We start from the raw sequence: 144,179 nt of genomic DNA, 5'->3' as shown, positions 1-144,179 counted from the left end.
ATTATTCCTGCAGGCCCGCCAAACACACAGGAAGAAAAGGAGGAGGAGGAGGATTGTGTCAGCAGGGACATGGTGGATAACACTCAGCAGCAGTCTTCAAGGGATGGTTTTCAGTCCCCAGAAACCCAAGGAGTTGTACGTGGCTGGGAGGAGGTTGTTACGGATCATGTGATCCTTAGTGACCCAGAGGACTCAAATGCCTCTGCAAACTTTCGCAGGCTTTGCAGAATCAGGGAGGCCATGCAGCGTAAGGACCCTAGGATTCGTGGTATCAAAGAGAAGGAATCATTACTGGCTGGCAACCCTTCTTGATCCACATTACAAGGGTAAGGTTGCAGAACTCATCCTGCCTTTGCAGGGGGAGCAGAGGATGAAACATCTTCAGGAGGCCTTGAAGAAAGGCTTGTGCAATGCATTTCCAGACCCTGTGAGGTTACAATTTCCTGGTGCTGGACAATGTGTTGCTGAGGCTTCTGTCAGGTCACCTGAGGCCAGGTGACAGATGCACACCGTTGGGGTCAGGAGTGCACCGCAAAGGTAGTGGACCCTACGGCTGACTGCTGCAGATGGAAGTCTAGGTGGTTAAGGAAGGCAGGTCCGCTGGAACACCAACATGGATCCCACAGGGGCTAGAGCGTAAGATTCCCCAGGGTGCGGAGTCTAAGAGCTAGCAGGTGTTCACCAGAGCCTCTAGTGGTGAGGATGGACTGGGCTGCAACTGGCTCCAGGTCGCGACCCCCAGGGTCTCCCAGCTCACGCCCACAGTAGGCTACAGGAGGACAGAGATAGTAAGGGAATAAGCCAAAGGTTGGGGTGACTAGCAGACAAGGATAAACATAGAACACCCCAAAGGTCAGAGTCACAAGCAGGCAGGGATAGTCGAGAACAAGCCAAGATTGGTAACTGGAATCAAACGTAGAATACACAGCAAAATGCACATAGAAGCTAAACACACAAAGGTTGATCAGCAAGGCAGGCTTGCAGTGCACAGGTTAATATAGAGTTCCCTGGTAGGGGCTGGGGTGGAGCCATGCTTTGAGGAGAGATTATTTAAGTAGCCAGGTGAGAGTGGCTGGCCTCTAAAGGTGATCAGGGATGCATGCACTGTCCTGTCACCATTTGAGGAGGCCAAGAGGATGGTGAGCAGTGACAGTGCATGCATCAGTGACACTGTCCCCCTTGTCCACCTGTTGGAGCACACGCTGCGTGGCACTTGAGGCAGAACAGAGGCAGGAAGAGGAGGACTTCCTTAGCTCTCAGGGCCCCCTTTATCCAGACAGTGTTCCTGCATGCCCACCGATCACACAGGAAGAGGACGAGGAGGAGGAGGAGGATTGGAGGTGGAGCCTTGCACTCAGCATCAGCAGCAGTCTTTAAGGGATCATTTACAGTCCCAAGAAACCCATGGACTTGTATGTGGCTGGGAGGAGGTGGCTGCAGATCATGTAGTCCTTAGTGACCCAGAGGACTCCGGACCGAATGCCTCAACAAACCTACGCTGCATGGCTTCCCTGATCCTGCAAAGCCCGTGGAAGGATCCTCGTATTTGTGGTATCAAGGAGAGGGATCAATACTGGCTGGCAACCCTCCTTGATCCACGTTACAAGGGTAAGGTTGCGGACCTTATCTTGCCGTTGCAGAGGGAGCAGAGGATGAAACATCTTCGGGAGGCCTTGCAGAAAGGTCTGTGCAATGCATTCCCAGAGACTGGGAGGTTACAAACTCCTGTTCCTGGACAACATGTTGCTGAGGCTTCGGTCAGTCAAAGAAGGAGCGGTGGAGAAGGTGGCCGTCTGACCGATGTGTTCAGACAATTTTTTAGTCCGCAGCCCCAAGGTATGATCGGTTCCAGCAACCATCGCCAGCGTCTGTTTTACATGGTGCAGGAATACCTAGGGGCAAGATCTGACTTGGACACCTTTCCCACCGAAAATCCTCTGGGTTACTGGGTCTTGAGGATAGATCACTGGCCAGAGCTTGCACAGTATGCAATTGAGCTACTGGCCTGTCCTGCATCCAGCGTTCTTTCGGAACGCACACTCAGTGCTGCTGGAGGCTTTGTAACCGATCACAGGGTGCGTCTGTCCACCGACTCGGTCAATCGACTGACCTTCATAAAAATGAATCAGTCTTGGATCACCACCAGATACCAAGCACCTGATGCTGATGTAACCGAATATTTTTTTTTGAAATGTCAGATCCCTTCAAGACTGCTTATGCTGATGCTGAGTGACTATCCTGTTATGCTGAGTGATTATCCTCTTCCTCCTCAATGATCATGCTGATAGCTTGTAAGAACATTTTTGGTTCTGGGCGCCGCCACCAGTGGCTAAGGCCCAATTTTTCAGCCCCTGTTTAACAAGGGCGTGTAATCACAATTTTTGATGCAATAATTTGCAGGAGGGTTCATTGCTGCGCTCAACTAGAGTATCTGTGAGGGGTTGCAGTGTTGTGGCACCAGCACCAGTGCCTAAGGCCCAGTTTTTCAGCCCCTGTTTAACAGGGGCGTGTAATTACAATTTTTGATGCAATACTTTGCAGCAGGGCTCGTTCCTGCACTCCAACTAGAGTATCTGTGAGGGGTTGCAGTGTTGTGGCACCAGTGCCTAAGGCCCAATTTTTCTGCCCCTGTTCAACAGGGAAATGTAATTACAATTCTTGACCTAATATTTCACAGCAGAACCCGTTTCTGCGCCCACCAAGAGTAACTGTGAGGACTTACAGTATTGTGGCACCAGCATCACCACAACCATCACCAAAGGCCCGATTGTCCAATCGGAGCGTGTTGTCGGACATTCCGACCGTGTGTGGGCTCCATCGGACATTTTTCATCGGATTTTCCGACACACAAAGTTTGAGAGCAGGCTATAAAATTTTCCGACAACAAAATCCGCTGTCGGAAATTCCGATCGTGTGTACACAAATCCGACGCACAAAGTGCCACGCATGCTCAGAATAAATAAAGAGATGAAAGCTATTGGCTACTGCCCCGTTTATAGTCCCGACGTACGTGTTTTACGTCACTGCGTTGAGAACGATCAGATTTTCTGACAACTTTGTGTGACCGTGTGTATGCAAGAGAAGTTTGAGCCAACATCCGTTGGAAAAAATCCAGGGATTTTGTTGTCAGAATGTCCGATCAATGTCCGACCGTGTGTACGGGGCATAAGAGTTAATATGGGAAAAACATGTCTCCTCTCCACTGATGCTTTATCACCAATCCTTGTTTCACTAAAAACACCAAATTTTCAAAAAACATTTGTCATTGGGACAGATTGTGAGGTGAAATCTTCTGAAGAGGAGCACAGACAGCAAAACAAATGTCACAGGGGTGATAACCCTTCCCTATGTTTTCCAAAAAGCTTAAAATAGATTTTTTGGCTGGAGCTAAACATGTTAACAAACCTGCAGTCCCTGTCTTGTTTGCACCACCTGTATACTGCTGTACAGAGTATATAGGGCCTGGGAGCCCCACGCCTTTCCTATTTTTAATTTGGGTGCGGGGTTCCCCTTAATATCCATACAAGACCCAAAGGTCCTGGTAATGGACTGGTGGGTACCCATGCCGTTTGTCTCACTGATTTTCATCCATATTGCCAGGACCCGACATTACATTAAAGCCGCAAGCAGTTTTAAATTACTTTTATTCTTTTAAAAATGTCATTTTGTGCAGGGACTGTTCTAAGCACGGGAAACACGCGCCGCTTTACAGGCATACTATATACACACCCCAGGTATGATATTTAAAGGAATATTTCACTTTTTTTTAACTTTAAGCATCATTAAAATCACTGCTCCTGAAAAAACTGGTGTTTTTAAAACTTTTTTTGCATTGATATATGTCCCCTGGGGCAGGACCCGGGTCCCCAAACCCTTTTTAGGACAATACCATGCAAATTAGCCTTTAAAATTAGCACTTTTTATTTCAAACATTCGAGTCCCATAGACGTCAATGGGGTTCTATCGATCGTGCACATTTTCGGTCCGTTCGCAGGTTCTGGTGTGAACCGAACCGGGGGGGTGTTCGGCTCACCCCTAGTCCTCAGCACCAAGGTCTGATCGGTTCAAGCAACCATCGCCAGCGTCTGCATTACATGGTGCAGGAATATCTAGGGGCAAGACTTGGAGACCTTTCCAACAGAGCATCTACTGGGTTACTGGGTCTTGAGGATGGACCACTGGCCAGAACTTGCTCAATATGCAATTGATCTACTAGCCTGTCCTGCATCCAGCGTGCTTTCTGAACACACATTCAGTGCTGCTGGAGGGTTTGTAGCGGATCATAGAGTGCGCCTGTCCACAGACTCCTTTGATAGGCTCACATACATAAAAATGAATCAGTCTTGGATCAGCAGCAGCTATCAAGCACCTGATGCTGATGTAACTGATTGATTTTTCTATGGATGTGGGATTTCTTGAAGACTGCCTATGCTGAGTGACTATCCTATTCCTCCTCAATCTTGATGATGCTAGCTTCCAACAATATTTTTGGTTTAGGGCACCACCACCACTACCTAAGGCCCAGTTTTTCTGTCCCTGTTTAACAGGGGCATGTAATTACAATTTCTGATCTAATCTTTCACAGCAGGGCCTGTTCATGCGCCCAACAAGAGTATCAGTGGGGGGTTACAGTATTGTGCCACCACCACCAAAGGCCCAATTTTTCTGCCCCTGTCCCAGCAGCAGAGAAAAAGGACAAGCGTGCCCCACGGCCACCTGCAGAAGATGCACCATGTCTATGGCCAGCACTGTGGACTGTAGACACAGAGCCTGCTTGCCCTCTTTTAGTGGTCTGTGAGCATCTGCCTCTCCTTGGTGGCCTTCCGGACATGATGGGGATTTTGTTTTGCAACACCACACTACACTGTTATGTGTACTGTGTACACCACCAGAAAAGTAGTAGCAACTGCACTATGGGTGCACAGTATTGTGTACACCACCAGAAGTCTAATAGCAACTATGGGTACACTGTATGTATTGTGTACTGTGTACACCACCAGAAAAGTAGTAGCATCTGCACTTTGAGTGCACGGTACTGTGTACACCAACAGAAGTGTAATAACAACTATGGGTGTACTGTATTGTGTACACCACCAGAAAAATAGTAGCAACTGCACTATGGGTGCATGTTATTGTGTACACCACCAGAAGTCTAATAGCAACTATGGGTGCACTGTATGTACTGTATTGTGTACACCACCAGAAAAGTAGTAGCACTTGCACTATGGGTGCATGTTATTGTGTACACCACCAGAAGTCTAATAGCAACTATGGGTGCACTGTATGTATTGTGTACTGTGTACACCACCAGAAAAGTAGTAGCAACTGCACTATGGGTGCACGGTATTGTGTGCACCACCAGAAGTCTAATAGCAACTATGGGTGCACTGTATGTATTGTGTACACCACCAGAAAAGTAGTAGCAACTGCACTATGGATGCACGGTACTGTGTACCCCAACAGGAGTGTAATAACAACTATGGGTGTAATGTATTGTGTATACCATTAGAAAAGTAGTAGCAACTGCAGTATGGGTGCACGGTATTGTGTACATCACTAGAAATCTAATAGCAACTATGGGTGCACTGTATGTATTGTGTACTGTGTACACCACCAGAAAAGTAGTAGGAACTGCACTATGGGTGCACGGTACTGTGTACACCAACAGAAGTTTAATAACAACTATGGGTGTACTGTATTGCGCACACCACCAGAAAAGTAGTAGGAACTGCACTATGGGTGCACGGTATTGTGTACACCACCAGAAGTCTAATAGCAACTATGGGTGCACTGTATGTACTGTGTACACCACCAGAAAAGTAGTAGCAACTGCACTAGGGGTGCACGGTACTGTAGTATATTAGAAACAGTACACCAGAAACTGTATGCAGTGGATATATATATATATATATATATATATATATATATATATATATATACAAGACTATCTGTTATTAAATACACTGTAGCTAATTGAATCACCTGCCTGCCAGAAGTATATTGGAAAGTATACACCAGGAATGGCCTGCAGTGAGATATAGCTAAACTGTATGCTGTGGATATATATATATATAGACTATCCGTGTATATATATATATACATATATATATATATATTAAATACACTCTTAGCTGAATCACCTGCCTGCCTGAAGTATATTAGAAACAGTACACCAGGAACGGCCTGCAGTGAGATATAGCTAAACTGTATGCAGTGGATGGATACCGTATATATCCACCGCATACAGTTTAGCTATATCTCACTGCAGGCCGTTCCTGGTGTACTCTTTCTAATATACTTCTGGCAGGCAGGTGATTCAGTTAGCTGCAGTGTATTTAATATATACATACAGTGGGGACAGAAAGTATTCAGACCCCCTAGAATTTTTCACTCTGTTATATTGCAGCCATTTGCTAAAATCATTTAAGTTCATTTTTTCCTCATTAATGTGCACACATCACCCCGTATTGACAGAAAAACACAGAATTGTTGACATTTTTGCAGATTTATTAAAAAAGAAAAACTGAAATATCACATGGTCCTAAGTATTCAGACCCTTTGCTGTGACACTCATATATTTAACTCAGGTGCTGTCCATTTCTTCTGATAATCCTTGAGATGGTTCTACACCTTCATTTGAGTCCAGCTGTGTTTGATTATACTGATTGGACTTGATTAGGAAAGCCACACACCTGTCTATATAAGACCTTACAGCTCACAGTGTCAGAGCAAATGAGAATCATGAGGTCAAAGGAACTGCCCGAAGAGCTCAGAGACAGAATTGTGGCAAGGCACAGATCTGGCCAAGGTTACAAAAAAAATGTCTGCTGCACTTAAGGTTCTTAAGAGCACAGTGGCCTCCATAATCCTTAAATGGAAGACGTTTGGGATGACCATAACCCTTCCTAGAGCTGGCCGTCCGGCCAAACTGAGCTATCTGGGGAGAAGAGCCTTGGTGAGAAAGGTAAAGAAGAACCCAAAGATCACTGAGGCTGAGCTACAGAGATGCAGTTGGGAGATGGGAGAAAGTTGTAGAAAGTCAACCATCACTGCAGCCCTCCACCAGTCAGGGCTTTATGGCAGAGTGGCCCGTGGAAGCCTCTCCTCAGTGCAAGACACATGAAAGCCCGCATGGGGTTTGCTAAAAAACACCTGAAAGACTCCAAGATGGTGAGAAATAAGATTCTCTGGTCTGATGAGACCAAGATAGAACTTTTTGGCCTTAATTCTAAGCGGTATGTGTGGAGAAAACCAGGCACTGCTCATCACCTGTCCAATTGTCCAATACAGTCCCAACAGTGAAGCATGGTGGTGGCAGCATCATGCTGTGGGGGTGTTTTTCAGCTGCAGGGACAGGACACTGGTTGCAATCGAGGGAAAGATGAATGCGGCCACAAGTACAGGGATATCCTGGACGAAAACCTTCTCCAGAGTGCTCAGGACCTCAGACTGGGCCGAAGGTTTACCTTCCAACAAGACAATGACCCTAAGCACACAGCTAAAATAACAAAGGAGTGGCTTCACAACAACTCCGTGACTGTTCTTGAATGGCCCAGCCAGAGCCCTGACTTAAACCCAATTGAGCATCTCAGAAGAGACCTAAAAATGGCTGTCCACCAACGTTTACCATCCAACCTGACAGAACTGGAGAGGATCTGCAAGGAGGAATGGTAGAGAATCCCCAAATCCAGGTGTGAAAAACTTGTTGCATCTTTTCCAAAAAGACTCATGGCTGTATTAGATCAAAAGGGTGCTTCTACTAAATACTGAGCAAAGGGTCTGAATACTTAGGACCATGTGATATTTCAGTTTTTCTTTTTTAATAAATCTGCAAAAATATCAACAATTCTGTGTTTTTCTGTCAATATGGGGTGCTGTGTGTACAATATGGGGTGCTGTGTGTACATTAATGAGGAAAAAAAATGAACTTGATTTTAGCAAATGGCTGCAATATAACAAAGAGTGAAAAATTTAAGGGGATCTGATTACTTTCCGTCCCCACTATACAGATAGTCTCATATATATATATATATATATATATATATATATATATATATATATATATATATGTACACACCGTATTTATGGGCGTATAACACGCACTTTTTTCCCCTTAAAATCAGGGGAAAATCACGGGTGCGTGTTATACGCCGATCCCCTGCGATCCTCCGCTTACTGTGAGCGGAGGAGCGATCGCTGGCCGCCGATATACATCGGTTTGAAAATGGCGCCGCAGGCACCGAGATACATAGAGCCATGACTCGGCTCTAATGGGCGGCTCTCGGCCACTTTTGGCTCCACTCGTGGTCCCGCCCGGGATGGGCGTGACTGTGAGTGGGGCCGAGCGCCGCCCATATACAGATAGCCGAGTGTACTCGGCTAGGTTTGGCTAGCTCCGCTCACAGTCATGCCTAGTCCCGCCCTATGATGGACACAGGGACTGGGCGTGACTGTGAGCGAAGCTAGCTAGCTAGTACACTCGGCTATCTGTATATGGGCGGCGCTCGGCCCCACTCACAGTCACGCCCATCCCGGGCGGGACTACGAGTGGAGCCGAAAGTGGCCGAGTCACAGCTCTATGTATCTCGGCCCCGGCGGCGCCATTTTCAAACTGCAGTAACACTGACAAGTCACTTCAGTTTAACTGCAGCCTGGGCAAGGCTGCAAATGGACACAGACAAAGCTGCAGATGCGCACTGACAAAGCTGCAAGGCTGCAAATGGACACTGATAAGGCTGCAAATGACTGCAAGGCTGCAAATGACACCAAGGCTGCAAGGCTGCAAATGACACCAAGGCTGCAAGGCTGCAAATGACACCAAGGCTGCAAATGACTGCAAGGCTGCAAATGACACTGGACAAGCATGCAGATGGATGCTGTGCAAGGCTGCATTGATGGGCATTTAAATGTAAGTTTTTTTCCTTAAAACATTTTTTTCCTTAAAATTCCCTTCTAAACTTGGGGTGCGTGTTATACGCCGGCGCGTGTTATACGCAGATGAATATGGTATATATATATATATATATATATATATATATATATATATATATATATATCCACTGTATCCAGTTTAGCTAGATCCGACTGCAGTCCGTTTCTGGTGTACTGTTTCTAATATACTTCAGGCAGGCAGGTGATTCAGTTAGCTGAAGCGTATTTAATATAAATATAGTCAGTCTCGTATATATATAAATATCCACTGTATCCAGTTTAGCTAGATCTGACTGCAGTCCGTTCCTGGAGTACTGTTTCTAATATACTTCAGGCAGGCAGGTGATTCAGTTAGCTGCAGTGTATTTAATATATATATACAGATAGTCTTGTATATATATATATATATATATATATATATATATATCCACTGCATACAGTTTAGTTATATCTCACTGCAGGCCATTCCTGGTGTACTGTTTCTAATATACTTCAGGCAGGCAGGTGATTCAGTTAGCTGCAATGTATTTAATATGTATATATACAGTCAGTCTCGCATATATATATATCCACTGTATCCAGTTTAGCTAGATCTGACTGCAGTCCATTCCTGGAGTACTGTTTCTAATATACTTCAGGCAGGCAGGTGATTCAGTTAGCTGCAGTGTATTTAATATATATATACAGATAGTCTTGTATATATATATATATATATATATATATATATATCCACTGCATACAGTTTAGTTATATCTCACTGCAGGCCATTCCTGGTGTACTGTTTCTAATATACTTCAGGCAGGCAGGTGATTCAGTTAGCTGCAGTGTATTTTATATATATATATATATATATATATATATATATATATATATATATATATATATATATAGTCTCTTATATATATATATATACCGTATTTATCAGCGTATAATGCGCACTTTTTCCCCCTTAAAATCAGGGGAAAATCGCAGGTGCGTGTTATATGCCGATCCCCGCCGATCCCCCGCTGACTGTGAGCGGAGGAGCGATCGCCGCCGACATTCATACATAGCCCAGTGTACTTGACTAGGTTCGGCTAGCTCCGCTCACAGTCACGCCAGTCCTGCCCTATGATGGACATAACACAGGGACTGGGCGTGACTGTGAGCGGAGCGGAGCTAGCCGAACCTAGCCGAGTACACTCGGCTATGTATGAATGTCGGCGGCTCTCGGCTCCACCCACAGGGCTATGAGAGAAGACGAAAAGCAGCCGGGAGCCGCCGAGAGACACAGGACCGGCTCTGCGTCTCTCAGCGGTGCCATATTTAAAAACGGCAGTGACACTACAAGGCAGCAGTGTCACTGGGCAAGGCTGCAAATGACACAAGGCTGCAAATGACACAAGGCTGCAGATGACAAGGCTGCAAATGACACAACAAGGCTGCAAATGACACAACAAGGCTGCAAATGACACTGGACAAGGATGCAAATGACACTACAAGGCTGCAGATGGACACTGATAAGGCTGCATTGATGGGCATTTAAATATAAGTTTTTTTTCCTTAAAAAGTTTTTTCCTTAAAATTCCCTCCTAAACTTCGGGTGCTTGTTATACGCCGGCGCGTGTTATACGCCGATAAATACGGTATATATACGAGACTGACTGTATATATATATGTATATATATATATATATATATATATATATATATATATATATATATATATTAAATACACTGCAGATAACTGAATAACCTGCCTGCCTGAAGTATATTAGAAACAGTACACCAGGAATGGACTGCAGTCAGATCTAGCTAAACTGGATACAGTGGATATGTATATATACTAGACTGACTGTATATATATATATATATATATATATATATATATATATATATATATATATATTAAATACACTGCAGCTAACTGAATCACCTGCCTTCCTGAAGTATATTAGAAACAGTACACCAGGAACGGACTGCAGTCAGATCTAGCTAAACTGGATACAGTGGATATATATATATATATATATATATATATATATATATATATATATATATATGAGACTGACTGTATATACAGTGGGGACGGAAAGTATTCAGACCCCCTTCAATTTTTCACTCTTTGTTATATTGCAGCCATTTGCTAAAGTCATTTACGTTCATTTTTTTTCCTCATTAATGTACATGCAGCACCCCATATTGCCAGAAAAACACAGAATTGTTGACATTTTTGCAGATTTATTAAAAAAGAAAAACTGAAATATCACATGGTCCTAAGTATTCAGACCCTTTGCTCAGTATTTAGTAGAAGCACCCTTTTGATCTAATACAGCCATGAGTCTTTTTGGGAAAGATGCAACAAGTTTTTTCACACCTGGATTTGGGGATCCTCTGCCATTCCTCCTTGCAGATCCTCTCCAGTTCTGTCAGGTTTGATGGTAAACGTTGGTGGACAGCCATCGTTGTCTTGTTGGAAGGTAAACCTTCGGCTCAGTCTGAGGTCCTGAGCACTCTGGAGAAGGTTTTCGTCCAGGATATCCCTGTACGCATTCATCTTTCCCTCGATTGCAACCAGTCGTCCTGTCCCTGCAGCTGAAAAACACCCCCACAGCATGATGCTGCCACCACCATGCTTCACTGTTGGGACTGTATTGGACAGGTGATGAGCAGTGCCTGGTTTTCTCCACACATACCACTTAGAATTAAGGCCAAAAAGTTCTATCTTGGTCTCATCAGACCAGAGAATCTTATTTTGCACCATCTTGGAGTCCTTCAGGTGTTTTTTAGCAAACTCCATTCAGGCTTTCATGTGTCTTGCACTGAGGAGAGGCTTCCGTTGGGCCACTCTGCCATTTGGCCACTGGTGGAGGCTGCAGTGATGGTTGACTTTCTACAACTTTCGCCCATCTCCTGACTGTATCTCTGGAGGTCAGCCGCAGTGATCTTTGGGTTTTTCTTTACCTCTCTCACCAAGGCTCTTCTCCCCCGATCGCTCAGTTTGGCCGGACGGCCAGCTCTAGGAATGGTTCTGGTCATCCCAAATGTCTTCCATTTAAGGATTATGGAGGCCACTGTGCTCTTAGGAACCTTAAGTGTAGCAGAATATTTTTTGTAACCTTGGCCAGATCTGTGCCTTGCCACAATTCTGTCTCTGAGCTCTTCAGGCAGTTCCTTTGACCTCATGATTCTCATTTGCTCTGACATGCACTGGGAGCTGTAAGGTCTTATATAGACAGGTATGTGACTTTCCTAATCAAGTCCAATTAGTATAATCAAACACAGAGGTGTAGAACCCTCTTTAGGATGATCAGAAGAAATGTACAGCACCTGAGTTAAACATGAGTGTCACAGCTAAGGGTCTGAATACTTAGGACCATGTGATATTTCGGTTTTTCTTTTTTAATAAATCTGCAAAAATGTCAACAATTCTGTATTTTTCTGTCAATATGGGCTGCAATATAACAAAGAGTGAAAAATTTAAGGGGGTCTGAATACTTTCCGTCCCCACTGTATATATATTACATACACTGCAGCTAACTGAATAACTTGCCTGTCTGCTCAATCTAAATGACACTCTCTCTCCATCCACGCCAATGACACACTACACGAGGCCGACGTGCAGGCGGCCTTATATAGTGTGGGGCATGGACTTAGTCCCCCTGAGCCATGATTGGCTAAAGGCACCCTGCCTTTGGCCAATTATGGCTCTCTTATCTGAGGGCTCTGTGATTGGCCAAAGCATGCAGGTCATGGTGCATGCCCTGGCCAATCATCATACAGCAATGCACTGCGCTCCCGCTGTGCATTATGGGTTGTTACGCGCTGCTCGAATTTGGCACGAACGGCCCATAATGTTCGGTTTTCGTTGAACAGGCGAACAGCCAATGTTCGAGTCAAACTCATGCTAGACCCGAACAGAAAGCTCATGCCCAATGGCCAGCATAAGTGACTTTTATCAAGCCATCTGCCTATGACAAGGGAGTCTGTCATACATAATATATTACAGTTCTGTCTGAAAATCGGCAAAACATTCTTTAATTTTTTTCTTTAAATAAAAAATTTGATCTCTGAGTCTGATGATATTTACCAGATTCAACCTCTAATTGATGATATTTACCAGATTCAACCTCTAATAGTATATACAGTATATCTCTTCTGTCTGTTATTCTCAGAGTGGATTAGAGATTTTGCTCCCTAACCATATAGTTGGTTATTTCTATTTACCACTGCATAGAGATATTTAAGAATAAATTACCTTTTTTTTTTTACTTTACATATTAAAGCGGTTGTAAAGCTTTGTTTAAAAAAACAAAAGAAAAACAAACATGTCATACTTACCTCCTCTGCGCAAGGGTTTTGCACAGAGTGGCCCCGATCCTCCTCTTCTGGGGTCCCCCGCTCCTGGCTCCTCCCCGCATCAAGTGTCCCCATGGAGAAGCGCTTTCCATGGGGGCACTGGTGCGGGCATGCTCCCCTGTCCTGCTGCTGCGTCCATTGACACAGACAACAGGACTTGGTCTGATTGACAGCAGATGGAGCAATGTTGTTAGGCCCAATAGCCTGGTTTGGGGCCTAATGTGTGCTGAAGTGGTCCTAAAGCTGTCCTGCCTGGTCTGGAGGAAGCTGTGCCAAAAAGGAGACACCGAGGAAATTCCCTTGCTGGAGAGAGCTGGGAAGATGGCTGGTCTCCTAAAAGGGCTTGGGGACTCACTTGGAGGACACACTAAAATTCGGGAATGTACTTACGGTGTTGCCAGGTTGGCTTAAAGGTTCTGACGCTCAAGCTGTAAGTTGATCTGGAGAGTCTCTAAGTCATCTGCTACGGTATCTGGGATCCCTAACCCTCACCTCCTTGACTGTTATTTAAGAAAACTTTAAAAATACAAGTGACTGGCGCCCAATATCTTTTCTCGCCCCCCCCCCCCATTTTAGCCATGGACTCGACCCTGAGGGTGAAATGCTGGCCCGCCCCTGCCTTTGGTGTAGCTATCCTGCCTTTGGGGTGTTAGACGGGTTCTACTCTGGTAAAATAGGGGATGTTGGTGGTAACATGACTGATGCATTTAACGTGCTAAACCATAGGAGGATTCATCACTCAGTTCTTAGACGGGAACAAGACTTCCTGGAAGAATTGTACTGCTCAATAGAGGTGATACTCATTGCCCAATCTCCTTTTCTATCTCTCCAGGTGCAAAAAGGTCACAGATGTCTCCAAACCTCGGATCTCTCTGTGCTGCAGCGGGATGTTGGGTCGATACGTCAGTGTGGTGATCCCTAAGAAATTGCAATACCTGACACTGTGCGAAGTGGAGGTTTACGCAAAGGAGAAGGTGGCCATGTATGCTGGTAACATCGCATGGACAGTTATCTCCGCCAATGTTTGGAGCACATCAAATGTGGTTATTTTCCTACTTCTGTACTACTTTATAATGAACCTTCCCTGAGAGAAATACAAGGTCTGTACTTGGTGTTGGCTCTTTTGGAAAATGTTGGCTTCTTGGCTGTTTTGTTGGTTTCTGATTTTCGTGTCATACAGTTCACTTCCTTTAACTAGAATCCATAGTAAGAAAGGTTAAATAAAGACTATAGTCCAGTTCAGCATGTATGTGTTCTCGTATCCTTGTATTAGACATGTGTGGTTTGTTTATTCAGAATCAAAATTCGGGGCAATTTTCATTATTCAGGGTTTCAGATGTATCCAAATTTCTGACTTCCGAATTTGAACAAATTTGAAATAACAAAACGAAATTTAGTCAAATTTGGATTGAATTTGAATCCAATTAGAAAATTAAATCAAAATATAAACATATTGCAGATTTCCTTCAAAGACTACGTGTATTAGTATAAGAATGTATACGGTTTTGGGGGGACCCTACGCGTTTTTATTTTGTGAATTTTTAGCCGACAATTTTTTTTTTTTACAATCAGCTGTCAGCGGGGAAGCACCCTGACAGCTGATGACACATCGGTTGTTAAGTACATTTACTCAATAAACAAACAGGAACACAACAGTCCACAATTTGGTAATTCTTTGGAAGAAGTGCAACACATTAATACTTCAATTTCCAAAAGTCCTGGTAACTATCCTGGCAGCTGTCCCAGTAATTCACAGGAGGGGTGCTGTGGTGCTACTCACATATATTCATCCCATAACACTGCTCAACTCAGCCTCCTTTGGTCCCAAACCTCCTCCCCCAAGCTCCAGGGGGAGCTCTCTCGCTCAGGGGGACATCTTTTTTTTTTTCAATTGCTGACATCCCACAGATAAGGGCAGAGAGGCGAGCCTAATGCCAGAACCCATCTACTAAAGGAAGAACCCACCAAATAAATGGGAAACCCTAACTCACTCTTGCCTACATGTAACCCCAAAACAGGGGTCTCCAAACTTTGTAAATGAAGGGCCAGGTTACTGTCCTTCAGACTTTAGGGGGGCTGTGCTGTGGTCAGTGGGAGAAGAAAATGTCCTGAAGTCAATGGGAGTAAACAATGACCCATCTTTGGTATTGGGGGAGGAATACTGTCCCATCATTGGTGTTAGTTAGAGGAATAGTGTCTTATCATCAGCGTTAATGAAAGAAATAGTGCCCCATTATTGGTGTCAGTGGGAGGAATAGTGCCCCATCATTGGTGTCGGTTGGAAGAATAGTGCCCCATCATTGGTGTCAGTTAGAGGAATAGTATCCCATCATTGGCATTGGGGAAAGGAAAATCACTCCATTATTGATGTCAGTGGGAGGAATAGTGCCTCATTGTTGGTGTCAGTGGGAAGAAAGGTCCCCAATTATTGGTGTCAGTGGGAAGAATAGTGCCCCATTGTTGGTATCGGGGGGAGGAATAGTGCCCCATTGTTGGTATCGGGGACAGGAATAGTTCCCCATTGTTTGTGTCAGCGAGAGGAATAGTGCCCCATAGTTGGTGTCAGTGGGAGGAATAGTCCTGCATCATTGGTCTCAGCTCTGTTCCTGTGTGCTGTGTGAAAGAGGTGTGTCCCTTTCCTCTAATCAGTTCTCAGAGCTCCCCTCAGGGAGCTCTGCACAGTGTAACCTCAGCTCGCCGCCCCTTTTTTTCTGAAAGCTCAGACAAGCTGTAAAAAATTCTAGACTTTGAACAGCTGTAGAGAGGAGAGGGCTGGCCGATAAACAGGTACAACTTATGTAGGAGGTTTTGTTTCATCTGTGTGTATCACCAGTCTCTTCACTGGGTATATGGAAGAGGTACAACCACTATAAAGACTTACAATGTACAGTATATCATATGCGATACATCTCTGCAATACGTGCACGTTTCCCATATTTCGTCCCCACTTGGCGTCTGCACCATTTCTGACATTTCTCACATAAATATAAGAATCTCCATGTTATTGCTAACAAAAAAAGACTCGGACCCCCCCAACATTGTATATTTTCTGAAAACAAAGGCATGGAGAATAAAATGGTTGATGTTGCAATTTTTTTTATGTTACACATTATTTGTACAGCGGTTTATCAAACTCACATTTTCAGGAAAAAATACACTGTAATACATTTTACAGAAAAACAATAGAATACCCAGTGTTTTGGTAAAATATAAAAGATGGTGTTACAACAAGTAAATAGATACCAAACATACCAAACATGTCACGCCTTAAAATTGTGCATGCCTGGGAATGGCGTCAAACTACGCTACATTAAAATCTCCATAGGCGACGTCTTGAAAGCTTTTACAGGTTCCCAGTTTAGAGTTACACAGGAGATCTGCTGCTAGAATTATTGCTCTCACTCTGACATTCATGGTCATACCTCACATTAGACATGTGCACTGCCGAAAAATGTGTTTCTTTTAGTTTTAGTTTAATTCGTTTTTTTTTTTTTTTTTTTTTATGAATTCGTAAATTATCAAAAATTCGATAATTCGGAAATCTGTACATTTGATCATTCGGAATTCGCAAATTCAGAAATTTGAAAATTTGGAAATCCGAAAATCCCAAAATAAGAAAGAAAATCCGAAAATCTGAAATAATAACTAGCTATCTAATAATAACTAACTATTAAATAATAGGTATTGGAATTTCCTTTCAAATTTGGCTTTTAGTGAACGTAACAAATACAAATTTATTTGAAGTTATAAATTATCCAAAATAACGAATGCCGCACCTAAACAAACTGAACAAATTAATAATAAATAATAATAAAAAGTAATTTGTTACATTCCATTCGTTTAGATGCGGAATTCATTATTTTGAATAATTTGTAACTTCAGATAAATTCATATTCGTTACGTTCATAAACAGCCAAACTTGAAAGGAAATTCCAATACCTATAATTTAATAGTTTAGTAATAGTTAATTTATTATTAGTTATTACTTCAGATTTTCGTTCTTTTGAATTTCGAATTTCCGAAATTTCGAATTTCCAAATTTTGAATTTCCAAATATTCTGAAAAAGTTGTTAAACGGATTTTTGTTAATTTGCATATTTCTGAATTAACGATTTTTGTCAAAAATTTGTTAAATGAATTAGGAACAAAACGAATTGCACACGTCTACCTCACATGTGTGGTGCAATCACCGTTTACATATACATGCAGAACCTACGTATGCATTCACATTTGCATGGGGGGACTAGGGGGGGGCACTTTAAATTATTTATTTATATATTTTTATTTAAATTTACTTTTTGATACTTTTTCTTTCAAGCCTTGTTTTTTTATTGAACTTTATTGATATCACAAGGGATGTGACAGGTTGTCTTTATCTGTGGTCTATTATGCCCCATACACACGGTCGGATTTTCCGATGGAAAATGTCCGATCGGAGCGTGTTGTCGGACATTCCGACCGTGTGTGGGCTCCATCGGACATTTTCCATCGGATTTTCCAACACACAAAGTTTGAGAGCAGGCTATAAAATTTTCCGACAACTAAATCCGATCGCGTCAATTCCGACCGTGTGTGGCCTGTTCCGACGCACAAAGTGCCACGCATGCTCAGAAGAAATTCCGAGACGGAACAGCTCGATCTGATAAAATTAGCGTTCGCAATGGATACAGCACTTTCGTCACGGTGCAATGTAAAAAATGATTTAATACAGCGCACTCTCTTCTTCTTTATAATGTGACAAGAATTAAGTAGTTTTGCTGCTCATATTCACACACACTTCTCACAAACTTCTTTCTTTATTATTTATCGGGACTCCCTCAATATATTTGGATTTGTCACATCTGACAAAATTATTTTTGGGTTGTTTTCTTTTTTTTTTTTTTAAAGGCTGTTTTTTGTTGTTTTTTTAGGTTTGTATTTTTTTTTAAGTCTGATCTTTGTTCTATTTTATTTTTAGTTTTACCCCATAATATTTTTGTGTGTGTTTTGTGTGTCAAGTTACCACAACACCATTGATATCTTATATTATTTAATCTCAAGGAGATTGTTTGGTGTTGGTGTCCCTTGTTAATTTCACATTGTACTTTAGAAATGTACCTGAATCCTCACAAACAAACTGTCCTTTTTGAAGGAAAAAACACATAGGAGAGTATAATTGAAACAAAAAATCCTTTATTAAGGGCTCACAACCAAACAAAGAGGGAGGCAACACTGGAGAAACAGCTGAAATTAGCGAAGCCTTGGACCCCCAGGGCAGACATCAATTCTTTAACATCAAAATTGGTGGCCTGAGGAGTCCTTATCTAAGGGAGTGCAGTCTGGTCCAGAAGTCCCCGTGATCCGGAAAGCAGCAGATGACATCTGTGTCCCCAGGCTGTGGTACTACAAGAGCCTGCATCTTTTGCCAGACCAGACTGGACCCAGGGTCATCACTTTATGGTCTTCTTTCCACACTTCCTTCCTGGCTGTGGCTCAGGTGTTGGAGATGTGCCAGGAGGAGGAGGAGTAGGACCTGGAGGAGGAGGAGGACTAGTAGGACCTGGAGGAGGAGGAGTAGTAGGACCTGGAGGAGGAGGAGGACTAGTAGGACCTGGAGGAGGAGGAGTAGTAGGACCTGGAGGAGGAGGAGGACCATGTGTGAGGGCACAAATGTGGGTAGCAGATGTTATTTGGCCCCTCAACCCCTTATTGAGAGCTTCCAAAATTAAGGACTCACACAGGAGTCGTTGGCCCTCCTCCATCTGCAGCATTTTGTAGGCAGTTATGCAAGCAAAGTCCTCCTCCACAGTGTGGGGGGTTCTCAGGGCCTCTGTAGCCTTCCAAAAGAGGCCTATGGCAGCCTCCTCCAGGGTACTCCTCTTCCTGCCACTCTGTCTTTGCGGGTGTAGGGGAGGGACCTGGATATCAGGCAGCCTCCTGGCCACCTCCTGTCTGAGACTTCCCTGTGTATGAAAAAGGGACATGGTTTTAGTTTTTGCATCATCAATCACAATCATAAATTAGTACTCCAAACTAACATCTAGTTAACATCATTGATTGGACAAGCAGAAATATTTAGAGGAATGCTATACCTGGCTCAAGCTGGGCTCCTCCACATGTTGCTGCCTGGAAGGCCCAGGTTGGGCGTCAGAAGCCTCAGCTGGGGGGAAGGAAGCGTGAAAGGAAGACTGGAGAGTGCTGGCCTGGGTTCAGTCTGGCCTGCCAGAAAATGCAGCCTGTCATAGTACCACAGCCTGGGGACATAGATGTCATCTGCTGCTCCGGATCTCTGATCCAGCATAGTTGGCAGAATGTTGATGTAAAAAGTTTTGTAGAACACAGCACGCCAGGATAATATGATTCAGTTTATACTCCGCCATATGTATGGGTGTAAGAAATAGGCTGAACCGGCTGGCCATGATTCCAAATGTGTTCTCCACCACTCTTCTGGCTCTGGCCAGCCGGTATTTAAAAACCCTCTGGTCCGGGGTGAGGGTTCTCATCGGGAATGGACGCATAAGATGGTCCCCCAGCGCAAATACTTCATCCGCAACAAAGACGAATGGGAGTTCTTCCACATTGTCTTCTGGAAGTGGCAAGTCCAAGCTGCCATTCTGGAGACGCCTGTAAAACTCCGTCTGGGCGATGACTCCACCATCGGACATCCGGCCATTTTTCCCCACGTCCACATACAGGAACTCGTAATTAGCTGACACCACTGCCAACATCACAATACTATTGAACCCCTTATAATTATAATAGTACGACCCCGAGTTGGGTGGTGGGACGATGTGGACGTGTTTCCCATTAATTGCCCCTCCGCAGTTAGGAAAGTCCCACCACTGGGCAAAGTGGGAGGCCACAGTCTGCCATTCCTGTGGCGTGGAAGGAAACTGTTGAGGAAAACAAGAAAAAATTAGTCTTTTTGCACATTCAAACATGGAAAGCAGATTAGACACAAAACTTCTTGGCCAACATCAAGATAACATTTATTAATGGGAATTTTTTAAGACCAAAGTATAAGGTACACCTATCAGATTCCCCCTCCCCCCTTCATGGGCCATTTCTAACATTATAGGGGGGAGCTCTTGGACAGGTAACCCTCTCCACTTCATTGAGAGATGAATGCCTAAATAATGGGTATTACTTGGAACAGCCCCTCCTTAGTTACACTATTGGCAGCCCACTGGACAGGTAAGAAGTGTCAGAATACAAAGATATAAATACACACTGTACACATTTGAGCACATTTGGACATTCTGCTATTACCTAGCAAGACAATAATAGGATACAAAAACTTGAAACAGTACCATTTGAAAGTATACAGGCAGGCCCTTGCACTACATGCTTTGGGGAATTCATCCATAAATCTGACCACAAAAGACATGGGTATAGTGTGTATGGGTTTGGCAAAGTCAGCAGATAGATGATTGAGGATAGATAGAGAATTGGTATCAGCTGACTTAGCAGTTGGGGGGAGGGAGGGTTCCAAATAATTTGGGGACCCCCCCAAAAAAAGCCTCTGCCAGAATTTAAAGCACAAATCACATTTAAAAACATTTTAGGGGGTATTTAGGGTAAAGCACTACTATGGAGCTGATAAAATACATTGTTCAGTGACTACATGAGGTGAATATATGGGCAGGAGACCATACTGGGGAGGTAAGTGAAGGCAAATATGTATGAAGGACAAAAAAAAAATAAGTATATAAAACTCCAGCATGCATGAGGACAAAGGGGACATTCACAGCATATTACAATCATGGTAATTAGGGAATGAGGAAAGAAATACAACATATTATCAAACATTAAATACAATAAAATGTGATATTAAAGGATAAAAATCTTACCTTAATATACTCCTTCTGCAGGACCTGGATGATGGCAGAACAGGTCTCTGGGATAATGATCCCCAGAGCCTGGGGGGAGATGCCTGTCGAGAACTTCAAGTCCTGCAGGCTTCAAAAATTGTAATTACACGCCCCTGTTAAACAGGGGCTGAAAAATTGGGCCTTAGGCACTGGTGGCGGCGCCTATAACAAAAAATGTTCTTACAAGCTATCAGCATGATCATTGAGGAGGAAGAGGATAATTACTCAGGATAGTCACTCAGCATCAGCATAGGCAGTCTTTGAAGGGATCTGAGATTTCAAAAAAATTATTCGGTTACATCAGAATCAGGTGCTTGGTAGCTAGTGGTGATCCAAGACTGATTCATTTTTATGAAGGTCAGTCGATTGACCGAGTCGGTGGACAGACGCACCCTGTGATCGGTTACAAAGCCTCCAGCAGCACTGAATGTGTGTTCCGAAAGAACGATAGATGCAGGATAGGCCAGTAGATCAGTTGCATACTGTGCAAGCTCTGGCCAGTGATCCATCCTCAAGACCCAGTAACCCAGAGGATTTTCGGTGGGAAAGGTGTCCAAGTCAGATCTTGCCCCTAGGTATTCCTGCACCATGTAAAACAGACGCTGGCGATGGTTGCTGGAACCGGTCATACCTTGGGGCTGCGGACTAAAAAATTGCCTGAACGCATCGGTCAGACGGCCACCTTCTCCACCGCTCCTTTTTTGACTGACCGAAGCCTCAGCAACATGTTGTCCAGAAACAGGAGTTTGTAACCTCCCAGTCTCTGGGAACGCATTGCACAGACCTTTCTGCAAGGCCTCCCGGAGATGTTTCATCCTCTGCTCCCTCTGCGACAGCAAGATAAGGTCCGCAAACTTACCCTTGTAACGTGGATCAAGGAGGGTTGCCAGCCAGTATTGTTCCTTCTCCTTGATACCACGAATACGAGGATCCTTCCGCAGGCTTTGCAGGATCAGGGAGGCCATGCAGCGTAGGTTTGCTGAGGCATTCGGTCCGGAGTCCTCTGGGTCACTAAGGACGACATGATCTGCAGCCACCTCCTCCCAGCCACGTACAAGTCCATGTTTCTTGGGACTGTAAATGATCCCTTAAAAACTGCTGCTGAGTGCCAGGTTCCACCTCCACACTGAGACAATCCTCCTCTTCCTCTTCCTGTGTGATCAGCGGGCACGCAGGAACACTGTCTGGATAAAGGGGGCCTTAAGAACTAAGGAAGTCCTCCTCTTCCTGCTCCTGTTCTGCCTCAAGTGCCCTGTACATTATTCCACGCAGCGTGTGTTCCAACAGGTGGACAAGGGGGACAGTGTCACTGATGCATGCACTGTCACTGCTCACCATCCTCGTGGCCTCCTCAAATGGTGACAGGACAGTGCATGCATTCCTAATCATGGCCCACAGGCGTGGGGAAAAAAAACAAGCTCCCCTGACCCTGTCCTGGTGCCATAGTCGCACAGGTACTCATTGATGGCCCTCTGCTGCATGTGCAGCCGCTGCAGCATTGCCAACGTTGAGTTCCACCTGGTGGGCATGTCACAGATTAGGCGGTTCTTGGGCAGGTTAAATTCCTTTTGGAGGTCTGCCAGCCGAGCACTGGCATTATATGACCGGCAGAAATGCACACAGACTATCCTGGCCTGCCTCAGGAGATCCTGTAAGCCTGGGTACCTGCCCAAGAACCACTGCACCACCAAGTTAAGGACGTGAGCCAAACAGGGCACATAGGTCATTTGTCCCTGTCGGAGGGCGGAGAGGAGGTTGGTGCCATCATTCCTGCTTTAAGTTGCCCCAGTGTGGCTCCTGTTCCTCAAGCACACCAGCTCAAGCACCGCATGGCATCTTTTGACCTGCGTACTTGTGTAGCCCCTTGAACGCCTACGGAGCACAGCTGGTTCCGAGGACAAAGCACAGGAACAGGCCATGGAGGAAGAAGAAGAGGAGGGGGTGGAGGAGAGAGGTGTGTCAGAATCACTAGTAGTGGCATTTTGGAGGCATGGTGGCGGAACAACCTCCAACACTACTGTACCTTGTCCTGCATCCTTCCCAGCTGCCAGAAGAGTCACTCAATGCGCGGTGAAACTTAGGTAACGTCCCTGTCCATGCCTGCTGGACCATGAGTCAGCAGTAATATGCACCTTACCGCTGACGGCCCTGTCCAGCAAGGCCAAGACATTGCCTTCTACATGCCGGTAGAGAGCCGGAATCGCCTTCCGTGAGAAAAAGTGGCATTTGGGAACCTGCCACTGAGGAACCGCACATTCCACAAACTCACGGAAGGGGGCAGAGACTACCAACTGAAAAGGTAGCAGTTAAAGTGCTAGCAATTTTGGCAAGCTAGCATTCAACCGCTGGGCATGTGGATGGCTGGGAGCGAACTTCTTTTTGTGGTGCAGCAGCTGGGGCAGGGAAATTTGCATGGTACAATCTGACGTCGGTGTACCGATAGCAGATTGCCCGCAAGTACTTGGCTGTGACACACCTAATTCTACACCTTCATTCCTCTCAGTGCAGGTCTCAGGGAGGACTGAAGGTATAGTGGGGTTGGAGATCCCAGCTGATGAGGAGTAAGGAGAGGTCCTCTTTTTTTTTTTTTTTGGTGTGGGTCTTTTAGGTACGCTTGCCAATGAACTGCATGGCAGGTCAACATATGTCTGGTCAAGCATTTGGTGCCCAAGCGGATGATGTTTTGGCCACGCGAGATACGCTTGAGATATATGTTGCAAATAGCAGCGGTGCCATCTGATGCACTCGTCTCAAAAAAGGCCCACACCAAAGATCTTTTGGAATAACGCGCAGAGACAGCAGTGCCCTGCACATGCGGAGCTCTGAGGTGTGATGCAGTCAGTGTGCTGCCATTAGGCTGGCCCCTGGAGGGCATCCTGTCTCGTTGGTGATGTGCCTCCTCCTCCTCCTCCTCTCTCCTTTCAGGCACCCACATTGAGTCAGTGACCTTATCATCACCTCCCTCCCCATCACTGGAGCAAACCTGGCAGTATGCTGCAGCAGGGAGAACATGACTGCCAGATTGCTGTCCTTCTTGGGCAACCCCTCTGTCCGTGCTCACGTTACTGGCTTCATCTAGCTCAGTATCATCATCAGAGCCTTCTAAACGCTGGGCATCCTCCTGGAGCATGTACCCAACACTGTGGTCAAACAGTTTGAGGGACTCCTCAGGAGGACATGGTGGGGCTAGGGAAGGAGTCACTGATGCCATTGAGCCGAGGGAAGAGGCCGAGTTGGCAGCTGCTTTGCCAGACAAAGTACCCTGAGCATGGGTGAGAGAGGATGAGGACGGCTTGGTCATCCACTCGACCAAGTCTTCCGTTGCGGCTCAACACGGCCAGCTGCCGAAAAAAAGGCCAAGCGTGTCCCACGGCCACGTGCTAATGAGGATGCACCGTGTCCACGACCAGCACTGTTGCCTCTAGACACAGAGCCTGCTTGCCCTCTTTTATTGGCTTGTGACTGTCTGCCTCTCCTTGTTGGCCTTCCAGACATACTAATGGACTGCAGTGAGATGTAGCTGCACTAAGCTGGGATATATATAGATATATATAGATATATCTATATATATCTATATATATAGATATATATATACTGATACTGCAGCTAGCAAAATCAACTGCCTGCCTGTAGTAATATTAGTATGAGAACACCACCAATCTTCTACAGGTAGCTTTAGCTGAACACTGTGTAGAGGTTGCACTACACTAACTTGTAGCTTTAGCTGAAAACTGTGCAGAGGTTGCACTACACTAACGTGTAAATAATGTAGCTGCCTGTGGTAGTGATAGGATCAGGAAAACAACACCAACCTTCTACAGGTAGCTTTAGCTGAACACTGTGCAGAGGTCGCACTACACTAACTTGTAGCTTTAGCTGAACACTGTGCAGAGGTCGCATGACACTAACTTGTAGCTTTAGCCGAACACTGTGCAGAGGTCGCACTACACTAATGTGTAAATAATGTAGCTGCCTGCGGTAGTGATAGGATCAGGAAAACAACACCAACCTTCTACAGGTAGCTTTAGCTGAACACTGTGCAGAAGTCGCACTACATTAGCTTGTAGCTTTAGCTGAACACTGTGCAGAGTCGCACTACACTAATGTGTAAATAATGTAGCTGCCTGTGGTAGTGATAGGATCAGGAAAACACCACCAACCTTCTACAGGTAGCTTTAGCTGAACACTGTGCAGAGGTCGCACTAAACTAACGTGTAAATAATGTAGCTGCCTGCGGTAGTGATAAGATCAGGAAAACAACACCAACCTTCTACAGGTAGCTTTAGCTGAACACTGTGCAGAGGTCGCACTACACTAACTTGTAGCTTTAGCTGAACACTGTGCAGAGTCGCACTACACTAACGTGTAAATAATGTAGCTGCCTGTGGTAGTGATAGGATCAGGAAAACACCACCAACCTTCTACAGGTAGCTTTAGCTGAACACTGTGCAGAGGTCGCACTACAGTAACTTGTAGCTTTAGCTGAACACTGTGCAGAGGTCGCACTACACTAAAAAATAATGTAGTTGCCTGCGGTAGTGACAGGATCAGAAAAACATCACCAACCTTCTACAGGTAGCTTTAGCTGAACACTGTACAGAGGTCGCACTACACTAACTGTATATACTGTAGCTAATAGGACTAATAGGATCAGAAGAACACCAGCAATTTTCTTCAAATACTGTAACAACACCTGCCTGCCTGTCAGTAGGAACAGGAACGGATCTAGCTAAACTGAATACAGTGTGTGTATATATATATATATATATATATATATATATATATATATATATATATATATATATATACACACACAACACCTGGGATGCATATATATACACAATAAACTGTAAGTGCAGCTAACTGACTGACTGTCCTGCCTAATCTATCTAACTTAAATCAAATGACACTGTCTCTCTGTCTCTGTCTCTCAACGCCGGAACACACTACACGGGGCTGACGTGTAGGCGGCCTTATATAGTGTGGGGCATGTACTAAACCCCCTGAGCCATAATTGGCAAAAGCCACCCTGGCTTTGGCCAATTACAGCTCTCTGTACAGACGGCGCTGTGATTGGCCAAGCATGCGGGTCATAGTGCATGCTTGGCCAATCATCAGCCAGCAATGCACTGCGATGCCGCAATGAATTATGGGCCGTGATGCTCCACTCGAATTTGGCGCGAACGGCCCATATCGTTCGCAATTCAGCCACCGGTCGAACAGACGATGTTCGAGTCGAACATGGGTTCGACTCGAACACGAAGCTCATCCCTAGCCTGCAGTGAGATGTAGCTGCACTAAGCTGGGATATATATATATATATATATATATATATATATATATATATATATATATACTGATACTGCAGCTAGCAAAATCAACTGCCTGCCTGTAGTATTATTAGTATGAGAACACCACCAATCTTCTACAGTTAGCTTTAGCTGAACACTGTGTATAGGTCACACTACACTAACTTGTAGCTTTAGCTGAACACTGTGCAGAGGTCACACTACACTAACTTGTAGCTTTAGCTGAACTCTGTGCAAAGGATGCACTACACTAACTTGTAAATAATGTAGCTGCTTGCGGTAGTGATAGGATCAGAAAAACACCACCAACCTTCTACAGGTAGCTTTAGCTGAACACTGTGCAGAGGTCGCACTACACTAACGTGTAAATAATGTAGCTGCCTGCGGTAGTGATAGGATCAGAAAAACACCACCAATCTTCTACAGGTAGCTTTAGCTGAACACTGTGCAGAGGTCGCAAAAAACTAACTTGTAGCTTTAGCTGAACACTGTGCAGAGGTCGCACTACACTAACTCGTAGCTTTAGCTGAACACTGTGCAGAGGTCGCAAAAAACTAACTTGTAGCTTTAGCTGAACACCGTGCAGAGGTCAAACTACACTAACTTGTAGCTTTAGCTGAACACTGTACAGAGGTCGCACTACACTAACTTGTAGCTTTAGCTGAACACTGTGCAGAGGTCGCACTAAACTAACTTGTAGCTTTAGCTGAACACTGTGCAGAGGTCGCACTACATTAATGTGTAAATAATGTAGCTGCCTGCGGTAGTGATAGGATCAGAAAAACACCACCAACCTTCTACAGGTAGCTTTAGCTGAACACTGTGCAGAGGTCGCACTACACTAACGTGTAAATAATGTAGCTGCCTGCGGTAGTGATAGGATCAGAAAAACACCACCAATCTTCTACAGGTAGCTTTAGCTGAACACTGTGCAGCAGTCGCACTACACTAACTTGTAGCTTTAGTTGAACACTGTGCAGAGGTCACACTACACTAACTTGTAGCTTTAGCTGAACACTGTACAGAGGTCGCACTACACTAACTTGTAGCTTTAGCTCAACACTGTGCAGAGGTCGCATTACATTAACTTGTAGCTTTAGCTGAACACTGTGCAGAGGTTGCACTACACTAACATTTAAATAATGTAGCTGCCTGCCGTAGTGATAGGATCAGGAAAACACCACCAACCTTCTACAAGTAGCTTTAGCTGAACACTGTGCAGAGGTCACACTACACTAACTTGTAGCTATAGCTGAGCACTGTTCAGAGGTCACACTGCACTAACTTGTAGCTTTAGCTGAACACTGTGCAGAGGTCGCACTACACTAACTTGTAGCTTTCGCTGAACACTGTGCGGAGGACGCACTACACTAACTTGTAAATAATGTAGCTGCCTGCGGTAGTGATAGGATCAGTAAAACACCACCAACCTTCTACAGGTAGCTTTAGCTGAACACTGTGCAGAGATCACACTACACTAACTTGTAGCTTTAGCTGAACACTGTGCAGAGGTCACACTACACTAACTTGTAGCTTTAGCTGAACACTATGCAGAGGTCGCACTACACTAACTTGTAGCTTTAGCTGAACACTGTGCAGAGGTCGCACTACACTAATATGTAAATAATGTAGCAGCCTGCGGTAGTGTTAGGATCAGAAAAACACCACCAACCTTCTACAGGTAGCTTTAGCTGAACACTGTGCAGAGGTCACACGACACTAACTTGTAGCTTTAGCTGAGCACTTTGCAGAGGTCACACTACACTAACTTGTAGCTTTAGCTGAACACTGTGCAGAGGTCGCACTACATAACTTGTAGCTTTAGCTGAACACTGTGCAGAGGACGCACTACACTAAATTGTAAATAATGTAGCTGCCTGCGGTAGTGATAGGATTAGGAAAGCACCACCAACCTTCTACAGGTAGCTTTAGCTGAACACTGTGCAGAGGTCGCACTACACTAACTTGTAGCTTTTGCTGAACACTGCGCAGAGGTCGCACTACACTAACTTGTAGCTTTAGCTGAACACTGTGAAGAGGTTGCACTACACTAACTTGTAGCTTTAGCTGAACACTGTGCAGAGGTCGCACTACACTAACTTGTAGCTTTAGCTGAACACTGTGCAACGGTCGCACTATACTAACTTGTAGCTTTGACTGAACACTGTGCAGAGGTCGTACTACACTAACTTGTAGCTTTAGCTGAACACTGTGCAGAGGATGCACTACACTAACTGTAAATACTGTAGCTGCCTGACTGTGGTACTAATAGGATCAGAAGAACACCAGAAATTTTCTTCAGGTAGCTGTAAATACTGTAGCAACACCTGCCTGCCTGTCAGTAGGAAGATAATAACAGGAACGGATCTAGCTAAAATGAATATAGTGTGTATGTATATATATATATATATATATATATATATATATATATATATATATATATATATATATACACAACACCTGGGATGCATATATATACACAATACACTGTAAGTGCAGCTAACTGACTGACTGTCCTGCCTAATCTATCTAATTTAAATCAAATGACACTGTCTCTCTCTCTCTCTATCTGAACGCCGGAACACACTACACAGGACCGCTGTGCAGGCGGCGTTATATAGTGTGGGGCGTGTACTAAGCCCCCTGAGCCATAATTGGCCAAAGCCACCCTGGCTTTGGCCAATTACAGCTCTCTGTACAGACGGTGCTTTGATTGGCCAAGCATGCGGGTCATCAGCCAGCAATGCACTGCGATGCCGCAGTGAATTATGGGCCGTGACGCGCCACTCGAATTTGGCGCGAGCGGCCCATATCTTTCGCAATTCGGTGAACGACCGAACAGACGATGTTCGAGTCGAACATGGGTGCGACTCGAACATGAAGCTCATCCCTAGTAAGCATTAATTGTTATTTTTTTTAGAAAAGAAAAATTCTCATAGGTTTTGTGCTCCAAAGGTGGGTGCTTGGTTTTGGGGTGGGTTCATTTTGTCTTGTTTAGTTTTTGCTTTGTAGTATGTCTGATGTTTTAGGGGATGTATTTTGTATAATGTCTTTGTATTCATTGTAAATTGCAAAAGAAAATAAAAAGAATCTGATAAAAAAAATAAAGATAGAAAAAATAAAATCACAAATAATAGCAATAAAACAAAAGATTCATGAAAAAATAAGAATAATGTATATAAATAATGAAATGAAAACAGAGGTAAAAATGAAAGGAAAAGATTTAAATATAAATCAAGAAAGAATAAACCATAAAGAATAAAAATCAGGAAGAGGAAGAAGAGGAAGAAGAGAGGACAGAGATGCCAGACAATTGAAAATAAAGCAAAGTGGAGTAGGGTGATTTATGGGTTAAAAAAAATGGGAAAAACAAAAAGGCTTTCTAGTTCAAAGGTAATATGCATGGGGGAAGGAGAGGGTCATAATCACATAACCTACACATAGTAAAGACTCATTTTTCACCCCCCAATGTTTAATGTACTCAAGGCTCACCACCGCACAATAGTCAAAAAAAAAGAAAAGGAGGAACAGGAATAAAAATGAAACAGGTAAACCAATGGTCCTGATTGTATAGGTATAATCATAATATCAGCCAAGCCAACAGATCTATTATCGCTCGTTTAAAAAACATTTAAATGATAGGTTGGTGTTGCGTCCCCCGGGGTGTACCATACTAAGGGTGTGAATTCAGTAGGCCTCACGTCATGACATTAACATTTCCAACTCTCTTATATGTGGTGAACATTTCACACACCCACATAAGGGATCCATTATCGCATCCATGAATATCTGAACTGTAATACTGATTATTCGGTGTACGTTCTCAAATGCCCATGTTCACTCTCATATGTGGGAAAAACAACAGGCCCTTTTAGAAGAAAACACAGGAGCGACAAAGGGGTATGTTTCTCTGTTTATTCAGCTTTAGCTTTTGTATTGTTATTTTCTTGGATTTTAATGTCCTTTTTTGATCATGTAACCAATTATGTTTGTATTTTTGATTGATTTATGTCTATCCATGTATGGTGTTTAACCACTTCAATACCGGGCACTTAGACACCTTCCTGCCCAGGCCAATTTTCAGCTTTCAGCGCTGTCGCAATTTGAATGACAACTGCGCGGTCATGCTACACTGTACCCAAACAAATTTTTTATCATTTTGTTCCCACAAATAGAGCTTTCTTTTGGTGGTATTTGATCACCTCTGCGGTTTTTATTTTTTGCGCAACAAATAAAAATAGATGGAAAATTTTGAAAAAAAAAAACAAGTTTTTCTTTGTTTCTGTTAAAATTTTTTGTATATAAGTACGTTTTCTTCTTCAATGACGGCACTGATAAGGCGGCACTGATGGGCACCGATAAGGTTGCACCAATGAGGTGGCACTGACAGGCACTGATGATGGGCACTGGTATGCGGCACTGATGGGTACTGACAGATGTTGATGGGCACTGACTGGCAGCTGATGGGCACATCTGATGGGGGCTGTGCTGATAATCAATGTGCTGATTATTAGCACAGACCCCCCTCTGACAGGGAGAGCCGCAGATCGGCTGGCACTTCCTGGTTCACGCGATGATCAGCTGTAAATGGTCACAGCTGATCACGTGGTAAGAGGCTCCTTACCACGATTGGAGATGCGGTGTGTCCGTGGGCGCGTGCCGGCATGTTATCTTGCTGGACGTCATATGATGCCCAGTCAGGATAACTGAACCACCGCCAGGCTGTCATTCTGCTATAGGCGGGGCGGGAAGTGGTTAAGAGCCCTTTCACACTGGGGCGGTGGAGGCGGTAGCGGTAAACCACCGCTAGTTTTAGCGGCGCTTTACTGCTGTTATAGCGTCGCTTTGGCGCCACTATTTAGAAGAGGTTAAAAAGGGGTTAAAAGCACCCCTGTAGCGCCGCTGCCGAAGCGCTTTGAAGACCATGCATTCCAATGGGCAGGGGCGGTTTGCGAGCGGTGTATACGCTGCTTGCAACCCGCCCCAAAGATGCTGCTTGTAGGACTTTTTCTAACGTCCTGCAAGTGCACCGCCCCCAGTATGAGAGCACTCGGGCTTTCACACTGGGACTGCAGATGAGGCATTTTTCAGGTGTTATTTGTAGCGCTAAAGCACTTGAAAAACGCCTCCAGTGTGAAAGGGGTCTAAAAGTCAGCAGCTACAAAAAGTATAGCTGCTGACTTTTAATAAACAGCCACTCACATGTCCCACGGTCCAGCAATGCGGCCGCCCGATGCCTCGCTCCTCTCCCCCTCTCCTCTCCCCCTCCTCTCCGCGACGCTGGCATCGTAAGTTTGGGCACCAGAAGATTGCAGGGAGGGAGGGGACGCCTAGGGGGAGAGGAGGAGTTGCCTAGGCAGCCAGAAGGTGGAAGCAGGAAGTGGGACAGGCAGTCCCACTCAAAACAAGGTACCCACTCCCCCCCCCAAAACAAAAATTTCATGCCAATTGTGGTATGTCAGATGAGGCGAGGATTACTTAAAGCGGAAGTTCCACTTTTGGGTGGAACTCCACTTTAACTGTGGTGCCTCCAAAGATCAGGACAAAAAAAGAAAAAGAGACAGAGGCCACAGGAGAGTACCTTATGATGTAGTATTTTGACAAATGAGTGGATGAATTAAATGATGAAAAGGTAAATTGCAATGGTGTGCTCACATCTGGGAGGTTGCTGAGCTCCCTAATGGGATATCAGACAACCTGGCGTGGAAGCCTGCAGGGAATATGACTGTCTCTGCGCAGGGTATGGTTGCTCTCGGTGGTGGTTAATTGGCAAATGAATTACTTGCCAACCAGCCGCCGTCATAATACGGTGGCAGGTTGCTGGGCCTGTGATTAGGAACAGCGATCTCTCTTTATTCCCAGTCAGTCCCATCCACCATACAGTTGGAACACACCTAGGGAACACATTTAACCCCTTGGTCGCCCCCCTAGTGTTAACCCCTTCCCTACCAGTGACATTTACACAGTAATCAGTGGTTATTTTTAGATCTGATCGCTGTATAAATGTCAATGGTCCCAGAAAAGTGTCAAAAGTGTCCGATCTGTTCGCCGCAATGTCGCAGTCCCACTAAAAATTGCTGATCGCCGCCATTACTAGTAAAATAAAAATGAATAATAAAAATGCCATAAATAATCCCCTATTTTATAGACGCTATAACTTTTGCGCAAACCAATCAATATACGCTTATTGCGATTTGTTTTTTTTTTTTTTTATGTTTAATGTTATGTTTATGTTTTTTTATTAAAATATGTGGAAGAATACATATTGGCCTAAACTGATGAAAAAATTAGTTTTTTAAAAATATTTTTGGATATATAATATAGCAAAAAGTAAAAAATATTGTTTTGTTTTCAAAATTTTTTTGTTTATATTTGATTTGTTTAATTAGATTTTTTAATTTTTTTATTAGAAATGCTTTATAGCAGAAAGTGAAAAATATAGTTTTTTTAGTCAAAATTGTCGGTCTTTTTTTGTTTATAGCGCAAAAAATAAAAACCGCAGAGGTGATCAAATATCACCAAAAGAAATCTCTATTTGTGGGGAAAAAATTTATTTTGTTTGGGTACAGTGTCGCACGACCGCGCAATTGTCAGTTAAAGCGATGCAGTGCCGTATCGCAAAAAATGGCCTGGTCACTAAGGGGACAAATCCTTCCAGTCCTTAAGTGGTTAATGACATGTGCTGCCAGGAGGGGTTTATACACTATATATATATATATATATATATATATATATATATATATATATATATTTTGTGGCATTTTTGTACATTGCATTTGTAGTGAACAAGGCCCACAAGGCCGAAACGCGTTCACATCTGCTGTCTGTTCCTGTGTCTTTCATAGGTTGGAGTTGATGGACTTGTGTCTTTTTTCAACTTCACCTACTATGTAACTATGTTGAATCAATAATTTTGAAGATGTAAACCACTTCAGCTCCGGAAGGCTTTACCCCCTTTCATGACCAGGCCATTATTTGCGATATGGCACTGCGTTACTTCAACTGACAATAGCGCGGTCGTGCGGCGCTGTACCCAAATAAAATTGATGCCCTTTTTTCCCCACAAATAGAACTTTCTTCTGGTGGTATTTCATCACCTCAGGGTATTTTTTTTTGCACTATAAACAAAAAATGAGCGACAATTTTGACTAAAAAAAAATACAGTTGAACCACGGATTGCGAGTAATGCGGTTAACGAGCGTTTTGCAATACGAGCTTATTATTTTTTTTAAATTCTGACTCGGTTTGCGAGTGTTGTCTCTCAAAACGAGCAGGATTCAAGCCTCTGCGATGTGCAGTACCGCATTTGGCCAGAGGTGCGGTTTCGAGCACCGGTGATGCTCGAAGCCGTTCAGAGCCGCTCGGAAATACTCAGAAATACTCAGAAATACTAGGTTCCTGAGTGTTTCCGAGGCTTTCCAAGTGCAGCTGAGCGGTCTCCGATTATTTCCGAGTCTCTCCGGAGCCCCCTCACCTGTGGCCACATGCAGTATTGCATGCAAAAGAAGTCAATGTGGAACGAATTATCTTCGTTTCCATTGACTTCTATGGGGAAACTCGCTTTGATATGCGAGTGTGCTTTGGATTACAAGCATTCTCCTGGAACGGATTATACTCGTAACCCAAGATCCCACTGTATATTTTACTTTCTGCTATAAAGTGTTCCCAATAAAAAAATTTAAAAAATATAATTTCATCATCAGTTTAGGCCAATATGTATTCTGCTACATATTTTTGGGAAATAAAATCCCAGTAAGCGTATATTGATTGGCTTGCGCAAAAGTTACAGCATCTACAAACTATGGGATAGATTTAGGGACTAAATAAATTAATTTTTTAAATTTTTTTTACTAGTAATGGTGGCAATCAGCGATTTTTAGTGGGACTGCGACATTGCGGCGGACATATCTGACACTAAGTGACACTTTTCGGGGACCAGTGACACCAATACAGTGATCAGTGCTAAAAAAAATGCACTGATCACTGTATAAATGACACTGGCAGGGAAGGGGTTAATACCAGGGGCGATTAAAGGGTTAACTGTGTGCCTCTCAACTCCAGTCCTCAAGACCCCCCAACAGGTCATGTTTTCAAGATTTCCCTCAGATGAAATGGCTGTGGTAATTACTAAGGCAGTGAAACGAATCAAATCACCTGTGCAAAATAATGAGAAGCCTGAAAACATGACCTGTTGGGGGCTCCTTGAGGACTGGAGTTGAGAAACACTGCTCTAGGGAATGCTTTCTAACTGTGTGGTGGAGTGGATGTACGGGAGGAAAAGAGAGATCCGTATTTCAGCTTAGCTGAAACACAAGATCTCTCTTTTACTCTCTGATTGGACAGCGGTCTGCCTTGTTTACAACGGTTCCGTCTCTCCTCTGAACGATCAGCGGGTCCCGGCGGCAATTGCTCCAATCACAGCAGGAGCGGGGCTATGGCGGCACGCGCGCATGCCCCCTAGACCGCGTGCACAAAATCACGTACAGGTACGTGATTTTGCGCAGCTGGGCCGCCCTGCCACAGTATATATGCGGTTGGCGGTCCAGAAGCGGTTAAAGAGCATGTAAGGTCCATCTTTTCTCATGATTGCTATGGAAGCTGTGCGACTGCCTTTCCGCACCCAGGTAGGTCTGGAAAAAAAATGTCCGATCTTATTGGGTAGTAGCACCCTACCTCTCTATTTTATCAACACAAGGGTAGCCCTGTCCAAGACTGATGAAGGCGTACAGATTGATCTGAAGAAACCGGTGGCTGTACATTTTGTTAAGCAAATACATCAAATACATGAAGTGAGGGGCATGGAGCATGTGGTGGAAACTGTGACTGTCTTCTTTTACAATGTGAGGCCTACTGGATTCACTCCCTTAGTACAGTACACCCCGGGGGACGCAACACCAACCTATCATTTACTTGTTTTTTTAAACAAGATATAATTGATCTGTTGACTTGGCTGATTGTATGATTGTAACCTGTACATCAGGACCATTGGTTTATTGGTTTCATTATTCTTCCTTTTCCTTCTTTGCCCTTTTGACTATTGTGCGGTGGTGAGCCTTGAGTACATTAAACATTGGGGGGTGAAAAATTAGTCTTTACTATGTGTAGGTTATGTGATTATGACCCTCTCCTTCCCCCATACATATTACCTTGGAGCTAGAAAGCCCATGACCCATAGCTGCTTGGACTCTCGCTCGCCTTGTTACCTACTGTCCTTTCTCTTCTTTAGTCCTTTCCTTCCTGTCTTCTGCCCTTCTATTTCTATCCTCGCTTTGCCCCTCTCTACTACCTAATTACCCCCCCTTTTTTTTGTTTACCCATATATCAACCTGCTCCATTTTGCTTTATTTTTAGTTGTCCGACATCTTTGTGTCTTCCCTCTCCCACCATCCCCCCTCCTTTTTTCTATTTATTTTTTCTTTACTTCTATTACTCCTTACTTTCTATTTTTAATTCTGATTTTACTTTTATCTTTTATGGCTTATTCTTTCTTGATTTTGATGTCATCTTTTTCTGTTATTTTATTTTTTTTACTTCTCTGTTTTTATTTAATTAGTTATATACATTATTTTTATCACTTTTTTTTCCATTAAAGCGTTAAAAACCCTTAAAAAGAAAAAAAAAATATTATATATATATAGATAGATATATCTATCTATCTATCTATCTATATCTATAGATAGATATCTATATCTATAGATAGATATCTATAGATATAGATATCTATCTATAGATATAGATATATATATATATCTATATAGATATATAGATATATATATATATCTATATATCTATATAGATATATATATATATCTATATATCTATATATATATATATATATATATATATATATATATATGATCCTTGTAAGCATGTTATACAACACAGTGCTTGTGCTGTGTCATTTGGCCCCTTCTGTCACCTAAAATACCTGGTTGAGCATGCCTGGTTCTGCTCTCCCCATGTAAACTGACCAGTATGTATTATGGTTGCTGAGCCCTGACAAGGTGATCAGTTTACATGCATATATCATCCGCAGTCCTGCTCCGTCCTCTCCCTCCTCCTATTCCCCCTCCTTGCCTGTCAGCTCGTGTGTGAGCCATGTCCTCTCTGCCCCTCCCCTGCTGCTGCCATACTATGTGCAATAACTTTCATTACTAACTAGAATACCCTCTGTTATATCGCTTAGTGACTTTGTCTTTTAAAAATGATGCAGCGCAATACCTTATGCAAGACCGCTGCTGAGCGGTCACGTGACCACCTAAAGCTCGCCTCCTTTCCTCCCGGTGATGTCAGAGGGAACCTCAGCCCCTCCCTCTGTAGTCCTCAGAGTGGGGCAGGAGATCGCCGGGACATCAGCTAACTGACCAGAGGCGGCCGCTCATGCAAGGCGCAGGGACGCCGCCCTCCCTGTCCATGTGTCCGGCCCCCTATTCTACATGCGGAGCGCCGGACGCATGGATTTCAATTGTGTTTTTTTTTTCTTCTGGAAGCTCATGATTAGAGTCTGAGGCTCTAATAGGCTTCAAAAAAAGGGTGAGCTCGGGGCACAGAGCATCATGTTGTGGGGATGCTTTTCTTCAGCAGGGACAGGGAAGCTGGTCAGAGTTGATGGGAAGATGGATGGAGCCAAATACAGGGCAATTTTAGAAGAAAACCTGTTAGTGTCTGCAAAAGACTTGAGACTGGGATGGAGGTTCATCTTCCAGCAGGACAACGACCCTAAACATACAGCCAGAGCTACAATGGAATGGTTTAGATCAAAGCATATTCATGTGTTAGAATGGTCCAGTCAAAGTTCAGACCTAAATCCAGTTGGCAAGACTTGAAAATTACTGTTCACAGACGCTCTCCATCCAATCTGACAGAGCTTGAGCTATTTTGCAAAGAATGGGCAAAAATGTCCCTCTCTAGAAGCTGGTAGAGACATCCCCAAAAATCTGTAATTGCAGAGGTGATTCTACAAAGTATTGACTCAAGGGGGCTGAATACTAATGCACGCCACACTTTTCACATATTTATTTGTAAAAAATTTTGAAAGCCATTTATCATTTTCCTTCCACTTCACAATTATGTGCCACTTTGTCGTCCCCATTGAGAACGTCCTTTTGATGACGAAACGCGTCTGGGTACGCACGCAGCGACGCTACCACGAGACCAGGAAGTAGGACGAGTTTCGCTTCCATGTTTGTATGCCGGCCGGCGACTTATACTCTATGCGATACAAGTGTTTTTATCCTGTAAGTGCATTACTTTACTTATTAAACTTGATTTTAAACGTACTTCACCATGGAAAGCTTATCATTTGTATTCTGGGTGGTGTACTGATGATGTGGATTTCGGGCTAATGTGGATGAATCAAAGTGTTCCTTGCCAACTTTTGATCCGCCTCCAACTCATTTAGAGCCTGCTTATCACCGTGATTTGGTAAGCACAATCTACAGCCACGGTGGTGGGGTTTTTTTCACTTCCCTCCCCCCTTTGTTTTTGGTTGTTGTTATGTGCACACCAGGGTGTTTGGTATGTTTGTCTGTCCATGCTTAATATTTAAAATACTACACCATGGCCAGTTTCCTTTTGTTTGTTTTTTCTCCTGCATCCACTGAGGGTATTTGATTTGAAAAACGGACGGTGCTGACTGGTCTATCATTCCAAAGGCCCTGGCAGGGTTTTTTGCCATCCGCTCATATCATTGGTATTTCTGGTAAGAGCAATCATAGCTCATTTGGATTATTATTTACGTTCAAACCGAATATCCTACCATTTTGGAGATTTGGACTTTATATTATTTTTTAAATATTTGTTGGTGTTAGGTTATACTATCACTTTACTTCAAACATAAGATTTTTGGTTAGCGCAGTTTATAAATTCTTTATGTGCCACTTTGTGTTGGCCTATCACAAAAATCCCCATAAACTACATTTAGGTTTTTGGTTGTAACATGACAAAATCTGGAAAATTTCCATGGGTATGAATACTTTTTCAAGGCACTGTAGCACCACTCAAATCAGGAGACACTGGGCCCCTCAGAACCTTCCACGCCAGGGAAAGACTCCCAAACCACCGCGTGGTGCACGCTCTGTTGAAATTTCTTGCCCATCGGGATTTTCCCCCCAATCATACCAGCAGTAGGGATGAATGAATGAATGAATCAAAGAACGAATGAATGAATGATTTGTAAAGCGCTGCAAATGCGAACTGAATCGCCTCAAGACGCTGATGCGTTTGTGTTGTCAGCTTCATTAGAAGAGGTAAGTCTTGAGTTTTTTCCTGAAGGCCAGATGGTTTTCTTCCATGCGGATGTGAGTCGGAAGAGAGTTCCAAAGCCGAGGTCCCTGGACTGTGAATCTTCGTTCTCCCCTTGCTTTGTAGCGGTATTTGGGAATGAGGAGGAGGTTTTGGCTAGATGATCTCAGATTGCGATTTGGTGTGTAATGTTTTATTTTCTCTCGGAGGTATTGAGGGGTGTTACCTTGTATGCATTTGTGGAGGCAGAGGGTCTTGAATGTGATCCGATTCTTTACTGTTAGCCAATGTAGGCTCCTCAGGGATGGGGAGATGGACTCCCAGGGTTTTTTTCCTGTTAGCAGTCTTGAATGGCCTGTAGGCGCGCAAGCTGATATTGGGGTAATCCTATGTAGAGTGAGTTTGCGTAGTCGAGACGGGAATTGATGATTGTTCCAACTACTGCTGCTTTGTCATCTTCTGGGATGAAGGGGATGAGTCTGCGTAACAGGCGGAGGAGATGGTGAGATCCGCTAACTACTGATCCTATTTGTGCATCCATTGTCATTTCTGAGTCAAAGATAATTCCAAGACTTTTGGCTTTGGTGCTCGGAGAGATGGTCTGTCCAAAGATGGTGGGAGGTGTCCATTGAGTCTTGGTTTTGGGATTTTGGTTAGCGCGTAGGTAGAGAAGTTCTGTTTTTGACCCGTTGAGTTTGAGGGAACTAATGGTCATCCAGTCATCTATTAAAGTGAGGTATTTCTCTAGTTGCTGATGGTGGTCTTTTTGTCCGGTGATCCGAAAGTAGATTTGGGTATCATCTGCGTATGAGTGGAAGCAGAGGTCTGATTTTTTGATGATTTTGAGGAGAGGGCGGATGTAGATGTTGAATAGCACTGGCGACAAGGGTGAACCCTGAGGGACCCCACAGGAGATTGCCCGGGTTTCCGAGGTAAATGCTCCTAGTTTCACTGTCTGTGAGCGATTCTCTAAGAAGGATGCAAACCATTTTAGACTAGAATCTGTGGCTCCTGCTACTTCTGTGAGCTGGACAAGTAGAGTATTGTGGTCCACTGTGTCAAATGATGATGAGCTTCGTGTTCGAGTCGAACCCATGTTCGACTCGAACATCGGCTGTTCGATCGTTCGCCGAATTGTGAACAATATGGGCAGTTCGCGCCAAATTCGTGTGGCGCGTCACGGCCCATAATTCACTGCGGCATTGCAGTGCATTGCTGGCTGATGATTGGCCAAGCATGCACTATGACCCGCATGCTTGGCCAATCACAGCGCCTTTAGTAGAGAGAGCTGTAATTGGCCAAAGCCAGGCTTTGGCCAATTATGGCTCAGGGGGTTTAGAACACGCCCCACACTATATAAGGCCGCCTGCACGGCATCCCTGTGTAGTGTGTTCCGGCGTGCTGAGAGACAGAGAGAGAGACAGTGTCATTTCATTTGAGTTAGCTAGATTAGGCAGGACAGTCAGTGAGTTAGCTGCACTTACAGTTTATTGTGTATAGGGATGAGCCGAACACCCCCCAGTTCGGTTCGCACCAGAACCTGCGAACGGACCGAAAATTCGCACGAACGTTAGAACCCCATTGACGTCTATGGGACTTGAACGTTCGAAATCAAAAGTGCTCATTTTAAAGGCTAATTTGCACGGTATTGTCCTAAAAAGGGTTTGGGGACCCGGGTCCTACCCCAGGGGACATTTATCAATGCAAAAAAAACTTTTAAAAACAGACATTTTTTCGGGAGCAGTGATTTTAATGATGGTTAAAGTAAAAAAAAAAAAGTGAAATATTCCTTTAAATATCGTACCTGGGGGGGAGTCTATAGTATGCCTGTAAAGTGGCACGTGTTTCCCGTGTTTAGAACAGTCCCTGCACCAAATGTCATTTTTAAAGGAAAAAATCTCATTTAAAACTGCTTGCGGGTTTAATGTAATGTCGGGTCCTGGCAATATGGATGAAAATCAGTGAGACAAACGGCATGGGTACCCCCCAGTCCATTACCAGGCCCTTTGGGTCTTGTATGGATATTAAGGGGAACCCCGCACCCAAATTAAAATAAGGAAAGGTGTGGGGCCACCAGGCCCTATATACTCTGAACAGCAGTATACAGGCGGTGCAAACAAGACAGGGACTGTAGGTTTGTTGTTAAGTAGAATCTGTTTGTCATTTTGAACGGGTACATTTTTAACGTGTTTAGCTCCAGCCAAAAAATTTTTTTTAAGATTTTTGGAAAACATAGGGAAGGGTTATCACCCCTGTGACATTTGTTTTGCTGTCTTTCCTCCTCTTTAGAAGATTTCACCTCACTTTTTGTCCCAATGACAAATGTTTTTTGAAAATTTGGGTTTTTTTGTGGAACAAGGATTGGAAAGCATCAGTGGAAAGGAGAAATGTTTTTCCCATATTAAATCTTACAGGAGAGAATTTCCCTTCCTAGGGGTAGACTTCATCTCACTTCCTGTTGTCTCCTTCCATTTGCAAGTAGGAGTCGTTTGTAAGTTAGATGTTTGAAAGTAGGGGCCTGCCCTATATAATCAGCAGAAATTTGGCCCTTAGGTGTTGTTGTGGCCACAACAACGTAAGCCCTCACAGGGCCCTTCTGTGAAATATTAGATCAAGAATTGTAATTACATGCCCCTGTTGAACAGGGGCAGAAAAACTGGGCCTTTGGTGGTGGTGGTGCTGGTGCCACAACACTGTAAGTCCTCACTCGCTCTTGGTGGGTGCAGAAATGGGCCCTGCTGTGAAATATTAGATCAAGAATTGTAATTACATGCCCCTGTTGAACAGGGGCAGAAAAATTGGGCCTTTGGTGGTGGTGGTGGTAGTGGTGGTGGTGCTGGTGCCACAACACTGCAACCCCTCACAGACACTCTAGTTGGAACGCAGGAACGAGCCCTGCTGCAAAGTATTGCATCAAAAATTGTAATTACATGCTCCTGTTAAACAGGGGCAGAAAAATTGGGCCTTAGGCACTGGTGCTACAACACTGCAACCCCTCACAGACACTCTAGTTGGAACGCAGGAACGAGCCCTGCTGCAAAGTATTGCATCAAAAATTGTAATTACACGCCCCTGTTAAACAGGGGCAGAAAAATTGGGCCTTAGGCACTGGTGCTACAACACTGCAACCCCTCACAGACACTCTAGTTGGAACGCAGGAACGAGCCCTGCTGCAAAGTATTGCATCAAAAATTGTAATTACACGCCCCTGTTAAACAGGGGCAGAAAAATTGGGCCTTAGGCACTGGTGCTGGTGCCACAACACTGCAACCCCTCACAGACACTCTAGTTGGAACGCAGGAACGAGCCCTGCTGCAAAGTATTGCATCAAAAATTGTAATCACACGCCCCTGTTTAACAGGGGCTGAAAAATTGTGCCTTAGGCATTGGTGGTGGCGCCCAGAACCAAAAATGTTCTTTCAAGCTATCAGCATGATCATTGAGGAGGAAGAGGATAATTACTCAGGGATAGTCACTCAGCATCAGCATAGGCAGTCTTTGAAGGGATCTGAGATTTAAAAATAAATTATTCGGTTACATCAGCATCAGGTGCTTGGTAGCTGGTGGTGATCCAAGACTGATTCATTTTTATGAAGGTCAGTCGATCGACCGAGTCGGTGGACAGACGCACCCTGTGATCGGTTACAAAGCCTCCAGCAGCACTGAATGTGCGTTCCGAAAGAACGCTGGATGCAGGACAGGCCAGTAGCTCAATTGCATACTGTGCAAGCTCTGGCCAGTGATCCATCCTCAAGACCCAGTAACCCAGAGGATTTTCGGTGGGAAAGGTGTCCAAGACTGATCTTGCCCCTAGGTATTCCTGCACCATGTAAAACAGACGCTGGCGATGGTTGCTGGAACCGATCATACCTTGGGGCTGCGGACCAAAAAATTGTCTGAATCGGTCAGCAGGCCACCTTCTCCACCGCTCCTTCTTTGACTGACCGAAGCCTTAGCAACACGTTGTGCAGAAACAGGAGTTTGTAAACTCCCAGTCTCTGGGAACGCGTTGCACAGACCTTTCTGCAAGGCCTCCCGAAGATATTTCATCCTCTGCTCCCTCTGCGATGGCAAGATAAGGTCCGCAACCTTACCCTTGTAACGTGGATCAAGGAGGGTTGCCAGCCAGTATTGGTCCTTCTCCTTGATACCACGAATACGAGGATCCTTGCGCAGGCTTTGCAGGATCAGGGAGGCCATGCAGCGTAGGTTTGCTAAGGCATTCGGTCCGGAGTCCTCTGGGTCACTAAAGACGACATGGTCCGCAGCCACCTCCTCCCAGCCACGTACAAGTCCATGTGTTTCTTGGGACTGATCCCTTAAAGACTGCTGCTGATGCTGAGTGCCAGGCTCCACCTCCATACTGACACAATCTTCCTCCTCCTCCTCCTCCTTGTCCTCTTCCTGTGTGATCGGCGGGCATGCAGGAACACTGTCTGGATAAAGGGGGCCTTGAGAGCTAAGGAAGTCCTCCTCTTCCTGCCTCTGTTCTGCCTCAAGTGCCCTGTCCATTATTCCACGCAGCGTGTGCTCCAACAGGTGGAGAAGGGGGACAGTGTCACTGATGCATGCACTGTCACTGCTCACCATCCTCGTGGCCTCCTCAAATGGTGACAGGACAGTGCATGCATCCCTGATCACTGGCGTGGGGAAAAAAAACAAGCTCCCCTGACCCTGTCCTGGTGCCATAGTTGCACAGGTACTCATTGATGGCCCTCTGCTGCGTGTGCAGCCGCTGCAGCATGGCCAACGTTGAGTTCCACCTGGTGGGCATGTCACAGATTAGGCAGTTCTTGGGCAGGTTAAACTCCTTTTGGAGGTCCGTCAGCCGAGCACTGGCATTACATGACCGGCGGAAATGCACACAGACTTTCCTGGCCTGCCTCAGGACATCCTGTAAGCCCGGGTACCTGCCCAAAAACTGCTGCACCACCAAGTTAAGGACGTGAGCCAAACAGGGCACATGGGTCATTTGTCCCTGTGGGAGGGCAGAGAGGAGGTTGGTGCCATTGTCGCAAACCACCATTCCTGCCTTAAGTTGGCGTGGCATCAACCACCTCTGAACCTGCCCCTGCAGAGCTGACAGAACCTCTGCCCCAGTGTGGCTCCTGTCCCCCAAGCACACCAGCTCAAGCACCGCATGGCATCTTTTGGCCTGCGTACTTGCGTAGCCCCTTGAATGGCTATGGAGCACCGCTGGTTCCAAGGACAAAGCACAGGAAGAGGCCATGGAGGAAGAAGAGGAGGAGGGGGTGGAGGAGAGAGGTGTGTCACAATCATTAGCATTTTGGATGCGTGGTGGCGGAACAACCTCCAACACTACTGCACCTTGTCCTGCATCCTTCCCAGCTGCCAGCAGAGTCACCCAATGCGCCGTGAAACTTAAGTAACGTCCCTGTCCATGCCTGCTGGACCATGAGTCAGCAGTAATATGCACCTTACCGCTGACCGCCCTGTCCAGCGAGGCATGGACATTGTCTTCCACATGCCGGTAGAGAGCCGGAATCGCCTTCCGTGAGAAAAAGTGGCATTTGAGTACCTGCCACTGAGGAACCGCACATTCCACAAACTCACGGAAGGGGGCAGAGTCTACCAACTGAAAAGGCAGCAGTTGAAGTGCTAGCAATTTTGCCAAGCTAACATTCAACCGCTGGGCATGTGGATGGCTGGGAGCAAACTTCTTTCGGCGGTGCAGCAGCTGGGGCAGGGAAATTTGCCTGGTACAATCTGACGTCGGTGTACCAAAAGCAGATTGCCCACAAGTACTTGGCTGTGACACACCTATTTCTACACCTTCATTCCTCTCAGTGCAGGTCTCAGAGAGGACTGAAGGTATAGTGGGGTTGGAGATCTCAGCTGATGAGGAGCAAGGAGAGGTCCTCTTTGTTCTTTGGTGTGGGTCTTTTAGATACGCTTGCCAACGAACTGCATGGCAGGTCAACATATGTCTGGTCAAGCACGTGGTACCCAAGCGGGAGATGTTTTGGCCATGCGAGATACGCTTGAGACATATGTTGCAAATAGCAGCGGTGCGATCTGATGCACTCGTCTCAAAAAAGGCCCACACCAAAGAACTTTTTGCATAACGTGCAGAGACTGCAGCGCCCTGCACATGTGGAGCTTTGGGGTGTGATGCAGTCAATGTGCTGCCCTTAGGCTGGCCCCTGGAGGGCATCCTGCCTCGTTGGTGATGTACCGCCTCCTCCTCCTCCTCTCTCCTATCAGGCACCCATGTTGAGTCAGTGACCTCATCATCCCCTCCCTCCTCATCACTGGAGCAAACCTGGCAGTATGTTGCAGCAGGGGGAGCATGACTGCCAGATTGCTGTCCTTCTTGGGCACCCCCTCTGTCCGTGCTCATGTTACTGCCTTCATCGAGCTCAGTATCATCATCAGAGCCTTCCAAACGCTGGGCATCCTCCTGGAGCATGTACCCAACACTGTGGTCAAACAGTTCGAGGGACTCCTCAGGAGGACATGGTGGGGCTAGGGAAGGAGTCACTGATGACATTGAGCCGAGGGAAGAGGCCGCTGCTTTGCCAGACAAAGTACCCTGGGCATGGGTGAGAGAGGATGAGGAGGATGAGGACGGCTTGGTCATCCACTCGACCAAGTCTTCTGCATGTTGCGGCTCAACATGGCCAGCTGCCAAAAAAAAGCCCAAGCGTGTCCCACGGCCACGTGCTGATGAGGATGCACCGTCTCCACGACCAGCACTAGACACAGAGCCTGCTTGCCCTCTCTTATTGGCTTGTGACTGTCTGCCTCTCCTTCTTGGCCTTCCAGACATACTAATGGCCTGTAGCTGCACTAAGCTGGGATATGTATATATATTTATATATATATATATATATATATATGTACTGATACTGCAGCTAGCAAAATCAACTGCCTGCCTGTAGTATGAGAACACCACCAACCTTCTACAGGTAGCTTTAGCTGAACACTGTGAGCAGGACGCACTGCACTAACTTGTAGGTTTAGCTGAACACTGTGAGCAGGACGCACCCCACTAACTTGTAGGTTTAGCTGAACACTCTGAGGTGGACGAACCACACTAACTTGTAGGTTTAGCTGAACACTGTGAGCAGGACGCACCCCATTAACTTGTAGGTTTAGCTGAATACTGTGAGCAGGACGCACCCCACTAACTTGTAGGATTAGCTGAACACTGTAAGCAGGACGCACTGCACTAACTGTAAATAGTCTAGCTGCCTGACTGTGGTACTAATAGGATCAAAGGAACACCAGTAATTTTCTTCAGGTAGCTGTAAATACTGTAACAAGACAAGCCTGCCTGTCAGTAGGAAGATAACAAGAACGGATCTAGCTAAACTGAATACAGTGTATATATATATATGCAACACCTGGGATGCATATATATATACACAATACACTGTAAGTGCAGCTACCTGACTGACTGTTCTGCCTAATATATCTAACTCAAATCAAATGTCACTGTCTGTCTCTCTCTCCCTCTCTCTCAATGAACGCCGGAACACACACTACACAGGGCCGCCGTGCAGGCGGCCTTATATAGTGTGGGGCGTGTACTAAATCCCCTGAGCCATAATTGGCCAAAGCCTCCTCTCTGTTCAGGCGGCGCTGTGATTGGCCAAGCATGCAGGTCATAGTGCATGCTTGGCCAATCATCAGCCAGCAATGCACTGCGATGCCACAGTGAATTATGGGCCGTGATGCGCCACACGAATTTGGCGCGAATGGCCCATACCGTTCGCAATTCAACGAACGATCGAACAGCCGATGTTCGAGTCGAACATGGGTTTGACTCGAACACGAAGCTCATCCCTAATTGTGTATATATATGCATCTCGGGTGTATATACACACTGTATTCGGTTTAGCTAGATCCGTTCCTGTTATCTTCCTACTGACAGGCAGACTTGTCTTGTTACAGTATTTACAGCTGCCTGAAGAAAATTGCTGGTGTTCTTTTGATCCTATTAGTACCACAGTCAGGCAGCTAGACTATTTACAGTTAGTGTAGTGCGTCCTGCTCACAGTGTTCAGCTAAAGCTACAAGTTAGTGTAGTGCGTCCTGCTCACAGTGTTCAGCTAAAACTACAAGTTAGTGTAGTGAGACCTCTGCACAGTGTTCAGCTAAAGCTACTAGTTAGTGTAGTGCGTTCTGCTCACAGTGTTCAGCTAAAACTACAAGTTAGTGTAGTGAGACCTCTGCACAGTGTTCAGCTAAAGCTACAGGTTATTTTTTTGCGAGCTCTGCACAGTGTTCAGCTAAAGCTACCTGTAGAAGGTTGGTGGTGTTCTCATACTACGGGCAGGCAGTTGATTTTGCTAGCTGCAGTATCAGTACATATATATATCACTAATCACCAATGTAAGGAACATTCTTCCCACTGATCACCAATGTAAGGAACATTCTTCTCACTGATCACCAATGTAAGGAGCATTCTTCTCACTGATCACCAATGTAAGGAGCATTCTTCTCACTGATCACCAATGTAAGGAGCATTCTTCCCAATGACCATCACCAATGTATCGTGAGTTGTAGTTATAGTCATTTTTAGCAGGTAGTCCATGAGACCGGAAAGTTATTTCAAGGGTTCCTCTGTGTTGAAAAGGTTAAGAGAGGCTGATCTATAGTATGAGGTATATGTAGCCTCACAAACTTTTGATCTGCATATGACTTACAGATAGGGATGAGCTTCGAGTTCGAGTCGAACTCATGTTCGACTTGAACATTGGCTGTTCGCAAGTTTGCCGAACAGCGAACAATTTGGGGTGTTCGCGGCAAATTCGAATGCCGCGGAACACCCTTTAAAAGTCTATGGGAGAAATCAAAAGTGCTAATTTTAAAGGCTAATATGCAAGTTATTGTCATAAAAAGTGTTTGGGGACCCAGGTCCTGCCCCAGGGGACATGGATCAATGCAAAAAAAAGTTTTAAAAACGGCCGTTTTTTCAGGAGCAGTGATTTTAATAATGCTTAAAGTCAAACAATAAAAGTGTAATATCCCTTTAAATTTCGTACCTGGGGGGTGTCTATAGTATGCCTGTAAAGGGGCGCATGTTTCCTGTGTTTAGAACAGTCTGACAGCAAAATGACATTTTGAAGGAAAAAACTCATTTAAAACTACCCGCGGCTATTAATGCATTGCCGACAATACACATAGAAGTTAATTGATAAAAACGGCATGGGAATTCCCCAAAGGGGAACCCCGAACCAAAATTAAAAAAAAAAATTGACGTGGGAGTCCCCCTAAATTCCATACCAGGCCCTTCAGGTCTGGTATGGATATTAAGGGGAACCCCGGCCAAAATTAAAAAAAAAAAAATGACGTGGGGTTCCCCCTAAATTCCATACCAGACCCTTCAGGTCTGGTATGGATTTTAAGGGGAACCCCGTGCCACAAAAAAAAAAAAAAAAACGGCGTGGGGTCCCCCCAAAAATCCATACCAGACCCTTATCCGAGCACGCAACCTGGCAGGCCGCAGGAAAAGAGGGGGGGACGAGAGTGCGGCCCCCCCCTCCTGAACCGTACCAGGCCACATGCCCTCAACATTGGGAGGGTGCTTTGGGGTAGCCCCCCAAAACACCTTGTCCCCATGTTGATGAGGACAAGGGCCTCATCCCCACAACCCTGGCTGGTGGTTGTGGGGGTCTGCGGGCGGGGGGCTTATCGGAATCTGGAAGCCCCCTTTAACAAGGGGACCCCCAGATACCGGCCCCCCCGTGTGAAATGGTAAGGGGGTACTTACCCCTACCATTTCACTAAAAAACTGTCAAAAATGTTAAAAATGACAAGAGACAGTTTTTGACAATTCCTTTATTTAAATACTTCTTCTTTCTTCTATCTTCCTTCATCTTCTGGTTCTTCTGGCTCTTCTGGTTCTTCCTCCGGCATTCTCGTCCAGCATCTCCTCCGCGGCGTCTTCTATCTTCTTCTCCTCGGGCCGCTCCGCACCCATGGCTTGGGGGGAGGCTCCCGCTCTTCTCTTCTTCTTCATCTTCTTCTCTTCTTCTCTTCTTCTTCTCTTCTTCATTTTCTTCTCCGGGCCGCTCCGCACCCATGCTGGCATGGAGGGAGGCTCCTGCTGTGTGACGGCGCTCCTCGTCTGACAGTTCTTAAATAACGGGGGCGGGGCCACCCGGTGACCCCGCCCCCCTCTGACGCACGGTGACTTGACGGGACTTCCCTGTGACGTCACGGGGAATGCCACAGGGAAGTCCCGTGCGTCAGAGGGGGGCGGGGTCACCGGGTGGCCCCGCCCCCCGTTATTTAAGAACTGTCAGACGAGGAGCGCCGTCACACGGCGGGAGCCTCCCTCCATGCCAGCATGGGTTGCGGAGCGGCCTGGAGAAGAAAATGAAGAAGAGAAGAAGAGAAGAAGAGAAGAAAAGAAGAAGAGAAGAAGATGAAGAAGATGAAGAGAAGAGCGGGAGCCTCCCCCCCATGCCATGGGTGCGGAGCGGCCCGAGGAGAAGAAGATAGAAGACGTCGCGGAGGAGATGCTGGACGAGAACGCCGGAGGAAGAACCAGAAGAGCCAGAAGAACCAGAAGATGAAGGAAGATAGAAGAAAGAAGAAGTATTTAAATAAAGGAATTGTCAAAAACTGTCTCTTGTCATTTTTAACATTTTTGACAGTTTTTTAGTGAAATGGTAGGGGTACTTTTGTACCCCCTTACCATTTCACACAGGGGGGGGTCGGAATCTGGGGGTCCCCTTGTTAAAGGGGGCTTCCAGATTCCGATAAGCCCCCCGCCCACAGACCCCCACAACCACCGGCCAGGGTTGTGGGGATGAGGCCCTTGTCCTCATCAACATGGGGACAAGGTGTTTTGGGGGCTACCCCAAAGCACCCTCCCAATGTTGAGGGCATGTGGCCTGGTATGGTTCAGGAGGGGGGGCGCACTCTCGTCCCCCCTCTTTTCCTGCGGCCTGCCAGGTTGCGTGCTCGGATAAGGGTCTGGTATGGATTTTTGGGGGGACCCCACGCCGTTTTTTTTTTTTTTTTTGGCGCGGGGTTCCCCTTAAAATCCATACCAGACCTGAAGGGTCTGGTATGGAATTTAGGGGGAACCCCACGTCATTTTTTTTTTTATTTTGGCCGGGGTTCCCCTTAATATCCATACCAGACCTGAAGGGCCTGGTATGGAATTTAGGGGGACTCCCACGTCATTTTTTTTTTAATTTTGGTTCGGGGTTCCCCTTTGGGGAATTCCCATGCCGTTTTTATCAATTAACTTCTATGTGTATTGTCGGCAATGCAATAGCCGCGGGTAGTTTTAAATGAGTTTTTTCCTTCAAAATGTCATTTTGCTGTCAGACTGTTCTAAACACAGGAAACATGCGCCCCTTTACAGGCATACTATAGACACCCCCCAGGTACGAAATTTAAAGGGATATTACACTTTTATTGTTTGACTTTAAGCATTATTAAAATCACTGCTCCTGAAAAAACGGCCGTTTTTAAAACTTTTTTTGCATTGATCCATGTCCCTTGGGGCAGGACCCGGGTCCCCAAACACTTTTTATGACAATAACTTGCATATTAGCCTTTAAAATTAGCACCTTTGATTATTCATGTTCGTGTCCCATAGACTTTAACGGTGTTCGCGTGTTTGAACAAACTTTTTTCCTGTTCGCATGTTCTGGTGGGAACCGAACGGGGGGGTGTTCGGCTCATCCCTACTTACAGATAAAGCCACACATGTGTAGCACCCCCTGGGTCTACTGGAGGGAAGGATCCATCATGGCTCAATGCCTTCACCAGAAGCAGGGAGTGAGCTAACATTCACTCCAGGGCTGAGTCCATGGCTATAATGGGGAGTTTAGAACAGAATTTGGGCGCCAGTCACTTTAGATATTTTCAACGCTTTAATAAGGAACTTGAAAGAAGTAGTAGGAGAGAGAGTTAAGGGAGGTTTCAGATACCATTTGCAGATCACTTACAGACTCCTTGGATCCAGAAACAAACAGCTTTCTCTCTTAGCAAATCTTGGATACCTGGATAGGCCTCTCTCACAGACCTAGCAGCCAATAGAACTCCTGGATAAGCCTCTCTCAGAGATTAGCAGCCAGTAGCTATTTAACTTTAGATTGTAGAACAGCTTGACAGCATCAGAACCTTTAAGCCGACCCAACGATACTGCAAATAGGATTTGATTTGTAGATTTAGTTCCAGCTTCAGTGTCAGAACCTTTAAGCCATCCAGCAACACTTTAGGCGCAGTTTAGGGGTAGGTCCGTCCTCCAAAAGAGTCACCGGGCCCTCCTGAGTAACCAGTCTTCATCCTGGCTCTCTCCAGTAAGGGGCCTACTTGCAGAACTCGCAGCACCACATCCTCAGGACAGGAGGGCCAGAGGTAAGAGAGAGAGAGAGAGAGAGCACATGGCACCGCCCAAATAAATATCCCTTTCCCAGAATGCACAGCGGCCTGGAACCTCCTACTGGGCTGTTCTGGAAGAAGATGAATTATTCATAGTTCAACCTAGTGGTAATTCTCATACTGGCCTGTGGTACCAGTGACACCTACTGGCGACAGCGAGAAATGCACAAGGTAGATTAATGGGCGCCAGACACTTCTTGAATGCAAAGAGATTCATTGTCTCTTAAACAGAACTGTGGGAGAGAGGGTTAGGGCCAGGACACATTTAGTAGTTGCAATGTTAATTGGCAGACTCGATATCTCTACAGGCAGCCATGGAGGGAATGGCATCCAGCAGGACTCCACAACTGCACGAGTGGGATCGCTGTCTCCTATGGCAACAGTCTTGTAACAGTTTCCAACACAAGTTGTAATGAACTTCTTCGCTTCCTCTACAATCTCCTCTTGTAGAACTTCACTCAATTGAGCTCCCAGTCTCTCTCACTAGACTTGCTGATCCACTGCCACTGGATCCTCTGAGCTCTTCCAATCTTCTTACACAGTATCTTCCTCAAGTGTCACCCCCGCATCCCTGCTGGGTCCCTAGCTTGGCACAAACAGATACTCCTCAAGCCTCACCCCACTGGCCTGCTCGGTACCTGGCTTGGCTCCTGCTGAAGTTTCCTAATTCTTTCCCATCCCTGGTTGGTGAGAATACTGCTCTGGTACTTGCTTCAGCTACTGTGATCCCTGTTAATAAGGTGGATGGTCCCTTAGTGCTGACAGCTTCCCCTCTACCTCTGACCACAGAAGGTTCTCCGGCCGGCAGAACCGTCACTTCTGGTTGGACTTCAGTCTCAACTCTACGCTGCTTTCTTGCTTCTGGATAAGCCTTCAGACAGCCTAGCATTCAGATGGGATAGGCCTCAGGCTTCCGGCCTAGCAACCCGGGGCAGCACAACACACGTCCACCCAGACAGCCGTCAAGGTGGCACAGAACCCTGATCACCTGAGCCAACCCAAATAAATAGACTCTCCCAGCAGGCCAAGGGATTCGAGAAAATCCCTGCCCATTGGCTGAGACACCTCATTCATTTCTAATCTGTCCTTGCAATGCCCTTGTCTTATCTAATGTCACCAGGTACCCGGCCACCTAGCGACAGAAGAGAGATGTGCAGCAATTCCAGAATTAGGGTGAAATCATTTGATCTCCTAATTGGCCGAGGCAACTACCACCTGGCAACTAAATCTAATAGCATCCCTGTCTAAACATCAGGGTGCTACATCACAATTTGTAGTATACTATATGTTCTCTCTTGGTGTGTCTATTGTCCTTATTGTTCTTTTTGTCTATTTTCTTTCACATGAAGTCTCGCTCATTGTAATACCCCATTTTTCTTTGTCCTCTCCAGAATGACTCTCCTTGTGGCCCTACTTATGTTCGGGTTCCTGATTGTGGCTCAGTGCTGTACTCCTCAGCCCGGAGGTAAGAACTGAACTGATTGTATAAACAGAAACCTCAGTAGCAGTGAATGGCTAATAAAGCCACCAAGGAAAAATCACAACTTACATTTAAACTGGATTCTGTGTGCTGCATTGCAAGAAGATTCAGCAGGCTTTTCCCAGTGCTTTTGAGAGGAGTGGCAGCTACTTATCACAACACCCACGTCTCTCCATCATCCAACACTGAGCTTACTGGTACTGAGAGAAACCGGGAGGCTGCTATCCTGACCACTCTCTGAAACTTAGTTGCCTGGCTGTCTCTGGCCTTTAATACCTTCTAATTAAACATGAAAACATTGAAATCCCAATGAAATTAGAACTCCTGATCTCCATATATATTGTAGAGTTCAGCAATGAAAGCCCTGTGTTTTCTTTGTATGGGTCTCCGTTAGGTGTCAGTTCATTTTAATTATAAAGATATCAGTTGTGGATCAGAATTTCCTAACTTGATGGACCAGGGTTTCTCAACCAGGTTTCCATGGAACCCTAGGGTTCCTCCAGAGGTTGCTAGGGGTTCCTCCAGAGATTGCTAGTGGCTCTTTGAGGGCCCCTCCAGAGGTTGCGAGAGGTTACTTGAGGGCCCCTTCAGAGATCGCTAGGGGTTCCTTGAAGGTCCCTCCAGAGGTTTCTAGGGGTTTTCTTGAGCAATGAGCAATCTCTGCCTCAGATAATTATTGCCTACCTCAGTGGTCTCCAAACTGGGCCAGATGTGTGTCTTTGCTAACCTTTTTCCAGCCCTTAGGGCACTATTCCTCTTGCTGACATCAATGAGGTGGCACTATTCCTCCCACTGACACAAACTATGGGGCACTATTCCTCTCATTGACACCAATAATGGGGCTCTATTCCTCCCACTGACACCAATAATGGGGCACTATTCCTCCCACTGACACCATCTATGGGGCACTATTCCTCCCACTGACACCAACTATGGGGCACTATTCCTCTTGCTGACACCAATGATGAGGCACTATCCCTCCCACTGACACCAATGTTGGGACACTATTACTCTCGCTGACATCAATGATGGGGCACTATTCCTCCCACTGACACCAATGATGGGGCCCTATTCCTAAAATAAGCTGGCATGTATAGGGCATGGGACCGTCTCAGTCCCAAAATATACATACACAAAAGGAAACTGCCCACAGGATTTTGACGAGGCACAACCAAGAATTCTAAAATGTACAAAAATGTATTATGACACATTTAAAAATATTTATAGCACATACAATTACAAAGTATATGTACAGAAATAGTCATTGTTACTAAAATCAGAATAAAAATTCCATGGGGTGAATGCTTAAGTACTTATTCTCTACGCGTTTCACAAGATAACTCTCGCTTCCTCAGGTGAGGTACATATGGGTAACTGAAATTAGAGACAAACTTGTTAAGAGGGGGGAAAAAAACGAACAAAAATGTGGGGAAGAGTAAGAAAATCCGCCTTACAAATTGGTAGAATAGTTCTATGGATCTCCACACATATTCAGTGGTGTAGTAGATTTAACTGAATTCACGGAAATTTCAAAAAAGGATAAATAAGACAGCCGGATAAAACCACCCAATGGTGCACATATTTCACCCGGGGAGATGTGGAGGGGAGGGAGGCCAGACACTGCAAAGGCAATCCCCTGGAATGGCACCAGGAAGCGCAGTATGAAAATGTGCGCAGACACTGAAGACTATAAAATAAAAAAAATAAAAATTGCAATGAACCTCCATGAAGAAGGCCAGCTAACAAAAAATACCGGTCCTCCAGCTCCTGTAGATGAAGTGCCCATGACAACAGTGAGAGAAAGTGTGTGAAATAAGAAAGATTGCCAAATAAAATATAATCTATTGTGATAAAAATATAAATATAAAAGTGGTACAAGAGGGCGTAAAGGTGGCCCATAAGAGTTAAAGCAAAAACTTTTTCCCATGTCCTTGTTGCTGATCTCCCAACTTCACCGACTATGCCATCCATCTTCTTCTGAGCTCTGTAGTTCCTCTGTAATAACCTGCTGATTTTGCTGAAAAACGTTACTGCCCTGTGATATCCTGTTTGTAAGAGCGGGGGCTGCTATCCCTCCTTTATCCTCAGCCTCCGGTCTTGGCACTTCCCAATTGTAGTTCTCTCAAGCAAGCAGGGACTTGTATTTCCGTCCCCGCTTGCCGTATCGGGAGAGCGGGTCTCACAGACCCCCGCCTGTACCGCCCATGGAGGTGTGTCCTCGTCCTTCTCCCTCCTCCTCTGCTCCCCACCAGCACCGCCCCCCCCACCGCTTCGCCGCTGCCACCACTTCTCATCTCTCTGTGCGGCATGGATCCTTAGGACACCAGTCAGATGACAGAGCGGGGAACTCAGGCTGTGACAGATCTTGTATACAAAACTCCCAGACCGGCATTGGACCAGTGTGCTGTCTATCACAATACCGGTCCGGGAGGTGGGACTTTATGGTGATCGGTGTGTTCCATACACAAGATCTGTCACAGCCCGAGATTCCCGCTCTGTCATCCAGACGGTGTCTCATAAGGATCCATGCTGCACAAATGGGCACTGATGAGACAGAACTTATGGGCACAGATGGGCACTGATGAGACAGCACTTCTGGGCACTGATGAGACGGCACTTATGGGCACAGATGGGCAATGATGAGACAGCACTTCTGGGCACTGATGAGTAAGCACTTATGGGCACAGATGGGCACTGATGAGACAGCACTTATCAACACTCACAGATGGGCACTGATGAGACAGCACTTATGGACACAGATGGGCACTGATGAGACAGCCCTTATGGGCACTGATGAGACAGCACTTATCGGCACTCACAGATGGGCCCAGATGAGACAGCTCTTATGGACACAGATAGGCTGCACTGGTGGGCACAGAGTAGACAGCACTTATGGGCACAAATAGGCTTCACTGGTGGGCACAAATGAGACAGCACATATGGGCACAGATAGGCTGCCCTTGTGGACACAAATGAGACAGCACTGGGCACAGGTTGCACTGATGGGCACAGATAGGCTGCACTAATAGGATGCACAGAGGGGCACTGATAAGGTTGCTTTTATGGGCACTGATAAGCTGCACTGGTGGGCACTGATGAGGCTGCACTAAGGCAGCACTGATGGACATTGATGAGGCTGCACTGATAAGACAGCACTGATGGGCACAGATAAGCTGCACTTATGGGCATTGATGAGGCTGCACTTAGGCGGTTCTGATGAGGCTGCACTGATAAACTGCATTGATGGGCACTGAGGTGACACTGATGAGGCTGCACTTTTGGGCACTGATAAGCTTCACTGAGGTGGCACTGATAAGGCAGCACTGATAGGCACTGATAAACTGCACTGATAAGGCAGCACTGATAAGACTGCACCGATGAGGCTACGAATATGTGCACTGATAGGCTGCACTGATAAGCAGTGGACACCCCCACTGCCCTACTGACACTGTCCACTGCCAAATATCTGCAGGAGGGGTTTCCACCATCCCTACAAAGTTTGCAGTCATTTTTATACTAAGTCTTGTTTTCAGTTTGTGTGTTCTATGTGGCATCACATATCACAGAAATCGGTATTGTGGTAATATTGAAGCTTAGAGATTTCCATACAGTAGAGGGTTCCACCATTATTGTGATATTGATTAGTAAGTTAGCGCTGCACTTTTTTTCTATTTCTCTTATTACTTGTGCCACATGGCTGATGTAAAGCAGCATGGCCCGGCTCTCTTTCTGTATTGCGGCTAGGGATGTTCTCATACACCATACAAGCACTGATTTCTGTTAGGAATATTCCTCACCCTGCTGTAGCTTTGAGATCTTTTATAATACTGAATTACAGCAGAGTACAGCATGTATAATATATAATTATGGGCAGGGCTGGCCCAAGACATTGTGCTGCCTGGGTCCAAGGTTGAAATGCTGCCCCCCCAAAACAAAAATCACGCCCACCAATAGGCCCCCATATCCATTATAATCCATGATAATTAAAACTAAAAGTAAGTTTATCAGGAGGTCAGATTTGCATGCAACAGCACCTTGTCTATATGCAAAATTATATGACATACCATTATGTTCAATTCCAAGCAGCGGGCTAGGGGGCTAGGGTAGTATACAGACAGGCTAGGGTAATATACAGACAGGCTACAGCTATGCGGACAAGCTGGGGTAGTATGTGGACAGGCTAGAGTAGTATTCGGAAAGGCTAGGGTAGTATATAGACAGGCTAGGGTAGTATATAGACAGGCTAGGGTAGTATATAGACAGGCTAGGGTAGTATATAGACAGGCTAGGGTAGTATATAGACAGGCTAGGGTAGTATGCGGACAGGCTATGGTAGTATGCGGACAGGCTATGGTAGTATGCGGACAGGTTGGGGTAGTATATAGACAGGCTAGGGTAGTATATGACAGTGGTATCAGTGACAATGCTGATGGGGGGAGGGATCAGTCAGTGGCAGTGCTGGTGGGGGAATGGGATTAGTGGCAGTGCTGGGGGTGGGATCAGTGGCAGTGCTGGGGGGGTGGGATCGGTGGCAGTGCTGGGGGGGTGGGATCAGTGGCAGTGCTGGGGGGTGGGATCAGTGGCAGTGCTGGGGGGTGGGATCGGTGGCAGTGCTGGGCAGGTGGGATCGGTGGCAGTGCTGGGGGGGTGGGATCGGTGGCAGTGCTGGGGGGGAATCAGTGGCAGTCCTGAGGGAGGATCAGTGGCAGTGCTGGGAGGGGAGGATCAGTGGCAGTGCTGGGAGGGGAGGATCAGTGGCAGTGCTGGGAGGGGAGGATCAGTGGCAGTGCTGGGAGGAGGGTCAGTGGCAGTGCTGGGAGGGGGGGGGTCAGTGGCAGTGCTGGAAGGGGGTCAGGTGCAGTGCTGGGAGGGGGTCAGGTGCAGTGCTGGGAGGGGGTCAGGTGCAGTGCTGGGAGGGGGTCAGTGGCAGTGCTTGGAGGGGGGTCAGTGGCAGTGCTGGGAGGGGGGGGTCAGTGGCAATGCTGGGAAGGGGGTCAGTGGCAATGCTGGGAGGGGGGTCAGTGGCAGTTGTACTCACTGTGACACTGTCTTCGACTCCGTGGTGTCTGCCACGGAAACACAGTCCCCTCTCCATTCGTAAACTGAACAAAGTAATCACAGGTAACTCTGCTCAGTTTTCACAGGACATAGAAGCAATCTCGCTCACTGTGTCCAATACATAATAGGAAGGGGCCAGTAAATTACATATTTCTTGGTCCCTTCCTCCACTGTCCATGCTGACACATCCCCCCCCTGCAGCCTGCGGGAGAGGAGAGGGGGGATGAGGGGGTGTAGGAGAACAGCGGGCTGGAGGAAAACAGAGGGGGGGGCGGGGGAGGATGACAGCGGGCTGGTGGAGAACGGAGGGGGGTGGAGGAGGAGAACAGCGGGTTGGAGGAGTACGGAGGGGGGGAGGAAGAGGAGGACAGCAGGCTGGAGGAGAATGGAGGGGGGGTGGAGGAGGAGGACTGCGGGCTGGAGGAGAACGGAGGAGGACACATGGATGACACCCCTGACGCCCAGGATCAGCCCTGAAGCCGGGAGATCACAGGGCACTCACGGGTGTCCGGGAGCCCGCTACAAAATGTGGGAGACTCCTGCACCTCGCGGGAGACTTGGGATATCTGTAATGATGCTTAAAGTGCAACAATGAAAATGAAAAAACCTAAATCCTTTAAATATCGTGCCTGGGGGTCCCCTTAATGGGTCTGTAAAGTAGCGCATTTGTAGCATATACAGAACATGCTGCAGCAAACCACGTTTCTAAAGAAAAAAATCCCATTTAAAATTACTCTTTTACAATTGCCGGCACCCAGCTATTTCTTTATGAACTACTTTAGCTCCCTCAATTGGAACTACTTAGCAGCATCTGAGGGACCCGAACGGACAAGGATTTCTTTATAAGGCTACCCAGTGGGTCTTCATGTTGGTCCCTCCTCATGTTCTCTCTAGTTAATTGAGGCAGTTCTTGTCTACGCACTTGTGTCAAATCACAGTAATATCTTTGCACTCTAGCAGGGGTGACCCCCACAGCTTTGGCCCCTTTATGCCGGTGTTCTATTCTCTGGCATACAGCCAGCACTCCCTCCAAGGGCAAATGGATCCGGCTCTTCTGACCAGTATCTGGCATAAGGTCTTCAGGAAAGAGCATCACCATCTTGGTTTCCCACTCCTGGCCGATATTTCAAACTGAACCAAAACTCAGACAGAGCGGCCAACCACCGATGACCAGTGACATCCAGTTTGGCAGTGGACAGCAAGTGAGTCAAAGGGTTATTATCCATTTTCACCACAAACATGGCCCCATATAGATAGTCCGTAGCTTGTCCACTACATCCCAATTGAGGGCCAGGAACTTCAACTTGTGTACCAGATAATTCTTTTCAGAGGGAGTGACACTTCAACTCACATAAGCCACTGGGCGGAGTTTTCCTTCTGATATAACATTCCCCCTAGGCCATCTCTGCTAGCGTCCACATGTAGTTCATAAGGTTTAGAGGGATCAGCATAGGCCAACGCAGGTGCTTCAATAAGGTTCCCTTTCAGGCGTTCAAAGGCTCTTTCACACTTTACTGTCCATTGCTCCTGAACAGATTCACGTGGCTTCCTTGGGCCTCCAGTGTGGGCCCTCTGCGGGTCCTCACCCATCTGTTTCTGCGACAACTCATTCAGGGGTTGGCAATCTGTGAAAAATTCTTCACAAATCTTCTATAGTAGGAGCAGAAACCAGAAAACGACCTCAACTTGGTGACAGTGCTTGGGCGAGGCCAGGAAGTGACAGCCTCCAACTTCTGAGGGTCAGTAGCTACCCCCTCGGCTGAGACTACATATCCAAGATATGTAACTGAAGTCTGATAGAATTGACACTTCTCTAATGACAGCTTCAGCCCCTCAGTGTGTAATCGTTGGAAAACTTTCTCCAATCGGGCTTCATGCTCCTCCAACATTTCGCCTAAAGGGATGATATCATCCAGATACACCAACACTTCTATCAAGTTCATGTCTTCCACAGTATTCTCCATCAGTTTCTGAAAGGTGACAGGGGCCCCTGTTAAACCCATTGGCATTCGGTCGAATTAGAAGAATCCTAGAGGACTGATAAAGGCCGTCTTCTCTCGGTCATCTGGATGCATAGCTTTCTGATAGTATCCACTCTTCAGATCCAGAACACTGAACCATTTAGCGCCTAATAAGCAGTGCAAGGCCTCTTCTACGCTAGGGATTGTGTACTGATTTGGAATAGTCCTCCGATTGAAAGTTTGGTAGTCAATACACATCCGGAGGGACCCATTTTTCTTTCTCATGACCACAATAGGAGAGGCATAAGGGCTGTTGGATTCCGTAATGTCCTCTACCTTTTCAGTAGAGGGATTCATCTAGCCCTTTCTCAGAAAGGCTTATCTTCACTTAGCCGAATTCGGTGTTGGGAACTCATGGCACAGCCCACATCAAAGTGATTCTTGGAGAACATCTCCTCCCATCAAGCTTATTGACCCTTGATCCTCCCTTCCCATCTGGGGGAAAGATTTGGGCTCTGGACAGTAGTCTCTCTTCCACTTCCCTTCTGGATTACGTTGTCCCCCGTCACTTGGGTGGCAGCACTTATTTTCCCAATCACCATACGAGGCTTTAGGTTGATTGAATGGCCTGGTGGCGTGCCTTACACTGACAGGGATTCGGCCCCCCCTTCTCAGTAAGGCCCTAGTGGGTATGATCTCCGGAACCACTTATATCCCGTCCAGTGGGTCAGCTTCTACCACTATATATTGACCCGGTTGGTCCCATGACAACTTGACAGTGGCTTTCACGCAGGTTCTTTCCCCAGACTGCAATACCTTTTCTTGGGTGTCTAGTCGCCACAGTCTTTTTACCCCTTCCGCAGGGGCTTTCTTCTCCTGCAATACTCGCTAAAAAGCCTGCTCCAACTGAGGATGGATCTTCCCTATGGGAGCACCTCTCCTCATAAGATTTTTGTTAGTACCTATCAGCAAGGAATTGCAGCCTTGCCCAGGGACAGACAACAGCCAAAGTGTCGAAAGTCTCTGGCTTTCCAGCCAAGGAAGTATCAAAGGTTATCTTGATGGGTATTTAATCATCATATGGGCACTTTTGGGTTCCTATACCCCAAATCTCTAACTCTTGAGTTTACACAAAGGAATATGCCTCAGATACTTGTGGTAGAAGCCCCGATACAACAACATCACCTGGACTCCGGTATCCAGCAAGACTTGAGTATAGATGCCCTCTACTTGTAGTGAGACTATAGAAGAAGGCCCTACCAGGTTCTTTGGCAGATTTCCAGCTGGCGATTCTATAGTTTGAGCCCTAATCAGCCTCTTTGGAGGCATTGGAGTCTGTTTGACAACTCGCTCAGAAAGGTGTGCATTGATTTCTCGTGTCTGTCTTTCCTTACCTGGGGACCTTGTTCTCTTTTTAACAGGCAAGGGAGGGGAAGGGGTAGCAAACAACTTTAGTTTTTTCTTCTTCTTGGATGCTTTCTTAGCTTTGGAGTGCAGTTTTCCCACGGGAGTCTCAACTAGCTCCTTCACAGATCATCCCCCACAGTTATTACCTTTTGTGTCACTTGACCCTCCCTTCTAGATTGTAAGCTCTATTGAGCAGGGCCCTCTAATTTCTACTGTATTGAAACTGTATTGTCGGCCCTCATGATGTAAAGCGCTGCGCAAACTGTTGGTGCTATATAATCATGTATAATAATAATAATAATAATAATAATAATAATAGCTGGCCTCCTTCATGGAGGTTCATTGCGATTTTTCTTTCGATTTTATAGTTTTCAGTGTCTGCGCATATTTTCATACTGCGCTTCCTGGTGCCATTCCAGGGGATTGCCTTTGCATTGTCCGGTCTCCCTCCCCTCCACATCTCCCCGGGTGAAATATGTGGACCATTTTATCCGGCTGTCTTATTTATCCTTTTTCGAAAGATCCGTGAATTCAGTTAAATCTACTACACCACTGAACATGTGTGGCAATCCATAAAACTATTCTACCAATTTGTAAGTTGGATTTTCTTCCTCTTCTCCTTTTTTTTCTCTTAACAAGCTTGTCTCTAATTTTAGATACCCATATGTACCTCTATCTTCCATTGACACCAATGATGGGGCACTATTCCTCCCACTGACACCAATGATGGGGCACTATTGATCTTTTATTAAAAGAATCAAGCAACCAATTTTATACAAAAGTAAAAAACAAAACCATAGTACAAAACTTCAACAGAAATCCAAGGAATACACATCCATGTTCAGAATATATACAATATATACATAATCCACTACCAAAACATTTTTAGAAAACTATTTACATAAAGCAGCAGAGAGGGCCTAAGAGGCACAACCCATCACCTATGTACGCGGCCATTTATCAAAAATGAATAAAAAAAAAAAAAATAATCTAGGGTGATAAGAGACAGACAGCCACACCCGGGAAAGAGACTCCTGGCAGTCAGGGAGGCTTGAAACCCCTCCACGCCTTCAACCAAGCCCCCTGACTCCGCTTGTCTCTCTCGAGCACCCGAATCTTCTCCACCTCATGCAAAATGTCATACACCACCACCTGAACAGGAAGGATTTTACGCCGAATGCAGACCTGACACCGTGCGTTCCAAGTGAAATAACGGACTACTAGGCTAACTAAAAAAAATGTATCCAAACAAAAAACCCCACCAGTATTGAATGCTCCGTACACCCACTCAGCATAACCCAGCCTGGAGAGGAAAGGAACACCGAGGGCCCGCCCCACCTGTTTGTACACCTCTATGTTAAAAGGGCAATGAAGCAGAAAATGGTCCATAGTCTCCTCCTCACCTGCACACTCCTCCCGAGGACAGCTACGATCCATCCCACTGCGGAATTTCAAATTGCCCCTAACATAGAGCCTCCCATGGAAGCACAACCAGGCCAGATCCCTAAATTTAGGGGGTACTCTCTCCAAATTAATAAGTCTTAACCCTGCCCTCAAAACTGGGCCTGGGCAATCCCTTAAGGCCAGTGGGTCATGAAAGACTTCGCTCAGGACTCGACTCATAAGGACTTTCCTCGGAACCGATCTGAGATCTTCAGCCGACAATCGCCACTGCCGTAGTAACTTCAGGCACGGAGCGACATAGGCTGGTAGCTGACCACAATGACCCCTGAGATTCTTCACTTGGCCACCTTCTTCCCAAAGTTGTAGAAAAGGCCTAAACCAAGATCTAAATATGCCTGCCCATCCAGGAGGTTCTACTGCAAGCATATTACCAATATTAAACTTTAGAAAAAGCAATGAAAAGAAAAGAACTGGGTTGACCATACCTAAGCCACCCTCCCTCCTGGATAGATAGGTGACATTCCTCTTGATGGGGTTCAGTCTGTTCCCCCACAACAGCTGGAAGAACACACTACCCGAGCATAGAGAGACACTGGCAAGATGCAGACAAAGCTGACATACAAGAAGATCGGAATCAAATAAGTCTTAATCAGATCAACCCTTTCCCTCATAGATAACTTCCATCTCTTCCAGCTGACCACCTTAGTATTGGCAATTTCCAGTCTGCCTTCCTAGTTTTTGAGGCCAAAATCGCCGGGTCCAAATTCAATGCCTAAAATGTTAATTCTTTCCTGGGGCACTGGAAAGGTGTCCGGGAGATCAAACCCCTCACCTTCCTTTCCCATCCAGAAAACTTCACTCTTTTCATGATTGATCTTGGAGCCTGATGCTTCAGAATACCGTGATGTCAGAGAGACCACCTCCTCTGCTTCATCCACCCCAGTGACAATCACCGACACATTGTCCGCATAGGCAACAACCCTCAAAGGCGGCTCACCCGGGAGCCCCACTGGCACCCCACACAACATGCCGCTCTCTAGCCTCCTGATGAAAGGGTCGATTGCAAACACATAGAGCAGGGGACTCAGGGGACAACCCTGGCGCACCCTGGAGCCAACCTCAAAGGACTGCCCAACCCAACCATTAACAAGAGGAAAGCTCTCTGCCCCCTTATACAAGACTTTTAACCAATCGACAAAACCACCCGGCAGACCGTACTTACTAAGGAGCAACCACAGGTACTCATGGTTAACACGATCAAAAGCTTTTGCCTGATACAATGTCAGCAAATACTTTCCCCAGCCTGCAGCCCTGCATCGCTCCAAGGCCTCCCGGACAGCTAAAACTGCTGTGAAGGTGCACCTACCCTGGACCGAACAGTGCTGATTGCGAGAAAGCAAAGACTCTGCTACTGACGATAGGCACCAGAAAATGATCTTTGCCAGTATCTTTCTATCGACATTAAGAAGGCTGATGGGGCGCCAATTCTCAACCATCAAAGGATCTTTACCCTTTGAAAGAAGAATCACAGCTGAGTGCCACATGGAAGGGGGAAGTACCCCCTCAGCAAGGCAACTGTTAAAAACCTCTACCAAATGTGGGGCCAGAATAGACTTAAAAGCTTTGTAAAACTCAGCCGTCAAGCCATCCGGTCCAGGTGACTTTTTGATGGCAAGCTGTTCAATTGCCCTTATCACCTCTTCAACTGTGATCTCCTCTGTCAAATTCATCAATGGGACATCTTCATCATTTAGACCTGGAGTAGAGTCCAAAAGCTTTCCATCTTGTCACGGTCAAGCTCTTTCCTCCCAAGAAGGTCAGCATAAAAGGACCTCGCGACCTCCAGAATCCCTGACCTGGACTTTGTCAAGGAACCTGTACTGTCCTTAAGGCCAACGACCGTTTTAACAGCTACACCTTGTTTGCAGTTCTGGTAAGGGTCAGGCGAGTGGTACTTCCCATAGTCCCTCTCTAGAACCAAAGAGGCATGCCGGTCATATTGACACTTCCTGAGAAGGAGTTTCACTTCGGAGATTGCCCCAGGCTCTCCTCCTCTCGAGACAAGAATATCCAGCTTCCTCCGTAAACTGTTTTCTATTGGCTAGGCCCCTGAAGAATCCAGCGATCCTCTTTTTGGTCAGCTCCCACCACTCAGCCTTGCTGCTACAAAAGTCCAGGATGGTCACCTGTGCCTGAAAGAATTCCTCAAAGGATTGTCTAACATGTTCTTCCTTGAGTAGAGTCGAATTCAATCTCCAGATGCCCTTACCCCTCTGAGGGGCGTCTGAAGCATTCAGGACCACAGATAGCATACAGTGATCAGAGAACTCTACTGCCTGCACCACTGGGGGTGAGAAAGCAGAGGTCTCCTTAAAAAAAAAAAAACCTATCTATTCTACTCTGATTTCTACCTCGATGAAAGGTGAACCCGGTGTCATCCGGGAGGTGCTTAATGTGCACATCCACAAGACCAGCATCCCTAACCATACTATTTAAAAAAAACGCTATCATATCCCAGCCTGTCCTTGAAGTCCTTCCTGTCCTTGGGCCTAGTTACTGTATTAAAGTCACCTCCAAAGACCACTTGCCGGGATGTAAAAAGAAATGGCTTGATCCTTGTAAAAAGGCATTTCCTGTCCCACTTTGTGTGCGGCCCATAAACATTAATTAGGCGCAGGTCCTGCCCTCCCACAAGGACGTCTAAGACCATACATCTCCCAATCTCCACCTCAATAACCCGCCGGACAGTTACCATGCCGGTTTTAAACAACACCGCCACACCCCCGTAAGGCTCGGCCGCAAGAGACCAGTAGGATGGACCATGCCTCCACTCTCTCTTGGCCATATAAATATCTGCTAAGGAGGTGAGCCTAGTCTCTTGCAATAATAACATTTCAGCATCTAATTGGCTGAACAAAAAGAAGGCCATAGAATGAGCTCTTACTGACTTAATGCTGGCGACATTTATTGTCACCACTTTTAACGGAGGGGGAACCGCCATTTGGGTTATTGGGTGGATTGCTTCTTAGCTCCCCTCTGCTGCTCATCACCAGATGCCTCTCTCTTTCTTGAGGCCGCCTCAAACTCTATTTCGGAATCAGAACTTCGCTCCGAAGAAGCTCCAGATGAAGAAATATCCCAATTAGAGGACCTATAAGGGTTGGAGACAGGCACTGGAGCCTGTTCCGTCCTCACCACCTGCTTCTTCCGCTTCCCAACCTTCCTTCTCTCCTCCAGGTACTGCAGGTCAGCTTCAGAGATGCCCTCATCTCTTACTTTTTTCTGTGAAGTCTTTCCACAAGACTTCTTTACAGAGGAAGAAGCAACCTTTTTAGTACATGTTACCACTCCTGGTGGGGGGGTGCTCCCTTTGAGTCAGACTTAGGAGGGGTAGACTCCTGGGGGGTAACTGACTCGGGGGGCACAGACTTGGAAGGTTCTGACACATGAGGAGAGGGTACAGTAGGCTGGGGGAACACAGAGACAGATACAGAAGGAATACTTACAGACACAGGAGGGGTGGCCACAGGAACTGGAGAGGGATCCTGAACAGGACCAGGGGAGTCGATCACCGCAGAGGAGGATGGTACACCAGGGGCCTCACCCTCCATCCTGTCCAGCCTTGACAAGTCATCTAGTACCTCCTTCGCCATATTGTGCCAGGCTTCAGGACATCTGCTATAGGGGTGGCCAAGACGCAGGCACAGGTTGCACTTGATCATCTCGGTGCAGTCCTTGGCCATATGACCCTGACCCCGACACACTGAATATATAAAGGCTGAACAGGAGGAGCTCAAATGCCCCTTTTCTCCACAGCGGTGACACAGCTTCGGCTGACCAGGGTAGAAAATAGTCATCCTATCCCGCCCTATAAAATCTGAGGAGGGCAGGTGACGGACAACATTCCCATCCCTGGCCAACCTGACTGTAACCGACCAACCCCCAGTCCAGATGTTACGTTCATCAAGTATTTTATCGGGCTTAGTCAATACCTCACCATAATTCTTTAACCAGACCTCTAAATCTGGAGCAGGAACACTCTCATTAGTGAGAATAATCGTGATTTTTTTTCACTGTAGACCTTTGTGAAACTGCAACTGGGGTCAGACCTTCCCATTCGGGTCTTGACCTGCACCGAGCCTCATATCTTTCCCAGAACAGGTCAAGACCCTCTGGCCTGGTGAAACTAATAGTATATTCCCGGCTCCCAGCAACATGTATTAGAGCATACAGATCGTTTGCCCCAAAACCCATCTCCAAAATCAAATCCACCACTGCATGCTGGAGGGATTGCACCACCATTCCATTTAAGAATCACTACATTTCGTCTCGGACCCCCAGCAGAAGCCAGAGACCCAAGACCAGATCCCGGGGTGCTCAAGGTGGTAGGTCGCAGGGGTAAAACCCTCTTGGGGGCGGAGCTACCAGGAGCAGAGCGTACCACCGGAGCAAATGTAGGTTTATCAGGGCCAAGGCCCCACACTGATGTCACATTAGTCTGTACATTACAATTATTATTATTATCTGCTGGAATGGAGTTGGTAGGACTGTCCATCACACTTGTGCTGGGAAGATTCTTATCAGTCACACAAACATTCACATTCCCATCAGGAATAGTCACAGTTTCTGATGTAATACCAGCTGTCTCCTGAAGCTGTGCTGTAGAGACCTCAGCAGCTGTGGGGCAAACAGCTTTAGACTCAGCTAAAGGGGGGTTAATTGGATCTGCTTAATTTTGTAGTTCCTCTGCAGGAATGTCATTTTTTAAATGCATTTTTTGCTGTACTGCAGCATCAGCAGGCACAGCATTGCTACACATGGGACTAGCAGCCTGATTGTCACTGGGCACATTGTCTGTATCAGTCACAGTGTTCACAAAAACAGTTTTATGCACCACATGAGGCTTGACAGGCTTTACCTTGTCAGGCACATTATCAGTAATGTCCTCATCATGAAACACCAGCTGATCTTCCCGCATAGGAGACTCCATTGCCTGGATTACCCTGAGCATGCCTCCTGAGTCCTGGGAAGGCATGGGGCTGCTTACCTCTCCCTGAGGGGGCAGGGGGTCTGAACTGGGGGTCTCCTCCTCCACCCCCATTTTTGTCATCCTGGCAAACCTTCTGTCATTGCAGAATTTTTCCTTAAAGGGCCCATCTCTGCCTTCCATCATGGACACAATGGTTTCTTGGTGTTCAACCCGGACCTTGGCCAGTTGGATCTCCGGATCCATGGATCCACATCTCTGGCTATGTAAGCCCTCACGCTGTCTTCTCAAGCACTTCAGCTCCGCTCTCAGTTTATAGAGCTTGTCTCTCTCCTTATTCAGGACCTTAATCCCGGCCACCACTTGCTCCTGAATTGCCTCTGAGCCTTCATTCTCACCAGGGGTAGAGAGATCCCCAGCCATGGTTTGTACAGGGGCAGGTATGTTACCTGATGGCCCAGGAGATGGCTGAGAGCTTCCAGCAGGAGAGGCCCCGCTGGCCTCCATGGCTTCCCCAGAAAGGAGCCAGGAGAGCTGGGAGAGATTTCACCACCACTCCCCCCTCACACCGATCACCTGGAGCAGCTTCAGAGAGACACCTTCCTCCTGACACACCTGTGCTCCAATGATGGGGCACTATTCCTCCCACTGACACCAATGGTGGGGCACTATTCCTCCCACTAACACCAATGATGGGGCACTATTCCTTCCACTGACACCTATGATGGGACACTATTCCTCCCACTGACACCAATCATGGGGCACTATTCCTCCCACTGACACCAATGATGGGACACTATTCCTCCCACTGACACCAATCATGGGGCACTATTCCTCCTGCAGACACCAATGATGGGACACTATTCCTCCCACTGACACCAATGATGGGGCACTATTCCTCCCACTGACACCAATGATGGGGCACTATTCCTCTCCCTGACACCAATGATGGGACACTATTCCTCCCACTGACACCAATCATGGGGCACTATTCCTCTCCCTGACACTAATCATAGGGCACTATTCCTCTCACTGACACCAATGATGGGGCACTATTTCTCCCACTGACACCAATGATGGGGCACTATTTCTCCCACTGACACCAATGATGGGGCACTATTTCTCCCACTGACACCAATGATGGGGCACTATTCCTCTCCCTGACACCGATCATGGGGCACTATTCCTCCCACTGACACCAATGATGGGGCACTATTCCTCCCACTGACACCAATGATGGGGCACTATTCCTCCCACTGACACCAATGATGGGGCACTATTCCTCCCACTGACACCAATGATGGGGCACTATTCCTCCCACTGACACCAATGATGGGGCACTATTCCTCCCACTGACACCAAATGATGGGGCACTATTCCTCCCACTGACACCAATCATGGGACACTATTTCTCCCACTGACACCAATCATGGGGCACTATTCCTCTCCCTGACACCAATCATGGGGCACTATTCCTCCCACTGACACCAATGGTGGGGCACTATTCCTCTCACTGACACCAATGGTGGGACTCTATTCCTCTCCCTGACACCAATCATGGGGCATTATTCCTCCCACTGTCACCAATGGTGGGGCACTATTCCTTCCACTGACATCAATGATGGGGCACTATTCCTCTTACTGACACCAATGATGGGGCACTATTACTCCCATTGACTCCAATGATGGGGCACTATTCCTCTCACTGACACCAATCATGGGGCACCATTCCTCCCACTGACACCAATCATGGGGCACTATTCCTCTGACACCAATGGTGGGGCACTATTCCTCCCACTGACACCTATGATGGGGCACTATTCCTCTCACTGACACAAATGATGGGGCACTATTCCTCTCCCTGACACCAATCATGGGGCACTATTCCTCACACTGACACCAATGATGGGGCACTATTCCTCCCACTGACACCAATGATGGGGCACTATTTCTCCCACTGACACCAATGATGGGGCACTATTCCTCCCACTGACACCAATGATGGGGCACTATTCCTCTCACTGACAGCAATGATGGGGCACTATTCCTCTCACTGACACCAATGATGGGGCACTATTCCTCTCTCTGACACCAATCATGGGGCACTATTCCTCTCACTGACACCAATGATGGGGCACTATTCCTCTCACTGACACCAATCATGGGGCACTATTCCTCTCCCTGACACCAATCATGGGGCACTATTCCTCTCCCTGACACCAATCATGGGGCACTATTCCTCCCACTGACACCAATGGTGGGACACTATTCTTCTTAATGACACCAATGATGGGGCACTGTTAGTCCCATTGACTCAAATGATGGGGCACTATTCCTCTCACTGACACCAATCATGGGGCACCATTCCTCCCACTGACACCAATCATGGGGCACTATTCCTCTGACACCAATGGTGGGGCACTATTCCTCCCACTGACACCTATGATGGGGCACTATTCCTCTCACTGACACAAATGATGGGGCACTATTCCTCTCCCTGACACCAATCATGGGGCACTATTCCTCACACTGACACCAATGATGGGGCACTATTCCTCCCACTGACACCAATGATGGGGCACTATTTCTCCCACTGACACCAATGATGGGGCACTATTCCTCCCACTGACACCAATGATGGGGCACTATTCCTCTCACTGACAGCAATGATGGGGCACTATTCCTCTCACTGACACCAATGATGGGGCACTATTCCTCTCTCTGACACCAATCATGGGGCACTATTCCTCTCACTGACACCAATGATGGGGCACTATTCCTCTCACTGACACCAATCATGGGGCACTATTCCTCTCCCTGACACCAATCATGGGGCACTATTCCTCTCCCTGACACCAATCATGGGGCACTATTCCTCCCACTGACACCAATGGTGGGACACTATTCTTCTTAATGACACCAATGATGGGGCACTGTTAGTCCCATTGACTCAAATGATGGGGCACTATTCCTCTCACTGACACCAATCATGGGGCACCATTCCTCCCACTGACACCAATCATGGGGCACTATTCCTCTGACACCAATGGTGGGGCACTATTCCTCCCACTGACACCTATGATGGGGCACTATTCCTCTCACTGACACAAATGATGGGGCACTATTCCTCTCCCTGACACCAATCATGGGGCACTATTCCTCACACTGACACCAATGATGGGGCACTATTCCTCCCACTGACACCAATGATGGGGCACTATTTCTCCCACTGACACCAATGATGGGGCACTATTCCTCCCACTGACACCAATGATGGGGCACTATTCCTCTCACTGACAGCAATGATGGGGCACTATTCCTCTCACTGACACCAATGATGGGGCACTATTCCTCTCTCTGACACCAATCATGGGGCACTATTCCTCTCACTGACACCAATGATGGGGCACTATTCCTCTCACTGACACCAATCATGGGGCACTATTCCTCTCCCTGACACCAATCATGGGGCACTATTCCTCTCCCTGACACCAATCATGGGGCACTATTCCTCCCACTGACACCAATGGTGGGACACTATTCTTCTTAATGACACCAATGATGGGGCACTGTTAGTCCCATTGACTCAAATGATGGGGCACTATTCCTCTCACTGACACCAAAGATAAGAACACTATTCCTGTTGCTGACACCAACTATGGGGCACTATTCCTCGTTCTGCTGACCAAAGGTTTTATGTAATTTAATTACTCCCACTGACCACCAAGTCTGAAGCGTTTTTTTTTAATCCCTAATGGCCACAGTCCAGCCCCCCATAAAGTCTGAAGAATAGTAGACTGGCCCTTTGTTTGGAACGTTTGGAGACCCCTGGAGGTTTGTATTGGTGATGTGATGTCCTGGTGGTGGGTATAATCATAAAGGTGGAGAGAAGGCCAGGAAAAGAGTATTCTCTATCCTATGAAGGTTTAGATCATGGAATTGGTAGATGTTCTTTTTTAAATAGTAAATTTACCATAAAGTGACATTTCTGGTTGTGAGGTCATTAATTGATTCTATGTCTTATCTCCAGAGGTTAATGTGGCCCGAAATGGAACAGCCACCCAGAGTTCTAACTTCCAGAACAGCTATGCATACAAAGCCATAGACGGAAATGCAGAAGGGGATATACGTTACGGTTCCTGCTCTCACACCATGGATGACTTTGAATCCTGGTGGAATCTGGACCTGAAAAAGACCTACAACATATCCAGTATCGTCATCACAAACCGCCAGGACGCCTGCGAAAAACGCCTGCTGGGGGCCGAGATCCGCATTGGTGATTCACCTGATCGCAAAAATCCTGCGTGAGTACATGGAGGCTTACTTCTTCTTCCAAAAGGGGCTACAAACTATGATGGTGCCCCAATATGGGCTGATAAACAGGTGGATTAGATTTGTGTTACCAAATCAGTCAGAAATGGACCACCGCAACTGCTGACATCCCTGCAAACTGTTAGAAAAAAATAAGCAAGTTTTATATATATATAATTTTATTTATATCTAAATTATAAAAAAATAAACTTATTTTTATATATAATTGTATTATTTTTTTTATATACAGTATTACACAAAAGTGAGTACACCCCTCACATTTTTGTAAATATTTTATTCTCTCTTTTCATGTGACAACACTGAAGAAATGACACTTGTCTACAATGTAAAGTAGTGAGTGTACAGCTTGTATAACAGTGTAAATTTGCTGTCCCCTCAAAATAACTCAACACACAGCCATTAATGTCTAAACCGCTGGCAACAAAAGTGCACTCAACTTCTTTGGTTGACCATGGCGAGGTCTGTTCTGAGTGGAATCTGTCCTGTTATATCGCTGTATGGTCTTGGCCACCGTGCTGCAGATCAGTTTCAGGGTCTTGACAATCTTCTTATAGCCTAGGCCAGGCATGTCCAAAGTCCGGCCCGCGGGCCAATTGCAGCCCACACTCCAATTTTGAGCGGCCCGCCTGGTTATTTGGACATATATATCTTTTGTGGCCCCGACGATCTTCCAGCGCCAGGGCCACAAAAGATACATATGCTTGCTGCCTTGGAGGGGACAGGGAGGAGGCAGGACGAGTGCCGTACATACAGGAGTAGAATTTCCTGTTTATGGGCGGCCTCTGTAATAGGAAGTCCCGTCTCCCGTGCTGCCATTGGACGACTGTTCTGTACATCAAAGGAGGTGGGACTTTCTATTAAAGTGGTTTTAACTTTTACCTACAGGTAAGCCTATAATAAGGCTTACCTGTAGGTAAAAAAAATATCTCCTAAACCTGTACGGTTTAGGAGATATTCCCCTTGCTATGAGCCGCTGACTGCAGCGGCGCATGCGCACAGGGGATTCTCGGCTGAAGGCCCGGCAACTGCCGGACCTTGCCGGGTAAAAAATCTCCTGCGCGCATGTGTGGGAGTGATGACATCGCGGCTGCAGCCACTCACAGCGCTGGAACCGCGATACCCGGAAGACACGCCGAGGTAACATGACAGCTACCTCGGCATGGACCAGGTAAGATACCGACGCCTCGTTCTAAGGTAAGTATTTCATAATGAGCTAGTAAGCGGTGCATACTAGCTCATTATGCCTTTTGCTTTACAGGGGTAAAAAAAAAAAAATTTCAGCGGGTATACAACCGCTTTAAAAAGGCCGCCGTGTAAACAGGAGATTCTCCTGTATGTAAACATTCAGTGCTCGTCCTGCCCCCTCCCTGTCCCCTCCAAGGCTGCAGATGGATGGGTATCAATCAAGCTGCACTGATGGCAATTGTGGGTGCTGCATTCCTGGCAATGGGGGTGCTGCAGATGGGGCACTTGTTAGGCTGCAGATGGGCACTGACCCTTATTTGGCTTCACAGTTCTTTATTTAAAATCTATTTTTTTTCCCTGAAAGTTCCCTCTTAAAATAAAGGTGTGTGTCATACGGCAATAAATACGGTATATCCAAATAATATGCCTGAGCTCATCTCTTTACTCACACACAGCCAAAAAGGCAAGAGAATTCTTGTTGGGCAGTGTATTAGTGCTCGAATGAACACACTTAGACCGAATTTTAATGGTTCAAAGAATGTCAGGCAAAATGGTCGGCCCTCGCGCATGTTCACTTTATCAAATCTGGCCCTCTTTGAAATAAGTTTGGACACCCCTGGCCTAGGCCATCTTTATGTAGAGCAACAATTCTTTTTTTCAGATCCTCAGAGAGTTCTTTGCCATGAGGTGCCATGTTGAACTTCCAGTGACCAGTATGAGAGAGTGAGAGCGATAACACCAAATTTAACACACCTGCTCCCCATTCACACCTGAGACCTTGTAACACTAACTAGTCACCTGACACCGGGGAGGAACAATGGCTAATTGGGCCCAATTCGGACATTTTCACTTAGGGGTGTACTCACTTTTGTTGCCAGCGGTTTAGACATTAATGGCTGTGTGTTGAGTTATTTTGAGGGGACAGCAAATTTACACTGTTATACAAGCTGTACACTCACTACTTTACATTGTAGCAAAGTGTCATTTCTTCAGTGTTGTCACATGAAAAGATAGAAGAAAAGATTTACAAAAATGTGAGGGGTGTACTCACTTCTGTGAGATGCTAAATATGATATAAGTAATTTATATCACAGTATAAGTGAACCTCTTATAGTAGTGATTATTTGCTCTTTTTTGTACTATAAAGGGCTAAGTTTTGTTTTTTTAACCCATTACGACAGATGATGCAAAAAAAAGCATAAATAAACAAAATTGCTGCGCTATTATCAATATATTAAAGCACAGTACAACTTAATATTTGTGAGAAAAACAGTGAAAATGTGTGTAGACTGCCATTCACACAAATGATTATAAATGAGGTATAAATATAAAGTACAATACAATGTGGAACTTCTATACCAAATACTGAGAAAATCAATATTATAAATTCTCCTGTGCAATGCTGATACCCCTAGCAACAGGAAACTGGGAACAAATGGGTAGGTATAAAATAGTTTGTAGTGATTTAGCATACATCTGCCGATCCAGCTGGCTCCAATCTCTGATGAGAAAACAATCGGGCTGATAAAACCCCTTTTACTTGTCTTTCCTTCCCAATATAAATCAATCCCTTGACCATGGATCCCGGTTCTCAGAGAAAAAAAAAAAGAAACAAAAATAGCGCAATATTGCTGAGGAAAAAACTGGGCTAAGTAAGCTAAATGAATACAGTCACATGCGCCCGGATTATGCAAGCGTGTTTGTAACAGTCAGGCTCACTCCTCCTCACAGCCCCTCCGTGTATCGTACACCTTTGGCTGATGTCACTGGCTCCTCCTCCTGACGCGTTGCGTCACAGGTCACGTGACTTTTTCAAGGGAATAAAACCTTGTGATGAGCGTGAGGGAATTTATAGCCACACGTTATATGTGGGTTGCCATGGTGACGTAGGATTCATTATAACATCATGCCGTTACATTTAACAAACAGCTGCAGTGCGATATCAATATGTAATGGTTGATACAAATGACAGAGTCATATCAAATGTTCCACATATTAAAATGCAAACTAAGTTCTAGACTGTTAGCAAAAACCATACATAAATATTTTAATAAAATACAAACTAAATTAAAAACACTCTTGAGACTTCCGGTTCCGGCGCCACATGAGGAGGAGGTGGATATCCTCAGCTCCTGCCGCACTCCCCACATAACCGGCCACCAGCACCCGCTAATGCCTCAGGGAGAATTCCCCACCACACCCGCTGCTCTGTGGGCACATATGGATCGCTTCGTAGAGCGATCATACGCGCGAGTGGCATCCTCCTCGCTACCTTGTGCAGGAGAGACAGAAACGAGCGCAGCCAAAATGGCAGCCGCGCCATCTCCACCGGTACCGCTGCAGTCACACTCACAGCCTCCCTCAGCCTCAGAGATAGCAGCCGCCGACCCTGCCTCTCCTGCAGGCATAGCTCAAGCAGAAGTTACACTGCTAGGCCCTACACTGGCTGCCGCCGTAGATGCAGCAGTCCACAGAGGGCTGGAACAGCTCCACATAGAGGTGCAGGCTCAGGCGCAGAGGCTCACACAAACGGAGGAAAGGATCTCATCCCTGGAAGATGAATCCGCAGCTACATCTGCTATGCTAGCACACATAACCACTACAAACAGAGATATTTGGGACAAACTCGATTTGGAAAATCGTTAGAGGAGAAACAATCTACGCATAATAGGACTCCCAGAATCAGTCACTACTCCCCAACTCACAAATATCTGTGCAAAAATCATTCCCGAGCAACTGGGTCTCCGCATACCGTGCACTATTGAAAGAGCACATTGCATTGGACAGTACTCAGACAGCCGCGCCAAACCTCGCCACGTTATAGTCAAATATTTAAACTACGCTGACAAGAACGCCATTATGCAGAAGTGTCGCCGCTCACGCTCACTGTCAGTAGATGGGGCAAAACTGCTGCTCTTTGCAGACTACTCGGTGGAGGTAATGAATAGACGTAAGGCATTCTCTCCGATATGCTCCATTCTACACCATAACCAAATCAGGTTCTCTCTAGCCTACCCGGCAATCCTCCGCATCCAAACGCACGAGGGAGAACAACTCACTTTCACCACCCCCGACGAAGCGGAAAGATATGTCAATACTTTGGGCACGGAAATGGAACACATCAACTCTACAGAGAGCTCTACCTCACCATCAACGGCCTCACCATCCTCACCACATAAACAACAACGTAGTCCGACCAAGCCCCCCTACAAACGCATCCGACCGCTTGGGACATCGTTGAAGAACCACAGAGACACGCTGTTATTGCACGCATGTGGGAAACGGGTAGTATTATTCCCCTCTTTTTCTCCCTATCCTCCCTCCTAATCTTCCTTTTTTTTTTTTTTTTTTTTATTATTTTTGTACTTTACCTGACTGAGCTATGTGCCCTGGTCAACGCTCTAACCTGCTGCTTTACTAGGTCTAGATGTGTTTGATCAATAGGCTATAGTTACACGTTTATGTTACCACCATGATGTTTTATTGTTTATGTAGCGCTGACAACTTTTGTTTTTAGTCATCTGTGTGTTATAAAAGAATATAAGTTGATCTAGTGCCATCTAGTGGACAATTGAAAAGGTACAACACTTTTATGTTTCATGATTAAGAGAAGTGACATGGAAGTGATTGATTGTTTACATCTGAACATTAACTATGACCTACCCACAATGCTCCTGGACAAGAGAAGAACTGAACTGCATTGTGGGAGGGTATAAAAGGTTTGGGAGCGGCCATCTTAGGTCTCTTGTTCCTGGGACGCGTGGCCTGTCAGCAGGACTCTGTGGGTGTGTGTGTCCCACAGGGTTGCGGCCTACCTTGTGAAGGAGCGGAGCAGCGGCAAGGATCCTGCCATCGTATCACAGTGTGCTGAAGTAGCAGAAGTGATTATTCCGGAGACCCGTGGGGGAGGTAACCGAGGACTCCTGGTCGTTAGTAAATGGAACAGTGTGACGGCATGGTGGTGGCTCCATACGGACTGAGAACTGCTGAAATGGAGACATCCATCTGCCCGAATCCTGTGTGGTGAGAGGGTTAACACCCGGAACTTTGTTTAATACTACACACACTTAGGACGGTTACAGAGCATTGCTGGGACTGATAGTCCCACGGAACAAGTTAAGTTGGAGAACATTACATTTGCATAGATTTCAGTATTCAAGAAATGATACTAGATGTTTGTCTTCTTCGTATAAGAATACTTAATCAATCTTCTGGATTATAATTGTCTTAGTGTATTATCTCATACTGCGCAACGCCCAAGAAGAACCCTCTGTGGATTACAATTACAAATTTATAGCTAGCGAAGATTGAAGACATCAAGACTATCTCTTTTATTGCAGGGCCCTGCATCTAGTTACAAAGAGTAGTGACTTCACGGTTTAGAGCAGGGGGAGCTCCCTGGTATAGATATATACTTAGATATATTCTGTGTATGTTATCAATATTGTTATAACCATTTACTATACTGTTACACTACGTTGGTGTGATAGTGTAGTCACTGTGATAACTTTCTATATAAAATATATCATTTACTCAAAGAAAGAAGTCATTTTGGTCATTACAGAAGTTTGTGTGCAGTGTTGTTATTTCTCCTGCAGGTGGAGCTACAAGCACCCAGGTAGAGGTAAATATAAATATAAGTTATATTGTGGGTTAAAGTTGGTACTAATATCATTACAACTCTGCACTACAGCTTGTCAAGGGGATTGAACAACTTAAGAGGGGTGAATAGAACAGAGGACAGGCCCAGTCCGGGACATGACGGGACTTCCCTGTGGCATTCCCCGTGACGTCACAGGGAAGTCCCGTCAAGTCACCGTGCGTCAGAGGGGGGCGGGGTCACCGGGTGGCCCCGCCCCCGGTTATTTAAAAACTGTCAGACGAGGAGACGCCGTCACACAGCGGGAGCCTCCCTCCATGCCAGCATGGGTGCGGAGCGGCCCAGAGAAGAAAATGAAGAAGAGAAGAAAAGAAGAATATGAAGAGAAGAGCGGGAGCCTCCCCCCATGCCATGGGTGCGGAGCGGCCCGAGGAGAAGAAGATAGAAGACGCCGCGGAGGAGACGCCGCGGAGGAGATGCTGGACGAGAACGCCGGAGGAAGAACCAGAAGAAGAAGATGAAGGAAGTTAGAAGAAAGAAGAAGCATTTAAATAAAGGAATTGTCAAAAACTGTCTCTTGTCATTTTTAACATTTTTGACAGTTTTTTAGTGAAATGGTAGGGGTAAGTACTTCCTTAACATTTCACACGGGGGGGGCCGGGATCTGGGGGTCCCCTTGTTAAAGGGGGCTTCCAGATTCCGATAAGCCCCTCGCCCGCAGACTCCCACAACCACTGGCCAGGGTTGTGGGGATGAGGCCCTTGTCCTCATCAACATGGGGACAAGGTGTTTTGGGGGGCTACCCCGAAGCACACTCCCAATGTTGAGGGCATGTGGCCTAGTATGGTTCAGGAGGGGGGGTGCACTCTCGTCCCCCCCTCTTTTCCTGCGGCCTGCCAGGTTGCGTGCTCAGATAAGGGTCTGGTATGGGTTTTTGGGGGGACCCCACGCCGTTTTTTTTTTTTTTTTTTGGCGCGGGGTTCCCCTTAAAATCCATACCAGACCGGAAGGGTCTGGTATGGAATTTAGGGGGACCCCCACGTCATTTTTTTTTAAATTTTGGTTCGGGGTTCCCCTGTGGGGAATTCCCATGCCGTTTTTATCAATGAACTTCTATGTGTATTGTCGGACGGCAATGCAATAGCCGCGAGTAGTTTTAAATGGATTTTTTCCTTCGAAATGTCATTTTGCTGTCAGACTGTTCTAAACACAGGAAACATGCGCCCCTTTAGAGGCATACTATAGACACCCCCCAGCTACGAAATTTAAAGGGATATTACACTTTTATTGTTTGACTTTAAGCATTATTAAAATCACTGCTCCTGAAAAAACGGCCGTTTTTAAAACTTTTTTTTGCATTGATCCATGTCCCCTGGGGCAGGACCCAGGTCCCCAAACACTTTTTATGACAATAACTTGCATATAAGCCTTTAAAATTAGCACTTTTGATTATTCATGTTCGTGTCCCATAGACTTTAACGGTGTTTGCGTGTTCAAACTAACTTTTTTCCTGTTCGCATGTTCTGGTGCAAACCGAACAGGGGGGTGTTCGGCTCATCCCTACTCGTCAAGATGGAGGCATATTGAACTACCCAGATCTGATTCGGATTGTACGGGAGGAAGAAGCTATCCTAGAAAGGAAGAAGAAAAAAATTCAAGAACCAAATCACACTGTTGGAGTCAGGACAGTTAGTGTGATGGAAGAGGATCCTCAGATTGGGCTCCTTAAGAATTAGGTGGCTCAGTTAATGGAGATGATGGCTTTGCTGACCGCAAGATCCTCTGATCCTTCCAATGGTGGAACTAAAAAAACAAAAAAAGTATCAGATTTCATCCTTAGAAGGGAATCTGGACTTTGTTTCAACTGTGGAGGGGCTGAACATTTTGGGAAAGTGTGCCCAAGTCCAAGGGCAGCAGTACAACGTCAAAAGCCGGCGGAAAACTTCAAAGGGCCCCAGTGAAGGAGTCAACTGGGTGCCCTGTAACAGTCGTTAACTCCAACGAAACCCAGGTTCACAAAGTTTTGAGAGTAAAAGGAGGAATGAAGTTGAGTGAGCGTCCATGGAAACGAGGAGTCAAGATGCACACCAAAAGAGCAAAGGGGAAAGAGGAACATTCACCCACCTAAGAGACTAACCTATGATACTTTGGGTGAGTGTTCTGAGATAACAAAGGTTATCAGCAAATGGAATGTCAATGAGCCTAGTTCCTCCTCAGTCAATCTGGACAATGAGAGCCCTGTTTCACCCCTTGACACATCTGTATCTGATACTAAAGTGACAGTTGTGGGTACACAGAATAGCTTTCTAACACCTGAGAATTAGTGGGCGGTTCCTCTGTCGGTCCTGTGCACTCGTTTAGAGGCTAAGATGTGTAGCAGAAACAAGGTCTTGCATATCTTCGGGGACCAAAGATTCAAAGCAGGGGGAGTATGTAGCGCTGACAACTTTTGTTTTTAGTCATCTGTGTGTTATAAAAGAATATAAGTTGATCTAGTGCCATCTAGTGGACAATTGAAAAGGTACAACACTTTTATGTTTCAAGATTAAGAGAAGTGACATGGAAGTGATTGTTTACTTTTGAACATTAACTATGACCTACCCACAATGCTCCTGAACAAGAGAAGCACTGAACTGCATTGTGGGAGGGTATAAAAGGTTTGGGAGCGGCCATCTTAGGTCTCTTGTTCCTGGGACGCGTGGCCTGCCAGCAGGACTCTGTGGGTGTGTGTGTCCCACAGGGTTGCGGCCTACCTTGTGAAGGAGCGGAGCAGCAGCAAGGATCCTGCAATTGTATCACAGTGTGCTGAAGCAGCAGAAGTGATTGTTCCGGAGACCCGTGGGGGAGGTAATCGAGGACTCCTGGTCTTTAGTAAACGAAACAGTGTGTGGATGGCATGGTGGTGGCTCCATACGGACTGAGAACTGCTGAAACGGAGACATCCATCTGCCCGGATCCCGTGTGGTGAGAGGGTTTACACTCGGAACTTTGTTTAATACTACACACACTTAGGACAGTTACAGAGCATTGCTGGGACTGATAGTCCCATGGAACAAGTTAAGTTGGAGAACATTACATTTGCATAGATTTCAGTATTCAAGAAATGATACTAGATGTTTGTCTTCTTCGTATAAGAACACTTAATCTTCTGGATTATAATTGTCTTAGTGTATTATCTCATACTGCCAAGAAGAACCCTCTGTGGATTACAATTTCATATTTATAGCTAGCGAAGATTGAAGACATCAAGACTATCTCTTTTCATGCAGGGCCCTGCATCTAGTAACAAAAAGTAGTGACTTTACGGTTCAGAGCAGGGGGAGCTCCCTGGTATAGATATATACTTAGATATATTCTGTGTATGTTATCAATATTGTTATAACCATTTACTATACTGTTACACTACGTTTGTGTGATAGTGTAGTCACTGTGATAACTTTCTATATAAAATATATCATTTACTCAAAGAAAGAAGTCATTCTGGTCATTACAGAAGTTTGTGTGCAGTGTTGTTATTTCTCCTGCAGGTGGAGCTACAAGCACACAGGTAGAGGTAAATATAAATATAAGTTATATTGTGGGTTAAAGTTGGTACTAATATCATTACAACACTGCACTACAGCTGTGTCAAAGGGATTTAACAACTTAAGAGGGGTGAAAAGAATAGAGGACATGCCCAGTAATAAACCAGCAGCTCCACCGAGAGAAAGTGCTACATTTACTTTTATGATTACCATAGAGGCTCCCACTACCAATCTGCTACACCGCTCACCCCCTTTTTGACGTCAGCCATAGGCTGCACTCTCATCCACTATAACCTACCCCCCTATATGGAGTGGATACGCTCCATCTCTAACTTCCATCCTTTTGACTGCCCTTGCAGGTCGCCCACCACCCCTCCCACACCTTCCTTCTACCCCTCTCCCCTTGGCTTAACCCCTGTCGCCAGGGGAGGAGCTGGTAGCTGATGGGAGCTAAGATAGGTAGTTGAACCTCATGTGAAAAAAAGTGAAGTTTAGGTGTTTTTTTCACCTAAACTTTGCTATGCTGTTTTTTCTCTCTAACAGTTATGATTATATGTTAACTGTATTTACATGTTTTACACTTATACCCTCGGGAGACTTATGCTGCTTTGGCGACTCTCAGATTGCAGATGCTCTGTCTACAAAGGGGCTCCGTTGTAAGCCCTCAACCCAATACGTTACTTCATATCAGACATGGCCTCTTCAAGCAGTGGGAATCACCTAAAGTTTGTCTCATGGAACGTTACGGGGCTCCGCTCTCCATGTAAACGTATAGCCATCCGTCGGCATTCTACAGGAGACACATCTGTCCTCGGATGATCTGACACGTCTTCGCAAACTATTGGTAGGCTCAGTGTTTGGCTCACCAGCAAGTGTTCACAAGGCCGGAGTAGCTATTCTGATACACAAGAACCTAAGACATACTGTAAGAGATGTTAAGACTGACTCGACAGGCTGCAAATTGACTTTAGGCACCAAGCAAGCTGCTATCACTAATATTTATGCTCCTAACTCCCCAGACACCTCCTTCTTCCAAGACATGGTGCAGTGGATACTCTCTGCCCCTGAAACCATGCATCTAGTAGGCGGAGACTTTAACTCGATCATGTCCACACTAGCAGACCGCACAAAAGACCCAACTCGCAGGCCACATAACTCTACTCCCCCAACACCTGATTCTACTCTTCTAGCACAATCCATTGCTTCCATGCACTACATAGACTCATGGCGGCTAATGCACCCAACAGATCAGGGGTATACTTTCTTCTTGCCCCCACATAACTCCTTTTCCCGCATTGATTACTTCTTTGCCTCCCCTGCTCTAATAACCGCCCTATGCGATTCGGAAATTGCAGACGCCAGACTCTCAGACCACAGTCCCATCGTAATACACCTAACCCATGCTAAACCTTCATCCTCCTTGCCCATGTGGCGCTTTCCTTCATATCTGGCAGACAATGAAGACTTCCGCCACACACTATACGAAGTGTGGAATGAATACGCCTCCACTAACGGAGCTTACATCACCGAACCTAACCTCTTTTGGGAAGCTGGTAAAGCCATCCTGAGAGGGAAAATTATCTCTTATACCACTCAATTTAAAAACCACACCAGGCAGCATTACAAATAAGCCAGTCAAACTTTGCATTCAGCACACAAACGCCTAACTCTAAACTGCATACCTGATAATATACGAGCGTGGAGGCAGGCTAAACGCACATTTGACCTTTGGGCAAAACAACAGGAAGCAGCTAAAATGTCATACTCTACATTACATTACCACAGGTTTGGTAATAAGGAAGGCAAAATACTGGCTAATCTGTGTTCAGGACCAAGGCGACCCACTCATATCTCTACCCTGAGAGAAGCGACTTGCTCCCTGGTTACATCGCCGGCCAAAATCAGTAATTTACTTACAAAGTACTACACAGATCTATACGCAGCTGACCAAACTGATCAAGCCACCGCTGAAACTCTCCTGTCGAGGATCCATCTGCCCAAACTTCAAAGTACGCACCTAAAGAGACTTAATGCTCCTATCACTACTGACGAAATCCAGCTGACAATCAAAAATATGTCATCTGTCAAAGCCCCAGGCCCAGACGGATACACGGCTAAATTTTATAAATTGACCAACGACTTTATTCCAGATACCCTGAAACATGTCTATGCAGCCATGTGGGATGGGGGCCCCTACCTCCCTACTGGAACACAAGCACACATCAAGTTGATTACAAAAAAGGGAAATATCCCCTATCACCTGGCTCCTACCACCCAATCTCCCTAATTAACGTGGATGTCAAATCAAAAATCATTTTGGATCCTCTCAAAAATCATTGCGTCATGCTTAGCCCCCATACTCCCTTCCCTACTTCATTCGGCTAAATCTGGCTTCGTTCCAGGACGCTCAGCCACTCTAAACATCCGTAAGGTTTTAATGGCACTAAACCACGCTAAAACACACCCCAATCAAGACGTCGCTATTTTATCACTTGACGCCGAAAAAGCCTTTGACAACGTTAGTTTGTCATGGCTGCCATATGATTCTAAAGTTATTTCAAGATCAAGAAATTGAATACTTGTATTGCTGATCTCATACGAAAGCTTTATTTTTTTGGTTATCATTTAGTTTTTAAAAAAACTGACTTAAACTGTTTTGATCACCTCTACATATGATACAGTCATCTATAAATCTTTTAAATAAGACCAATTGATTTGGGGGATTAGAATACATCACTTCCTCTTCCCACTTTGCCATAAAGATATTGGCAACACTGGGAGCATATTTTGCCCCCATTCAAATTCCATTTAATTGCCGGTAGTACTCCATATTGTGCCAGAAATAGTTGTGTTGTAGTCCATATGCTAAACACCTCATTATGAATCTTTTTTGCTTTGATATGAGGTTGCTATATGTATCCATGGCCCATTTTGTAGCTTGTATGGTGTCATCATGAGCAATGACCGTATACAACGATGTAACATCTGCTGTTGCAATCAGGTAGCTTTCATGTGATTTAATTTCAACAGTGTCCAGGACTTGAATTAAATGCTTGGTGTCCCTCAGATATGATTTGGTGTTGGGAACTAGTGGCTGAATGAAATTATCCACATACTCTCCCAATCTGGCATTGATTGATTGTATCCCATTAATTATGAGTCTTCCGGGTGGGTGAGTTTGGTTCTTGTGGATTTTCGGTACGGTGTAAATAATAGGTACTCTACAGGTGTCTGGTAATAAATACTTCTCTTCCTTTTTGGTAAGTATATTTTTCATCTTTCCTTTTTGAATCAATTTGTGTAATTCACCCTTATACTCTTTAGTTGGATTCCCTTTTAATTTTATATAAGTATCACTTAGTTGACTTAATAGTTCAGTGTTATAATATTCTTTGGATAGCACAACAATGGCTCCACCTTTACCAGCCGGTCTAATCATGACTTTTTTGTTTTCCTCTAACTCCTTAATACCCTTCTTAATTACCGTATTTATCGGCGTATAACACGCACCGGCGTATAGCACGCACCTCAATTTAGGAGGGAATTTTAAGGAAAAAAAACTTTTAGGAGGGAAGTTGAAGGGAAAAAAACTTACATTTAAATGCCCATCATTGCAGCCTTCTCAGTGCAGCCATGTCAGTGCAGCCTTCTCAGTGCAGCCATGTCAGTGCAGCCTTGCCAGTGCAGCCATGTCAGTGCAGCCTTGCCAGTGCAGCCATGTCAGTGCAGCCTTGTCAGTGCAGCCATGTCAGTGCAGCCTTGCCAGTGCAGCCATGTCAGTGCAGCCTTGTCAGTGCAGCCTTGTCAGTGCAGCCTTGCTAGTGCAGCCATGTCAGTGCAGCCATGTCAGTGCAGCCTTCCCCAGTGTCCAGTCCAGCCTTGCCCCAGTCCAGCCTTGCCCCAGTGCAGTCTTGCTGAAGCCTCTGAGCTTCAAAATCGCCGACCGTGATTTGAAAATGGCGCCGCCGGCGCCGAAATACACAGAGCCGGTCCTCGGCTCTTCTCGGCGGCTCTCGTTTACTTTCGGTTCCACTCGGACGGTGAGCGGAGCTATCCGAAACTAGCCGAGTATACTCGGCTAGGTTCGGGCGGCGCTCGAGTGAAACCGAAAGCCGCCGAGAAGAGCCGAAGACCGGCACTGTGTATTTCGGCGCCGGCGGCGCCATTTTCAAATCGCGGTCAGCGATTTTTTCATTCTGGATCGCAGGGGATCGGCGTATAACACGCACCCGCGATTTTTCCCCTGATTTTAAGGGGAAAAAAGTGCGTGTTATACGCCGATAAATATGGTACTTGCGGGTTTTGCACTCTTTTGATTCTTAATTTATCAATATCCTGAATTACCATTTTATTGAACACTTTAATATGTTCATTATTGGATGCTTGTGGATTAAATAAGGATTTATTTCTTAGTTCAGTGAGTTCTATTCTTTTACAAAGGGTTTTATTGATAATCATAGCAATTTCACAGTTTAACAGTGTAGATAATGCATCATGAATAAATATAACAAAAAGTTTAGCATCTTATAAATAAAATAAGTATGCTAGTAAATCAAAGAAAAACAAAACAATAAGAATATAACAGAGGCTGAAAACAGTTTTGAAAGGGAGGTTAAAGAACATCTAGGGGCAGAGATTAGTTGAGAAGGGAGGAGTAAAGAATAGGGGGAAAGGAGAGAAGAGGAAGAAAGGGGGAAGGGTGGGTCCTCGCGGTGGGGAGCAAGAGTGCATTAAATCCAAAGGGTGGTATCAAATCTAGTGGGTTTAGTATATTCGACCCATGGCCTCCATACCTTCAGGAACTTATCATGAGTGTCCGAAAGGACAGCAGTCAGCTTTTCATTAACCATTATATCGTCTATGCGATTCTTAACCGCCTCAAAACTTAGTGTCTGTGTCTTCCATGCCCTAGCTATCATTAGTTTGGTTGCAGTAAAGAGATGCAGAGCCAGCTGGCGCTATTCTATCTGTCGTGTTCGTTAGTCTTCTTTCTTTCACAGGTAGTTTGGTCAACATATAATTTTTGGATATTTAATTTTCTAGTATATTTTTGTATATCCACATACATCTCAAACTTATTCAGATTTCTTCTTAGTGCATATTTTAGTCCTTTATCCAGTGTGGTCAATTCCGATTTTGTGAATTTAATTCCACTAAGGTTGTAGATACCTTCCCCAACTTCTCTCTTTTTCTTTTTGGCCTTGAGTCCCCAACGGAATCCTCTCTTCTGTTTGGGCTTCTTGTATTTCCCATTCTGTCGTTCCGAAGGGGTGTTCTTTCTATATGTTGGGGGGTTTTGTCTCGTCTGCGCTGGTCTAAAAAAGAGTGTGAATCATCTTCTCTATAGTCTCTCAATGCTTCATATCTGTTTTGTGTATATAATGGACTTCTCCTAGTATCATACTGATATTGGTCTTGATAGTTACGCCCATCTCCCTGTTGATATTGATACTGATTATATTTTCTATTGTCTCTTCTTTCCTGGTTGGCATACCCTTGATTTCCTTGGTCAAAATGACCATAATTTCCCGCATTTCCATAATGGTTGTGCTGGTTATATGGTTGGTTACGTGGTTGCTGATTTTTATTCCCACCATTTTTCCAGTAGGGTTTTTTGAATTGTTGTTCTTATTCTTCCACCATGGTTTAGGGGTCCTTGGTCTATTTTGTTCTTCCCTATACGGTCTTTGTGGTGCATACGTATTCTCCCTGTACTGTCTAGAGGGATCAGGGGACCTGTATCATTGTTCTCTACTTGGGGTTCTGATCCGCACCTCTCTGTTTGGTGATGAGGTGACGGATCCCTGTTGGCCATCTTTGTTGTTCAATTGCCATTTGTAGGCCTGCTCCAATTTGTAATCATTTATGTCTCTTAAATATTTTCTTTTTTTCCTATGTTTGCTTTCCGTGTCTTTTTGTTCCAACACTTTGTTTAGCTGATTTGTTAGTATCAGAAAGGAAGCTGAACCCTTATATGCTTCCAATATAATTTTACTCTCAGCAATCTTTTGGTTTATGATTGCAACTTTCCTCTGTTTCCTTTTAATCAGAAATTTCAATACTTCTATGCCTTTTTCATTAACCATGAAAGACGGCTACAGCGCGGTCGGCTTATTCTGGGTGGACGACCGGCTGATAAAGGTGGAGCCATTGTGGTGCTATCCAAAAAATATTATAACAGTGAACTATTAGGTCAACTAAGTGATACTAATACTTATATAAAATTAAAAGGGAATCCAACTAAAGAGTATAAGGGTGAATTACACAAATTGATTTAAAAAGAAAAGATGAGAAATATACTTACCAAAAAGGAAGAGAAGTATTTATTACCAGACACCTGTAGAGTACCTAATATTTACACCGTACCAAAAATCCACAAGAACCAAACTCACTCACCCGGAAGACCCATAATTAATGGGATACAATCGATCAATGCCAGATTGGGAGAGTATGTGGATAATTTCATTCAGCCACTAGTTCCCAACACCAAATCATATCTGAGGGACACCAAGCATTTAATTAAAGTCCTGGACACTGTTGAAATTAAATCACATGAAAGCTACCTGATTGCAACAGCAGATGTTACATCATTGTGTACGGTCATTGCTCATGATGACGCCATACAAGCTACAAAATGGGCCATGGATACATATAGCAACCTCATATCAAAGCAAAAAAGATTCATACTGAGGTGTTTAGCATATGGACTACAACACAACTATTTCTGGCACAATATGGAGTACTACCGGCAATTAAATGGAATTGGAATGGGGGCAAAATATGCTCCCAGTGTTGCCAATATTTTTATGGCAAAGTGGGAAGAGGAAGTGATGTATTTTAATCCCCCAAATCAATTGGTCTTATTTAAAAGATTTATAGATGACTGTATCATCATATGGAGAGGAGATCAAAACAGCTTAAGTCAGTTTTTTGAAAAACTAAATGATAATCAAAAAAAAATAAAGCTTTTGTATGAGATCAGCAATACAAGTATTCAATTTCTTGATCTTGAAATAACTTTAGAATCAAATGGTTGCTCAACAAAAACATTCTTTAAACCGGTTGAAAGAAATAGTTACATTCCAACAGACAGTTGTCATTATGACCCGTGGCTTATCAACATACCAAAAGGACAAATGATAAGAATCAGAAGGAATTGTAGTAGTCAAAATATATTTGTGGAACAAGCAAACATAATAGGGAATACATTTATTGAAAAGGGGTACAGCGAAGACTTTATTAAAGGAAAAATACAGGAGGTTTTGGAATTACCAAGAAAGTCCCTTGTACAGGATAAAGAGAAGAAAAAAGTGAACCATCAAGAAATCCCTATGATTTTTAATTACAATGCTCAACATAAAAAAAATTGAACATATAATTAGGAAGCACTGGCCACTTTTAAAAGCAGATATACATTTGAAAAATATTTTACCAGAAAAACCGTGTTTTATTTATAGAAGAGCTCCCACGCTGAAGGACATGATTGCAAAAAATATCCTGGATCCTCCAAAAAGAAACCAAGATTTCACATTTTTTTTTCAGGGGAAAGGTTTTTACCCCTGTAAAAAATGCTTCGCTTGTAGGAATACAAACCAAAAGGGACAAAAGTGCAATGAATTCATATCCAATACTACCAAAGTCTTTACAGTACATAGGAAGAACTAAACATCCCCTATGGAAAAGATTGCGTGAACATGTACAAAACATCAAATCAGGCTTCCAAAAACACAGTGTATCTCGGCATTTTGCAGAGGTTCACAGTAAAAACCCGACTGAGCTAAAATTCTGGGCCATTGATAAATACAAAACCCACTGGAGGGGAAGCCACAAAATGAGAGAACTGAGTCTGTGAGATTTCACCTCACTTTCTGTCCCAATGACAATTGGATTTAGAAAATTTTGGGTTATTAGGGAAACAATAAGAAACAAAAAGTGTAGCGCTAAAAGAAAATACACCCTTAGTGTATAAATGTGAAAAATGGTAAGTGATGTATGATTGTCAATATTTTCAATACAGACAAAGGTGCATCCAAAACAATATAAATGTCATTCGGTGACCTAATGATAAACAATAAGGACCTCAAAGGTCACCACTGGTGAAAAGGTGTGCAATTTGCCGTCAACAGCGTGTAGTTCAATACGAATATTTATGTAAAAAAGTAATTTGGTGTAACAAGTTTCTGGTTCAGCTGGTTGCTATTATGTCCATAGTACATACACATTGGATCTAATTGGGTGGTGAATATATACAAATCGATTCCATACACCGCACCACAGTGTCCTTAAAAGAAATGTGCAATGCCCACTCCCCGTGAAGATGGAGGCTTACCGGAGGGTTTGAACCCAGATCAGCATATACTGTCGGGGTCAAACCAGCTTGTATTGCACACCGGCAATAAGGGGGAGACCTTGGCAACCTGGAGATGGAAAAGTCCCTGGGGGCTTCATGGATGGGTCTTCTCCAAAGTGGCGTTAACTATCCCAACGTATAACTCATAGAAGATAGAAAAGGGGCCACATAGTGTAAATCCGTAAACAAATACTTTTATTGTAAAAAAGAAATACACTTACATTTTAAGAAGATAAAAAAGCGCTTGTGAATAAAATAAAGGCGGCAGTGGAGTCCTACCGACGCGTTTCGTCTAACAAGACTTCGTCTAGGGGTGTCCATCCACTGCAGCCTGACTCCATAATATAGGTGCTGTAATCCATGTAATGTGACTCCAGCCCATTCAATTTCCGTAAATTAGGCACTTCCGGGTAGCCCAAGATGGCGGACCCGCGTGCGTTCCAGGCCTCAGTATGGCGGGACTATAATTGCGTTCCACCTCCCTATCATTCCGCCCGGTGGTCCAAATATAATATAATCCCAATGGGGCCAGTGTTAATCCAGCAAGGTTGTTGTGGTAATATATATGAGCGTTGATATAGGTACATGAAAGAGTGTTTTAGTATGTGCGGAGATGACCCACTGGGACGTTCTTAAGCAAGACAACATCTTGGGTCCCCTCATCCTTGAACAAGCCAATGTCATCTTCAAGGGTGCTCCTTCGATACAAGGTCGAATAGCTCCTAATACCATCAATGCTCCCACCCATCCTTCTTTTTTTCACGACTGGACTGGCTTCTTTCCTTGTAAGAAGTGTACAGTATGCCAACACAATACTGTGAGGACTCATAAAGTGACGGAATTTACTTCCACAGTGACAGGAAGGAGATACACTATAAAACCGTTTTGTACATGTAGTACCAGGTACATAGTGTATCTCATCACCTGTCCCTGTCACAAACAATATGTAGGCCGTACCACCAGGACTTTTTCCATAAGAGTGGGGGAGCATATTGCTCTGATTAAAAGTAGAGACCCAAAACATACAGTCCCAAGACACTTTAAAGAATTCCACGGTGGAAATCCAGATGAATCACAGTTCGTCATTATTGACAAATATATACCACCGTGGAGAGGGGGTGCCAAAACCAGAGGGGTTTCCCGTTTGGAAATGTTTTGGGCACATGAGCTACGGACATTTGCCCCATTGGGGCTGAACATGGAGATTGATGTCAATGCGTTCATAGACCAGTCTTAATTTAGGGCTCTAGAGATTTAAGTTTTGTATACGCATGTTTTGAAAGTTTACCTTTGAGCTGTATTGTTTGATGGAAAGTGTATGCATACATGTGAATCCAGCTCATTCAATCTCCGGCATACAAGTCATTTTACATGTCATATACATACTTAATACTGATTTTTGTTCCCTTTTGGGTTACCATCTTATTATGGTCTCTATTGTGGGTAAGGCATCTTATATTCTTAATCACAATGTGCACAGGATGTCATCGCCCCTGTATATGGATGCTTATAGGGGTGAATATCTCCCCTTGCTGATAAAATGTGAGGCAATTTTAACTACCTAATTTGGCATTTTTTATGTTAAGTAGAACAGTTTAGAATTCTCTCATGGGTCGCTATGTTTGTATATTAGGGGCTCGAGAAGCTATGCTGTTTGTGGGCGCAATATATGGTGGAGCGCAAGCTTCCCATTGATTGGTTGCTGTTGAAACGCAAGCCGCTCCATAATGTGAGTTGAGCGCATCTCTCGTCTCGCGTCGTGACGTCAGGACGTCATATCGCGTAGCGTACGGAGAATCGTCTCCGTACACTTGAGGAAACAGCACCCTTTGGAACGCAAACAAATCCAGGAGGCTTGAGATGAATCTCGTTCTCGCGGTGAGACGTCAGGACGTTGTATCGCGAGATCGCAGGTGGGTCATCTCCGCACATACTAAAACACTCTTTCATGTACCTATATCAACACTCATATATATTACCACAACAACCTTGCTGGATTAACACTGGCCCCATTGGGATTATATTATATTTGGACCACCGGGCGGAATGATAGGGAGGTGGAACGCAATTATAGTCCCGCCATACTGAGGCCTGGAACGCACGCGGGTCCGCCATCTTGGGCTACCCGGAAGTGCCTAATTTACGGAAATTGAATGGGCTGGAGTCACATTACATGGATTACAGCACCTATATTATGGAGTCAGGCTGCAGTGGATGGACACCCCTAGACGAAGTCTTGTTAGACGAAACGCGTCGGTAGGACTCCACTGCCGCCTTTATTTTATTCACAAGCGCTTTTTTATCTTCTTAAAATGTAAGTGTATTTCTTTTTTACAATAAAAGTATTTGTTTACGGATTTACACTATGTGGCCCCTTTTCTATCTTCTATGAGTTATACGTTGGGATAGTTAACGCCACTTTGGAGAAGACCCATCCATGAAGCCCCCAGGGACTTTTCCATCTCCAGGTTGCCAAGGTCTCCCCCTTATTGCCGGTGTGCAATACAAGCTGGTTTGACCCCGACAGTATATGCTGATCTGGGTTCAAACCCTCCGGTAAGCCTCCATCTTCACGGGGAGTGGGCATTGCACATTTCTTTTAAGGACACTGTGGTGCGGTGTATGGAATCGATTTGTATATATTCACCACCCAATTAGATCCAATGTGTATGTACTATGGACATAATAGCAACCAGCTGAACCAGAAACTTGTTACACCAAATTACTTTTTTACATAAATATTCGTATTGAACTACACGCTGTTGACGGCAAATTGCACACCTTTTCACCAGTGGTGACCTTTGAGGTCCTTATTGTTTATCATTAGGTCACCGAATGACATTTATATTGTTTTGGATGCACCTTTGTCTGTATTGAAAATATTGACAATCATACATCACTTACCATTTTTCACATTTATACACTAAGGGTGTATTTTCTTTTAGCGCTACACTTTTTGTTTCTTATTGGTTTATTTAGCAAATTTTCTTGTTGCTGTGTTAGCGGCTTACTAATTAGAGCAAGCGCAATTTTATTACTGCTCTTCTTATTAGGGAAACAAGGATTGGTGATAAAGCATCAGTGGAGACACCTATTTCCCATATTAACTCTTACAGGAGAGAATTTTCCTTCCTAAGGGTAGATTTCCTCTCACTTCCTGTTGTTTCCCTCTGTTTGTAAGTAGGAGTCGTTTGTAAGTCTGATGTTTGAAAATAGGGGACCGCCTGTATATACTATACGGCCTGCCCTATACACCCTGTGTAAAATTGGGCCTTACGTGTTGGTAGTACCAGAACACTGTAAGCCCTCACAGTTACTCTTGGTGGCGCTGGAATGGGCCCTGCTGTGAAATATTATATCAAGAATTATAATGACATGCCCCTGTTAAACAGGGGCAGAAAAATTGGGCCTTAGGCAGTGGTGGTGGTGGTGGCACAACACTGTAAAGCCTCACAGATATTTTTGTTGAGCGCAGGAATGGGCCCTGCTGTGAAATATTAGATCAAAAATTGTAATTACGCGCCCCGGTTAAACTGGGGCAGAAAAATTGGGCCTTAGGCAGTGGTGGTGGTGGTGGCAAAACACTGTAAAGCCTCACAAAAATCTTTTTGTTGAGTGCAGGAACAGGCCCTGCTGTGAAATATTAGATTAAAAATTGTAATTACGTGCCCCTGTTAAACAGGGGCAGAAAAATTGGGCCTTAAGCGGTGGTGGTGGTGGCACAACACTGTAAAGCCTCACAGATACTCTTGTTGAGTGCAGGAATGGGCCCTGCTGTAAAATGTTAGATCAAAAATTGTAATTACAATACAGTGCAGCCGTAGTGCAGTTGCTACTACTTTTCTGGTGGTGTACACAGTACACAATACAGTGTAGTGCGTGTTGCAAAACAAAATATACATTCTGTCCAGAAGGCCACAAAGGAGAGGCAGACACTCACAGGCCACTAAAAGAGGGCAAGCGGTCTCTGTGTGCTGGTCACGGACATGGTGCATCCTCTGCCGGTGGCCGTGGGGCACACTTGTCCTTTTTTTCTGCTGCTGGCTATTTTATTGAGCCAGAACATGCAGAAGAGTTGGTGGAGTGGATAACAAAGCCGTCCCCATCCTCCTCATCCTCTGTCACCCAGGCTCAGAGTAGTTTTCCTTCCTATGCAGCTGCCAAAGTGGCCTATTCCACCGGCTCCTTGTCCACAGTCCCTCCTTCTATAGCCCAACCATCATGCACGGAGGAGTCCCCCGAACTATTCGACCACAGTGTCGGGTACATGCTGCTGGAGGATGCGCAGTGATTTGAAGGCTCTGATGTTGGTTCCCAGGTTGAGGAAGGGAGTAACGTGAGCCTAGAGCGAGGGGGTGCCCAAAAAGGACAAGAAACTGGCAGTCATGTTCCCCCAGCTGCAGCATAGTGCCAAGTTTGCTCCAGTGATGAGGAGGGAGGGGATGATGAGGTCACTGACTCTACTTGGGTGTCTGATAAAATAGAGGAGGAGGCACAACTCCAACGAGACAGGATGTCCTCTAGGGGGCAGCTTAAGGGCAGCCACCCTACTGCATCACACCGCAGGTGCAGGGTGCTGCTTTTGAAAAGTTCCTTGGTGTGGGCCTTTTTGGACACGTGTGCAGCCGATCGCACCGTTGCTGTTTGCAACCTATGTCTGAAGTGGATCAAGCGTGGCCACAACAGCAGCCGCTTGGGCACAACATGCTTGACCAGACATATGACGACCTCCCATGCAGTCTTTTTCCCGTATAATATATTTGAGATTTAATATCTCTCAGATATGATTTGGGTTAAATGAGAGTTCCTTGACCATGAGTGAAAGCTTTAACACAATAACAACATTTATTGGTGAGTAGTTGAAAGTCTATCTAATACACAACCATCTATCTATAGTCTACACCAAGGAAGAAAATATTAGGTTAAAATAAGAGAATTACATGAAGGAATACAGAGTATATTCCTGAAAACATTCATCTGCAAACATATTTAGTTACAAGTAAAATGCAGACCTTTCCCATAATTACCCTTTGCACCAAGGTTCCATTCTGATGGTTGCTCTCTCATAAAAGTGTGTGTTTGCCTCCCATCTAGTCTGTGTATATCATTACATGCTAATGCCTCATTGGATGGCATAGCGCGGCTCTGATTGGTGAGCTTCCCTATTCCTGGTTAAGGACTGGCTACATCTCCAATCCCTATACTTTGCATTCATCTAGGGCTGCAACTAACAATTATTTTCATAATCGATTAGTTGGCCAATTATTTTTTCGATTAATCGATTCATCGATTAATAACCTTAAAAAAAGTGTATAATTTAGTTAATATGTCAAGTTTTAAAAAAAAGGCAATTTTATTCTTAAATTTCTCTATGCAGTGGTAAATATAAATAAACAACTATATGGTTAGGGAGCAAAATCTCTAATCCACTCTGAGAATAACAGACAGAAGAGATATAATGTATATACTATTAGAGGAAATATACTGTATATACTATTAAAGGGTGAATCTGGTAAATATCATCAGAGATCAAATTTTTAATTTAAAAAACAAAAAAACCAAACAATGTCTTCCTTAAAAAAAAAGTCATTTTAAGAACGTTCGTTCGATTTTTCTAATCGTTAGTGGGGTCAAATAGACGTTCATTTTCAACCACAGTTAAAATTTGGAAATAATAGAAAACATCTTGGTCAGAGAAATTTCCAGACAGTGTATGTGGTTTTCGTTCAGAAATTACAATTATTTTAAAAACAGAATGTTAAAAACAAGTGGAAATTTCAAACATTCTTTCATTCAGCGAATGTACAAAGATTTTTCGTCTGAATATTCTCGTCTGAAAATTAATCCATGTGGCCAGCATAAGGCTCGGTACACACCTATGCAGTTTGCTTTTGATCCGTTTCTACAGTGCTTTTTGCTGTGCGTTTTGATTTTTGCACTTGTGATTTTGCCAAGATTTTTGTTTTTTTTGGCTAATTTGTTGTTGGGCAGTTTAAAAAACACAAATTGCTGCAAAAACTCATTACACGCTTTTCTGCAGCTTCTCCATTGAAGTATATTGAACCAAAAAAAGCACCGTTTTGCATTAAAAAAAAAAGTTCCTGACCCTTTCCAAATATGCAGCGGCTGAAAAAAGCATAGATGTGAATTTGCCCTATAGGACACCATGTAAATGAACTGTAGTGCGTTTCTGCAAAAAGCACCAACATACACAAAGAAGTGAACCAGGTCTAAGACGTTTAGTAACATAATGGGGTTAAAAAAACTAATATTAGCCCTTTTATAGTACAAAAAATTTACAGTAGTGATTACCGTATATACTCGAGTATAAGTCGTTCCGAGTATAAGTCGAGGCCCTAATTTACCACAAAAAAATGGGAAAAACTTATTGACCCGAGTATAAGACGAGGGTGAGAAATGCACAGCTACTGTAAGTGGAAAAAGAGGGTCAACAATGCCCATTTGCAGCATCACTGTGCCCATTTGCATGCCTCACTGTGCCCATTTGCAGCCATAGGTCCCCAGCTTTGGATATGTTGTGGAACCAGTTCCACTGGATTTACACACCAAATATGGGGTTCCTAGCACCAAGTGGCCCTGAGATACGGGGCCCCAAAGTCGGTTCGGAAAATGAAATTTTTTGCTGCAGAAAAGTGCTTGACTCAAGTATAAGTTGAGGGGGGCACTTTCAGCACAAAAAAAGTTCTGAAAAACTCGACTTATACTCGAGTATATATGGTACTTGCTCTTTTTGTACTATAAAGGGCTCATTTTAGTTTTTTTTTAAACCCCATTATGTTACTGCCCGTTTAATCGATTATGAAAATAGTAATCGATTAATTTCATAATCGATTAGTTGTCAATTAATCGATTACTTGTTTCAGCCCTACATTAATCTGCAAACATATTTAGTTACAAGTAAAATGCAGACCTTTCCCATAATTACCCTTTGCACCAAGGTTCCATTCTGATGATTGCTCTACCATAAAAGTGTACGTTTGCCTCCCATCTAGTCTGTGTATATCATTACATGCTGATGCCTCATTGGTTGGCATAGCGTGGCTCTGATTGGTGAGCTTCCCTATTCCTGGTTAAGGACTGGCTACATCTCCAATCCCTATACTTTGCATAAGTCAGCCCCCTTTAATGCAAATCCTTGTGACTATTCTGAGCGGGAGCTTAACTTGAATTTTCCCGGGAAGTTAAGTATTGATTATGGGTTGGCCTCCCTTCATTGCATATCCCAGCATGGGATCCTTTGAAGTGAGTATGTGTAAAACAATGAGGTTTGAATCCCTTTGTTTGTAAACACAAGCCTAGGCACTGACTTGTCTGGTCTACCAAAGTTTTCTGTGAAGATAATATGTTCCACCCTACATAGATAAAAGCTAAATTAAAAATATTCATTAAATATAAATAAATTAAATATAAATTAAATATAAAATATATACATATAAATAAATATAAATTAAATATATTCGTAATTCCAATATTTTACAGCTATTAATGTAGATTTCGAATAAACTCATAAGGCAACAAGTCCATAGACCCACATAAAAAAAAAAAGGCGGACTTCTCCTTGCTCCTCATCTGGAATCTCCAACTTTACTCCAGTCAACTCGAAAACCTGCACTGAGAGGAATGAAGGTATAGCAATAGGTGTCCCAAGTATTTGCAGCCAATCTGCTATCAGTACACCACCATCTGATTTTAGCAGGCAAATTTCCCTACCCCAGTTGCTAAACCGTAAAAAGAAATTCCGTCCCAGCCATCCACATGCACACAGTCTGAATGCTAGCTTGAATGCTAGCTTGACCAAATTGCTAGCACTGCAACTACTGCCCTTTTAACTGGTAGACTCTGCCCCTTTTGTGAATTTGTGGAATGTGCTGTACCTCAGTTGCAGGTTCACAAATGCCATTTCTTTTCATGGAAGGCCATTCCAGCTCTCTACCGGCATGTGGAAGGCAATGTTTTTTGTCTTGTTGGACAGGGCGGTCAGAAGTAAGGTGTATATTACCGCAAACTCATGCTCTAGCAGGCATGGGCAGGGATGTTACCTTTCCTTCACGGTGCACTGGTTAACTCTGCTGGCAGCTGGGAAGGATACAGGACAGAGTTCAGTATTGTTGAAGCTTATTCTGCCACCACGCCTCCAAAAGGCTAGCAGTGATTCTGCCACAGTTCTCTCCTCCACCCCCTCCTCTTCTTCTTCCTCTATGGCCTCTTCTGCAGATTTGTTCTCTGAACCAGGGGTGCTCCGTAAGCGTTCAAGGGGCTACGCAAGCACTCAGGCAAAAAGATGCCATGCGGTGCATGAGTTACATAGTTACATAGTAGGTGAGGTTGAAAAAAGACACAAGTCCATCAAGTCCAACCTATGTGTGATTATATGTCAGTATCACATTGTATATATGTTGCGGCCATTCAGGTGCTTATCTAATAGTTTCTTGAAACTATCGATGCCCCCCTGCTGAGACCACCGCCTGTGGAAGGTAATTTCACATCCTTGCCACTATTACAGTAAAGAAACCTCTACGTAGTTTAAGGTTAAACCACTGCTTAGGGGACAGGAGCCACACTGGGGCAGAGATTCTGTCAGCTCTGCAGGGGCAGGCTCAGAGGTGGTTGACGCCACGCCAACTTTAGGCAGGAATGGTGGTTTGTGACAATGGCACCAACCTCCTCTCCACCCTCCGACAGGGACAACCGACCCATGTGTCCTGTTTGGCTCACGTCCTTAACTTGGTGGTGCAGCGGTTCTTGGGGAGGTACCCGGGCTTACAGGATGTCCTGAGGCAGGCCGGGAAAGTCTGTGTGCATTTCCGCCGGTCATATAATGCCAGTGCTCGGCTGGCAGACCTCCAAAAGGAATTTAACCTGCCCAAGAACCGCCTAATCTGTGACATGCCCACCAGGTGGAACTCAACGTTGGCCATAATGCAGCGGCTGCACACACAGCTGAGGGCCATCAATGAGTACTTGTGCAACTATGGCACCAGGACAGGGTCAGGGGAGCTTGTTTTTTTTTCCCCACGCCAGTGGGCCATGATCAGGGATGCATGCACTGTCATGTCACCATTTGAGGAGGCCAAGAGGATGGTGAGCAGTGACAGTGCATGCATCAGTGACATTGTCCCCCTTGTCCACCTGTTGGAGCACACGCTGCGTGGAATAATGGACAGGGCACTTGAGGCAGAACAGAGGCAGGAAAAGGAGGACTTCCTTAGCTCTTAAGGCCCCCTTTATCCAGACAGTGTTCCTGCGTGCCCGCCAATCACACAGGAAGAGGACGAGGAGGAGGAGGATTGTGTCAGCATGGAGGTGGAGCCTGGCACTCAGCATCAGCAGCAGTCTTTAAGGGATCATTTACAGTCCCAAGAAACCCATGGACTTGTACGTGGCTGGGAGGAGGTGGCTGCGGATCATGTCGTCCTTAGTGACCCAGAGGACTCCGGACCGAATGCCTCAACAAACCTACGCTGCATGGCCTCCCTGATCCTGCAAAGCCTGCGGAAGGATCCCCGTATTCGTGGTATCAAGGAGAGGGATCAATACTGGCTGGCAACCCTCCTTGATCCACGTTACAAGGGTAAGGTTGCGGACCTTATCTTGCCATCGCAGAGGGAGCAGAGGATGAAACATCTTCGGGAGGCCTTGCAGAAAGGTCTGTGCAATGCGTTCCCAGAGACTGGGAGGTTACAAACTCCTGTTCCTGGACAACATGTTGCTGAGGCTTCGGTCAGTCAAAGAAGAGTCGGTGGAGAAGGTGGCCGTCTGACCGATTCTGCCACAGTTCTCTCCTCCACCCCCTCCTCTTCTTCTTCCTCTATGGCCTCTTCTGCAGATTTGTTCTCTGAACCAGGGGTGCTCCGTAAGCGTTCAAGGGGCTATGCAAGCACTCAGGCAAAAAGATGCCATGCGGTGCATGAGTTACATAGTTACATAGTAGGTGAGGTTGAAAAAAGACACAAGTCCATCAAGTCCAACCTATGTGTGATTATATGTCAGTATCACATTGTATATATGTTGCGGTCATTCAGGTGCTTATCTAATAGTTTCTTGAAACTATCGATGCCCCCCTGCTGAGACCACCGCCTGTGGAAGGTAATTTCACATCCTTGCCACTATTACAGTAAAGAAACCTCTACGTAGTTTAAGGTTAAACCACTGCTTAGGGGACAGGAGCCACACTGGGGCAGAGATTCTGTCAGCTCTGCAGGGGCAGGCTCAGAGGTGGTTGACGCCACGCCAACTTTAGGCAGGAATGGTGGTTTGTGACAATGGCACCAACCTCCTCTCCACCCTCCGACAGGGACAACCGACCCATGTGTCCTGTTTGGCTCACGTCCTTAACTTGGTGGTGCAGCGGTTCTTGGGGAGGTACCCGGGCTTACAGGATGTCCTGAGGCAGGCCGGGAAAGTCTGTGTGCATTTCCGCCGGTCATATAATGCCAGTGCTCGGCTGGCAGACCTCCAAAAGGAATTTAACCTGCCCAAGAACCGCCTAATCTGTGACATGCCCACCAGGTGGAACTCAACGTTGGCCATAATGCAGCGGCTGCACACACAGCTGAGGGCCATCAATGAGTACTTGTGCAACTATGGCACCAGGACAGGGTCAGGGGAGCTTGTTTTTTTTTCCCCACGCCAGTGGGCCATGATCAGGGATGCATGCACTGTCATGTCACCATTTGAGGAGGCCAAGAGGATGGTGAGCAGTGACAGTGCATGCATCAGTGACATTGTCCCCCTTGTCCACCTGTTGGAGCACACGCTGCGTGGAATAATGGACAGGGCACTTGAGGCAGAACAGAGGCAGGAAAAGGAGGACTTCCTTAGCTCTTAAGGCCCCCTTTATCCAGACAGTGTTCCTGCGTGCCCGCCAATCACACAGGAAGAGGACGAGGAGGAGGAGGATTGTGTCAGCATGGAGGTGGAGCCTGGCACTCAGCATCAGCAGCAGTCTTTAAGGGATCATTTACAGTCCCAAGAAACCCATGGACTTGTACGTGGCTGGGAGGAGGTGGCTGCGGATCATGTCGTCCTTAGTGACCCAGAGGACTCCGGACCGAATGCCTCAACAAACCTACGCTGCATGGCCTCCCTGATCCTGCAAAGCCTGCGGAAGGATCCCCGTATTCGTGGTATCAAGGAGAGGGATCAATACTGGCTGGCAACCCTCCTTGATCCACGTTACAAGGGTAAGGTTGCGGACCTTATCTTGCCATCGCAGAGGGAGCAGAGGATGAAACATCTTCGGGAGGCCTTGCAGAAAGGTCTGTGCAATGCGTTCCCAGAGACTGGGAGGTTACAAACTCCTGTTCCTGGACAACATGTTGCTGAGGCTTCGGTCAGTCAAAGAAGAGTCGGTGGAGAAGGTGGCCGTCTGACCGATTCTGCCACAGTTCTCTCCTCCACCCCCTCCTCTTCTTCTTCCTCTATGGCCTCTTCTGCAGATTTGTTCTCTGAACCAGGGGTGCTCCGTAAGCGTTCAAGGGGCTATGCAAGCACTCAGGCAAAAAGATGCCATGCGGTGCATGAGTTACATAGTTACATAGTAGGTGAGGTTGAAAAAAGACACAAGTCCATCAAGTCCAACCTATGTGTGATTATATGTCAGTATCACATTGTATATATGTTGCGGTCATTCAGGTGCTTATCTAATAGTTTCTTGAAACTATCGATGCCCCCCTGCTGAGACCACCGCCTGTGGAAGGTAATTTCACATCCTTGCCACTATTACAGTAAAGAAACCTCTACGTAGTTTAAGGTTAAACCACTGCTTAGGGGACAGGAGCCACACTGGGGCAGAGATTCTGTCAGCTCTGCAGGGGCAGGCTCAGAGGTGGTTGACGCCACGCCAACTTTAGGCAGGAATGGTGGTTTGTGACAATGGCACCAACCTCCTCTCCACCCTCCGACAGGGACAACCGACCCATGTGTCCTGTTTGGCTCACGTCCTTAACTTGGTGGTGCAGCGGTTCTTGGGGAGGTACCCGGGCTTACAGGATGTCCTGAGGCAGGCCGGGAAAGTCTGTGTGCATTTCCGCCGGTCATATAATGCCAGTGCTCGGCTGGCAGACCTCCAAAAGGAATTTAACCTGCCCAAGAACCGCCTAATCTGTGACATGCCCACCAGGTGGAACTCAACGTTGGCCATAATGCAGCGGCTGCACACACAGCTGAGGGCCATCAATGAGTACTTGTGCAACTATGGCACCAGGACAGGGTCAGGGGAGCTTGTTTTTTTTTCCCCACGCCAGTGGGCCATGATCAGGGATGCATGCACTGTCATGTCACCATTTGAGGAGGCCAAGAGGATGGTGAGCAGTGACAGTGCATGCATCAGTGACATTGTCCCCCTTGTCCACCTGTTGGAGCACACGCTGCGTGGAATAATGGACAGGGCACTTGAGGCAGAACAGAGGCAGGAAAAGGAGGACTTCCTTAGCTCTTAAGGCCCCCTTTATCCAGACAGTGTTCCTGCGTGCCCGCCAATCACACAGGAAGAGGACGAGGAGGAGGAGGATTGTGTCAGCATGGAGGTGGAGCCTGGCACTCAGCATCAGCAGCAGTCTTTAAGGGATCATTTACAGTCCCAAGAAACCCATGGACTTGTACGTGGCTGGGAGGAGGTGGCTGCGGATCATGTCGTCCTTAGTGACCCAGAGGACTCCGGACCGAATGCCTCAACAAACCTACGCTGCATGGCCTCCCTGATCCTGCAAAGCCTGCGGAAGGATCCCCGTATTCGTGGTATCAAGGAGAGGGATCAATACTGGCTGGCAACCCTCCTTGATCCACGTTACAAGGGTAAGGTTGCGGACCTTATCTTGCCATCGCAGAGGGAGCAGAGGATGAAACATCTTCGGGAGGCCTTGCAGAAAGGTCTGTGCAATGCGTTCCCAGAGACTGGGAGGTTACAAACTCCTGTTCCTGGACAACATGTTGCTGAGGCTTCGGTCAGTCAAAGAAGAGTCGGTGGAGAAGGTGGCCGTCTGACCGATTCTGCCACAGTTCTCTCCTCCACCCCCTCCTCTTCTTCTTCCTCTATGGCCTCTTCTGCAGATTTGTTCTCTGAACCAGGGGTGCTCCGTAAGCGTTCAAGGGGCTATGCAAGCACTCAGGCAAAAAGATGCCATGCGGTGCATGAGTTACATAGTTACATAGTAGGTGAGGTTGAAAAAAGACACAAGTCCATCAAGTCCAACCTATGTGTGATTATATGTCAGTATCACATTGTATATATGTTGCGGTCATTCAGGTGCTTATCTAATAGTTTCTTGAAACTATCGATGCCCCCCTGCTGAGACCACCGCCTGTGGAAGGTAATTTCACATCCTTGCCACTATTACAGTAAAGAAACCTCTACGTAGTTTAAGGTTAAACCACTGCTTAGGGGACAGGAGCCACACTGGGGCAGAGATTCTGTCAGCTCTGCAGGGGCAGGCTCAGAGGTGGTTGACGCCACGCCAACTTTAGGCAGGAATGGTGGTTTGTGACAATGGCACCAACCTCCTCTCCACCCTCCGACAGGGACAACCGACCCATGTGTCCTGTTTGGCTCACGTCCTTAACTTGGTGGTGCAGCGGTTCTTGGGGAGGTACCCGGGCTTACAGGATGTCCTGAGGCAGGCCGGGAAAGTCTGTGTGCATTTCCGCCGGTCATATAATGCCAGTGCTCGGCTGGCAGACCTCCAAAAGGAATTTAACCTGCCCAAGAACCGCCTAATCTGTGACATGCCCACCAGGTGGAACTCAACGTTGGCCATAATGCAGCGGCTGCACACACAGCTGAGGGCCATCAATGAGTACTTGTGCAACTATGGCACCAGGACAGGGTCAGGGGAGCTTGTTTTTTTTTCCCCACGCCAGTGGGCCATGATCAGGGATGCATGCACTGTCATGTCACCATTTGAGGAGGCCAAGAGGATGGTGAGCAGTGACAGTGCATGCATCAGTGACATTGTCCCCCTTGTCCACCTGTTGGAGCACACGCTGCGTGGAATAATGGACAGGGCACTTGAGGCAGAACAGAGGCAGGAAAAGGAGGACTTCCTTAGCTCTTAAGGCCCCCTTTATCCAGACAGTGTTCCTGCGTGCCCGCCAATCACACAGGAAGAGGACGAGGAGGAGGAGGATTGTGTCAGCATGGAGGTGGAGCCTGGCACTCAGCATCAGCAGCAGTCTTTAAGGGATCATTTACAGTCCCAAGAAACCCATGGACTTGTACGTGGCTGGGAGGAGGTGGCTGCGGATCATGTTGTCCTTAGTGACCCAGAGGACTCCGGACCGAATGCCTCAACAAACCTACGCTGCATGGCCTCCCTGATCCTGCAAAGCCTGCGGAAGGATCCCCGTATTCGTGGTATCAAGGAGAGGGATCAATACTGGCTGGCAACCCTCCTTGATCCACGTTACAAGGGTAAGGTTGCGGACCTTATCTTGCCATCGCAGAGGGAGCAGAGGATGAAACATCTTCGGGAGGCCTTGCAGAAAGGTCTGTGCAATGCGTTCCCAGAGACTGGGAGGTTACAAACTCCTGTTCCTGGACAACATGTTGCTGAGGCTTCGGTCAGTCAAAGAAGAGTCGGTGGAGAAGGTGGCCGTCTGACCGATGCGTTCAGACAATTTTTTAGTCTGCAGCCCCAAGGTATGATCGGTTCCAGCAACCATCGCCAGCGTCTGTTTTACATGGTGCAGGAATACCTAGTGGCAAGATCTGACTTGGACACCTTTCCCACTGAAAATCCTCTGGGTTACTGGGTCTTGAGGATAGATCACTGGCCAGAGCTTGCACAGTATGCAATTGAGCTACTGGCCTGTCCTGCATCCAGCGTTCTTTCAGAACGCACATTCAGTGCTGCTGGAGTCTTTGTAACTGATCACAGGGTGCGTCTGTCCACCGACTCGGTCGATCGACTGACCTTCATAAAAATGAATCAGTCTTGGATCACCACCAGCTACCTGATGCTGATGTAACCAAAAAATTTTTTTTGAAATGTCAGATCCCTTCAAGACTGCTTATGCTGATGCTGAGTGACTATCCTGTTATGCTGAGTGATTATCCTCTTCCTCCTCAATGATCATGCTGATAGCTTGTAAGAACATTTTTGGTTCTGAGCGCCTCCACCAGTGCCTAAGGCCCAATTTTTTAGCCCCCATTCCTGTGCCCAACAAGAGTATCTGTGAGGGGTTACAGTGTTGTGCCATCACCACCAAAGGCCCAATTTTTCTGCCCCTGTCCCAGCAGCAGAGAAAAAGGACAAGCGTGCCCCACGGCCACCTGCAGAAGATGCACCATGTCCATGGCCAGCACTGTGGACTGTAGACACAGAGCCTACTTGCCCTCTTTTAATGGCCTGTGAGCGTCTTCCTCTCCTTGGTGGTCTTCCGGACATGATGGGGATTTTGTTTTGCAACACCACACTACACTGTATTGTGTACTGTGTACACCACCAGAAAAGTAGTAGCAACTGCACTATGGGTGCACAGTATTGTGTACACCACCAGAAGTCTAATAGCAACTATGGGTGCACTGTATGTATTGTGTACTGTGTACACCACCAGAAAAGTAGTAGCAACTGCACTTTGAGTGCACGGTACTGTGTACACCAACAGAAGTGTAATAACAACTATGGGTGTACTGTATTGTGTACACCACCAGAAAAATAGTAGCGACTGCACTATGGGTGCATGTTATTGTGTACACCACCAGAAGTCTAATAGCAACTATGGGTGCACTGTATGTATTGTGTACTGTGTACACCACCAGAAAAGTAGTAGCAACTGCACTTTGAGTGCATGGTACTGTGTACACCAAAAGAAGTGTAATAACAACTATGGGTGTACTTTATTGTGTACACCACCAGAAAAGTAGTAGCAACTGCACTATGGGTACATGTTATTGTGGTGTACACCACCAGAAGTCTAATGGCAACTATGGGTGCACTGTATGTATTGTGTACTGTGTACACCACCAGAAAAGTAGTAGCAACTGCACTATGGGTGCACGGTATTGTGTGCACCACCAGAAGTCTAATAGCAACTATGGGTGCACTGTATGTATTATGTACACCACCAGAAAAGTAGTAGCAACTGCACTATGGATGCACAGTACTGTGTACACCAACAGGAGTGTAATAACAACTATGGGTGTACTGTATTGTGTATACCATTAGAAAAGTAATAGCAACTGCAGTATGGGTGCACAGTATTGTGTACATCACCAGAAGTCTAATAGCAACTATGGGTGCACTGTATGTATTGTGTACTGTGTACACTACCAGAAAAGTAGTAGGAACTGCACTATGGGTGCACGGTACTGTGTACACCAACAGAAGTGTAATAACAACTATGGGTGTACTGTATTGTGCACACCACCAGAAAAGTAGTAGCAACTACACTATGGGTGCATGGTATTGTGTACACCACCAGAAGTCTAATAGCAACTATGGGTGCACTGTATGTACTGTGTACACGACCAGAAAAGTAGTAGCAACTGCACTAGGGGTGCACAGTACTGTGTACACTGCCTGAAGTATATTAAAAACAGTACACCAGAAACTGTATGCAGTGGATATATATATATATAAATATACGAGACGATCTGTTATTAAACACACTGTAGCTAACTGAATCACCTGCCTGCCTGTCAGTAGTATATTGGAAAGTATACACCAGGAATGGCCTGCAGTGAGATATAGCTAAACTGTATGCTGTAGATATATATATAGACTATCCCTTATATATATATATATATATATATATATATATATATATATATATATATATATATATTAAATACACTGCAGCTAACTGAATCATCTGCCTGCCTGAAGTATATTAGAAACAGTACAGCAGGAATGGCCTGCAGTGAGATCTAGCTAAACTGTATGCAGTGGATTTATATATATACAAGTCTATCTGTGTGTATATATATATATATATATATATATATATATATATATATATATATATATATTAAATACACTGCAGCTAACTGAATCACCTGCCTACCTGAAGTATATTAGAAAGAGTACACCAGGAACGGCCTGCAGTGAGATATAGCTAAACTGTATGCAGTGGATATATACCACATTTATTGGCGTATAACACGCGCCGGCGTATAACACGCACCTCAAGTTTAGAAGGGAATTTTAAGGAAAAAAATGTTTTAAGGAAAAAAACTTACATTTAATTGCCCATCAATGCAGCCTTGCACAGCGTCCAGCTGCATGCTTGTCTAGTGTCATTTGAAGCCTTGCAGTCATTTGCAGCCTTGGTGTCATTTGCAGCCTTGCAGCCTTGGTGTCATTTGCAGCCTTGCAGCCTTGGTGTCATTTGCAGCCTTGCAGTCATTTGCAGCCTTATCAGTGTCCATTTGCAGCCTTGTAGCTTTGTCAGTGCCCATCTGCAGCTTTGTCTGTGTTCATTTTCAGCCTTGCCCAGGCTGCAGTTAAACTGCAGTGACTTGTCAGTGTCACTGCAGTTTGAAAATGGCGCCGCCGGGGCTGAGATACATAGAGCCGTGACTCGGCCACTTTCGGCTCCACTCGTAGTCCCGCCCGGGATGGGCGTGACTGTGAGCGGGGCAGAGTGCCGCCCATATACAGATAGCCGAGTGTACTCAGCTAGGTTTGGCTAGCTCCGCTCACAGTCACGCCCAGTCCCTGTGTCCATCATAGGGCGGGACTAGGCGTGACTGTGAGCGGAGCTAGCCAAACCTAACCGAGTACACTCGGCTATCTGTATATGGGGGCGCTCGGCCCCGCTCACAGTCACGCCCATCCCGGGCGGGACTACGAGTGGAGCGAAAAGAGGCCGAGAACCGCCGATTAGAGCCGAGTCACGGCTCAATGTATCTCGGTGCCTGCGGTGCCATTTTTAAACCGACGTATATCGGGGGCTGGCGATCGCTCCGCTCACAGTAAGCGGAGGATCGCAGGGGATCGGCGTATAACACGCACCCGCAATTTTCCCCTGATATTAAGGGGAAAAAAGTGCGTGTTATACGCTGATAAATATGGTATATCTATATATATATATATATATATATATATATATATATATACAAGACTATCTGTACAGTGGGGACAGAAAGTATTCAGACCCCCTTAAATTTCTCACTCTTTGTTATATTGCAGCCATTTGCTAAAATCATTTAAATTCATTTTTTTCCTCATTAATGTACACACAGCACCCCATATTGACAGAAAAACACAGAATTGTTGACATTTTTGCAGATTTATTAAAAAAGAAAAACTGAAATATCACATGGTCCTAAGTATTCAGACTCTTTGCTCAGTATTTAGTAGAAGCACCCTTTTGATCTAATACAGCCATGAGTCTTTTTGGGAAAGGTGCAACAAGTTCTTCACACCTGGATTTGGGGATCCTCTGCCATTCCTCCTTGCAGATCCTCTCCAGTTCTGTCAGGTTGGATGGTAAACGTTGGTGGACAGCCATTTTTAGGTCTCTTCTGAGATGCTCAATTGGGTTTAAGTCAGGGCTCTGGCTGGGCCATTCAAGAACAGTCACGGAGTTGTTGTGAAGCCACTCCTTCGTTATTTTAGCTGTGTGCTTAGGGTCATTGTCTTGTTGGAAGGTAAACCTTTGGCCCAGTCTGAGGTCCTGAGCACTCTGGAGAAGGTTTTCGTCCAGGATATCCCTGTACTTGGCCGCATTCATCTTTCCCTCGATTGCAACCAGTTGTCCTGTCCCTGCAGCTGAAAAACACCCCCACAGCATGATGCTGCCACCACCATGCTTCACTTTTGGGACTGTATTGGACAGGTGATGAGCAGTGTCTGGTTTTCTCCACACATACCGCTTAGAATTAAGGCCAAAAAGTTCTATCTTGGTCTCATCAGACCAGAGAATCTTATTTCTCACCATCTTGGAGTCTTTCAGGTGTTTTTTAGCAAACCCCATGCAGGCTTTCATGTCTCTTGCACTGAGGAGAGGCTTCCACGGGCCACTCTGCCATAAAGCCCCGACTGGTGGAGGGCTGCAGTGATGGTTGACTTTCTACAACTTTCTCCCATCTCCCGACTGCATCTCTGGAGCTCAGCCACAGTGATCTTTGGGTTCTTCTTTACCTCTCTAACCAAGGCTCTTCTCCACAGATAGCTCAGTTTGGCCGGACGGCCAGCTCTAGGAAAGGTTCTGGTCATCCCAAACGTCTTCCATTTAAGGATTATGGAGGCCACTGTGCTCTTAGGAACCTTAAGTGCAGCAGACATTTTTTTGTAACCTTGGCCAGATCTGTGCCTTGCCACAATTCTGTCTCTGAGCTCCTTAGGCAGTCATTTGACCTCATGATTCTCATTTGCTCTGACATGCACTGTGAGCTGTAAGGTCTTATATAGACAGGTGTGTGGCTTTCCTAATCAAGTCCAATCAGTATAATCAAACACAGCTGGGCTCAAATGAAGGTGTAGAACCATCTCAAGGATTATCAGAAGAAATGGACAGAACCTGAGTTAAATATATGAGTGTCACAGCAAAGGGTCTGAATACTTAGGACCATGTGATATTTCAGTTTTTCTTTTTTAATAAATCTGCAAAAATGTCAACAATTCTGTGTTTTTCTGTCAATATGGGGTGCTGTGTATACATTAATAAGGAAAAAAATTAACTTAAATGATTTTAGCAAATGTCTGCAATATAACAGAGTGAAAAATTCTAGGGGGTCTGAATAATTTCTGTCCCCACTGTATGTATATAATAAATACACTGCAGCTAACTGAATCTCTTGCCTGCCTGCCAGAAGTACCGTATTTATCAGCGTATAACACACACTTTTTTCCCCTTAAAATCAGGGGAAAATCGTGGGTGCGTGTTATACGCCGATCCCCGCTATTTTGTGATCTATCGGAGCGATCGCCGCAATCGCCGCCGACATTCACATAGCGTGTATTTTTAAATATGGCACCGCGGAGTTCGGAGGGACTCGGCGGCGCTCGTTCAGCTGAACGAGCGCCGCCGAGAACACAGTGACTGGGCGGAGCCGAGATACACATAGCCGAGGGTTCTCGGCTCTTCTCGGCGCCGTTCACAGTCCCGCCCAGTCCCGCCATTGGACCTCTGTTATGTCCATCATAGGGACTGGGCGTGACTGTGAATGGCGCCGAGAAGAGCCGAGAACCCTCGGCTATGTGTATCTCGGCTCCGCCCAGTCACTGTGTTCTCGGCGGCGCTCGTTCAGCTGAACAAGCGCTGCCGAGTCCCTCCGAACTCCGCGGCGCCATATTTAAAAATACACACTAAACTTGTGTATGTCGGCGGCACTGGGGACAAGGCTGCACTGACCACTGGGGACAAGGCTGCACTGACCACTGGGGACAAGGCTGCACTGCGGCAAAGCTGTACCGAGGCAAAGCTGTACTGGGGCAAAGCTGCACTGGGGCAAAGCTGCACTGACAAGGCTGCACTGGGGCAAAGCTGCACTGACAAGGCTGCACTGGGGCAAAGCTGCACTGGGGCAAAGCTGCACTGACAATTCTGCACTGGGGCAAAGCTGCACTGACAAGGCTGCACTGGGGCAAAGCTGCACTGACAATTCTGCACTGGGGCAAAGCTGCACTGACAATTCTGCACTGGGGCAAAGCTGCACTGACAATTCTGCACTGGGGCAAAGCTGCACTGACAAGGCTGCACTGGGGCAAAGCTGCACTGACAAGGCTGCACTGGGGCAAAGCTGCACTGACAAGGCTGCACTGGGACAAAGCTGCACTGACAAGGCTGCACTGGACACTGGGGCAAGGCTGCACTGACAAGGCTGCAGATGGACACGATAACGCTGCATTGATGGGCATTTAAATGTAAGTTTTTTTTCCTTAAACTTCCCTCCTAAAAATTTTTTTCCTTAAAATTCTCTCCTAAACGTGGGGTGCGTGTTATACGCCGGCGAGTGTTATACGCCGATAAATACGGTATATTAGAAAGAGTACACTAGGAACGGCCTGCAGTGAGATATAGCTAAACTGTATGCAGTGGATATATATATATATATATATATATATATATATATATATACACACAAGACTATCTGTATATTTATATTAAATACACTGCAGCTAAATGAATCACCTGACTGCCAGAAGTATATTAGAAAGAGTATACCAGGAACGGCCTGCAGTGAGATATAGCTAAACTGTATGCAGTGAATAGGGATGAGCCGAAACCCCCCCCTCCCCCCGTTTCGGTTCGCACCAGAACCTGCGAACGGACCGAAAATTCGCACCAACGTTAGAACCCCATTGACGTCTATGGGACTTGAACGTTCGAAATCAAAAGTGCTCATTTTAAAGGCTAATTTGCATGGTATTGTCCTAAAAAGGGTTTGGGGACCCGGGTCCTGCCCAAGGGGACATGTATCCATGCAAAAAAAACTTTTAAAAACGGCCATTTTTTCGGGAGCAGTGATTTTAATGATGCTTAAATTAAAAAAAAAAAGTGAAATATTCCTTTTAAATATCATACCTGAGGGGTGTCTATAGTATGCCTGTAAAGTGGCGCGTGTTTCCCGTGCTTAGAACAGTCCCTGCACAAAATGTAATTTTTAAAGGAAAAAAAGTCATTTGAAACTGCTTGCGGCTTTAATGTAATGTCGGGTCCTGGCAATATGGATGAAAATCACTGAGACAAACAGCATAGGTACCCCCAGTCCATTGCCAGGCCCTTTGGGTCTTGTATGGATATTAAGGGAAACCCCGCACCCAAATTAAAAAAAGGAAAGGCGTGGGGCCACCAGGCCCTATATACTTTGAACAGCAGTATACAGGCGGTGCAAACAAGACAGGGACTGTAGGTTTGTTGTTAAGTAGAATCTGTTTGTAATTTTGAACTGGTACATTTTTAACGTGTTTAGCTCCAGCCAAAAAATCTATTTTAAGCTTTTTGGAAAACATAGGGAAGGGTTATCACCCCTGTGACATTTGTTTTGCTGTCTGTGCTCCTCTTCAGAAGATTTCACCTCATTTTTTGTCCCAATGAAAAATGTTTTTTGAAAATTTGGGTTTTTTTGTGAAACAAGGATTGGTGATAAAGCATCAGTGGAAAGGAGAAACTTTTTTCCCATATTAACTCTTACAGGAGAGAATTTCCCTTCCTAGGGGTAGATTTCATCTCACTTCCTGACTTCCTGTTGTCTCCTTCCGTTTGCAAGTAGGAGTGGTTTGTAAGTTGGATGTTTGAAAGTAAGGGCCTGCCCTATATACTCAGCAGAAATTTGGGCCTTAGGTGTTGTTGTGGCCACAACACTGTAAGCCCTCACAGGGCCCTGCTGTGAAATATTAGATCAAGAATTGCAATTACATGCCCCTGTTGAACAGGGGCAGAAAAATTGGGCCTTTAGTGGTGGTGGTGCTAGTGCCACAACACTGTAAGTCCTCACTCGCTCTTGGTGGGCGCAGAAATGGGCCCTGCTGTGAAATATTAGATCAAGAATTGTAATTACATGCCCCTGCTGAACAGGGGCTGAAAAATTGGGCCTTAGGCACTGGTGCCACAATACTGCAACCCCTCACAGATACTCTAGCTGGAACACATAAACGAGCCCTGCTGCAAAATATTGCATCAAAAATTGTAATTACACGTCCCTGTGGCTGAAAAATTGGGCCTTAGGCACTGGTGCTGGTGCCACAACACTGCAACCCCTCACAGATACTCTAGTTGGAAAGCAGGAACGAGCCCTGCTGCAAAGTATTGCATCAAAAATTGTAATTACACGCCCCTGTTAAACAGGGGCTGAAAAATTGGGTCTTAGGCACTGGTGCTGGTGCCACAACACTGCAACCCCTCACAGATACTCTAGTTGGAACACAGAAACGAGCCCTGCTGCAAAATATTGCATCAAAAATTGTAATTACACGCCCCTGTTAAACAGGGGCTGAAAAATTGGGTCTTAGGCACTGGTGCTGGTGCCACAACACTGCAACCCCTCACAGATACTCTAGTTGGAACGCAGGAAGGAGCCCTGCTGCAAAGTATTGCATCAACAATTGTAATTACACACCCCTGTTAAACAGGGGCTGAAAAATTGGGCCTTAGGCACTGGTGCTGGTGCCACAACACTGCAACCCCTCACAGATACTCTAGTTGGAACACAGAAACGAGCCCTGCTGCAAAGTAATGCATCAAAAATTGTAATTACACGCCCCTGTTAAACAGGGGCTGAAAAATTGGGCCTTAGGCAATGGTGCTGGTGCCACAACACTGCAACCTCTCACAAATACTCTAGTTGGAATGCAGGAACGAGCCCTGCTGCAAAGTATTGCATCAAAAATTGTAATTACACGCCCCTGTGGCTGAAAAATTGGGCCTTAGGCACTGGTGCTGGTGCCACAACACTGCAACCCCTCACAGATACTCTAGTTGGAACGCAGGAAGGAGCCCTGCTGCAAAGTATTGCATCAAAAATTGTAATTACACGCCCCTGTTAAACAGGGGCTGAAAAATTGGGCCTTAGGCACTGGTGCTGGTGCCACAACACTGCAACCCCTCACAGATACTCTAGTTGGAACGCAGAAACGAGCCCTGCTGCAATGTATTGCATCAAAAATTGTAACTACACGCCCCTGTTAAACAGGGGCTGAAAAATTGGGCCTTAGGCACTGGTGGTGGTGCCCAGAACCAAAAATGTTCTTACAAGCTATCAGCGTGATCATTGAGGAGGAAGAGGATAATTACTCAGGATAGTCACTCAGCATCAGCATAGGCAGTCTTTGAAGGGATCTGAGATTTCAAAAAAAAATATTCGGTTACATCAGCATCAGGTGCTTGGTAGCTGGTGGTGATCCAAGACTGATTCATTTTTATGAAGGTCAGTCGATCGACCGAGTCGGTGGACAGACGCACCCTGTGATCAGTTACAAAGCCTCCAGCAGCACTGAATGTGAGTTCCGAAAGAACGCTGGATGCAGGACAGGCTAGTAGCTCAATTGCATACTGTGCAAGCTCTGGCCAGTGATCTATCCTCAAGACCCAGTAACCCAGAGGATTTTTGGTGGGAAAGGTGTCCAAGTCAGATCTTGCCCCTAGGTATTCCTGCACCATGTAAAACAGACGCTGGCGATGGTTGCTGGAACCGATCATACCTTGGGGCTGCGGACCAAAAAATTGTCTGAATGCATCAGTCAGACGGCCACCTTCTCCACCGCTCCTTCTTTGACTGACCGAAGCCTCAGCAACACGTTGTCCAGAAACAGGAGTTTGTAACCTCCCAGTCTCTGGGAATGCGTTGCACAGACCTTTCTGCAAGGCCTCCCGAAGATGTTTCATCCTCTGCTCCCTCTGCGATGGCAAGATAAGGTCTGCAACCTTACCCTTGTAACGTGGATCAAGGAGGGTTGCCAGCCAGTATTGGTCCTTCTCCTTGATACCACGAATACGAGGATCCTTACGCAGGCTTTGCAGGATCAGGGAGGCCATGCAGCATAGGTTTGCTGAGGCATTCGGTCCGGAGTCCTCTGGGTCACTAAGCATGACATGATCCGCAGCCACCTCCTCCCAGCCACGTACAAGTCCATGTGTTTCTTGGGACTGTAAATGATCCCTTTAAAGACTGCTGCTGATGCTGAGTGCCAGGCTTCACCTCCATACTGACACAATCCTCCTCCTCCTCGTCCTCGTCCTTTTCCTCTTCCTGTGTGATCCGCGGGCACGCAGGAACACTGTCTGGATAAAGGGGGTCTTGAGAGCTAAGGAAGTCCTCCTCTTCCGGCCTCTGTTCTGCCTCAAGTGCCCTGTCCATTATTCCACGCAGCGTGTGCTCCAACAGGTGGACAAGGGGAACGGTGTCACTGATGCATGCACTGTCACTGCTCACCATCCTCGTGGCCTCCTCAAATGGTGACAGGACAGTGCATGCATCCCTGATCATGGCCTACTGGCGTAGGGAAAAAAAACAAGCTCCCCTGACCCTGTCCTGGTGCCATAGTCGCACAGGTACTCATTGAAGGCCCTCTGCTGCGTGTGCAGCCGCTGCAGTATGGCCAACGTTGAGTTCCACCTGGTAGGCATGTCACAGATTAGGCGAGAAGGACACACTACACCAACTTGTAGCTTTAGCTGAACACTGTGAGGAGGACGCACTACCCTAACTTGTAGCTTTAGAGGAGGACGCACTACACTAACTTGTAGCTTTAGCTGAACACTCTGCAGAGGTCGCACTACACTAACTTGTAGTTTTTGCTGAACACTGTGAGGAGGACGCACTACACTAACTTGTAGCTTTAGCTGAACACTGTGAAGAGGACGCACTACCCTAACTTGTAGCTTTAGCTGAACACTGTGCAGAGGTCACACTAAACTAACTTGTAGCTTTAGCGGAACACTGTGAGGAGGACGCACTACACTAACTTGTAGCTTTAGCTGAACACTGTGCAGAGGTCTCACTACACTAACTTGTAGTTTTAGCTGAACACTGTGAGCAGGACGCACTACACTAACTTGTAGCTTTAGCTGAACACTGTGCAGAGGTCTCACTACACTAACTTGTAGTTTTAGCTGAACACTGTGAGGAGGACGCACTACACTAACTTGTAGCTTTAGCTGTACACTGTGCAGAGGTCTCACTACACTAACTTGTAGCTTTAGCTGAACACTGTGCAGAGGTCGCACTACACTAACTTGTAGTTTTAGCTGAACACTGTGAGCAGGACGTACTACACTAACTTGTAGCTTTAGCTGAACACTGTGCAGAGGTCTCACTACACTAACTTGTAGTTTTAGCTGAACACTGTGAGGAGGATGCACTACACTAACTTGTAGCTTTAGCTGAACACTGTGCAGAGCTCGCACTACGCTAACTTGTAGTTTTAGCTGAACACTGTGAGGAGGACGCACTACACTAACTTGTAGCTTTAGCTGAACACTGTGCAGAGGTCGCACTACACTAACTTGTAGCTTTAGCTGAACACTGTGCAGAGGTCGCACTACACTAACTTGTAGTTTTAGCTGAACACTGTGAGCAGGATGTACTACACTAACTTGTAGCTTTAGCTGAACACTGTGCAGAGGTCTCACTACACTAACTTGTAGTTTTAGCTGAACACTGTGAGGAGGACGCACTAAACTAACTTGTAGCTTTAGCTGAACACTGTGCAGAGCTCGCACTACACTAACTTGTAGTTTTAGCTGAACACTGTGAAGAGGACGCACTACACTAACTTGTAGCTTTAGCTGAACACTGTGCAGAGGTCGCACTACACTAACTTGTAGCTTTAGCTGAACACTGTGAGGAGGACGCACTACCCTAACTTGTAGCTTTAGCTGAACACTGTGCTCTACACTAACTTGTAGTTTTAGCTGAACACTGTGCAGAGGTCACACTAAACTCACTTGTAGCTTTAACTGAACACTGTGAGGAGGACGCACTACACTAACTGTAAATAGTCTAGCTGCCTGACTGTGGTACTAATAGGATCAAAAGAACACCAGCAATTTTCTTCAGGTAGCTGTAAATACTGTAACAAGACAAGCCTGCCTGTCAGTAGGAAGATAACAGGAACGGATCTAGCTAAACTGAATACAGTGTATATATATATATATATATATATATATATATATATATATATATATATATATATATATATATATATGCAACACCTGGGATGCATATATATACACAATACACTGTAAGTGCAGCTAACTCACTGACTGTACTGCTTAATCTAGCTAACTCAAATGAAATGACACTGTCTCTCTCTCTATGTCTCAGCATTCCGAAACACACTACACAGGGCCGCCGTGCAGGTGGCCTTATATAGTGTGGGGCATGTTCTAAACCCCCTGAGCCATAATTGGCCAAAGCCACCGTGGCTTTGGCCAATTACAGCTCTCTCTATCGACGGCGCTGTGATTGGCCAAGCATGCGGGTCATAGTGCATGCTTGGCCAATCATCAGCCAGCAATGCACTGCGATGCCGCAGTGAATTATGGGCCGTGACGCGCCACACGAATTTGGTGCGAACGGCCCATAACGTTCGCAATTCAGCGAACGATCGAACAGCCGATGTTCGAGTCACAATGGATTCGACTCGAATGCGAAGCTCATCCCTAGCAGTGGATATATATATATATATATATATATATATATATATATATATATATATATATATATATATATATATATATATATATATATATATATATATATATATATATATATATATACAAGACTATCTGTTATTAAATACACTGTAGCTAACTGAATCACCTGCCTGCCAGAAGTATATTAGAAAGAGTACACCAGGAACGGCCTGCAGTGAGATATAGCTAAACTGTATGCAATGGATATATATATACGAGACTATCTGTATATATATATATATATATATATATATATATATATATTAAATACACTGCAGCTAACTGAATCAACTGCCTGCCAGAAGTATATTAGAAACAGTACACCAAGAACTGCCTGCAGTGAGATATAGCTAAACTGTATGCAGTGGATATATACCGTATTTATCGGCGTATAACACGCGCCGGCGTATAACACGCACCCCAAGTTTAGGAGGGAATTTTATGGAAAAAACTTTTTAAGGAAAAAAAACTTACATTTAAATGCCCATCAATGCAGCCTTATCAGTGTCCATCTGCAGCCTTGTAGTGTCATTTGCATCCTTGTCCAGTGTCATTTGCAGCCTTGTTGTGTCATTTGCAGCCTTGTGTCATTTGCAGCCTTGCCCAGTGACACTGCAGCCTTGTAGTTACATAGTTACATAGTAGGTGAGGTTGAAAAAAGACACAAGTCCATCAAGTCCAACCTATGTGTGTGATTATGTGTCAGTATTACATTACATATCCCTGTATATTGCGGTCATTCAGGTGATTATCTAATAGTTTCTTGAAGCTATCAATGCTCCCCGCTGAGACCACCGCCTGTGGAAGGGAATTCCACATCCTTGCCGCTCTTACAGTAAAGAACCCTCTACGTAGTTTAAGGTTAAACCTCTTTTCTTCTAATTGTAATGAGTGGCCACGAGTCTTATTAAACTCTCTTCTGCGAAAAAGTTTTATCCCTATTGTGGGGTCACCAGTACAGTATTTGTAAATTGAAATCATATCCCCTCTCAAGCGTCTCTTCTCCAGAGAGAATAAGTTCAGTGCTCACAACCTTTCCTCATAACTAAGATCCTCCAGACCCTTTATTAGCTTTGTTGCACTTCTTTGTACTCGCTCCATTTCCAGTACGTCCCTCCTGAGGACTGGTGCCCAGAACTGGACAGCATACTCCAGGTGCGGCCGGACCAGAGTCTTGTAGAGCGGGAGAATTATCGTTTTATCTCTGCAGTTGATCCCCCTTTTAATGCATGCCAATATTCTGTTTGCTTTATTAGCAGCAGCTTGGCATTGCATGCCATTGCTGAGCCTATCATCCACTAGGACCCCCAAGTCCTTTTCCATCCTAGATTCCCCCAGAGGTTCTCCCCCCAGTGTATAGATTGCATTCATATTTTTGCCACCCAAATGCATTATTTTACATTTTTCTACATTGAACCTCATTTGCCATGTAGTCGCCCACCCCATTAATTTGTTCAGGTCTTTTTGCAAGATTTCCACATCCTGCGGAGAAGTTATTGCCCTGCTTAGCTTAGTATCGTCTGCAAATACAGAGATGGAACTGTTTATCCCATCCTCCAGGTCGTTTATGAACAAATTAAATAGGATTGGTCCCAGCACAGACCCCTGGGGGACCCCACTACCCACCCCTGACCATTCTGAGTACTCCCCATTTATCACCACCCTCTGAACACGCCCTTGTAGCCAGTTTTCAATCCATGTACTCACCCTATGGTCCATGCCAACGCACCTTATTTTGTACAGTAAACGTTTATGGGGAACTGTGTCAAATGCTTTTGCAAAATCCAGATACACCACGTCTACGGGCCTTCCTTTATCTAGATGGCAACTCACCTCCTCATAGAAGGTTAATAGATTGGTTTGGCAAGAACGATTCTTCATGAATCCATGCTGATTACTGCTAATGATATCATTCTTATTACTAAAATCTTGTATATAGTCCCTTATCATCCCCTCCAAGAGTTTACATACTATTGATGTTAGGCTAACTGGTCTGTAATTCCCAGGGATGTTTTTTGGGCCCTTTTTAAATATTGGTGCTACATTGGCTTTTCTCCAATCAGCTGGTACCATTCCAGTCAATAGACTGTCTGTAAAAATTAGGAACAACGGTCTGGCAATCACCTGACTGAGTTCCCTAAGTACCCTCGGATGCAAGCCATCTGGTCCCGGTGATTTATTAATGTTAAGTTTCTCAAGTCTAATTTTAATTCCGTCCTCTGTTAACCATGTAGGTGCTTCCTGTGTTGTGTCATGAGGATAAACACTGCAGTTTTGGTTACTGAAGCCCCCCGATTCACTCGTGAAGACTGAGGAGAAGAATAAATTCAATACCTCTGCCATCTCCCCATCCTTTGTAACCAGATGTCCTTCCTCATTCTTTATGGGGCCAATATGGTCTGTCCTCCCTTTTTTACTGTTTACATACTTAAAGAATTTCTTGGGATTTTTTTTGCTCTCCTCCGCTATGTGTCTTTCATAGTAGTAGTGTCACTGCCGTTTTTAAATATGGCGCTGCCGAGAGACGCAGAGCCGGTCCTGTCTCTCTCGGCGGCTCTCGGCTGCTTTTCGGCTTCTCTCTTAGTCCTATTCTCTCGTAGCTCTCATAGCTCGTAGCCCTATTCATACATATCCGAGTGTACTCGGCTAGGTTCGACTAGCTCCGCTCCGCTCACAGTCACGCCCAGTCCCTAGAGGAACCTAGCCGAGAACACTTGGCTATGTATGAATGTCAGGGGCGATCGCTCCTCCGCTCGCAGTCAGGGGGGGATCGCGGGGATCGGCGTATAACACGCACCAGCGATTTTCCCCTGATTTTAAGGGGAAAAAAGTGCATGTTATACGCCGATAAATACGGTATATATATATATATATATATATATATATATATATACATGAGACTATCCGTATATATATATATATATATATATATATATATATATTAAATACACTGCAGCTAACTGAATCACCTGCCTGCCTGAAGTATATTAGTAACAGTACACCAGGAATGGCCTGCAGTGAGATTCTGTCTCACAATTCTGTCTCTGAGCTCTTCAGGCAGTTCCTTTGACCTCATGATTCTCATTTGCTCTGACATGCACTGTGAGCTGTAAGGTCTTATATAGACAGGTGTGTGACTTTCCTAATCAAGTCCAATTAGTATAATCAAACACAGCTGGACTCAAATGAAGGTGTAGAACCATCTCAAGGATGATCAGAAGAAATGGACAGCACCTGAGTTAAATATGAGTGTCACAGCAAAGGGTCTGAATACTTAGGACCATGTGATATTTCAGTTTTTCTTTTTTAATAAATCTGCAAAAATGTCAACAATTCTGTATTTTTCTGTCAATATGGGCTGCAATATAACAAAGAGTGAAAAATTTAAGGGGGTCTGAATAATTTCCGTCCCCACTGTATATATATTACATACACTGCAGCTAACTGAATAACCTGCCTGTCTGCTCAATCTAAATGACACTCTCTCTCCATCCACGCCGATGACACACTACACGAGGCCGACGTGCAGGCAGCCTTATATAGTGTGGGGCATGGACTTAGTCCCCCTGAGCCATGATTGGCTAAAGGCACCCTGCCTTTGGCCAATTATGGCTCTCTTATCTGAGGGAGCTGTTATTGGCCAAAGCATGCAGGTCATGGTGCATGCTCTGGCCAATCATCATACAGCAATGCATTTCGCTCCCACTGTGCATTATGGGCTGTTACGTGCCACTCGAATTTGGCAGGAACGGCCCATAATGTTTGGTTTTCATCGAACAGGCGAACAGCCAATGTTTGTGTCAAACTCATGTTCAACCCGAACAGAAAGCTCATGCCTAATGGCCAGCATAAGTGACTTTTATCAAGCCATCTGCCTATGACAAGGGAGTCTGTCATACATAATATGTTACAGTTCTGTCTGAAAATCAACAAAACACTCTAATTTTTTTTTCTTTAAATAAAAAATTTGATCTCTGAGTCTGATGATATTTATGAGATTCAACCTCTAATTGATGATATTTACCAGATTCAACCTCTAATAGTATATACAGTATATCTCTTCTGTCTGTTATTCTCAGATTAGATTGGATTAGAGATTTTGCTCCCTAACCATATAGTTAGTTATTTTTATTTACCACTGCATAGAGATATTTAAGAATAAATTACCTTTTTTTTTTACTTTACATATTAAAGCGATTGTAAAGCTTTGTTTAAAAAACAAAAGAAAAACAAACATGTCATACTTACCTCCTTTGCGCAAGGGTTTTGCACAGAGTGGCCCTGATGCTCTTTTCTATGGGGTCCCCCAGCAGCGCTCCTGGCTCCTCCCTGCATTAAGTGTCCCCACAGAGAAGCGCTTTCCATGGGGGCACTCGTGCGGGCATGCTCCCCTGTCCTGCTGCTGCGTCCATTGACACAGACAACAGGACTTGGTCTGATTGACAGCAGCGGGAGCTAATGGATCCTGCTACTATCAATCTATCCAATAAGGACCCAAGACACAGGCTGGAGCTGGTGTACACATTCCCATCACTGGAATGATCGAGTTCAGGTAAGTAAAAGGGAGGCTCTGGGGGGGGGTAGAATGCATGAAGGTGAAAAACCGTGAGGCTTTACAACCCCTTAAACTAAATTATCCACCACACTCTTTTTAAGAGGTTATTATCCGATTAATCAAAACAACAAATAGGCCAACTAATTGTTTATGAAAATAATCCTTAGTTGCAGCCCTAGGCTACTGGTGCATGCTGGAGGATATAAATAATTTGGACAGGCCATTTGCTCATTTTTTCCCTGGGCTTCAGCCTAAGGAGGTGCTGCCAGATGGAGCAATTTTGTTAGACCCAATAGCCTGGTTTGGGGCCTAATGTGTGCTGAAGTGGTCCTAAAGCTGTCCTGCCTGGTCTGGAGGAAGCTGTGAAAAAAAGGAGACACCGAGGAAATTCCCTTGCTGGAGAGAGCTGGGAAGATGGCTGGTCTCCTAGAAGGGCCTGGGGACTCACTTGGAGGACACACTAAAATTCGGGAATGTACTTACGGTGTTGCCAGGTTGGCTTAAAGGTTCTGACGCTCAAGCTGCACATTGATCTGGAGAATTTCTAAGTCATCTGCTACGGTATCTGGGACCCCTAACCCTCATGTCCTTGACTGTTATTTAAGAAAACTTTAAAAAGACAAGTGACTGGCGCCCAATATCTTTTCTAGCCCCCCCCCCCATTTTAGCCGTGGACTCGACCCTGAGGGTGAAATGCTGGCCCGCCCCTGCCTTTGGCTTTGCTATCCTGCCTTTGGGGTGTTAGACGGGTTCTACTCTGGTAAAATAGGGGATGTTGGTGGTAACATGACTGATGCATTTAACGTGCTAAACCATAGGAGGACTTATCACTCAGTTCTTAGACGGGAACAAGACTTCCTGGAAGAATTGTACTGGTCCATAGAGGTGATACTCATTGCCCAATCTCCTTTTCTATCTCTCCAGGTGCAAAAAGGTCACAGATGTCTCCAAACCTCGGATCTTTCCTTGCTGCAGAGGGATGTCGGGTCGATACGTCAGTGTGGTGATCCCTAACAGCTTGGAATACCTGACACTGTGCGAAGTGGAGGTTTACGCAAAGGAGAAGGTAGCCATGTATGCTGGTAACATTGCATGGACAGTTATCTCCGCCAATGTTTGGAGCACATCAAATTTGGTTATTTTCCTACTTCTGTACTACTTTATAATGAACCTTCCCTGAGAGAAATACAGGGTCTGCTCTTGGTGTTGGCTCTTTTGGAAAATGTTAGCTGCCTGTCTGTTTTGTTGGTTTCTGATTTTCGTGTCATACAGTTCACTTCCTTTAACTAGAATCCATAGTTGGAAAGGTTAAATAAAGACTCTAGTCCAGTTCAGCATGTATGTGTTCTCATATCCTTGTATTAGACATGTGTGGTTTGTTTATTCAGAATCAAAATTCGGGGCAATTTTCGTTATTCAGGGTTTTAGATGTATCCGAATTTCTGACTTACTAACCAATTTAAACAACTTTGAAAAGACAAAACAAAATTTGAATTTGAATTCAATTAGAAAATTAAATCAAAATATAAACATATTGCGGATTTCCTTCAAAGACTGTGTATTAGTATAAGAATGTATACGGTTTTGGGGGGGGGACCCTACGCGTTTTTTTTTTTTTGTGAATTTTTAGCCGGCAATTTTTTGTACATTCAGCTGTCAGCAGGGAAGCCCGCTGACAGCTGATGACACATCGGATGTTAAGGACGTTTACTCAATAAACAAACAGGAATACAACAGTCCACAATTTGGTAATTCTTTGGAAGAAGTGCAACACATTAATACTTCAATTTCCAAATGTCCTGGTAACTATCCCGGCAGTAATTCCTCATTCTCAGAGGTCAACGGTGAAAAAGATCACAACGGTGAAAAAGATCACAATTATTCTGACTAATGAGAGCATCCCTGCTCGGGATCTAGAGGTCTGGTTAAGAAACTATGGTGAGGTTTTGACTAAGCCCAGCAAAATCCTTGATGAGCGCAATATCTGGACTGGGGGTTGGTCAGTAACAGTCAGGTTGGCCAGGGATGGGAATGTTGTCCGTCACCTGCCCTCCTCAGCTTTTATAGGGAGGGATAGGATGACTATTTTCTACCCTGGTCAGCCGAAGCTGTGTCACCGCTGTGGAGAAAAGGGGCATTTGAGCTCTTCCTGTTCAGCCTTGATATGTTCAGTGTGTCGGGGTCAGGGTCATATGGCTAAGGACTGGACCGAGATGATCAGGTGCAACCTGTGCCTGCACCTTGGCCATCCCTACAGCAGATGTCCTGAAGCCTGTCACAATATGGAGAAGGAGGTACTAGATGACTTGTCAAGGCTGGACAGGATGGAGGGTGAGGCCCCTGGTGTACCATCCTCCTCTGCGGTGACCGACTCCCCTGGTCCTGCTCAGGATCCCTCCCCAATTCCTGTGGCCACCCCTCCTGTGTATGTAAGTATTCCTTCTGTATCTGTCTCTGTGTCCCCCCAGCCTACTGTACCCTCTCCTCTTGTGTCAGAACCTTCCAAGTCTGTGCCCCCCCGAGTCAGTTACCCCCCAGGAGTCTACCCCTCCTAAGTGTGATTCAAAGGGAGCACCCCCCACCAGGAGTGGTAGTGGGTACTAAAAAGGTAGCTTCTTCCTCTGTAAAGGACTCTTCTGTAAAGACTTCAAAGAAAAAAACAAGAGATGAGGGCATCTCTGAAGCAGACCTGCATTACCTGGAGGAGAGAAGGAAGGTTGGAAAGCAGAAGAAGCAGGTGGTGAGGACGGAACAGGCTCCAGTGCCTGTCTCCAAACGTCATAGGTCCTCTAAGTGGGATATTTCTTCATCTGGAGCTTCTTCGGAGCGAAGTTCTGATTCTGAGATGGAGTTTGAGGCGGCCTCAAGAAAGAGAGAGGCTTCTGGTGATGAGCAGCAGAGGGGAGCTAAGAAGCAATCCACCCAATAACCCAAATGGCGGTTCCCCCTCCGTTAAAAGTGGTGACAATAAATGTCGCCAGCATTAAGTCAGTAAGAGCTCGTTCTATGGCCTTCTTTTTGTTCAGCCAATTAGACGCTGAAATTTTATTTTTGCAAGAGACTAGGCTCACCTCCTTGTCAGATATTCATATGGCCAAGAGAGAGTGGATGTATGGTCCATCTTACTGGTCTCTTGCGGCCGAGCCTTACGGCGGTGTGGCGGTGTTGTTTAAAACCGGCATGGTAACTGTCCGGAGGGTTATTTAGGTGGAGATTGGGAGATGTATGGTCTTAGACGTCCTTGTGGGAGGGCAGGACCTGCGCCTAATTAATGTCTATGGGACGCACACAAAGTGGGACAGGAAGTGCCTTTTTACAAGGATCAAGCCATTTCTTTTTACATCCCGGCAAGTGGTCTTTGAGGTGACTTTAATACAGTAACTAGGCCCAAGGACAGGAAGGACTTCAAGGACAGGCTGGGATATGATAGCGTTTTTTTAAGCAGTATGGTTAGGGATGCTGGTCTTGTGGATGTGCACATTAAGCACCTCCCGGATGACACTGGGTTCACCTTTCATCGAGGTAATAGTCAGAGTAGGATAGATAGTTTTTTTTTTTAAGGAGACCTCTGCTTTCTCGCCCCCAGTGGTGCAGGCAGTAGAGTTCTCTGATCACTGTATGCTATCTGTGGTCCTGAATGCTTCAGATGCCCCTCAGAGGGGTAAGGGCATCTGGAGATTGAATTCGACTCTACTCAAGGAAGAACATGTTAGACAATCCTTTGAGGAATTCTTTCAGGCACAGGTGACCATCCTGGACTTTTGTAGCAGCAAGGCTGAGTGGTGGGAGCTGACCAAAAAGAGGATCACTGGATTCTTCAGGGGCCTAGCCAATAGAAAGCAGTTTAATAAATACATGACCTACCAACGTTTACGGAGGAAGCTGGATATTCTTGTCTTGAGAGGAAGAGATCCTGGGGCAATCTCCGAAGTGAAACTCCTTCTCAGGAACTGTCAATATGACCGGCATGCCTCTTTGGTTCTGGAGAGGGACTATGGGAAGTACCACTCGCCTGACCCTTACCAGAACTGCAAACAAGGTGTAGCTGTTAAAACGGTCGTTGGCCTTAAGGACAGTACAGGTTCCTTGACAAAGTCCAGGTCAGGGATTCTGGAGGTCGTGAGGTCCTTTTATGCTGACCTTCTTGGGAGGAAAGAGCTTGACCGTGATAAGATGGAAAGCTTTTTGGACTCTACTCCAGGTCTAAATGATGAAGATGTCCCATTGATGAATTTGACAGAGGAGATCACAGTTGAAGAGGCGATGAGGGCAATTGAACAGCTTGCCATCAAAAAGTCACCTGGACCGGATGGCTTGACGGCTGAGTTTTACAAAGCTTTTAAGCCTATTCTGGCCCCACATTTGGTAGAGGTTTTTAACAGTTGCCTTGCTGAGGGGGTACTTCCCCCTTCCATGAGGCACTCGGCTGTGATTCTTCTTTCAAAGGGTAAAGATCCTTTGATGATTGAGAATTGGCGCCCCATCAGCCTTCTTAATGTCGATAGAAAGATACTGGCAAAGATATTTTTCTGGCGCCTATTGTCAGTAGCAGAGTCTTTGCTTTCTCGCCATCAGCACTGTTCGGTCCAGGGTAGGAGCACCTTCACATCGGTTTTAGCTGTCCGGGAGGCCTTGGAGCGATGCAGGGCTGCAGGCTGGGGAAAGTATTTGCTGACAATGGATCAGGCAAAGGCTTTTAATCGTGTTAACAATGAGTACCTGTGGTTGCTCCTTAGTAAGTACGGTCTGCCGAGTGGTTTTGTCGATTGGTTGAAAGTCTTGTATAAGGGGGCAGAAAGCTTTCCTCTTGTTAATGGTTGGGTTGGGCAGTCCTTTGAGGTTGGCTCTGGAGTGCGTCAAGGTTGTCCCCTGAGTCCCCTGCTCTATGTGTTTGCAATCGACCCCTTCATCAGGAGTCTAGAGAGCGGCATGTTGTGTGGGGTGCCAGTGGGACTCCCGGGTGAGCCGCCTTTGAGGGTTGTTGCCTATGTGAACAATGTGTCGGTGATTGTCACTGGGGCGGATGAAGCAGAGGAGGTGGTCTCTCTGACATCACGGTATTCTGAAGCATCAGGCTCCAAGATCAATCAGGAAAAGAGTGAAGTTTTCTGGATGGGAAAGGAAGGTGAGGGGTTTGATCTCCCGGACACCTTTCCAGTGCCCCAGGAAAGAATTAAGATTCTAGGCATTGAATTTGGACCCGACGATTATGGCCTCAAAAACTGGGAAGGCAGACTGGAAATTGCCAATACTAAGGTGGTCAGCTGGAAGAGATGAAAGTTATCTATGAGGGAAAGGGTTGACCTGATTAAGACCTACCTGATTCCGATCTTCTTGTATGTCAGCTTTGTCTGCATCTTTCCAGTGTCTCTCTGTGCTAGGGTCAGTAGTGTGTTCTTCCAGATGTTGTGGGGGAACAGACTGAACCCCATCAAGAGGAATGTCACCTATCTATCCAGGAGGGAGGGTGGCTTAGGTATGGTCAACCCAGTTCTTTTCTTTTCACTGCTTTTTCTCAAGTTTAACATTGGTAATCTGCTTGCAGTGGAACCTCCTGGATGGGTAGGCTCATTTAGATCTTGGTTTAGGCCTTTTCTACGACTTTGGGAAAAAGGTGGCCAAGTGAAGAATCTCAGGGGTCATCGTGGTCAGCTACCAGCCTATGTTGCTCCGTGCCTGAAGTTACTACGGCAGTGGCGATTGTCAGCTGAAGATCTCAGATCGGTTCCGAGGAAAGTCCTTATGAGTCGAGTCTTGAGCGAAGTCTTTCATGACCCACTGGCCTTAAGGGATTGCCCAGGCCCAGTTTTGAAGGCAGGGTTAAGAGGAGAGAGGAGGAGATTATGGACCATTTTCTACTTCATTGCCCTTTCAATATAGTGGTGTACAAACAGGTGGGGCGGACCCTCGGTGTTCCTTTCCTCTCCAGGCTGGGTTATGCTGAGTGGGTGTATGGAGCATTCAATACTGGTGGGGTTTTTTGTTTGGATACACTTTTTTAAGTTAGCCTAGTAGTCTGTTATTTCACTTGGAACGCACGGTGTCAGGTCAGCATTCGGCATAAAATCCTTCCTGTTCAGGTGGTGGTGTATGACATTTTGCATGAGGTGGAGAAGATTCGGGTGCTTGAGAGAGACAAGCGGAGTCAGGGGGCTTGGTTGAAGGTGTGGAGGGGATTCAAGTCTCCCTGACTGCCAGGAGTCTCATTCCCGGGTGTGGCTGTCTGTCTCTTATCACCCTAAATTTTTATTTTTTTTGATTAATTTTTGATAAATGGCTGCATACATAGGTGATGGGTTGTGCCTCTTAGGCCCTCTCTGCTGCTTTATGTAAATAGTTTTTGTAGTGGATTATGTATATATTGTATTCTGAACATGGAAGTGCCCCATAGTTGGTGTCAGTGGGAGGAATAGTGTCCCATCATTGGTGTCAGTGACAGAAATAGTGCCCCATCATTGGTGTCAGTGGGAGGAATAGTTCCCCATCATTGGTGTCAATGAGAGGAATAGTGCCCCATAGTTGGTGTCAGTGGGCGGAATAATGCCCCATCATTGGTGTCAGCGAGAGGAATAGTGCCCCATAGTTGGTGTCAGTGGGAGGAATAATGCCCCATCATTGGTGTCAGTGACAGAAATAGTGCCCCATCATTGGTGTCAGTGGGAGGAATAGTGCCCCATCACTGGTGTCAATTAGGGGAATAGTGCCCTATAGTTGGTGTCAGTGGAAGGAATAGTGCCCCATCATTGGTGTCAGTGGGAGGAATAGTGCCCCATCATTGGTGTCAATGAGAGGAATAGTGCCCTATAGTTGGTGTCAGTGGAGGAATAGTGCCCCATCATCAAAAAATGCTACAGGTTAGAGTTACAGAGGGGGATTACTGCTAACGATCGCAGCGATACCTCGTGTTTGTGGTTTGAACACCGTATTCATATGCGGACGTGATTTACGTGAGCGTTTGCTTTTGCGCGCGAGCACGTGGGGACGGGGGAGCTTTAAATTGTTATTTTTTTTTCTTATTTATTTAACTTTTTATTTTTACACTGTCCATTAAAAAAAAAAAAATTGGGTCACTTTTATTCCTTAACCACTTGCCGACCGCCTCACGCCGATGTACGACGGCAGAATGGCACGGGCAGGCAGAATCACGTACCTGTATGTGATCTGCCTCCCATGGGCGGGAGGTCCGATAGGACCCCCCCGGTGCCCGAGGCGGCCAGCATTTGTTCACGGGCAATGAGAGGTGAGGGGGAGGCCATCCATTCGTGGCCACCCCCTCCCGATCGCTCCCGGCGAATGAAATCCTTCCTCTTCCTCTGTAATGTAAACAGAGGGAGAGGAAGTGATGTCATCCCTCCTCGAGCTGGTCTTTTCGTTCCGGCGCCGAGGAGAGAAGACATCAATGTAAGTTACACCCCCATCACCCCCGATCACCCCCCGATTACCCCCCGATCACCCCCCCTGTACCCCCTGTCACACTGACACCAATAGCAGTTTTTTTTTTGCATTGGTGTCAGTTTGTGACAGTCATAAGTGTTAGGGCAGTTAGGGTTAGCCCCCTTTAGGTCTGGGGTACCCCCCTTTAGGTCCAGGGTACCCCCCTAACCCCCCCAATAAAGGTTAACCCCTTGATCACCCCCCCGTCGCCAGTGTCCCTAAGCGATCGTTTTTCTGATCGCTGTATTAGTGACACAGGTGACGCTAGTTAGGGAGGTAAGTATATAGGTTCGCTGTCAGTGTTTTATAGCGACAGGGACCCCCATATACTACCTACTAAAGGTTTTAACCCCCTGATTGCCCCCTAGTTAACCCTTTCACCAGCGATCACCGTATAAGTGTTACGGGTGACGCTGGTTAGTTAGCTTGTTTTTTATAGTTTATTATAGTTTTAGGGCACCCGCCGTTTATTACCTTATAAAGGTTTAACCCCCTAATTGCCCGGCGGTGATATAAGATACGTTTTTAGGGTCAGATAAGGTCTGCGTCGCCCCAGGCAGCGTCAGTTTAGCGCCAGTACCGCTAACACCCACGCACGCAGCATACACCTCCCTTAGTGCTATAGTATCTGAACGGATCGATATCTGATCCAATCAGATCTATACTAGCATCCCCAGCAGTTTAGGGTTCCCAAAAACGCAGTGTTAGCGGGATCAGCCCAGATACCTGCTAGCACCTGCGTTTTGCCCCTTGGCCCAGCCCAGCCCAGCCCACCCAAGTGCAGTATCGATCGATCACTGACACTTACAAAACACTAAGCACACATAACTGCAGCGTTCGCAGAGTCAGGCCTGATCCCTGCGATCGCTAACAGTTTTGGTAGCGTTTTGAATCAGTCGCTAACAGTCAGGAGCTTTTTTGTCTGTGAGTCTCACTAGTGTACCCCTAAATTTCCTGCAACTTGTGTCAAAATATAAAATATTCCATGGACTCAACATGCCTCTCAGCAAATAGCTTGGGGTGTCTACTTTCCTAAATGGGGTCATTTGGGGGGGTTTGTGCCATCTTGGCATTTTATGGCCTTCAAAACTGTGATAGGTAGTGAGGAGTGAAATCAAAAATTCACGCCCTTAGAAATCCTGAAGGCGGTGCTTGGATTTCGGGGCCCCATACGTGGCTAGGCTCCCAAAAAGTCCCACACATGTGGTATCCCCGTACTCAGGAGAAGCATCTAAACGTATTTTGGGGTGCAATTCCACATATGCCCATGGCCTGTGTGAGCAATATATCATTTAGTAACAACTTTTTGTAATTATTTTTTTTTTTGTCATTATTCAATCACTTGGTACAAAAAAAAATTAATATTCAATGGGCTCAACATGCCTCTCAGCAATTTCCTTGGGGTGTCTACTTTCCAAAATGGGGTCATTTGTGGGGGTTTTGTACTGCCCTGCCATTTTAGCACCTCAAGAATGACATAGGCAGTCATAAATTAAAGGCTCTGTAAATTCCAGAAAATGTGCCCTAGTTTGTAGGCGCTATAACTTTTGCGCAAACCAATAAATATACACTTATTGACATTTTTTTTACCAAAGACATGTGGCCAAATACATTTTGGCCTAAATGTATGACTAAAATTGAGTTTATTGGATTTTTTTTATAACAAAAAGTAGAAAATATCATTTTTTTTCAAAATTTTCGGCCTTTTTCCGTTTATAGCACAAAAAATAAAAACAGCAGAGGTGATCAAATACCATCAAAATAAATCTCTATTTGTGGGAAGAAAAGGACGCAAATTTCGTTTGGGTACAGCATTGCATGACCGCGCAATTAGCAGTTAAAATGATGCAGTGCCAAATTGTAAAAAGTGCTCTGGTCAGGAAGGGGGTAAATTCTTCCGGGGCTGAAGTGGTTAAACAAGGAATGTAAACATCCCTTGTAATAGAAAATAATTGAAAAAAAAAAGCATGACAGGAAGCATGTCAAAAAGACCTCAGATCTCACATTTACGCTTAAATGCAATGAATTTTTTTTTTTTAAAAAGTCTTTTTTTTAATTAAAAAAAAATTCCCCATTAAGACCATTGGGCAGAAGTGATATTTGACGTCGCTTCCGTCATCCAATGGTATGGAGCCGAGTGGGGGCCATCTTTCCCTCACTGGGCTCCATGTTACTGAGGGTAGAGGACACCTCTCCCGCCACCGATAAAAGTGATCTTGCGGCGAATCCGCCGCTGAGACCACTTTATTCTGAAAGCGGACTGCCCGCAGTTTAAGAAAATACCGGGGTTATGGCAGCTTTCTTCTGCCATAACAACGGTATTCCACTTCAAACAGCCGATGTACAACAAGTAGTTAACAAACAAACCAAAAGTGATGGAATCCTTGTCACTTCCAGCTTCTGATGTCACAGAGGGGGGACAACAGGAGTTTCTCTCGCTCCTTCTAATGCATCCGATGCAACATGTCACATTGGTCCCGGGTTCTCCAGTGGGCCGGTAGAGCCTGCAAAAGGTAGCAGGGGGAAGGTGGGGGCCCTCCTCCTGGAAATTACACAGCTGTAGATCACTTTTACAAAAAAGAGAATTGCCGGATGAAAAAAAATGATATCAGGATCATGGGTGCAGCCATTGTCCAGGAAGCCCGGAGCAAAAAGTAATAAAATGCAATGGGCGCAGGGCGGGCATGACAGTGTTAACAGGGGGAACATAGTAGGGAGATATTGTGTAAAAGATGCTGAGGTTGGAGTGGAAGGAATGGGTGGAGCAGAGTTAGCTTAGCAGTGAGAGAGATCCCTCCCCAGCTCAGTTTGTTAGGAGGAGCAAGCTTTGAAGCATGGCAGCAGTGGAGCAGTTGTTTGCAAGGCTGAAGGCCGAGGCGGCATCCAAGGGACAAGGATGGCTGGAGGATAGACTGATGGCGGCGCTGGGTGAGGGTCCCCCTGCGGCCATTTCGTCAGGACGTGATTCGGCGCGAGTCTAGCAGTCTCAGTCGCTGGCTAGCTTCTCCTCAGACCCCCCTCTTCCCCTCCCTCCCAGAGTGCAGAAGCCACAGGTCCGTGCGGGTCGGCCGTTATAAGAGCCGCCCACGAAGCATGTGGCAGTGCAGGTAGTGAGGGGGAGCGGGCTGCAGTCGCAGACAGGCCCGGGAGTGAGAAGAGATAGCGACAGCAGTTCCAGGGTGGATGCTGGGCCTAATAGTGAGAATACAGCGGGCCCGTCCTCTGGCTTTGCAGCGGCGGGGGCGGGGCTTTGGCAGGGGAAGAAGATCAGTGACGGCAGCCAGGCACCCCAGATCCGCAACAGCTAGCCCCCCATTCACAGAAGTGAGGAGAACGGCACTTGGCAGTGGCCTTGTGCGGCACTGCCGGACAAAAGACTATGGGCACAAGAACGCAACCAACAAGTCGGTGGGTGGATCCAGCGCTGGGAGGAGGAGTGTGGAGCATCGCGGATCCCTGGCATGTTTCCGCTGGAGGGCTGTCGGCAAGTGACGAAGAGTTGGCGGTGGACCGGTCTGAAGCAGAGCTGTCGCAGTCGGACAACGATGTCCAGCGCGGACGTCTGACGGCGGTGGAGACGGGACAGTCGGCTGGTGGGACCCCTCCCAGGCACCCTGGTAAGTCGTTATGTATTACTGCATGTGTTGGGGATGCTAATGTGGGGGAGATTGGGGTGAGTGAGGGTGGGGGTCAGGTTTCAGCGGGGCGGTCGGCTGCGACCGTGCCTCCCGCTCCTGCCACGCTGGTCGCAGACCGCGCTATGGCGGACGCTGGGTTGCAGGCATTTTTAGTGGGTTTGAAGGAGTTAGTGCACAAGTTTGAGCCGGGGTCGGGTGGTATACAGTCGCCTGCGGCAGCGTGGGTGGGCTCCTGGGGTCGGGGGGGTGATGAAGGGGGTGACAACGGTCATGGGTACTTCCCAGGGGCCTGCTGCAGAGTCGGCGGCACCCGCGACGGAGGTCGCAGGGGTGGCAGATAAGGGGATAGCATCTACGTCGCCAGAGGGGGCAACTGGGGAAGGGGCTAAAAAACAGGACTTAGTAAAGTTGGCGGATGCTGCCAAATGTGAAGATTATGTGTGTTTTGGGGGGCCCCTTGGAGCACATCTAAAACCTGATGTAAATGAAAAAATTTGGAAGTGAGACTATGTAGAGATTTTTGCGCTCCTACCGCTGGAAAAGTTCAATCTGGACAGGGTGAAGCCGGAGGACAATAAGAAAGAGGATGAAGAAAAAAGGAGGTATAGGCTCATCCCCAGGACTTTCGCGAATTGGCTGCAGGCCTTTGCAATCATGGCAAGCGTTATTGGAGAAAAGAACCCGGAACACTGCTCGGCACTGTTCTGTTATATGGACGCCGTGGGAGAGGTCTACAGAGTCTACGAGGGAACAGCATGGCTCCAGTACGATGAGCAATTTAGGCAGTGGAGGGCTATCCGCCCATCCTTGAGGTGGGATCATAAGGACATCTGTTTATGTATGCACCTTATGACGTCGGGAAGGCCGACCAGTCAGTTTTTTCGGGGGGGGGGGGGCAGTGGCTCATTCAACCCCGGACAATCAGCCACAAAAAAAATAGGGGGTTTTTTGGCAATTTAACGAGGGTGTCTGCAGATTTGGGGGGCTGTGCAAGTACAAGCATGAATGTTCAGGTTGTGGGGGGGACACCCCGCGTCCCGTTGTTTTAAACAAGGTAAAAACCATACCGGCGAATCTGTTAGTAAGGGGGACAACGCCGGTGATAGTGGAAAGGATTCAACCTTTCCTCGATAGGTACCCGGATAGGGAGGCAGCACGGTTGCTAGGCTTAGGGTTTCTGGAAGGTTTTAGAATTCCGTCTCGGCTGGTCGATACTCCCCCATTGTCACGCAATTTGCGGTCAGCCTTACAACATGCAGACGTGGTTTCGGAGAAACTGCGGAAGGAGGTTTTGTTGGGCTGCATGGGCGGTCCTTTTCCTTTCTTGCCAGTACCGGATCTGGTGGTATCACCTCTGGGGGTGGTGCCGAAGAAGGAGCCCAACAAATTCAGGCTCATTCACCACTTATCCTTTCCAAAAGGGGTTCGGTGAATGATGCTATTGACCCGGAGGTATGTGCGGTTTCATATACGTCTTTTAATGCCTCAGTATTTTAGGTTAGGAGGTATGGGCAGGGGGCACTGATGGCAAAAGCTGACCTTCAGTCGGCTTTTAGTTTGCTCCCGGTTCACCCGGACAGTTTTTGTTTGTTGGGTTGTTTTTGGCAAGAAGAATACTATGTGGATCGCTGCCTGCTCATGGGGTGTTCTATATCCTGCGCTCTGTTTGAACAGTTCAGTTCTTTCATGAGTGGGTGGTACGTGACATCGCGGGAGTAAGTTCCATTATACATTATTTGGACAATCTCCTCTGCGTGGGCCCACCTACATCTGAAGTTTGCACGGTCCTGTTGGCCACACTGGAGCATGTTGCGGATAAGTTTGGCATCCTTTTAGCACCGGAGAAGACAGAAGGTCCCAAGATGGTGTTGAGTTTCCTGGGCATCGTTTTAGACTCAGAAGCCATGGAATGCAGGCTGCCGGAGGATAAGTTGGAGGCATTGAAGGCAGAGATTTGGGAGATCTTGGGACTTTGCAAAGTGCAACTGCGAACCTTACAATCATTATTAGGTAAGCTGAATTTTGTGTGTCGCATCCTGCCCATGGGGCAGGTATTCTGCAGGCGGCTGTCTGCAAGTACTGCAGGGGTTATGTCTCCCAAGCACTATGTGCGCTTGGTGAAGGCGCATAGGGAAGACCTGACAGTATGGCACACGTTCCTGGCTAATTTCAACGCCAGGGCGCTGTGGATGTCAGGTCCAGTCAGCAACTTCGACCTGGAGCTGTACACAGATGCGGCGGGTTCTGCGGGCTTTGGAGCTTTTTTCCAAGGTAAGTGGAGTGCAGGGCCTTGGCCCCAGTCATGGAAGGATGCTGGGCTCGTGAAGAATATGTTACTGTTGGAATTGTTCCCCATGGTGTCAGCAGTGGAGTTGTGGGGGGAATCTTTTCGGAATTTAAAAATGAGGTTTTACGGGGACAACTTGGGGGTAGTACAGGTGATTAACAAAGTGTCAGCGGCATCGCCGCCAGTAGTCAGGCTCCTCAGGCACCTGGTACTTTGCTGCCTGCAGTTGAACGTGTTTATTTATGCTGTTCACCTCCCTGGAGTGGAAAATGTCATTGCTGATGCGTTATCTCGCTTTCAGTGGAACAGGTTTCGGGAGTTGGCACCGGGGGCAGAGCAGAGCGGGGTCTCTTGTCCCGATTGGCTGTGGAGGATTGCCTTGGACAAGTAGCCGGCTGGACCAGGCAATCGGTGAGCTATGTGACGTGGTCAGCTTACAACAGGGTATGGCAGGAATGGGTATCCATGGTGCAACAAGTAGCGGAAGGACATGAGGAACAAGATCTCAGGTTGCTGGTTTTATATTTTGTTTCTAGGAATTTGGAGGACGGAGTATCGGTGTCAGGGTTGGAGAAGAAAATGGCAGGGTTGGCGTTTTGGTTCAAGTTCCACGGTGTACCTGACCTAACTAAGGATTTTTGGGTTAGAAAGGAGCTAAAAGGCTACCGGTGTGCTAAGCCAGGGAGGGACTCTAGGCGGCCTGTTTCGTTCGAGCTGTTAGGAAGGTTGTTGGCACAGTTGGGATTGTCCTGTTCCTCGGAGTATGAGATAGTTCTGTTCAAGGCGGCATTCGTCTTGGCATTTTTTAGGGCGTTTAGGGTTAGCGAATTAGTTAGTCCCTCTAAGAAGGAGAAAGGGGGGATAGGGGTAACGGGTGTCAGATGTGGGGAGGATGAGATATCCATACTGGTTAGAAAATCTAAAACGGATCAGCGGGGCAAGGGAAAGACGGTGCAGGTGTTCGCACTGCCGGAATCTCCCTTGTGCCCAGTAAAATTGGTGAGGGATTTTCTTGTACTACACCCGGACGTGGCAGGTTCCTTGTTTGTGCATCGGGATGGGCTGTCGTTATCTCGTTTTCAATTTATTGCAATTTTTAAAAAATGTTTGGGGGCATTGGGTTTAGGGGATCAAAAATTTTCTTCCCATTCTTTTCGGATAGGGGCGGCTACGGAAGCAGTTCGATGGGGATTAGATGAGGCGGCGGTGAAAAGGATAGGGAGATGGGAATCTAGAAGGTTTCAATCTTATGTTCGCCCTCATTTATTGAATATGTAAAGACGGGGGAAAAAGGCTGTTGTTTTTTTTAACTTGGTTAATGGAAATGGTGTATTTGTTGTCTTATTGATTTGCTGGAGGTTTTGTTTTTTCTCTTTTTTCTTTCAGAAAGAACACAGTGCCTGGTATGGATAATGGGCCACTGCTATGTGTGTTGGGGGGCAAGGAGAGGTGATGCAAGGGGAGATGGGAGACAGTTAGGTTTTTCCAGACAGGAAGCCTGTCTCAGGTGGTTGGGGGTGCCGGGTATGCTTTGGGGTAGGACAGTGTCAGAGGTGCGCAAATGTGCACGACTGGATAGGCCTCCCGACGTGTTGGTTTTACACGTGGGTGTTAATGATTTAGGGTCTAGGACAATGTTGGATTTGGTGCGAGACATCAAATTCGATTTTTAGCAAGTCTGCATGGCCTTTCCACACATGCTTATTGTGTGGTCGGACATTGTGGCACGAACCACTTGGAGGTTGGCCAGGTCTGTGGATAAGATCAACCGGACCAGGAAGAAGGTGAACAAGGAAGTTAGTGGTTTTGTGGTCTGGAATGGTGGGCTTGCCATTAGACACCTAGAGTTGGAGGTGGATACGTGGAGGTACTTGAGGAGAGGTGGTGTACACCTGAACGATGTGGGGATTGACCTGTGGGCTTTGGGTTTACAGAATGGGATCCAGCGAGCATTGAGGGTTTGGCAGGGCACACAAGGGTAAGGTTTTTCCCTGGTGTGTGCTGTGGTGTGGTGTTGGTCTTTGCGGGTGAAGGTTTAAACCCCAGATATGAAGAGTTCGGGACCCATCGGTAGTATGAGGCCCGTTTGTTGGTATTCCAGTTAACAGGGGTTTTAGCTGGAATTGGTTATTGGGTGCACTGCGGTCAATTTTTTTGTTGTCTCCGAGCTAGCATGTCAGCTGGAGGCCTATTTTTTAGTTAAGGTACCGCAGTGCCGGAGTGGATCAAGTGGCAAAATTGGTGGGTTTTTCCCTGCAAAGACCAACGGGAGTATTTAACAGTTGGGGTGGTTTATTTTAGGTGTTTTTTACATACAGTTATGTTAATTTATGGTAATTGTATTTGATTGGTTATTATTATTATTAATAAAGGAATTGGCTGCTATGGCAAATTATTTACTCCAGATTGGTGTGGTCTCATTTTCTGGGGAAAAGAAGGTGTATGGGTTGTAGCAGTTGTTCACTTGGTGGGTTGATGACTATAAGGAGTATATGGATACATCTGTTATACATTAGTCATGGTATCACAGCTTGTTCCCTACAATGTATGGGTCATTTCTGATGAGAGGAAGCTGTTGAAGACCCTGGTACAGAAAAATACCCGATCTGACAGAAATACACTTAGCTCCTACTTTTCTATTGTGAGCTGACAACACATTGCCTTTCCTGAACTGAAATCACTGAAGTCCTGCCTTGTTACCATTTCCTAAACTACAAAATTCCCCTCTCCACAACACAGGGGATTATTGTTTTGCAGTTCCAGATAGGAAATAGGACAAATTACACTCAACACAGACCGCAAGTTTCTAACAATGTGCATTAGAAGCTGCAGCAAATCATTTAGCGTCCCACCTCATTTTCTGGCTGAAGGACATCTGGCAGCTTCTAGACCTTCCCTTCTGTAGCACTACCCCCGTAAGGGCTGCTGGATTTGTTGGGTCTTTCCCTTTCACACAGCCAGGCAACAGAAATTTCCACGCTTTCTTAAAGGCTCAATGAACAGTCCAGGGGATTTTGTTTTGGCTATTTAAGGAATAACTTGAATAGAGAAGAATAGGGATCCACGGGATGCCCAGAACGGAAGAACCTGAACACAGTTTGAGACGTGTAGAAATAGAGGACTTGCTAATGTCTCTGGCTGCTAGTAACTCACTTCAAAAGTGCTCTTCACCCGTGGATTGATGGTACAGCTGTGGTAACAGTAACAAAAGAGGTTCCAAACTGAAGGTGCAGTTGCTACTCCTTGCGGGAAAAACCAAAGCATCTGGCTACTGCTGTCCCAAGCTAGGGATACGGGGCTGCTACTGGTCCTAGACATGTAAAGTATTACAGCCTTACTATCTTCTCTGTACAGGCTTGCAGTAACATAATGTAGCACCCGCTACCTAGTGTAGGTGTTAGAGTTAGATTTTTGGTCAGTACAGGTAAATTTAGGCAGGCCTAGAAGGAAGCTAGGCCTGTTTGTTTATGATCTGTGGGTTGGGAGTGGTTTAGAGTAGCAGCAGGCGACTGATATGTATCAGTACTTTTCTGGTACCTCAACCTGGCTTCTAGAGGATTCTAGGAGAGAGACGGGAAGAGGAGTGGAGTAGCATGGGGTGTCTCGGGGAGCCCTGACCAATCCCCAGCTAGGATTGGCAGGGGGCAGGCCTCCTTGAAATACCCAAGGTCAGCCTGGCTGGGGAGGAGTTGTTTGGGTGGAAGAACTGGAGATGGAGTTTTAGGCTGTCAGTGCCTTTGAGGGAGCCTCCCAGTTTGGAGGGGATAGGTGACTTAGGCCCAGGGGCTCGGAGCTGAACAGGAACCCCATACAACCCTAGGGGTGTCCTGAACAGGAGCAGGAGAGGACAGCGAGGAATACTGCCGGGCAAGTCTCCAGGCAGGATTCACCAGGTGTCGTTGAGGGAGAGCTGGGAGAGGAATGCCAGGAGCTGGATGTAGGGCCAGTCGGGAGAGACTGTGATGTTACTGATGTTGCACCCTGGAGTTTAGGCAGGGTTGCTCCTCACAAATTTACTTGCCAGTAGGGATGAGCCGAACACCCCCCTGTTCGGTTCGCACCAGAACATGCGAACAGGAAAAAAGTTTGTTCGAACACGCGAACACCGTTAAAGTCTATGGGACACGAACATGAATAATCAAAAGTGCTAATTATAAAGGCTTATATGCAAGTTATTGTCATAAAAAGTGTTTGGGGACCTGGGTCCTGCCCCAGGGGACATGGATCAATGCAAAAAAAAGTTTTAAAAACGGTCGTTTTTTCAGGAGCAGTGATTTTAATAATGCTTAAAGTCAAACAATAAAAGTGTAATATCCCTTTAAATTTCGTAGCTGGGGGGTGTCTATAGTATGCCTGTAAAGGGGCGTATGTTTCCTGTGTTTAGAACAGTCTGACAGCAAAATGACATTTCAAAGGAAAAAACCCATTTAAAACTACTCGCGGCTATTGCATCGCCGGTCCGACAATACACATAGAAGTTCATTGATAAAAACGGCATGGGAATTCCCCATAGGGGAACCCCGAACCAAAATTAAAAAAAAAAAATGACGTGGGGGTCACCCTAAATTCCATACCAGGCCCTTCAGGTCTGGTATGGATATTAAGGGGAACCCCGGCCAAAATTTAAAAAAAAATGATGTGGGGGTCCCCCTAAATTCCATGCCAGACCCTTCAGGTCTGGTACGGATTTTAAGGGGAACCCCGCGCCAAAAAAAAAAAAAAGGCGTGGGTCCCCCCAAAAAATCCATACCAGACCCTTATCCGAGCACGCAACCTGGCAGGCCAGGAAAAGAGGGGGGGACGAGAGTGCGCCCCCCCCTCCTGAACTGTACCAGGCCACATGCCCTCAACATTGGGAGGGTGCTTTGGGGTAGCCCCCCAAAACACCTTGTCCCCATGTTGATGAGGACAAGGGCCTCATCCCCACAACCCTGGCCGGTGGTTGTGGGGGTCTGTGGGCGGGGGCTTATCGGAATCTGGAAGCCCCCTTTAACAAGGGGACCCCCAGATCCCGGACCCCCGTGTGAAATGGTAAGGGGGTACTTAACCCTACCATTTCACTAAAAAACTGTCAAAAATGTTAAAAATGACAAGAGACAGTTTTTGACAATTCCTTTATTTAAATGCTTCTTCTTTCTTCTATCTTCCTTCATCTTCTGGTTCTTCTGGTTCTTCCTCCGGCGTTCTCGTTCAGCATCTCCTCCGCAGCGTCTTCTATCTTCTTCTCCTCGGGCCGCTCCGCACCCATGGCATGGGGGGAGGCTCCCGCTCTTCTCTTTATCATCTTCATCTTCTTCTCTTCTTCTTTTCTTCTCTTCTTCATTTTCTTCTCCGGGCCGCTCCGCATGCATGCTGGCATGGAGGGAGGCTCCCGCTGTGTGACGGCGTCTCCTAGTCTGACGGTTCTTAAATAATGGGGGGCGGGGCTTCCCTGTGACGTCACGGGCAATGCCACAGGGAAGTCCCGTCATGTCCTGTGCATCAGAGGGGGGCGGGGTCACCGGGTGGCCCCGCCCCCATTATTTAAGAGCCGTCAGACGAGGAGACGCCGTCACACAGCGGGAGCCTCCCTCCATGCCAGCATGGATGCGGAGCGGCCTGGAGAAGAAAATGAAGAAGAGAAGAAGAGAAGAAAAGAAGAAGAGAAGAAGATGAAGAGAAGAGCGGGAGCCTCCCCCCATGCCATGGGTGCGGAGCGGCCCGAGGAGGAGAAGATAGAAGACGCCGCGGAGGAGATGCTGGACAAGAACGCCGGAGGAAGAACCAGAAGAACCAGAAGAAGAAGAAGATGAAGGAAGATAGAAGAAAGAAGAAAGAAGAAGCATTTAAATAAAGGAATTGTCAAAAACTGTCTCCTGTCATTTTTAACATTTCTGACAGTTTTTTAGTGAAATGGTAGGGGTAAGTACCCCCTTACCATTTCACATGGGGGGGGCCGGGATCTGGGGGTCCCCTTGTTAAAGGGGGCTTCCGGATTCCGATAAGCCCCCCACCCGCAGACCCCCACAACCACCGGCCAGGGTTGTGGGGATGAGGCCCTTGTCCTCATCAACATGGGGACAAGGTGTTTTGGGGGGCTACCCCAAAGCACCCTCCCAATGTTGAGGGCATGTGGCCTGGTACGGTTCAGGAGGGGGGGGCCACACTCTCGTTCCCCCCACCTTTTCCTGCGGCCTGCCAGGTTGTGTGCTCGGATAAGGGTCTGGTATGGATTTTTGGGGGGACCCCACGCCGTTTTTTTTTTTTTTGGCGTGGGGTTCCATTTAAAATCTGTACCAGTATGGAATTATGAAATTTAGGGGGACCCCCACGTCATTTTTAAAAAAAAATTTGGCCGGGGTTCCCCTTAATATCCCTACCAGACCTGAAGGGCCTGGTATGGAATTTAGGGGGACCCCCACGTCATTTTTTTTTTTTAAATTTTGGTTCGGGGTTCCCCTGTGGGGAATTCCCATGCTGTTTTTATCAATGAACTTCTATGTGTATTGTCGGACAGGCAATGCAATAGCTGCGAGTAGTTTTAAATGGGTTTTTTCCTTCGAAATGTCATTTTGCTGTCAGACTGTTCTAAACACAGGAAACATGCGCCCCTTTACAGGCATACTATAGACACCCCCCAGCTATGAAATTTAAAGGGATATTACACTTTTATTGTTTGACTTTAAGCATTATTAAAATCACTGCTCCTGAAAAAACTGCCATTTTTAAAACTTTTTTTTGCATTGATCCATGTCTCCTGGGGCAGGACCCAGGTCCCCAAACACTTTTTATGACAATAACTTGCATATAAGCCTTTAAAATTAGCACTTTTGATTTCTCCCATAGACTTTTAAAGGGTGTTCCGCGGCATTCGAATTTGCCGCGAACACCCCAAATTGTTCGCTGTTCGGCGAACTTGCGAACAGCCAATGTTCGAGTCGAACATGAGTTCGATTCGAACTCGAAGCTCATCCCTACTTGCCAGGAGTAGTTTTCCTGGTTGATTGATAGAGATCTATTGATCTATTGATTTCTCCCTAAGTTTGGCCTTGTTGCACTTTTCTCTTCTACCACTAGGTGGCCGGGTACTTGGTGGTACCAGATATGAGAAGGGCAACCCAAGGTCAGGTTATGGGTACGTGGGTGTCTCAGCCAATGGGCAGGAGTTTTCTTGGATCCCTTGGCCTGCTGGGAGAGCCTATATATTTGGGTGGAGTCAGGTGATCTATGTTCTGTGCAACCTAGATGGCTGTCTGGGTGGATGTGTGTTGTATTGCCCGGGCTGCTAGGCCTGAAATTGGGCCTATCCCGGACACATCTGGCTGCTAGGTTGTCTGAGGGCCTATCCAGAAGCAAGAGAGAGTAGCGTAGGGTTGGGACCGCAACTTGCAGTCCAACCAGAAGTGGTCGGAGGTAGAGGGGAAGCTGTCGCCAGTAAGGGACCATCTGCCTTATTACCAGGGACCACAGTGAGTAACTGAAGCAAGTACCAGAGCAGCATTCTCACCAACCAGGGATGGTGAAGAATCTGGAAACTTCAGTGGGTATCAACCCAGGGACCCAGCTAGTGGAGGAGACGCTTGCAGAGCAGCCTTGTGTGTCAAGCTAGGGACTGAGCAGGCCAGTGGGGTGAAGCTTGAGAGGTATCATGAGTGCCAAGCTAGGGACCCAGCAGAGAATCGGGGGTGACGCTTGAGGAAGATACCACCGTAAAGATTGGAGGAGCTTAAGGGATTCAGTGGCAGTGAATCAGTGGGTCTAGTGAGAGACCACAAGCTCAGTGGGCTGAAGAACTACAAGGAGAGACTATAATAGGAGTGATAGGAACTGTTGCGTTTTAGACTGTTGCCATAGGAGACAGTATTCCTGCACGTGCAGATTAGGGAAGAGCCGAACACCCCCCAGTTCGGTTCGCATCAGAACATTCGAACTGACCAAAAGATCGAGCAAACTTTCGAACCCTGTTAAAGTCTATGGGACTCGAACGTAAGACATACCAAGTGCAAATTTTAAAGACCAATTTGCAAGTTATTGTACTAAAAAGGGTTTGGGGACCCGGGTCCTGCCCCAGGGGACATGTATCAATGCAAAAAAAAGTTTTAAAAACGGTCGTTTTTTCGTGAGCAGTGATTTTAATGATGCTTAAAGTGAAAAAATAAAAGTGAAATATTCCTTTAAATATCGTGCCTGGGGGGTGTCTATAGTATGCCTGTAAAGTGGCGCGTGTTTCCCGTGTTTAGAACAGTCCCTGCTCAAAATGGCATTTCTAAAGGAAAAAAGTCATTTAAAACTGCTTGCGGCTTTAATGTCATGTCTGGTCCCGGCAATATGAAAATCATTGAGAAACCCCCCCAGCCCATTACCAGCCCCTTTGGGTCTTGTATGGATATTAAGGGGAACCCCGCACCAAAATAAAAAAAGGAAAGGAGTTGGGCTCCCAGGCCCTATAAACTCTGAACAGCAGTATACAGGTGGTGCAAGCAAGACAGGCACTGTAGGTTTGTTCTTAAGTAGAATCTGTTTGTAATTTTGAACTGGTACATTCTTTACGTGTGGCTCCAGCCAAAAAAAGCTATTTTTAAGCTTTTTGGAAAACATAGGGAAGGATTATCACCCCTGTAACATTTGTTTTGCTGTCTGTGCACCTGTTCAGAAGATTTCACCTCAGTTTCTGTCCCAATGACAATTGGATTTTGAAAATTTGGGGTTTTTAGTGAAACAAGGAACTCTTACAGGAGAGAATTTCCCTTCCTAGGGATAGATTTCCTCTCACTTCCTGTTGTCTCCTTTCGTTTGCAAGTAGGAGTCGTTTCTAAGTTGGATGTTTGAAAGTAGGGGCCTGCCCTATATACTCTGCAGAAATTTGGGTCTTAGATGTTGGTGTTGCCACAAAACTGTAAGCCCTCACAGTTACTCTTGGTGGGCGCAGGAACGGGCCCTGCTGTTAAATATTAGATCAAGAATAGTAATTACATGCCCCTGTTGAACAGGGTCAAAAAAATTGGGCCTTTGGTGGTGGACGGTGTGGTGGTGTTGCCACAACACTGTAAGGCCTCACAGTTACTCTTGGTGGGTGCAGGAACAGGCCCTGCTGTGAAATATTAGATCAAGAATTGTAATTACATGCCCCTGTTAAACAGGGGCTGAAAAATTGGGCCTAAAGCACTGGTGCTGGTGCCACAACACTGCAACCCCTCACAGATACTCTAGTTGGAGCGCAGGAATGAGCCCTGCTGCAAAGTATTGCATCAAAAATTGTAATTACATGCCCTGTTAAACAGGGGCAGAAAAATTGGGCCTTGGGCACCGGTGCTGGTGCCACAACACTGCAACCCCTCACAGATACTCTAGTTGGAGTGCAGGAATGAGCCCTGCTGCAAAGTATTGCATCAAAAATTGTAATTACACGCCCCTGTTAAACAGGGGCAGAAAAATTGGGCCTTGGGCACTGGTGCCACAACACTGCAACCCCTCACAGATACTCTAGTTGGAGCGCAGGAATGAACCCTGCTGCAAAGTATTGCATCAAAAATTGTAATTACACGCCCCTGTTAAACAGGGGCAGAAAAATTGGGCCTTGGGCACAACACTGCAACCCCTCACAGATACTCTAGTTGGAGCGCAGGAATGAGCCCTGCTGCAAAATATTCCATCAAAAATTGTAAAAAAAAAAAAAAAATTGTGTTAAACAGGGGCAGAAAAATTGGGCCTTAGCCACTGGTGGCGGTGCCCAGAACCAAAAATGTTCTTACAAGCTATCAGCATGAACATTGAGGAGGAAGAGGATTGTCACTCAGCATAGTCAGTCTTGAAGGGATCTCACATTAAAAAAAAAAATTATTCGGTTACATCAGCAT

General features: G+C 45.9%; 1 protein-coding gene across 1 annotated transcript; it reads left to right on the top strand.

Moving 5' to 3' along the window:
• The first annotated feature begins 60,681 nt into the window (after nucleotides 1-60,681).
• Nucleotides 60,682-122,164, top strand: LOC141146123 (fucolectin-like). Its single transcript, XM_073632876.1, has 3 exons — nucleotides 60,682-60,736; nucleotides 71,370-71,643; nucleotides 121,909-122,164. The coding sequence occupies exons 1-3, from the start codon at nucleotides 60,682-60,684 to the stop codon at nucleotides 122,162-122,164; spliced, it is 585 nt and encodes a 194-aa protein (XP_073488977.1).
• The last annotated feature ends 22,015 nt before the right edge of the window (nucleotides 122,165-144,179 follow it).

This window comes from Aquarana catesbeiana, linkage group LG05 (assembly GCF_042186555.1).
Source record: "Aquarana catesbeiana isolate 2022-GZ linkage group LG05, ASM4218655v1, whole genome shotgun sequence".
NCBI lineage: Eukaryota > Metazoa > Chordata > Amphibia > Anura > Ranidae > Aquarana > Aquarana catesbeiana.
This window is presented reverse-complemented; position numbering and strand designations above follow the sequence as displayed.

Bases quoted from the DNA above. Each gene is read 5' to 3' on its own strand.
- LOC141146123 (XM_073632876.1), top strand. From the start codon at position 60,682: ATGCCTCAGATACTTGTGGTAGAAGCCCCGATACAACAACATCACCTG. The intron at 60,737-71,369 runs GTATCCAGCAAG...TCTTATCTCCAG, and splicing joins ACAACATCACCTGGACTCCG to AGGTTAATGTGGCCCGAAAT. The intron at 71,644-121,908 runs GTGAGTACATGG...CTATCTCTCCAG, and splicing joins CCTGATCGCAAAAATCCTGC to GTGCAAAAAGGTCACAGATG.